The 144179-nt window shown below is 38.2% G+C and overlaps 7 protein-coding genes across 7 annotated transcripts in view; 3 read left to right on the top strand and 4 right to left on the bottom strand.

Annotated features, from left to right (window-relative positions):
• LOC134676241 (ionotropic receptor 25a) overlaps nucleotides 1-10202 on the top strand; it is a 21334-nt gene extending 11132 nt beyond the window's left edge. The window contains exons 12-19 of the mRNA XM_063534564.1: nucleotides 1560-1743; nucleotides 3005-3126; nucleotides 4396-4508; nucleotides 5316-5406; nucleotides 5489-5650; nucleotides 6567-6640; nucleotides 7608-7782; nucleotides 10033-10202. Of these exons, the coding sequence (XP_063390634.1) occupies nucleotides 1560-1743; nucleotides 3005-3126; nucleotides 4396-4508; nucleotides 5316-5406; nucleotides 5489-5650; nucleotides 6567-6640; nucleotides 7608-7782; nucleotides 10033-10159 (1048 nt within the window). The 3' untranslated portion in view covers nucleotides 10160-10202. The remainder of the gene's footprint in view (nucleotides 1-1559; nucleotides 1744-3004; nucleotides 3127-4395; nucleotides 4509-5315; nucleotides 5407-5488; nucleotides 5651-6566; nucleotides 6641-7607; nucleotides 7783-10032) is intronic.
• A 3199-nt stretch (nucleotides 10203-13401) lies between these two features.
• On the bottom strand, nucleotides 13402-46449 carry LOC134676308 (complex I assembly factor ACAD9, mitochondrial). The gene is made up of 10 exons (XM_063534683.1): nucleotides 45857-46449; nucleotides 42198-42421; nucleotides 39983-40144; nucleotides 38837-38980; nucleotides 20561-20711; nucleotides 19552-19703; nucleotides 17950-18065; nucleotides 15398-15555; nucleotides 14425-14496; nucleotides 13402-13639 (listed from the first exon to the last, which is right to left on the bottom strand). The coding sequence occupies exons 1-10, from the start codon at nucleotides 46288-46290 to the stop codon at nucleotides 13426-13428; spliced, it is 1827 nt and encodes a 608-aa protein (XP_063390753.1). The 5' UTR covers nucleotides 46291-46449; the 3' UTR covers nucleotides 13402-13425.
• Nucleotides 46450-84093: 37644 nt separating this feature from the next.
• On the top strand, nucleotides 84094-88161 carry LOC134676262 (putative Dol-P-Glc:Glc(2)Man(9)GlcNAc(2)-PP-Dol alpha-1,2-glucosyltransferase). The gene is made up of 2 exons (XM_063534619.1): nucleotides 84094-84285; nucleotides 84521-88161. The coding sequence occupies exon 2, from the start codon at nucleotides 84537-84539 to the stop codon at nucleotides 85980-85982; it is 1446 nt and encodes a 481-aa protein (XP_063390689.1). The 5' UTR covers nucleotides 84094-84285; nucleotides 84521-84536; the 3' UTR covers nucleotides 85983-88161.
• A 7772-nt stretch (nucleotides 88162-95933) lies between these two features.
• Nucleotides 95934-106604, bottom strand: LOC134676319 (phospholipid phosphatase 5-like). Its single transcript, XM_063534695.1, has 6 exons — nucleotides 106434-106604; nucleotides 104657-104843; nucleotides 103625-103694; nucleotides 101367-101495; nucleotides 99545-99715; nucleotides 95934-96723 (listed from the first exon to the last, which is right to left on the bottom strand). The coding sequence occupies exons 1-6, from the start codon at nucleotides 106508-106510 to the stop codon at nucleotides 96518-96520; spliced, it is 840 nt and encodes a 279-aa protein (XP_063390765.1). The 5' UTR covers nucleotides 106511-106604; the 3' UTR covers nucleotides 95934-96517.
• A 2570-nt stretch (nucleotides 106605-109174) lies between these two features.
• On the bottom strand, nucleotides 109175-120036 carry LOC134676278 (pyrimidodiazepine synthase-like). Its single transcript, XM_063534649.1, has 6 exons — nucleotides 119824-120036; nucleotides 112503-112673; nucleotides 111632-111798; nucleotides 110868-110970; nucleotides 109985-110118; nucleotides 109175-109486 (listed from the first exon to the last, which is right to left on the bottom strand). The coding sequence occupies exons 1-6, from the start codon at nucleotides 119849-119851 to the stop codon at nucleotides 109367-109369; spliced, it is 723 nt and encodes a 240-aa protein (XP_063390719.1). The 5' UTR covers nucleotides 119852-120036; the 3' UTR covers nucleotides 109175-109366.
• Nucleotides 120037-120631: 595 nt separating this feature from the next.
• LOC134676531 (gastrula zinc finger protein XlCGF49.1-like) lies at nucleotides 120632-128970 on the top strand. Its single transcript, XM_063534918.1, has 5 exons — nucleotides 120632-120795; nucleotides 122040-122149; nucleotides 124331-124521; nucleotides 125680-125870; nucleotides 126825-128970. Exons 2-5 carry the CDS (start codon nucleotides 122055-122057, stop codon nucleotides 126930-126932), a joined length of 585 nt encoding a protein of 194 aa, XP_063390988.1. The 5' UTR covers nucleotides 120632-120795; nucleotides 122040-122054; the 3' UTR covers nucleotides 126933-128970.
• A 1311-nt stretch (nucleotides 128971-130281) lies between these two features.
• On the bottom strand, nucleotides 130282-143973 carry LOC134676267 (trypsin-1-like). The gene is made up of 10 exons (XM_063534634.1): nucleotides 143823-143973; nucleotides 140081-140181; nucleotides 139447-139572; nucleotides 137660-137792; nucleotides 136374-136525; nucleotides 135720-135844; nucleotides 135004-135153; nucleotides 134083-134215; nucleotides 133589-133720; nucleotides 130282-131103 (listed from the first exon to the last, which is right to left on the bottom strand). Exons 1-10 carry the CDS (start codon nucleotides 143887-143889, stop codon nucleotides 130936-130938), a joined length of 1287 nt encoding a protein of 428 aa, XP_063390704.1. The 5' UTR covers nucleotides 143890-143973; the 3' UTR covers nucleotides 130282-130935.
• Nucleotides 143974-144179: the final 206 nt, after the last annotated feature.

The following is a 144179-nucleotide window of genomic DNA, read 5'->3' as shown; positions in this document are numbered from 1 at the left end:
TAGCTTGGTCTTGGTCTATTTCATGACCATTGTACCATATGAACACAAAAGAGTCTCTTAGAGATAGGCCAAGATAAGTCTGCAGCAATTCTGATAGTCCAGAGTCTGGACTATTAAAATTACGCTCGCACAGTCTGGACTCCAGACTGTGCGAGCGTTATTTTAAACGTCAAAATTATATGAGATTATGACGTATAATCCTTCCATCATATATCCATCAAAAGGGGCGTGCGACAAGGAGACACCATTTCACCCAAGCTTTTTACGGCGGTACTAGAAGACGCCATAAAAACGCTTGCATGGGACAAGACCGGTATTAACATCCATGGTGTCTTTTTGTCGCACTTGAGATTCGCCGACGATATTGTTTTGTTTGCCGAGTCACTGGATGATCTTCAAAGCATGATTCAAGGACTATACCATGCTTCTATAAAGGTAGGTCTTAAGATGAATATGTCCAAGACCAAAGTTATGACGAACATCACTGGCAATTCGAATCTCACCGTAACGGTGGGAGACGAAGAGCTGGAGGTGGTCGAGCAATACGTGTATCTTGGACATATTCTATCTTTCGACAAAAAACATCAGGAAAAGGAGATCTCCAGAAGAATCCAGTTGGGTTGGGCGGCATTCAACAAACTTTCGGACATCCTCAAATCTGAAAACTTTCCACAATGCCTGAAAACTCGCCTCTTTAATCAATGTGTCCTGCCCACCATGACATACGGTGCCGAGACATGGACGCTCACTAGGGGGCTGTGCATAAAATACGAGTAGCACAAAGAGCCATGGAGCGCTCCATGCTCGGCATTAAACTGCAAGACCGAGTGAGGAATGTCGAAATCCGACGCCGCACCAAGGTGCGAGACGTGGGTGACGTTATCTCCAAGCTTAAATGGAGTTGGGCGGGACATGTTGCTAGGCAGAGTGATGGCAGGTGGACCAAAAGGTTGACGGATTGGTGGCCACTTTCGGATGAAAGAAGCGCCTGGCGTCCGTTGGCTCGTTGGGTGGATGACATTCGGAAAATTGCGGGGCACTTTTGGATGAGACTAGCTCAGGACCGGGATAAGTGGCGTACACGAAGAGAGGCCTATGCTCAGCAGTGGGCGACTGAAGGCTAGAATGATGATGATGATGATGATGACGTATAAATAACATTTGCACAGTCAGTGCTGTCAAAATTGTTGCAGAGTTATCTTGGTCTAACAAGATACCTAGTTCAGTAAAAAAAAAGGAAAATGGAGTCCTTCTTAAATAAGGTTTTGTAGTTTTTTCTGGCTTTTCGGTAAAGGAAAACATCGTGAGGAAACCTGCATACATCCGCGAAGAAATTCAAAGGTGTAAGTATGTGAAGTCCCCAACCCGCATTGGGCTAGCGCGAAGACTATAGCCCAATCCCTCTCGCGCATGAGAAGAGGCCTGTGCCCAGCAGTAGGACCTATAGGCTGAAATATTTTGTTTCATATTTTTTGCAATACAGTCATTGTGGCACTCTTTGGAGAGGCCTATGCCCAGCAAAGGACGTCCCCTGGCTGATATGATGATATTTTTTGCAGAGAATTCACTCTTAAAGAAAGCTTCTGGTTCGCGCTGACCTCCTTCACCCCCCAAGGTGGAGGGGAGGCTCCGAAGGCGCTGTCAGGACGCACTCTGGTGGCTGCCTATTGGCTGTTCGTGGTGCTTATGCTGGCTACGTTCACGGCCAATTTGGCGGCTTTCCTGACTGTCGAGAGAATGCAGGCAAGATAGTTTTGCTTCCTTAGCACCATTCCATTGACCCGGGGTTAACCGGTTAAACCTGGAGTTACCATGGTTACCAGTACAATTTGACACACATCATCTCAGCCATAAGACGTCCACTGCTGAACATAGGCCTCCCCCTTGGACCTCCATTCGTAACGGTTGCCAGCGACCCGCATCCAGCGTCTTCCGGCGGCCTTAACAAGGTCGTCCGTCCATCTTGTGGGTGGACGTCCTACGCTGCGCTTGCTAGTCCGTGGTATTTGACACACGGTTAATGGTTTAACCGCTTATCACCGGGTTAGTGGGATGGTGCAAGTGGCCCTTAGTTATCTTAGCGCCACTTGCACCACTCCACTAACGCAAGGTTAACCGGTTTAACCGCTAACCCTGTGTCAAATTGTACTGGTAACCATGGTAACCGGTTAACCCCGGGTTAGTGGAATGGTGCAAGTGGTCCTTAAAGGGAATATTAGGCAAAACTCTGCGCAGGCGGCACCACTAGCATAAACTGTAAACAAACCGGTTTGATGCATCAATGTCATATTTAGGCCCACTTGCATCATTCCAGTTACCCGGGGTTAACCGGTTAATCCTGGAGTTACCATGGTTACCAGTACAATTTAACACTGGGTTAACGGTTTAACCGCTTAATTAACACAACACAACAACAATTATAATGTAGGTATTTGTAAAAAAACTGAAATTCTAAACTTCTATATTTAGGTATTTAAATAAAAGTACACAAAATCTACCGTCAAATGGCTCCTTAAGCCAGTTGAGGGTAGATGAAAACATTACACGATCAAATAATGTAGGTTAAAGTCAATCGTTCAGTGACAGATCCAGGCGGATTTGTATTTGGTTGGTTAACCAATAAATGCTATAACTACCCAAAAATGTACAAATTGTTTGTTTACTTTTATTTAAATACCTAAGGATACAAACTATTAGGTATACTTTACCTGGGTCTCTATTGTTTCCCAAATAGTTTTAAGTCATAATGTATTGTTTGTCCGAATTTTCGTTAGTCATAATTGGTTTTTCTCAGAAACGCGTTACTTTTCAGAATTGCCATAAACAAACCTAATCTAACCTATATACAGAATAACCTCACGAAAATCCTGAAAAATTAACGGTTTCAGATTTATGACTAACGATAATATGACAAACAATACATTATGACTTAAAACTTTATGGGAAACAAAGGGACCCCACTTAACCTTGTACATGACGTATAATCTTTCTTTGTTTGTCATAGACACCAGTGTCATCGTTAGAGCAGTTAGCACGCCAATCTAGGATCAACTATACCGTGGTAGAAGGCTCCACCATACACCAGTACTTCATCAACATGAAGTTTGCTGAAGATACACTGTACAGGTATATAGTATGTAGCTTTCAAATAGAGCTCGACGGCTAATCCTATTGTCTATTGTTCAGTAAAACCGCTCGTGCCACGTGCCATAACCACCTGCATAAAAAATACGTACTTTTTTTACTGAGTGCCGGCGAGTCGAACGCTAGGTGCCAAATAGAATAATGAAGACCCTTTTTTGCAGGTAAGTAGCACGTGCGGTTTTACTTAACAATAGACAATAGGATTAGCCGTCGAGCTGTATTTGAAAGCTAACACACTATACCAACTTATGTGGCCGATGGCTACTTTTTTAGAGTTCCGTACCCAAAGGGTAAAATGGGAGCGTAATTACTAAGACTAAGAGCCACCAAAAACAGAACAACATGGCGACGGATCGCAAGAGCTGCGGTGGCGCAGAAATCGACCGCGACATGACCACGACCACTCTGTCAAGAGTGCACGACTAAGAAAAAGAAGAAGATAGAATTACTAAGACTCTACTGTCCGTCAGTCTGTGTGTCACCAGGTTGTATCTCATGAACCGTGTTAGTTAGGACAGTTGTAATTTTCACAGATCATGTATTTCTGTTTGATGTATTTTTGTACCAATGAGTTTTTCGGCACTTTTATGTACCTACCTACGAAATATCATTTGAAATTTACCAGTTGCTTTTCGGTGAAAGAAAACATCGTGAGGAAACCGGACTAATCCCAATAAGACCTAGTTTCCCCTCTGGGTTGGAAGGTCAGATGGCAGTCGCTTTCGTAAAAACTAGTGCCTACGTCAATTTTTGGGATTAGCTGTCAAGCGGACTCTAGGCTCTCATCAGCCGTGGCAAAATGCCGGGATAACGCGAGGAAGAAATTCTATTTCTGTTGCCGCTATAACAACAAAATACTAAAAAAACCGGGCAAGTGCGAGTCGGACTCGCGCACGAAGGGTTCCATACCATAATTAAAAAAAAGGCAAAAAAATAACGGTCACCCATCCAAGTATTGACCCCGCCCGATGTTGATTAACTTCGGTCAAAAATCACGTTTGTTGTATGGGAGCCCCACTTAAATCTTTATTTTATTCCGTTTTTAGTATTTGTTGTTATAGCGGCAACAGAAATACATCATCTGTGAAAATTTCAACTGTTTAGCTATCACGGTTCGTGAGATACAGCCTGGTGACAGACGGACAGACAGCGGAGTCTTAGTAATAGGGTCCCGTTTTACCCTTTGGGTACGGAACCTTCGGTCGGCCGGTTTTTGAAAGTTAGTTATCTTTGCTGCGTTCCTATTCCCAGGGTATGGAAGGAAATAACACTGAACGCGACATCAGACCAATCTCAATACCGAGTGTGGGACTATCCAATCAGGGAACAGTACGGGCACATATTGCTGGCTATCAATGCTTCTAGTAAGTACTAACATTAGTCTTTACAAAGATAATTATGGCGTATAGAAGCTCACTACATGCTAATAAAAATATACAACCACCTACCGAACTCCCTTAAAAATATTGAAAAACAGCCGATATTTAATAAACGCTTAAAAACATTCTTAGTCGACAAATGTTACTACAATGTAAATGATTTTTTTAACGATAAACACGATTAATAATGTTAATCTATATGCAAATAATAATGTTAGTTTTAAGTATTGCTGTGCCCTTGCAGGGTATGTGTCACATGTAAACCCACCTACTTATAAGCTCCACCTAATAATGTGTAATGTGATTTGCAATAAACATTTTGAATTTTGAATTTTGAGCTCTACCATGAGTTCCGTGAATGACAGTCGATAGCGAGAAGGTTAAGGAAAATGTATGGAGTAAGTGTACAGTGCCTCTACCGGTCACCTAAAGAACTAAAAATTTCAATTGCTACCATGAGTTACAAACGTTTTTACGCGAGTTTCCCATAGTTGCCTAACTTCACACATAAAACGCTCTTTTTCTAATTATATTAATGAAAACTGAGCCAGAATTACTCCACGTGAATAGTTTACGCGAGTAAACGTGACAGAGAAGTCATCGAAAAATACGTGCGTTTCCAACGTGACATTTCTGTCAACTTGTACGTACACACAGGACTCCTATTCGACAAACGACGTTTGACGTATCGTGTTGAGCTCGGGAGAGGCTAGTGTAAGGTGCCCCTAAAATCGCTGGGAATTACCATTATTTGTTACGTTCTTTAGATGACCTAGCTATTGTTTTTTTCAGTGCCTGTGCCAGACGCTAAGACCGGGTTCCGACAGGTAGACGAACACACGGATGCAGACTTTGCTTTCATACACGACTCCGCCGAAATCAAGTAAGAATGAAGTTGTGCACCATTGCGCGACTGACTTCGGCTAATTGACTTTTAAAAGTTAAAGCGATTGGGCTGTTTTCAGATACGAGGTGACCCTAAACTGCAACCTCACAGAAGTCGGTGAAGTGTTTGCAGAGCAGCCGTATGCCATTGCAGTGCAGCAGGGCTCGAGGCTTCAGGAGGAGCTGTCCAGGGCTCTGCTAGATTTACAGAAGGAGAGACTGTTGGAACAGCTAGCTGCTAAGTGAGTCGATATAATTTAGATAACGATTTTGTACTGTATAACAAACATTGAGATTATTACTATAGAGAAGCGATTTCAAACATTGAAATTGTCGCAATTGCAATGCAACCTGTACCACGCGACCAAGACGTCGCGAGCGCCGTGAGATTCTTGGCGCTTACGAGTTTAGGTCGCGAGATTCACGCTCCGCTTCTGTGGTTTGTTGTCAAAACAACAACTCAAAGATGACTCATGCTAGACCGGGCCGTGGCGTCGTCCGGCTTTTCATTTTCTATGACGGCTGATCGGTGACTACATGGTGCTTTCGATAGAAAACGAAGCGCTGGAAGCTTCCTTCATGGCGCAAAATATTGGTTCTCTGTGCCCATTCTATTCGTATACTCTGTATCTTTAGGTACCTATTTAAATAAAAGTAAACAAAAATCTTCCCTCAAATGGCTCCTTAAGCCAGTTGAGGGTAGAAGAAAACAATACACGATCAAATAATGTAGGTTAAAGTCAGGTCGTTCAGTGACTGATCCATCAGGCGGTTTTTGTGATTGGTCGGTTAACCAATAAATTATATAACTACCCGAAAATTACAATTGTTTGTTTTTTATTTAAATACCTAAAAATACAGACTATAGTAATAATATAGTTTAATGATAAAAAAATACAAGGGTCAGATGCAGAAGGCGGTAATTTTGGACACGGCGCGTATAGTACGTCGATTCCTCACTCTGCGGCCCTGACCACCAGCCACCAGTAGCTTGGGCCCTGCCCCGCTGCCGGCGGCACCCTAGGTTAGGTTTTTTATAATGTGTTTATATGTATTTTTTAAGTGTTTTTATATTTTACTTTTACATTCATATTATAAAAAGAAGAATGATGAATAAAAAAATACCATGGTGCTCTAAAAACGACACTTGTGTTTCAGGTACTGGAATGAAACGGCACGACAACAGTGCCCTGATGCTGACGAATCTGAGGGTATCACTTTGGAAAGTTTAGGTATGTGACAGTATATCTGGACTTGGATATTTATTTATTATTATTTATTATTTAAATACATTTACACGGCATCACAGCGTATGTCAATACACCGCATAATTAAACTAATTACGTACTTAAACATTAAAACTCAAATGCAAGTGCTGGAAAGCCTATCATCTCACAAAACCTCAGACAGTCCCGGCACACATTCGCCCATCTCCACGCAAACAAGTCACATCTGGTGCTGATGTCAGGAGTGCGTTGCTATGTATGATATCGATTACACGCTAATTCCGGCGTCAGTTTTTTTTTTTTGAGGTTTGTAATGGAATTTAGAGAGTGGGCCTCTATCCTATCCATAAGTTTGACGCCGGGATGTCCCGGAGGGGTTTGACGCCGGGATGTCCCGGAGGGTCCGGCGTCAGTTCAGTCATAAGTCTTATTCGCGTTTTGACTGATGCCAGAATGATGGAAAATGGACATGGTTTCACGATCAGTCCAGACTGACAACAGACTGATACAATTACGACACAGTCGCCGTTTGGACACAGAACGCAACACAGTCATTTAGTCTTGTCTAATATGGTGACTGACGCGAGAATGACACAAACAGGGTACACGATCAGGGCCCCCCCACATCTAGCGACTTTCGAGCGTCGGCGTCTGGTCAGCGCTATGGAAAATGACGTCGCTGCGCAGTTGCGTCGAGCAGCGGCCATAGAGTTGTAGACGCCGACGCTCGAAAGACGCTAGATGTGGCCCCTCCCTTAGTCTCCTATCAGTTTTCTGTCATTCAAAATGGACTGACGAATATTATCTAAAATATTAATCTAGCTAGACCATCAGTCCGTCAGTCCGAGTGTTACACGATAATTCTCTCGTCATTCTGACCAGAATGATAGACTGAACTGACGCCAGAATTAGCGTGTAACCGATGTCTATGCATGGAGTACCTACTGTATAAAAATTTTGTTGTATGCTGCAGGCGGCGTGTTCATAGCGACACTTTTCGGCCTCGGCCTCGCCATGATAACTCTGGCCTGGGAGGTGTTCTATTACAAACGGAAGGAGAAGAATAAAGTGCGACAGGTCGAGGAGGAAAGGCCTAAGAAGGCCTTCGAGAAGGATCTAGAGAAGAAGATTGCTGGTGGTGTGGCCAGGTATTTATTTAAATACTAGCTTTTACCCGCGACTTCGTCTGCGAGGAATTAGTGAGCAGCTGAAGTAGGTATAACGCCTAGATAATGCTAATAACTTACATCAATTATTAGGCAATTCATTAACTCTTTCTATTCCACCCCCCTTTGTACTCTCTTCAGGGATGAATGTCCTTCCCCGGGACTCAAACTATCTTTATGCTGAATTTCAACTAAATTCGGTTCAGCGGCTTAAGCGTAAATACTTAACAGACAGACAGACAGACAGACAGACACACTTTCGCATTTATAATATTAATAATATGGATTTATTACAAAAACTTAGCCTCTGTTATAATTTTTTTCTAACACCATAAGTACGGTGACAAATTTCATCTACTTTGCGAAATTATTCGATAAAAGGTTACCTAATAAATGGCTGCTATTTAACTGATCACCAGATTTAATAAAATTTAATACCAAAAAAATATATTTTACCACCCTAAAATAATGAATGATCACCAAAATTATAACACCATTTTAATGTGAAATGATTACCAATTTTATTACATTTTACTATCCTTTTAAAGGAAATGACACCAAACTAATCATTATTAACCCAAAAATAGTAAATGATTACCAAATTTAAAACCCCATTTTAATGTGAAATGGTAACCAAATTTTTACATCTTGCTATCCTATTAAAGAATATGACACAAAAATAATCATTGTAAACCCAAAAATATTAAATGACCACCAAAATTTGAACTCCATTTTAATGTAAAATTATAACCAAATTTTTAAATCTTGCTATCCTATTAAAGCAAATCACTCCAAAATAATCATTGTAAACCCAAAAATAGTAAAAAACCACCAAATTTGTGCCCACATTTTTATTAAAAATGTGCAAATATTTAATATAATACTATAAAATTAATTAATCCATTTCGTCACCTTTTTCTAGTAGCGTTTTATTTCTGTAACAGTCGCAGTTCTAACCTAACCTAACCCATTTTTCTAGTAGCATTTGGTTTCTGTATGGGTCGCAGTTCAAACCTAACCTAACCCACTTTTCCAGTAGCATTTCTTTTCTGTAAGGGTCGCAGTTCAAACCTAACCTAACCCACTTTTCCAGTAGCATTACTTTTCTGTAAGGGTCGCAGTTCAAACCTAACCTAACCCATTTTTATAGTAGCATTTGCTTTCTGTAAGGGTCGCAATTCAAACCTAACCTAACCCACTTTTCTGGTAGCAGTTTGGTTCTGTAAGGGTCGCAGTTCAAACCTATCCTAACCCAATTTCTAGTAGCATTTCGGTTCTGTGAGGATCGCAGTTCTAACCTAACCTAACCCACTTTTATAGTAGCATTTCGTTTCTGTAAAGGTCGCAGTTCAAACCTAACCTAACCTACTTTTATAGTACCATTTCGTTCCTGTAAGGGTCGCAGTGCTAACCTAACCCACTTAACTGATAGCAGTTTAACTTACTTTTCTAGTAGCATAACGAAATGCTAGTAGAAAAGTAGGTTAAGTTAGGTAGGTATGCGGTGCGGGGTACTGGGGGTTGAGCGGGAGGGGCTAGTAATGTTGGCATCAGTTTACTTTATTTGGTAATATGTATACATTTTTTGGTAATCATAGTGGTTTATTTAGGTGAAAATATCGCATTAATTTGGTCTTCAAGATTTGGTGATCATTAATGATTTTTGGTGGTCATTCAATATATTTCGTATTTGAATACAATTTGAAGGGCAGTCGTAATTAAAACGGTGGTACTTTTGTATTTTTAGGCCTTATTTTTTTGGTGTTCAGTAATTTTTTTTGGTAAGCATGATTTTTTTGTTTAGGGTACCAAAGTATTTTTTGGTGGTCATTATATTTGTAGCCCTAATAAATTATCACATCTGTCATCGTACCCATGCTGTTTGAATAATACTATAGGATTACTTATGTCAAAAGGACATTGACAAACTATTATATTATCAACGGCTTGTTATAGATTTGAGAGACATTTAAAAAAAAAATTATACATAAATGACTCTTGAAGTAGTACGTAACAAAGTTTAGTAACTGGTTACGAACAACAAGTACCTACTACTATTTTAGGTAACCGGTTACGACTGTTAACCTAATAGGTCACGAACTATAAAATGGTTTGTTTCTACGAAACTGTGTTACGAATAACATTAATGAGGTCTTTTTCTTTGAAAGGATGGAACAGTTTCGTTTAATAATTATAAAACGTTAAATATTTTATTTCTCTTGTTGTTCACAGGCTGAGGAAGCGAGACAAAAAAGAGAAGAGAGGGCAAGTGACTATTGGCGACACGTTCAAACCTGTGTCAGAAAAGGATGGTGTTTCTTACATCAGTGTTTACCCCAAGACCGAGTACAAACCGTAGATTAGTCAGTATTAGAGCCCCCCCCCCCCCCTTTCCAACGTCTTTCGAGCGTCGGCGTCTACAACTCTATGGCCGCTGCTCGACGCAACGTCGACGCAACTGCGCAGCGACGTCATTTTCCATAGCGCTGACCAGACGCCGACGCTCGAAAGACGCCAGATGTGGGGCCCTTATAGAGTAATATAAAAAAATAGAAATAAAGAAAGACTGCATGGTAACTCCATAACATCAGTTTCCTTACCAAAACGCACGTTAAGCCCCCTCCAGACTATGCGCATGAATCGCGGGCGAAGCCGCGAACGCGAAGTGTGGAGTCGATTTCGCTGTCTGCGAAAATCGACTCCACACTCGCGTTCGCGGCTTCGCCCGCGATTCACGCGCATAGTCTGGAGGGGGCTTTACTTCGTCGTCGACATCTCGATATGACTTACAATAAGTTACTGCAAATATGTAACAATTATGAATCTAATACGATCATTTATATTATTCTGCTTTCATAAGTAATAGTTTTTGATTTTTAAAAGGCGTTTTTAATTAAAAGACATGTTAAGATCGCTTACCTTCTTGCAAGTTCTTTCTAATGCTAAAAAACGAATAGTGGAACTATCAGTACCCTTGCTTCTGGTAAGGCATGGTAAGAAAACTGATATTTGATATTTGATGTATGGAGACTATGGAATTACCACTCTTTACTTAGGGGTCGTGCACAAATCACGCGAGGTTCGATGGGGGGAGGGCGGGTCACGAAAACCTCACGATAGATCACGTTGGGGGAGGGGGGTATAAGGAAACCTCACGTGTATTTTTCTACAGTAAACGAAACTAAGAAAAAAAAACCAACCACATGAGTAAATACCTTTTCTCGGTTTCGTTAAACATAAATCTTCACTCTGCACTTCAAAATAGCGAATGTATTTAACGAAAATAGAAAAATAAACAATATTTTCTAAATACAACACTATTTATCTTAAAATTAGGTCGAATGAAAAAAATTCAAAAAAATACACGTGAGGTTGCGTGGGGGGAGGGGGGTAGCCAAAAACCTCACCAAATATCACCCAGGGGGAGAGGGGGTCAAAAAGTAGCCAAAAATACCTCGCGTGATTTGTGCACAACCCCTTACTTATTTTTATCTATGGCTACGTTGACTTTGGGTAGGGTAGATTAGAGGATATTTTTAGATTTCTTAGCGAAAATTTAATCAATTTTTAGGGTCTGAATATTAGTTTGATACATTTTTGAATTAAATATTTAGTTGATGTCATAAAATTTAATATGCACAATTGCAAAATATTTCTATCAGAGAGAAAAACAGTTTAAAAATTCGATTATTCCTTATTAATACAGTGGAAACTGGATAAGTGGAACCTGGGTTAGTGGAAAACCTCTTTAAGTGGACCCAAGTTCTCGGTTCCAGTCCCTTGGCAACGAATTACCTCTTTAAGTGGAATTTTGGGACCTCTATAAGCGGAATCCATTTTTTCGAAAATTTCTTATTTTTACCTCTGTAACTGGAAGCAGCCGTCTCCGAAACCTCTATGAGTGGAATAGCTCGGCGTTATAAAATTTGTATTTTTAATAAACCGTCACAAGGAGGGTAGTTTGTTTCGTTCATTATGGTTCGTGTTTTAACTACGTATTTTGTATGAGATCACACATCGTTCAGTTTTTTTTGCATTAAAGTACAATCGGTATATTGATTTATTTAACCATACTGGTTTCTCGTGCATAAATAAATATTAGGAGTGATTTAGTTTTTGTAATTTTGAAAATTGTATACACTAGGTACTGTGGATTGTTTACAGTATTGCTTTTTTTTAAGTCAGGATTACATACCTATTTTTGTCAATACATACATATCTACATACATATTTAATAAAAGATGATTATTTAAGTCTTGATCATACCATACGTGACCTCTATAAGCGACATTACTAGCATCCACAACCTCTGTTAGCGAGAGCCTCTGTAAGTGAGAAAATGTTTTATTTGAACCTGGTTTAGTGGAAAACTGGATAAATGGAAAACCTGGATAAGCGGGACTAAACAGCCGGTCCCTTGCGATTCCACTTATCCAGTTTCCACTGTACTTAGTTTTGCAATGCACTATAATTGTATAACTAAACCTTAGGTATTTACCTATAGTTTACTTAATTGCATAAATACAATAAATATAAAAATGTTTCCATGTTTTTTTGCTTACCTCTCAATTTATCTATTTTTAACCTTTTGGACGCCAATGACCGATATATCCGCACCGCAGGTTCAACGCCAAAGACCGATTAATCGGTCACAGACCACAGAGCAACATAGACCTACGTGCATATGCATAAAGGTCAATTTAGTTTAGACACTTCGGTGACGTGGCGTCCAAGTGACAGCTTTTGTGTTTGACACAGCGTCTAAAAGGTTAAACCTCCAAAAACGGCCCATCCGCTCGTAAGGCCCCCTTGCACCACTCCACTAACCCGGGATTAAGCGGTTAAACCGTTAACCTAGTGTCAAATTGTACTGGTAACCATGGTAACTCCAAGTTTATCCGGTTAACCCCGGGTTAGTGGAATGATGCAAGTGGGCCTAAGAGGTACCTACCCTATATAATATTTAAAAACAAATTAAAAAATTGGTTAGTCGAGCAAGCGTTCTACGACCATAACGAGTTCTTTAACATTTAGGAACTAAGGTAGATGTAATATATTAAATACAACCTACAGTATGTAGTGAAAATTCATACTTAAATATAATCTTTATACACTGTATAAAATGTGACCTGTACTTTATATCATCATCATCATCATCATCTCACCCACAAGACGTCCACTGCTGAACATAGGCCTCCCCTTGGATCTCCATGATGGGGGGTGAATGCCATAATCGCCACGCTTGGCAGGCGGGTTGGCGTCGCAGTCGAGTACACCGAATTCGAGGGACGCTGCTGCCCGTCCACCGGTGGTCTTGGACGTAGTTTAACCTTTTGACCGCCAGCAATTTTTGATCGAGCGTGCTCGTGTCGCCACAGTTATAAATGTGCTGTAAAAACCAAATCAGATCTTTGTCTTATTTATCAGACTGTGGCGAAATGAGCTGGATATGTAATGTCTTATATATCAGACTCTGGCGGTTAAAGGGTTAAGGACATACCCAGGTCCATATTATAAATATTATGATTATGATTAATAAGGATCCTGACCGAGGTTTTCGACCACATTTTACTATGAAAGGTTAATAAAAAAACTCAAGTAATAATCCATAACATTTATTATATATTACCAAAACACTCTAGTAGTCGCCTTCTCAACCACAGCTGACTTGGTATCAAGGACTCTCTTGCCAAACTGCAGCTTGAAATGGTCTAAATTAATAAATTCCCCGTCGTCTAGTTCTTTTATAAGTTTTCGCACTCGGTCCCTGGATTGTTCGACGAAACACGCGGCCAGTTTCATTTCTAATTCTGCGTTCCGTACTCCAATGCAGTACGATCTGTTGAAGACATATTTGTTATAAAAAATTAAAAATTATAATACAACATAGGTCCATAAATTACGTCATCGATTTTTGAGGATTTTTGACCCCCCATGATTATAGGGGGGGGGGCTATAATGATCCAAAAATCATGCTTCAAATGACCCCATTTCCTCTTACTTCATGCTACCGTCATCCGATGTCCAGACCCCCCCCCCCCTAATTTGAAATGACGTAATTTATGAATAGCCCCATACGCTCTGATTACGCCGGATTAAAAGTGCGGATCCGGAGGTCGCGGATTCAAACCCCGGCTCGTACCAATTTTTCGGAACTTATGTACGAAATATAGGTATTTCAATTTCATTGTTCATACGCCTAAAAAAGGACGGCCCATTGACATTTGACTCAACAATTTTAATATCGTGTAACTACACAGCTAATTGCGACTATTGCGAGCAGGGTAATCGTACCAACGTGATATCGAATATTGGGGTAATTTTTACCGATATGGTATCCCTGCGTTTATGAAGTCATCTATGCCGACTCATATCCCTTACGGGGTAGGCCACATCTATAGGATCCTACCATCTATGGCTACATATATATGGGTACATTTTTAAAAAACTGAGCCCAGAGGGCCTACCGCGAACTACGTTCGACGTGTTGCGTTTCTGTCGCACTTGTAAATTTGTACGTAAGTGTGACAGGGAGGCAACACGTCGAACGTGGTTCGCGGTAAGCCCTCAGAGGGTAAAATCATGTTTTTTAATCATTCTGTATGTTTATAATGGTGACTGTACCTTGAAGCCCTAGCTAGGACGGCAGTCATGACGAGGATCTCTGTCGCAGCCTCCGCCAATCTGTTCAGTTCACTGCAACAAACATTGAGTCTTGAATGTATGAAAAATTAATCACGATTAGATGAATGAGTGAATGTTAAATAGACGAATGAATGGATGAAAGGGTGATAAGTAACCAACAATGGACGGAAAATGAATGAATGATGAAATAGTGAATCTTGAACGGAGGAACGAAAATGACGAATGAATGAATGGATGAATGAATGGATGAATGAATGGATAAATGAATGGATGAATGAATGGATGAATGAATAAATGAATGGATGAATGAATGGATGAATGAATGGATGAATGAATGGATGAATGAATGGATGGATGAATGGATGGATGAATGAATGGATGAATGAATGGATGAATGAATGAGTAATTGAATGAATGAATGAACTCACGTGAACGCCTCTCCAACTTTGTTCCCGTGCCGCGCCATGATAGTTTCACACGCGAACCTCATTCTCAGCACACTGCACTCTAACTGCTCGGCGGCCGGTCGGAGCGACGATTGCATGAGTGATCGGTTATAAAGGAACGAATGGTGAATGGTTGTCTGATGACCGGATAAATGTGGGAATGATAGGTAAATGAATAGATGAAAGAATGGTGAATGGACAATTGAAAGGTTAATGGATAAATGAATGAATGAAGGATTGTTTTGTGAATGAATAACCAATGGAGGAATGAGTATATGATGAATGGGGGAACGTTAATGACGAATGGAAGAATGGATAAACTGAGCTATGAGAGATTGGCATATATGAATGATTGATGAGTGACTGACCGAATAAACTCTGAGAGAATGGCATATGAATGAATGATTGATTAGTGAATGACCGAATGAACTATGAGAGAATGATTGATGAGTGAATGGCCGAATTAACTCTGAGAGTATGGCATATGAATGAATGAATGAACTCACGTGAACGCCTCTCCGACTTTGTTTCCGTGCCGCGCCATGATAGTTTCACACGCGAACCTCATTCTCAGCACACTGTATTCTAATTGCTCGGCGGCAGGTCGGAGCGAAGGATGTAAATGCTCAGCCAAGTAGAGATTCAACTTGGGATCGTCTTTCTCCTATAAAAAGATACGAAATGACAGTAATGGTAACATTCCATTTCTAACCGCAGCTGCACTACCGGTACTGAACGCGTCGCTGTCATTGTCAATTTCCATAGTAAAATGAACAGTAATGCAGCTGTCGTTGGAAATGGACTGTCACCTTTATATTACTGCAGCAGCGGAACTAGTAATAAAATAGTTATTTACGATACAAGTGCGGAAAAGAGGAATTTCGATACGCGTGGCAATAAATTAAAACACGATCGAAGGGAGTGTTTTAAATCGACACTAGTGCGGAAAAGCAGGGTCATATGTACTGTAATAGTTATTTACGATACAAGTGCGGAAAAGAGGAAATTCGAAACGAGTGGCGATAAATTAAAACACGACCGAAGGGAGTGTTTTAAATCGACACGAGTTGCGAATTACCTATTCGCACGTGTATCGTACAACGTTTTACAGTACATATGGCCCTTTAAACTTTTGTCATACGCAAGAAAAGTGCTATTTTACGCACTAGTACGGGAAAATAAGACCATATGTACTGTAAAGAAACTTTTGTTATAATAGCTATGATAATTACCTGGTGGCCTAGCGGTAAGAGCGTGCGACTTTCAATCCGGAGGTCGCGGGTTCAAACCCCGGCTCGTACCAATGAGTCGGAACTTATTGTACGAAATATAATTTGATATTTACCAGTTGCTTTTCGGTGAAGGAAAACGTCGTGACGAAACCGGACTAATCTTAATAAGGCCTGGTTTCCCCTCTGGGTTGGAAGGTCAGACGGCAGTCGCTTTCGTAAAAACTAGTGCCTACGTCAAATCATGGGATTAGTTGTCAAGCGGACCCCAGGCTCCCATGAGCCGTGGCAAAATGCCGGGATATCGCGAGGTAGAAGATTATACTAAAACGAATTCTGTTTATAGGTGAATAGAATTCATTTTTAGTTCAGGGTGGCCAGTTAATAAACAGTGGCCAGTAATTGACGAATTACCCTACTAAGGCTCACTTGCACCATCCCACTAACCCGGGGTTAAGCGGTTAAACCGTTATCCCAATATCAAATTGTACTGGTAACCATGGTAACTGCAGGTTTAACCGGTTAAACTCGGGTTGGTGGAATGGTGCAAATGGGTCTAAGCGCGGCAACGCAGCAAACGTGATGGGCACCTTTGCGTCGGGGGCAGCCCGGGACGAGCTTTAGTAGGCGATTTATTTTATACTTATTTAGTTTATATTTGTATTTAAGTTTAGTTTTTAATTAGTTTTATGCTTAGTTTATTAGTGTAGTAAACGAAGCAAGTTGTTGTATGGAGACCCATGCATTAATTTCTCAGTCGATGAAATTTTGCTTAGTTATTGTATAGTATGAGCCGAAACTAACATATAAATATCCAAAAAAAAACCACTCCTAAGTTAGGTATTTATTCGTAAAAATACAAATCTGTTTATATATTGAACCGAGTAATTCCTCCGTCCAAAATTATTTTACCAAATAAGTTATTTGTATCAGTATGTGATACTAGAAAAGAATCTAAAACTTTTGTCAAACATGAGAATATTTTTTTTACGATAATTCCTTTTTTGGCGCTCATTTTCATCGGAAAATTGCTCGGTCATTTTTTCCTTCTTATATGATCTTAGAATATAATTTGGCGTAGTGGGTAAGAAAATCCAAAAAAAAATGCATACCCAAGTTTATGTATTTTAGAACTATAAAAAACTGAGAGTGGAAAATTTCTCAGCCTGATTTCTTTTTAAATATATACTAAGTAGTCACGTATATACTTAAATCCAAAATATCCAAAAGAACTGTCATCCCTTGTACACCCCGCTCCCTATACACTGCTCCCGATATGTTTAGTTTTGAATACGCTCGTTACTTTTTTGGATGTTTTTATAACTTGAACTTAATTCAATAAATAAAATGGATAGAGAAATTTTCCACAGCGAGTAAAAAGGCAATTTCTGAAAAAAAGTATAGTTACATGGTAAATTTTTTAGATTTCCAATTTGTATGTATAAATCGGCAATAAAATGGCATTCCAGTGAAAAAATTAGACTGAGCAATTTTCCGGTCCAAGCCACGCCAAAAAATTATATTTTGTTAATATTGGTATTTCTGCGGGGATTTTTTTTTTTTGATATTTCATATATTGTTGCAATACGTTACATGAACATGTCCGGAGAAGAAAGTTTAAACGGAGCAATTTTCCGTAAAAAGGTATTAACGATTTAAGACTTTAGGTATTTACTTAAATACTATTATTATTATTCTTTGGACATTTATACAATACTTTTTATTTATTGATACTTTATCATACTGTAAAGCTTTTTCTGGCTGAGGAATTACTGCGGGGTCCACTACCTTTATTTACTACACTATATGTATTATTTTAAGATAATTACCTGGTGACGGTTCGCAAAGACTTTCTTAACGATGAAACTGGGATGGAAGAGCGGGTTTCTTATCTGCTTTATTTCTTCTGCCATTACTTTTCCGGCGTGGTGGATACCATTAAGAGCTGAAATGTAATATTTTTGATATACAGGATGTCCCAAGACTATGGGACATCATGGGAAAGTGCCTTAATTAATATCGTAGATAGGATATTTTGCTGAAAGAAGACATTATTTTAATTTAAACTACGTTCATAGATTTTTAAATAATTACATTGAATCGGGAATCGAACCCGCTACACGAGAAAAAAAATCATCCTGTAGTTTTATCATACCGATCGAAAGGCTTCATCATAAGGATTATTTTTTTCTAAATAACATAGTGTCAGAAATAAAAGGAAGACCATGAATTTTAACAGTTTAGTTTATAAGGGGCCCACTGATTAACAGTCCGCCGGACGGTATAGGCCTGTCAGTTAGAACAAAATTTTGACAGTTCCGAACAACTGACAGGCCGATACCGTCCGGCGGACTGTTAATCAGTGGGCCTCTAAGTTTAGCGGTGGTGACCGAGCCAGTGGATATAACGTCCGACTTTCAAATCGGAGGTCGCGGGTTCAAACCCCGGCTCGTACCAATGAGATTTTCGGAACTTATGTACGAAATATCATTTGATATTTACCACTTGCTTTTCGGTGAAGGAAAACATCGTGAGGAAACCTGCATACATCTGCGAAGAAATTCAAAGGTGTATGTGAAGTCCCCAATCCGCATTGGGCTAGCGTGGGGACTATAGCCCAAGCCCTCCCGCGCATGAGAGGCCTGTTCCCAGCGGTGGGTCGTACATAGACTAGGAATCCTCTAGACCGAGTTTAGAGCAATTATTTCATGCAACCGATGATGTCAAATATGCGGGGGTGCGCGGGACGAGGTGAGCGAAGTCCCGTGCCGTGATTGGTCCGTTCAAAGACACGGACGTCACACAAAGACACTTTCGACTCGAACATGGAGTCAAACTACCGTATGCGTGGCAGAGGGGGTAGCGCGACTATGCTTGGTCTGGAGGATGTTTTGTCTGTGGGGTCGTATATAGGCTAATATAGTCCGTTTTTTTTAGCATTAGAAAGAACTTCGCAGAAGTAAGCCTGTGGTTCCAAATCCGGCACTTTTAACGGTAATAATTTGAAGTAAATCATATGTATTGACCATGCTACATTAGATAATTCAATAATTATTAACAATTAAAGAGCCTGATAAAAACTGCACGCTTGCTTCTGTGGAGTTCTTTCTAATGCTAAAAAAACGAACTTATAGGCTAAATTAAATAAAAAAAAAAAAAAAAAATATTATTGGACATTTTTACACAGATTGACTAAGTCCCACAGTAAGCTCAAGAAGGCTTGTGTTGTGGGTACTCAGACAACGATATATATAATATACAAATACTTAAATACATAGAAAACACCCATGACTCAGGAACAAATATCTGTATCATCATACAAATAAATGCCCTTACTGGGATTCGAACCCAGGACCATCGGCTTCGCAGGCAGGGTCACTACCCACTAGGCCAGACCGGTCGTCAAATTGTTTATTAATTTTATGTCTTACCAATGAATATATTAACGCCATCTCTATTCTCGCCCCGGAACGTGAGTAGGCGCATATCTTCGAGGTACCGACTGAAGTCCTTTTGGTTCTCCAATGGTGGAATAGACAGGAGGTCTAGAGTTCTGGCGAGCCCGGCGGACGCTATGAAGTTTCTGAAAATATCAAGATAAATGTTTTCTTTTTTCATTTATACTTTGCCCCCTTATTCATAAAACATTACGGGCCTGATTTAGTTAAATTATATTTTAGTTTAATTATAAATAGTCAAAGAGTAGCCGAAAATACCCACCCACAATTTCCGCCCCGGGTTCAAACTCCGGCTCGTACCAATGAGTTTTTCGGTACTTAACTTTAACTTATGTACGAAATATCATTTGATATTTTACCAGTCGCTTTTCGGTGAAGGAAAACATCGTGAGGAAACCTGCATACATCTGCGAAGAAATTCAAAGGTGATTTCCCAATCCACATTGGGCTAGCGTGGGGACTATAGCCCAAGCCCTGTCGCGCTCGAGAGGCCTGTGCCCAGCAGTGGGACGTATATAGGCCGAGATGATGATGATGATGAATTTCCGCCCCGGGTGCCACCCATGTTAGCTACGCCACTGCATACAAACTCAATCCTTAGATTTAAGAATACTGCCGTGCCCTACCAGGGCTAGGGTTGCCAACCGTACTATATTATATAGTATTGTACTATATTTTGGCTCCCGTACTATATACTTTTGGAAAAATATATATTACGCTAAAATACTATATTTCCGATTAAACGTATATTACACTCATGTTTAGTATTTTATCTAAAAGTACTATATTTTTGGAAATGTACTATATTTTTGATGCCTTATTCTGGAAAATACTATATTCCACCAAACAAAAAGTTGGCAACCCTAACCAGGGCCCATGTGAAACAACTATTACCCATGTAACACCTGTATACTTACCATGGATGCAATAAATATATGAATTATGAATTAATACCTCGCGTGATTTGTGCACAGCCCCTTACCTGCACATAGCCATCTCCATCTCAGCGTCGGGGTTGAGATAACCGTCTAGCAGGCCAGCTGTGAAATACTCCGCGCTTTCTGAAGCGTATATGTCCAATAGAGTGGAACCAATTGTTGCACGGAGCGTTGGCATTTCGGATAGAGGCTTACCTGTAACATTGAAAATAGAGTACATTTACAATAGGGTGTTTGACTATATTTAAAATAATAGTTATTTACGATACGAATGCGGAAAAGAGGAAATTCGAAACGAGTGGCGATAAATTAAAACACGACCGAATTACCTATTCGCACGTGTATCGAACAACGTTTTACAGTAAATATGGCCTAATATATACTGTAAGCTACTATAAAACTAATATAAAACTAATAGCAAAGTTGCATTTTATTCACATGTGAGGCAAAGTAATCAAATGCAAATTTTGAGTTGTTTTCTTAAGGTGGATGTCTAGGGATGGGATGCCGATTATCAGCCAAAAGATGGCGTCACTGTGCACGAATTGTGGATTTTCACTATTTCTCCCAAAATACAAAGTTTCATAAGATGTGTTGATATGTGCGAAAACTATAAAAAATACTACATCTAAATCGAGACATGTTCAACTCAACATTGTCTCATTTCGTTATTACCGGAATCCAACTGCAAAATATTGCAATTTCTTGCATTCACGCACACTTACGTACTTAAAGTCACCTTAAAGTCAGTGTCAAATGTCAGCACATTCGTAATGTTACAGTAAAGTAACCTAGAGGGCGCAGCGGATGAAATGTTTATTGTTGAAAAAAGATTGGAAATTAAATAATAAATTCTTGTTTGAGCAACGATTAAGAATTACAACGCATTCAGAAGCAACTAATGTTTTCGACCATCAAATGTCATGTGCTCGTGGCACCCGTAGCCTCTATTTTGAAAAAAATCAGATTGTAGCTAAGATACATGGTTCAAACCCCGACAATGCCAGTTTTTTTTTATTTTATAATTTTAGCATTCTCTTTTGAATTATTTTAAGCGTATGTTATTCTTCGAAACTAAACTTACGTGAGTAAAATATTTTCAGTATTTTAATTATTTTTTAATAATATTATGGGAAGATTTATAAAAGTATTTTTATTTTCCGATTTCAAAGGATATAAATAATGATTAAAATAATTAAAAAAAAGTCATGCATGAGGCTAATTAGGATCGCAGAATAGGTATATAAGAAGTCAACTATCGACGAAGTATAGCTGGTCAAGCAGATCTTGTCAGTAGAAAAAGGCGGCAAATTTGAAAAATGTAGGCGCGAAGGGATATCGTTCATAGAACATTTGAATTTCGCGCCTTTTTAGGGTTCCGTACCCAAAGGGTAAAACGGGACCCTATTACTAAGACTTCGCTGTCCGTCCGTCCGTCCGTCCGTCCGTCTGTCACCAGGCTGTATCTCACGAACCGTGATAGCTAGACAGTTGAAATTTTCACAGATGATGTATTTCTGTTGCCGCTATAACAACAAATACTAAAAACAGAATAAAATAAAGATTTAAATGGGGCTCCCATACAACAAACGTGATTTTTGACCAAAGTTAAGCAACGTCGGGAGTGGTCAGTACTTGGATGGCTGACCGTTTTTTTTTTGCTTTTTTTTTTGTTTTTTTTGCATTATGGTACGGAACCCTTCGTGCGCGAGTCCGACTCGCACTTGCCCGGTTTTTTTACTGACAAGATTTGCTTGACCAGGTATAAAATAAGTTTCCAAAATTTTATTGAAATGATATACCTACATGAAATAATCAAATACAACACATTTACTTAAAATAACTTTTAAAATAAGGCATATAAAATTTCCAAAAAGATGAAACAAAATAAATAAATAAATACAAAAAGAAATGAGTCTTTGTTCGTGGTTTGAACCCTGTCATGCTGTTCAACTTGTTAGACTTATACTCAGTAGCTAAAAGTCACTAGACCATTTGACCATAGTAGACCCGGGCGAAAAATGCCTTCTTATTTAAGTAACCCATTACTGTCAAAAATATCAAGTTTGAATTGATTTGAAATATAATTTTTCATTGTCGAGTTATTGACATCCAAACGTTGCGAGCATGTTGTACTTTAAACCACTTGGCAACGTCGCACGGGGAATTCTTCTGAAAATGTATGTCCTTTTATATTTTGATATTTATGGATATATGAGGATTCTTCTACTTATGTTGCAAATTGATTAAATTATCGAGAGAAAAATGCTAATGCAAAGAAAACAAGAAATATCCGTTTCATTTCTCATGCTATTGATTCGGTTAAATTGTGTTCTAATGTATGGGGAAGACAAACTAATTATAGCCAGCCTTTTATGAATGTAGTATGATACCATATAGCTCAGTAGTGGGACCGGATTTTTGCACTATAAGTTTTGATAATTCTAAAGTTGAAAAAGTGATACTTATCTGATATGGGACATATTTTTAAGCATATTTGCAATATATGATGAAAAGTTAGAACGAGCGTTAGATATAAATTAGGTATTTATATATTTTTAGTAATGATTTTTTAATATTGAATTAAAGTGCAATGTTTAAGTTCCATTGTTTATAATATGTATGACGCTTTATAATGTAAAATTATTAGAAATTTTTTTAACGTGCTTCTTTATCAAACTACAATTAGCTTATTATTTTGTCGATATTGAATTAAAGTTTAATAAATCCACAACAACATATCTCATTTTTTAAGTTAATAGGCAAGCTAAAAAGCTAGAAGAATAAGATATATGCTCTAGAATTAATATGCGTTTTTTGTCCTATAAGATCTAATATTGAATTAGAGTCTGTAAAAATAAGTCTATTACTATAAAATAATATACGCAGCCATATTATGGAAAGTAAGAAATTTCTGCGTGTAGCTTGCATTGTAATAGTAAAATCTAGTTAAAAAGGCGCGAAATTCATACATACGCCGCGCTGGTCCGTCAGTCGCCGGCGCGGCGCTCGAGAGCCTATCATAGCCTACCTATACTTCGCCCCTCGCCCCACCTCCCGCTCAGTAACACTGTCTGTCTTTTCTTATCATTCATTTGTTTGTTTACCGTGCACATGTATAAATTAGATGCGGACATTACGTGAAATTAAAATATCTTATTACGTAAAAATACCTACAGCTGGTCAATCAGATCTTGGCAGTAGAAAGAGGCGGCAAATTTGAAAAATGTAGGCGCGAAGGGATATCGTCCCATAGAAAATTTGTGTTTCGCGCCTTTTTTTAGTGACAAGATTTGCTTGACCAGCTATATTTCATTATCTTGACTAATATTGTAATAAAAATGTACAAGATATTCACAACTATTTTTTACTATACATAGTTTGTAAAAACAAAGTCTCATTTCAAACATAGACAGAGAGAATCATCATACTATCTTTGACTTACACTAGTACTAGCACCCAAAAGAAAAGGATGAATATAGTTTTTTGTTTTTATTTACTGACAAATGGTTTGACCAACTATACCTATTTCTGGTTCCTATTGTCATGTCCTGTCCTATTCAAGGTCAATATCATAATATGTATATTATAAACCAACTGCTCAATATTACACGGTATACATCCTGAATATACAATAAGGTAAGTGAGGCCACTTACCTTATTGTATATTCCGTGTGGGCCGTATATGCCTATATACAGCCCACCTTAAATTAAAATGGTTTTTTTTAATAAACAGGATATGAAGTATGAAAAACTCACTCAAATAGGTTTCTCATTTATTTAAGTTTCTTCATTATACCAAAATAGTTATAAAAATATTACGATACTCTTGGAAAATATACCTTAAAAGTCCTATTATGGGCCTTATTGAACACTAGCAGTGTATTACTTAATCCCGCAAAAAATAATCATTTTGACAGTAGGTAATAACAGATTTTATTGTTTTTAACTTAAGAGTTATACATATACAAATAACAATATTTGATACTTCATAACAGGAGGATTTATTTATAATAAGTGAAAATAATTATTTTGGGCCTTAATAACTAAAGATATAAAAATTGTCTAGTTTACGCGAAAATAGTAGGTAACTAAACATAAATCTTTATTAGTTATAGTAGTATCATCTTTTAACATCTGGGGGCACGGCAGTGCCCCTGCCAAGACGAGCAAAGCGCAAGGGCACTATCTACCTTTTCTCGAAGCGCTTCGTCGTTTTTTGGAACCCTCATAACTTGGGGTTGGATTATACCAGATAAACAAAGTTCTCGGACTTATGAAGCATATCAATTGCATAGCTCTTATACTTTAGATTTTATTCATATCTAAAAACTTCGATTTCGTCACTGACTCACTCACTTGATGATCATCAATACCGGGTACTTCCTGAAGTCCTCTAAGAAGCTGAAATTTGGTATGTAAGATAGTTTTAGTACACAAACAACAAATAAATTCAAAAAAAATTTATCCCTAAGGGGATGAAGATGGGGTTTAATTTTGTATGGGGAATCAATAATCGCTGAACCGATTTAGTTGAAATTTGGTATGTAGATAGGTATTGTTATGGGGAAGGATATAGAATAGATTTCAACCTCAAAGTTTACCCTTACGGGGTGAAGGCAGATTTTAACTCCAAAGTTTACCCTTACGGGGTGAAGGGTTTATATGGGGAATCAGTAAGAAGTACATTGTGTAACAGATGCCCCCAGATACTTATTTCAGGATTTTTAATAGTAAATCACCCCCAACCCTTTAAATTAGGGCATGGAAGATTGTCATAAGCAACTTACAAAAAGAAGTGAAATCCCACCAAAAACATTTTGATGTAAAATGTTGCCCAAACGAAACCATAAGGCTCGCACTGTCAAAAAGTTATCAGATCTCTTGCCAAGCTTCTAACTCTACAAGCCCTCTAACTTTACTAGCCCTACACCAAAAGTATGTGGCTTGGCCGTTTCATTTCTACAAGAACTACTGTAAGTATAATACAAAAACCGCCCAAATGCGAATCGGACTCGCGTTCCAAGGGTTCCGTACATTACACAATTTTAACAATATATATTTTTTTTAGAGAAAAGTGAGTAAAATGTCTTTAAAAAAACCCGTAGGGATCGGAAAACTAGGTACTTAAGTCCGACTCACGCTTGACTGCACATTTCTAATAGGTTTTTCTGGCATCTATAGGAAAAGAGCTAATATGTGTATTTTTTTCATAATTGTAGACCCAGTAGTTTCGGAGATAAGGGGGGGGCGGGGAATGGTCATTTTTTGCGTATTTTCTTAAATAACTTCTAAACTATTTATTTTAAAATTATGAAAAAATATATCTGAGGTTCTCACAATGAGCCCCTTAATTTGATATATAACAAGATATAGTGTTTTTTTCTTCTATTTATCATTCATCTCAAAAGTGACCCCTTTATTTGTGACGTCCCACGGTCAAAGGTACCTTATGGTGGGTATGGAGTTATGCATACCCCAGTAATCTACAATAAATAAGCTATCGATAATACAAAAGAAGAGATATGATTTTTTGAAAATAATGTTGTGAAATGAGCAACTTTACGATACAGAAGTTTTAAGTTTAGCTGCCTAAAAAACTATGTTCCTGAAGTAAGTTACATAGTTGACTACAAATAATAATACCTTATATATCTGAGATTTAAAAAATGTTGCGACTTGTTCTGTAATGCAAATAGAAACCTTTGATATCGACTGATTTATGTGTATACTAACCAGTCTCTTGAAAATAAAGTTTTATTACATTTTCACGATTTATTGCAATGAGCTCTCTAGATTTAAATTTTATCTATTAGAAAACGACACTGAGAGACAGTTTAAGCAAAAAACAATACCGATTTAGAGGTGAAAATGTATTTTCTGACTTTTTCATATAAAATCAGATAATTGAATATTTTTACTTTTAATGTAACACACAATCAATTTTTCTGAGCACATAATATGAAAGAAATTCTGTCATTCAAATGAAATAAATCCTAAAACCCCAACTAAATACTATATTTAACCCCTTATGCCACTTTAAACTTACATAACAATAACAGTATGCTCCATACATTTACGAAAAGGTACCTTATGGAAATAAATCTAATAATACATCACTACAAAACATCAATCACATTGAAGCTTTTATCTTTTATGAATAGAAAATATTAATTTACATTAAACTGCCACAAATTTAATTGGTTCTTCGTCATAATAATCTTAAAAAAGACCAATAATTTGTATGTAATGAAAAGGTACCTTGTGGTTAAGTTACATGATGAGGCATGATGATGATGGAACAGTTAGGATAAACTAATAATATTTTGGGGTAAAGATATTATAAATCGTCTATTTCTTATCAATAATATATTTTGGTTGCCATTGAAGACAAGCGGCATTGAGGTTCAATGACCTTAGATATTCCATAAGGTAATGCGTCGGGTATTGGCATTTTTCAGCAAACCAATGGCTGATTTATTGCATGCGACCAAACCAAATGAAGATTATTCTAGTTAAGAAAGACTTGACGAGAGTAACTTTAGTATAATAGCAGGCTACTTGGATTTATAATGTCGGTCGATGTACGGTTATAATATTTGCTAGGCGCCCCAACCAGAACTGAAATTATCAAATTAGTTTTGCAGAATGCTAATACAGTTCTCTACCAAACTTCTTTTCCCGTATTGACTAGTTTTTTTGGAAATTTTCAACCTTTTTTCCATAAGGTACCTTTTTACTACACTCTGAGACGACGTTACTAGGCTTATAACTAACTTATAACAAAAATAAAAACAGGTAAACAAACGTTACGCATTAAGGTTTGAGATCACACAATAAAAAAAAATTGAGCATATTTTCACCTCTTTACAAAACATTTCATAACTCCGAAACTAGAAACCCTCATAAGGTACCTTTTCCCATGGAACGTCACATTTGAATTTCTATTATTTACTTTACATGTATGTTCTTGGGTTATAGACTTACATGTGTATACCAAATTTCAGGGTCTATATTAATTCGCATAACGTAATTCTCCTAATTCAATTTGGCATAACGTATGTTACGCATAATTTCTAAATCGCATAACATTATTCCGCATAACTGAGTACGCATAATGTTAATGCGCATAACGTAAATTGTCATAACGATGACTTGGGATAAATATAATAAGCATAAAGTTACTTTGCATAATTATTAAATGATATAAATATAAAAGGCAAATAAATAGAAATATAGACAGAGCGGCTCGAATTAAGGTTCAGTAGGCCCAGAGAACGAAGTTTTAAGTAAATGTAGCGCTTTTTTAGATCACAAATATCACAATACGGTTGCCAAATATTTAATTAGCAATCTTGCGGTCTTTCTCTAGGGACTTCAGCGATTCAAATCCTGAGTTTTTGACTATTGCTCGATAAAAAAAAATTGCCCAAAAAATCAAAATAATTAAAATTATGTCTAAAACCTAACAAAAAAAAATACTAAAAAAAGAAGAACGTGAACTTACTACAGTTACTACGCCTTAATAATGTTTACAGCAAAAAGATTATTATTTGTTTCGCTTTGTTTCGCTCGATCCTGCCTGAGCCTTGTGAACCTGACCTAACCGAGTTGGTTTTGCCCTGATCCATCTAATTCTCTTGCTTTATTAAATTATGCTAATTCATTTTGTGCCAAATAAAGTTATAGTTAATAATGTTATGCATATTTAATTTATGCGGATTCATTATTATGCGCAATAAGTGTTATGCTTTTTTAATATTATGCCTGTTCAATGTTATGCCAAAACTGTTATGCGAATTCATATTATGCCAATTAATGTTAGGCGTATTAAGGGGCACCCCAAATTTCAACTTATTGGTGCAGTAGTTACGGAGCAAATAGGCTGTGACAGACAGACAGCCAGACACACGAGTGATCCTATAAGGGTTCAGTATTTTTCCTTTTGAGGTACGGAACCCTAAAAATAATGAATTTAATAAATTTTTCACCTTATGCCCATGTGGCGGTAGCGAAACAGCCAAGCCACATATTTTGACTAAGGTGTAGAGTTAGTGAAGTTAGGGCTTGTAGAGTTTGAAGCTTGGCTCGACAAGAGATCTGACAACTTTTTGACAGTGCGAGTCTTATGGTTTCGTCTTAGCAACAATTTACATGAAAATGTGTTTGGTGGGATAATTTTTTACAGTATAAATATTTATTCGTAACAAATAAGTATTATATTAACATAATTTTGACAGTACATCTGGTGCTACATTACGACACCGGTGCTATAATAAGCACATTAAAACACTCCCTTTGGCCGTGTGTTAAAATTTGTCACTCGTTGCAAAATATCTATTTTTCGCACTTCTATCGTAAATACCTACCTATGTATTAACAAAAAAAGTCGCTTGTAAATAGTTACTGCCTTTAAAAAGTATAAGTACCGCAATGTTATTAGACTTTTTGATCTATAAACGTCTTTAGGTCAATAAAGCAAGTGATAAATGATTAGAGTTAGACCAAGAAAAGTCTGCAGCAATTTTGACAGCCCACGCAGTGCAAGTGTTATTTATAAGTCATAATTTTATAGAAGTTTCTTCAAATCGACCTTATTAATAAGAGATTAAAAATATTCAAAATTATCTTAAAATATTTTAATCTAATATTTCATCTCATATGTTCAATAAGGCCCGGGACTGGACCTTTTTACCTGCACTGACAGTGGGCCTTCTTAGCAACAAGTACAAATTCAGAATAATTGGGAATAATAGGGAGCAACTGTTATTTTTGAATGCTGGGCCTTGCTACCCGCCGGGCCTGATATGCCTGCACTTCACCTACCTTATTTGTTTTACAAGGGGAAAAGTTGTTGATTAACCGCTCGTGCTAATATTGATACCCAAACAAGCGAAACATTTTTTTTATTAAATAGGAGGCAAACGAGCAGACGGATCACCTGGTGGTTAGCGATTACCGCCGCCCATGGACACCCGCAACACCAGAAGGGTTGCAAGCGCGTTGCCGACCTTTAAGATGGGGGTCTTTTAAGGTTTGAAGGTCGTATCGGACAGTTCATTCCACAGTTTGGCTGTGCGAGGCAGGAGGTACATTCACAAATTCAAACATTCTAAAATTGAAGCACGAGCGTAGCGAGTGGTTCGTAAAATTGAACCTTGAGCGTAGTGAAGGTTTCGAGGGACGAAGGTTAAATAAAATTTTCATCACATCAGCTCGTAAAGGCCCTCTTGATTTTTCGAAACGGATAAGAAAAGTGGCATTTAATTTGATGCAAATTTTGAGTTGTTTCCGTAGGTAAATTGGATCAGTTGGTTGGTAATATTGACTTTAAAATTATAAATATTGAATAACGTTAGTTTGAAATTGATTTTATGATATCTTAAAAAATATATGTCGCTAGTCATTTATAACCTAAAAGCGCCAAATTACGCAAAATTATATTGAAATGACACCTGTGTATTGAATTTGAAGAATACTTTAACAAGGGTAGTTATCTGTATGACAATGCACCTAAAATAATTTTCAAATGTATCTATTATTTCTATACTTAACACGATAACGAATTCTACGTAAACGAAACCGCGGGCAATCCCTAGTACATATAGAAATAAATAAGGGAAGGTAAGTTTCCATTAGTGTACTGTGTAAAATAACTATTTACCATTGATAATAATTTTATAAACGCTTTGCGTATTTTAAGGTCACCGCGCTAACCGCTAGCCCGCGACCGTCGATCGCTGCCTCCTGCCCCGGCGCACAGCGCGGCGCGCGAAAACGCCGCGCGTTTGAAATATAAGCTCGGAATGCATACTTACGTATCAGTATTTAGTGTCGCCGTGATTTTATATTTCTAATCTTTTGTGTGAGAAGTAAGATCTTTATTATGACCGTGTAATATTAACTCTACAGACTTTAATTCAATATTGGCTATACTGCTTAACCAGAAATCAATATCTAGACAAGCACATTGTCTACATTTCTAACTTTTTACATGTATACTAAGTTGATAGGTAATATCGTAATTTTGCAATATCAGCTACTCTAATTCTGTATTTACATAATAATTCGTGTTTTTACGTTCACCAGAAAGCAGCTGTTCCAGATTTCTAAAAACCGAATATTGTGAATAAATTAAAGTGTTATTGAATATGTTAAAGTTTTTTGTAACTTTAATTTTATATTTACATAGTTATTTAGCAAAAATTGAAATATTTAAATATGGCCGAACGCTCCACCTAAAATTTTCTAACTTTTTACATGAACGTTATTTAACATGCTTACAATAACATATCAAAAAAGAAAAAACTTTAATGTTATCAAAACCCATTTTTGTTCCACCGCTGGTCTAATAGGGTATGGTGCTTTACGCACACTAGCGTCCCTTCCCCTCCCCCTGACGCAACCCCCCCTTTTTGCATGAAATATGTCCCGGTTCACAGTTTTTTACATTTTTTGAGGAAAGAATATATTTTAGGAAAAAAGTGTCAATGAAAGAAATAATCCTTAATAAATTCTTAATAAAAAAGGTCATATTGATTTTTTTACATGATGCACATTCATGTATTAGCTTGTTAAAATTCGAAATAACATAGTTTTTACTTAGGATTCCAAACTCATTTATTATACACGGTGTAACACGAGGAAACCGAATAATTTTGACAGCGTATTCCTGATCATATTTAGAGACAAAAATGTCCTATAAACTTTTTTGAAATGCGGCTAGTTTCAGAGTTAATACCAATTTAAAAAAATAAAACAAGTTTTTATTGTTACATAGTTCAAAACGCCTTTTTGATGGCGATGTTGTTACTATGGGATTTAGTCTAAATATCCTTATTGATATGTCAAAAAATGACAATTAAGTAACACGTTGCAAAAACTATGTTTTACGAAAAAAAAGTAAAAATCCATGTTAACTGACAAGTTTACCAATAACATTTACTTTTTATGTACATACATATATATTCAAAAAATTAAAAAATGGCGGCCAAGTGCGAGTCGGACTCGCGTTCCAAGGATTCCGTATATTACACAATTTTTAACAATGTATTTTTTATTTTATTTATTTATTTATTTAGATTTTTAATTCAGGGAACAAGGCCCATATTACAAATACCTTACAGACTAACATACATATGTATTTTATAAACTTAAAACTAAACATTATTTATGCGAAACGTGAGTGAAATCTTTAAAAAATCCGTAGGAGTCGGATCAAAAACTGTAATTAAGTCCGACTCACGCTTGACTGTACATTTCTAATAGGTTTTCCTGTCATCATAGACCTATTTTATGTATTTTTTCAAAATTTTAAACCTAGTAGTTTCGGAGATAAAGGGGGAGGGGGGAATAGTAATTTTTTGCCTATTTTCTTGAATAACTTCTAAAGTGTTTATTCGAAAATTATAAAAAATATATATTTGAGATCCTTACAATAAGCTCTTTCATTTGATATGTAACATGATATAGTTTGAAAATTTTTATTTTTTAATTTTTTCATTTACCCCCCAAAAGTGGCCCCCATGTTTAAAATTCATTTGTTTACAAACTTACATATGTGTACCAGATTACAACTTGATTGGTCCAGTAGTTCCGGAGAAAATCGGCTGTGACAGACGGACAGACAGACAGACGCACGAGTGATCCTATAAGGGTTCCGTTTTTTCCTTTTGAAGTACGGAACCCTAAAAACAATAAAAAAAATTGTTTTCGGCGAAATTGACCTAAACTCATACAAACATTTTTTCCTTCTTTTAATTTGACCTCAGAAATAAAATCTTTCGCATTTCTTGAGGACACCTTGTATAATAAGTGTTATAAAATGAATATATAACCTTTTTTACTAAGAATTTAATAAGGAACTATTTCTTTCATTGACACTTTTATCCTAAAATGTATACATGAGGTCAAAAAAAGGAAAAGATGTAATATGTGTTTAGGTCAATTTCGCCAAAAAAAAAATTTTTTTTGGTTTTTTTTTTAATTTTATGAATGAATTTGTATATAAAAATTGTCACTTAAAATGGTTTTTTTTTTCGTAAAACTTAGTTTTTGTAAAGTGTTACTTGTCACTTTTTGACATATCAATAAGGATATTTAGACTAAATCCCATAGTAGCAACATCGCCATCAAAAAGGCGTTTTGAACTATGTAACAATAGAAACTTGTTTTTTTTTTATTGGTATTAACTCTGAAACTAGGCGAATTTCAAAAAAGTTTATAGGACATTTTTGTCTCTAAATGTGATCAGGAATACGCTGCTAAAATTATTCAGTTTCCTCATGTTACACCGTGTATAATAAATGAGTTTCGAACCCTAAGTAAAAACTATGTTATTTCGAATTTTGACAAGCTAATACATGAATTAGGTGCATGATATAAAAAAAATGAATATGACCTTTTTTATTAAGAATTTATTAAGGATTATTTCTTTCATTGACACTTTTTTTCCTAAAATGTATACTTTCCTCAAAAAATGTAAAAAACTGTGAACCGGGACATATTTCATGCAAAAAGGGTGGGTTGCGTCAGGGGGAGGGGAAGGGACGCTAGTGTGCGTAAAGCACCATACCCTAAGGTATCATACTACATTCATAAAAGGCTGGCTATAATTAGTTTTTCAAAAAGCACAATTTGACCGAATATATGAAAGAGGGTCATTGTTGTTGTAAAAGGTGTGCAGGAAATGATACGTTTCTGCACTAGAGCAGTTTAGGTTCCAATTACAAGTACGATTTTATTATTCTTTTTACAATAAGCAATTGAAATTTGGGTATAAATGGATTTGTTATACAATTTCCATTCTGATATTTGACTCCCCATTCCATAAATTACTTTTGGCCAAATTGTTAATTGAAAATACCTACTCTCAAAAATACCTACTCTCAAAAATACCTACTCTCAAAAATACCTACTCTCAAAAATACCTACTATAAAAATGTATTTCAAAAAACACATGCATTTTACTTTCCTCGTATGCGAAATGAAAAGTAGAGTGTTTTAACTCGGGTGAAAGGCAGCATTTTTGAAAAAAAACCAGGCAAGTGCGAGTCGGACTCGCGCACGAAGGGTTCCGTACTATAATGCAAAAAAAAACAAAAAAAAAAGCAAAAAAAAAACGGTCACCCATCCAAGTACTGACCACTCCCGACGTTGCTTAACTTTGGTCAAAAATCACGTTTGTTGTATGGGAGCCCCATTTAAATCTTTATTTTATTCTGTTTTTAGTATTTGTTGTTATAGCGGCAACAGAAATACATCATCTGTGAAAATTTCAACTGTCTAGCTATCACGGTTCGTGAGATACAGCCTGGTGACAGACAGACGGACGGACAGCGAAGTCTTAGTAATAGGGTCCCGTTTTACCCTTTGGGTACGGAACCCTAAAAGTATCATCTACTAATGTTATTGTTATGCACAAGCAGAAGATATTATAGAATCTTGTTTATTTACAAGAAGATGACATTTTTCTCCACATACCTATAGTAACAGCACCAGTCATGGGACATTTAAGAAGAAATTTGGAGTATTTATGATATTTCCCTTATACATGTAACTGGTCTACCGCTTAGCGTGTTAAAAGATGAAAGTCCTATCCGTCTTTCATGTTTTAGGCGTGTTGTATCAAAGATATTGCAATGAGTTTCCACATACTTAACAAATTAAAACTATGTTTTTTTCTTCTCCAGTCATGGACACCAAAGCTCCAGTAATGGGCCCCAGTAATGGACGTGGATCCAGTAATGGGCCCCCTATAATGGACATTGCTCTATCAGTATAAAATATTGAAATGGGGTATAAGTTATGGCAAAAAAATCAATTTTTGGTATAAGCTTTTATCGATGAATGTATTTTTCTTTCCACAGCCAATTATTATTGTATTAGATCCATCGAGACAATTCTAATATACCTAACACAATTAGTTAGGGTTTATTTCGATAAAATTCCCATGGCCACCTCCTGTCTCCATCATAAGATCAGGTCGATGTTATCATATATAATATTGCATTATCATCAGATTTGCATACTTAATTACGTACTTACAAAAAAATTCAATTGTATCGGAAATCGAAAAGTGGCTCAAATTCAGTTACCAAAATTTGACCCACACAAACTAACAGGGCAAGTTAAATAAAAGTTTGGAAAAACGATATTAATTTATGCGAAGTCCGAGAATACCTCCTGGTTGACGTATTTCGTAACTACATTTTACTTCTGTATTGTTTAAACATGAAATTATGCCATGGCAAGCATTATAATGTCAATTGTCCCATTATAGGAGGCATGCAGTTTTACAGCTCCTATAATGGGATTGGGCCAAATACCACTATTTTTTTTACATCTGTGGAGTCACAACATAGTGTGTTGTATACATTATCTCATGGTAAATGCAATTAACAAAACACATTCTAGTTTTCATCGAGTATTAATTAATTAAAATTTAATAAATTAACTCACCTCTCTTAGCGAAGTTGTTAAGAATTCGTAGTGGTATTTTTTTTCAGTGACACGACAACTTTTGGGTTGACGCCAATTTCTTAAAAAATAACCAAATTTAATGAAACTTTAAATTGAAACAGCTCTAAGACTCATATTTATGATAATATACAGACAGTGTTTATAAACTATTTTTAGATACTTATTTTAGAGGATTTGTGGTTTTTTGTCCCATAACTGGTTCCACGTCCATTATAGGGTCCACTACTATATATATTTTTGAGAAAAATATAGCTAGGTATTTTAGTTTAAAAATCATTGTTACAATAAATATAGGCTTTTCCAGAGAACATTTACCGAAACGAAAGCAGAATTCACAAGGGTTTTCGGTGGACGACCGTAACGCGAATGATTGTTTGGACTGACCTTTCTATAAATATATTAATGTATTTTATTGTGTAATAATCATAATAATTATTAAGTTATATTAAATCTGGGAATGAAATTACATATATCAGAAAGGAGATTCTTAAATGAGTAGGTATACTCGTAACATGCTTTGTGCATTAAATATACCTCCCTCTATTGAGTGAAAATAAAACAAAATACACAGGTAATCTGTGTTGCGGTTTTAAAGTGCCATCTGTTACACCTTTGACAAATTAAAAATGATTGCTTGTCAAATGAAGTCGCCATGTTAGAATTACACCGATACTATAAGCATCACTCACACAAACAAGCAATGAGGCAAAATTTTACCAATATTCAAAGGCTTTTTTCTTAATAATTTTAATCATAATCTAGTATTTTTTTACGTTCTGCGAAGACAGAAATATATATACTACCCAAACATTACATATACAAGTGAAGAAACCCTATATAATAGGAGCTAGGGTGCCAAGAAAGTTGTATGAAAATCGAGCAAGGAGAACCACCTTAAGTTTGATGGTAGAATGGACTTTTAAATAATGATTTTGGATGATAAATATTTAATAACATTCATTTGGATTTGATTTTGTTTGATATTTTACATTTAATATTTGCTTCGGGTTGGTGTGGTGAAAAATTTTGTGTTTCACTCGGGGGCAAATTTTGTTTAACCCTCGTGCTTTGAAACCCTCGCAATGCTAAAGATTTCATTTTTCGAACCACTCGCTACGCTCGTGGTTCAATTTTGGAATCTTTCGCTTGCTCGGGTATCAATATTAGCACGAGCGGTTAAACAACAACTTTGCCCCCATGTAAAACAAATAACTATTTCACCATGCATGAAAAAACGCACCAGAAGATTAATAGAGAAACATAGACAGCAGTTATTTTTAGACACAATTTCTATTTTGAAACCCGTATAAAACTATAAAGAGTGGGTAATTTGATTGTGTCGTCACATGCTAGTGTTTCTTGTAAATTCCATAGTAGCAAAATCGTTTTGACAGTTCGAATAAAGAGCTGATTTGACTAGTAGTCACATAGCCTATTAATAAATATAACATTAGAATAACGCACCATTGAAAGCCCTGTCCCATCCAGGATTTGTGCTAGAGCCGCTTCCGTCCCTTCGAGCGGTGTAGCTAGAAGTGTCCTGCTTCCTTCACTTCGTTGAGCGGTGTAGCTGGAAGTGTGTGTAAAAGTATGTAAAACATACCATTGAAAGCCCTGTCTCTGATATAGTCGGTGGCTGCTAGCATGGCGCGCTGCAGGCTGCAGCGACATAACGTCGCGGTGTGAAGCCGCGACGCACCCAGGACTTGTGCTAGGGCCGCTTCTGTCCCTTCGAGCGGTGTAGCTAGAAGTGTAACCCCGCTTCGTTGAGCGGTGTAGCTGGGAGTGTGTGTAAAAGTAAAACATACCATTGAAAGCCCTGTCTCTGATATAGTCGGTGGCTGCTAGCATGGCGCGCTGCAGGCTGCAGCGACATAACGTCGCGGTGTGAAGCCGCGACGCACCCAGGACTTGTGCTAGGGCCGCTTCTGTCCCTTCGAGCGGTGTAGCTAGAAGTGTAACCCCGCTTCGTTGAGCGGTGTAGCTGGGAGTGTGTGTAAAAGTAAAACATACCATTGAAAGCCCTGTCTCTGATATAGTCGGTGGCTGCTAGCATGGCGCGCTGCAGGCTGCAGCGACATAACGTCGCGGTGTGAAGCCGCGACGCACCCAGGACTTGTGCTAGGGCCGCTTCTGTCCCTTCGAGCGGTGTAGCTAGAAGTGTAACCCCGCTTCGTTGAGCTGTGTAGCTGGGAGTGTGTGTAAAAGTAAAACATACCATTGAAAGCCCTGTCTCTGATATAGTCGGTGGCTGCTAGCATGGCGCGCTGCAGGCTGCAGCGACATAACGTCGCGGTGTGAAGCCGCGACGCACCCAGGACTTGTGCTAGGGCCGCTTCTGTCCCTTCGAGCGGTGTAGCTAGAAGTGTAACCCCGCTTCGTTGAGCGGTGTAGCTGGGAGTGTGTGTTAAAGTAAAACATACCATTGAAAGCCCTGTCTCTGATATAGTCGGTGGCTGCTAGCATGGCGCGCTGCAGGCTGCAGCGACATAACGTCGCGGTGTGAATCCGCGACGCACCCAGGACTTGTGCTAGGGCCGCTTCTGTCCCTTCGAGCGGTGTAGCTAGAAGTGTCCTGCTTCGTTGAGCGGTGTAGCTGGGAGTGTGTGTAAAAGTAAAACATACCATTGAAAGCCCTGTCTCTGATATAGTCGGTGGCTGCTAGCATGGCGCGCTGCAGGCTGCAGCGACATAACGTCGCGGTGTGAAGCCGCGACGCACCCAGGACTTGTGCTAGAGCCGCTTCTGTCCATTCGAGCGGTGTAGCTAGAAGTGTCCTGCTTCGTTGAGCGGTGTAGCTGGGAGTGTGTGTAAAAGTAAAACATACCATTGAAAGCCCTGCCTCTGATATAGTCGGTGGCTGCTAGCATGGCGCGCTGCAGGCTGCAGCGACATAACGTCGCGGTGTGAAGTCGCGACGCACCCAGGACTTGTGCTAGGGCCGCTTCTGCCCCTTCGAGCGGTGTAGCTAGAAGTGTCCTGCTTCCTTCACTTCGTTGAGCGGTGTAGCTGGAAGTGTGTGTAAAAGTATGTAAAACATACCATTGAAAGCCCTGTCTCTGATGTAGTCGGTGGCTAGATGCTGCAGCGACATAGCGTCGCGGTGTGAAGCCGCGACGCACCCAGGACTTGTGCTAGACCCGCTTCTGTCCCTTCGAGCGGTGTAGCTAGAAGTGTAACCCCGCTTCGTTGAGCGGTGTAGCTGGGAGTGTGTAAAAGTAAAACATACCATTGAAAGCCCTGTCTCTGATATAGTCGGTGGCTGCTAGCATGGCGCGCTGCAGGCTGCAGCGACATAACGTCGCGGTGTGAAGCCGCGACGCACCCAGGACTTGTGCTAGGGCCGCTTCCGTCCCTTTGAGCGGTGTAGCTAGAAGCGTAACCCCGCTTCGTTGAGCGGTGTAGCTGGGAGTGTGTAAAAGTAAAACATACCATTGAAAGCCCTGTCTCTGATATAGTCGGTGGCTGCTAGCATGGCGCGCTGCAGGCTGCAGCGACATAACGTCGCGGTGTGAAGCCGCGACGCACCCAGGACTTGTGCTAGGGCCGCTTCTGTCCCTTCGAGCGGTGTAGCTAGAAGTCTAACCCCGCTTCGTTGAGCGGTGTAGCTGGGAGTGTGTGTAAAAGTAAAACATACCATTGAAAGCTCTGTCCCTGATATAGTCGGTGGCTGCTAGCATGGCGCGCTGCAGGCTGCAGCGACATAACGTCGCGGTGTGAAGCCGCGACGCACCCAGGACTTGTGCTAGAGCCGCTTCTGTCCCTTCGAGCGGTGTAGCTAGAAGTGTCCCGCTTCGTTGAGCGGTGTAGCTAGAAGTGTGTGTAAAAGTAAAACATACCATTGAAAGCCCTGTCTCTGATATAGTCGGTGGCTGCTAGCATGGCGCGCTGCAGGCTGCAGCGACATAACGTCGCGGTGTGAAGCCGCGACGCACCCAGGACTTGTGCTAGGGCCGCTTCCGTCACTTCGTCGAGAGGCGTAGCTGGAAGAATATGTTTAAAAATAAATGAATGAATGGATGAATGTATGGTGTCCATAGAGAAAAAAGCCCTTTTAAAAGACTCCTCAAATGTCATATACGAAGAAAAACTGACCAAGGCCTCCAATGAAACCAAAGCGTCTCCTTGTCAGTAAAATAAATTATTACCAATGGAAATATGCAACAAAAAAAAAACATTTATTCAGATGAAATAAACCCTATTTTATTTACAAATGTTTTTCTTCTGCCAAACTGCAGGGCAGTTTGTTGGCAGAGGGAACTCCCTCAAAACATAGATGGGTAGACTTAGCTAATCGCCTAATTAATTGTTAACTTAAGTAGGCCAAACAAAATCATGTCAAGCTACCTATAACCTCGTGACGCCCACCCATGAATCTAGTATTAAACTGGATTGGGCATGAGTGGTGGGGATAACTGACAGAACGGGATAATCTTATGTATCTTTCAGTAGGAGTAGCAGCGAAAGCGCTATTATTGTTTGTCCTTGTCACAGTCTCACATTTTATTTGTTCCCCACCTTTTTTTAGTATTGATAATGGTGGGCAACAAATGAATTCGACCAATCACAGTGTCGCATTTGCGTATGTTTTGTCCCTCACGGAGGCACGCGTATACCACTTCTATAGGATGCTACTTCTATGCGCCCACCGTACAAAATGATAGCCAAGGAAGTTAGAATCTTGTTGTATTTTCAATTAGGTTGAATTTCATTTGTTCGGAAATATTACGAGACAAAGGAAATGCTACGTACTATGTTTTTAATTAAGGTTGACATTCCATCGAAACTGAGTGTACATCCTAACGTACATTGGGCGGCACGAGGATAGAATGTGACCGATAGTTACCCGGTGTCTTCTGGAAGGTGACAAACTCCCCTGTAGCCGTCACGCCCGCGGCGCCAGGGTGCACCAGGAACACTTGGATCCTGCCAGCTTCAGAGCTAAAATCATGTCATGCTACTTATAGAATGTGACCGACAGCTACCCGGTGTCTTCTGGAAGGTGACAAAGTCCCCTGTAGCCGTCACGCCCGCGGCGCCAGGGTGCACCAGGAACGCTCGGATCCGGCCCGCTTCAGAGCTGCCCAGGACTAAAAAGTAGCCGGCGGTGGCACTGCACACCTTTTCACCGGATATCCTCCATATTTCTGGAATAGGCAAATTTCACTTTTGACAAGCATTTCGACGACCGGTCTGGCTTAGTGGGTAGTGACCCTGCCTGCGAAGCCGATGGTCCTGGGTTCGAATCCCAGTAAGGGCATTTATTTGTATGATGATACAGATATTTGTTCCTGAGTCATGGGTGTTATCTATGTATTTAAGTATTTGTATATTATATATGTCGTTGTCTGAGTACCCACAACACAAGCCTTCTTGAGCTTACTGTAGGACTTAGTCAATCTGTATAAGAATGTCCTATAACATTTATTTATTATATTTATTTATTATTATTATTTGTACGTTAAGTTTTATTAAGTAAGTTGATTGTATATTTCTAGACACACGGTAAGAACATGTCTAGACAGTCTGACAACATTTTGAGTTATCGTGGTTCGAAAGGAACAATGTACATAAGGGGTCATCCATTAATTACGTCACACGAATTTCTAGGTTTTTTGACCCCTCCCCCCCTCCTTGTCACACTTGGTCACATTTGACAAACCCCTCCCCCCTAGTGTGACGTCACATTTTTTCTACGAAATCGCCATATCGAATTAAGTAAGTACCTAAGTATTATTAATATTTTATCAAAAATATTTTTACTTAGTAAGTATTTTATTGACTTGTAAAATGATTGCCTTTTACCAATAAAACATCTGAATCTGAATCTGAATCTGACGATATAAATATTAGTAATTTTATAACCCAAAACTGCTTAGGAAAGAAAATTAAACGAATAGACATGATTATCGTTTTAAAAACTTGTTATTAAAATGTATAACGAATAAAATAATTGAAATAAATTTTCGGTTACTGATGAAGTTAAAGTGACGTCACAAAGTTTGTGTCTCCCCCCTCCCCCATGTCACAATGTCACATTTTCTTGACCCCCTCCCTCCCCCTAAACGTGTGATGTAATTAATGGATGACCCCTTAATAAGGAATATTACGCAAACCTCTGCGTAGGCTACCACTCCATCACAATCTAGGGGGTCTACCGTGAAACAAGAAAATCGAAATATTGTTATCTAACCTCTCTATAACTCTTCCATATTCGAGCGATAAAGGCGCAGATAACTAAATTTCGATGTTCGCGTCCCGGTAGGCCCTTGTTACAGGAACCAATACCTAGGGACTCCGTGCACACTGAAGGAGGCAGTTAGCAACCTGAAGACACTGCTAGGTTTCATGGACGAGCTGGGGTGGCTAGACTAGTGCTGCCCTCGTTTTCACGCAAAATAGGCACAATGGTTGTCGATTTGCGGAAAATGCCCAGTATAACTAACTAATAACTAACTAACTAACTAAGGTCCTAATAGTTAACAAACCGCCTTGATGCATCAATGTCATATTTTATATAGGTATATGAAAACTAGTCAAAATACAGTTTAAGGCACAGTATGTATAAGTTACTCTATGGTTTACTAGTTACAGTGGAATCCGCTTATAATGACATCGAAGGGAAGTGACAAATCCGTCATACTAAGCGGATGTCATATAAAGCGTAGTTAATTAACTTCTTATTTTTTATAATTTATTCCAAATTAATCTTAAAATCCCCTGTCAGAGATAAATTTTACTAACCTTGTACTAATTATCAACTTGTCATTGAGAATCAAAACTAAAACACCGCACGCACCAAACGTCCTCGCAGAGAGAGATGTGGGGATGGCCACGAAAACCAGCGAATGTGTCAGTATAACCGGACAGAATTTCATACAAATAGGATTTATAGGTCATAGTAAGCGATTTGTCACTATAAGCGAAGTCATTATATCCGACTTAGTCACGAAGAATTTTATATGGAAACCAAACTTCGCACAGTAATTACGTCACAGTAAGCGGTTGGTCAGTATAAGCGGAGTCATAATAAACGGATTCCACTGTAGCTTAGTGCTGCACTCTGGCGGTAGAACATTGCAGTAATACCCCCTATTAACCATATTATTTTCATGTGACCCCAGGCTCCCATGAGCCGTGGCAAAATGCCGGGACAATGCGAGGAAGAAGAAGAATGCAAAATAAAACTAGTATACCTACCTTGTCCATCCATCTCCGCATTGGTCCTAAAATCAGCCTGCGATATCCTTACGGCAAGCTTCTCCTTTACACACAGGGAAACCATGTGCTCTCCGGAGACCAGGTCATCCAGGATCTGCCGGAACTGATCTGATCGGAGACCGGCCTTTAAAGCCTCCAGGGCTACCCAGTGGTCGCTCAGTTGCTGACCCAGTTGGAGGTCTGATGATATTGTTTCTAGGTATCTGAAGATATCAATGGGAATAAAAATTATATTTATTTATCACTATTAAGTAAATATAAAACATGGGAATTGGGAATTAAAATACCAATTATTTTACGAAGTACAATTTTACAGTATAGTAATTTTAAGCAGACATAAATAAATAAGTAATTCAATATTATAGTTCGTTTTTTTAGCATTAGAAAGAACTTGCAAGAAGGTAAGCGATCTTGACATGTCTTTTACTTGAAAAACGCTTTTTAAAAATCAAAAACTATTACTTATGAAAGCAGAAGAATATAAATGATCGTATTAGATTCATAATTGTTACATATTTGTCGTAATTTATTTTTAAAATGTGTTTTTCAATTAAAAGACACATCAAGATTGTTTACCTGATTTCTAATGCTAAAAAAAACGAACTATAGGGGACATCTTACACAGATCAACCTAGCCCCAAGCTAAGCAAAGCTTGTACTATGGGTGCTAGGCGACGATATAGTTATATAGATAAATACATACTTATATACATAGAAAACACCCATGACTCAGGAACAAATATTTGTATTCATCACACAAATAAATGCCCTTACCGGGTTTCGAACCCAGGACCATGCTTCACAGGCAATTTTACCCTCTCAATGTTTATAAAAACCGGGCAAGTGCGAGTCGGACCCGCGCACGAAGGGTTCCGTAACTTAATGCAAAAAAAAAAAAACAAAAAAAACGGTCACCCATCCAAGTACTGACCACTCCCGACGTTGCTTAACTTTGGTCAAAAATCACGTTTGTTGTATGGGAGCCCCATTTATTTCTTTACATCATCTGTGAAAATTTCAACTGTCTAGCTATCACGGTTCGTGAGATACAGCCTGGTGACAGACGGACGGACGGACGGACGGACAGCGAAGTCTTAGTAATAGGGTCCCGTTTTACCCTTTGGGTACGGAACCCTAAAAATGAGGTGGACCGGATAATTAGAAAATATCCCAAGAGTTAACAAATAATAGTTAACATCTTCCTAGTCTAGTCGGTAGTGACCTTGCCTACGAAGCAGTGCGACCTGGATTCAAATCCTGGTAAGGGGTCATCCATTAATTACGTCACACGTTTAGGGGGAGGGAGGGGGTCAAGAAAATGTGACATATTGTGACATGGGGGAGGGGGGAGACACAAACTTTGTGACGTCACTTTAACTTCATCAGTAACCGAAAATTTATTTAAATTATTTAGTTCGCTGTACATTTAAATAACAAGTTTTTAAAACGAAAATAGTTTTTAATCGTTTTTTTTCTTTCTTTCCTAAGCAGTTTTGGGTTATAAAATTACTAATATTTATATCGTCAAAAATATTTTGATAAAATATTAATAATACTTAGGTACTTACTTAATTCGATTTGGCGATTTCGTAGAAAAAATGTGACGTCACACTAGGGGGGGAGGGGATTGCCAAATGTGACCAAGTGTGACAAGGGGGGGGGGGGTCAAAAAACCTAGAAATTGGTGTGACGTAATTAATGGATGACCCCTAAAGGCATTTAAAAAAAAAAAAATTTAAGGCATTTATTTGTGTGTTCATCACAACATTGTTAGGGTTCCATACCCTAAGGCAGGGGCTCCAAACTTTTTTACCTGAGGGCCATATTGCGCCTCAGAAACTTGGCGCAAGCCAACGTCGCGGGGGGGTGCGTGTCTGGTTGCTGCTGTTAGGGCTGAGCCCCTGGAGCCTGGCTCCCGCGGGCCGGATTTGAAAAACGGGACCCTATTACTAAGACTCCAATTTCGTCTGTCTGTCTGTCACCAGACTGTATCTCATGAACCGTGATAGTTGAAATTTTCACAGATGATGTATTTCTGTTGCCACTATAACAACAAATACTAAAAAATACGGAAACCTCGGCGGGCGAGTCCGACTCGGACTTGTTCCGTTTTATTTATTTATTATGTATATTGTTAACATGTTGTCGTTCCGGATCGTTCCCACCAACTGGGAAAGGGAGGCTGAAGATCGCGACCACTGGAGGAAAACCCTGGGTGAAGGGGTAGTTGCACACAATGAAGCGTGGTTTAGCCTTCTTCACACTAGGCGAGAACTGAGAGACCAACGCGCCGCTCTCCCACCTTCGTCACCGGGCACAGCATTCTCCTGCCAAATATGCGGTCGGGGCTGCCGCTCTCGCATTGGACTTAATACCTGGGGCATATCCTTACAGAAGACCTAAAGGATGAGAAGGGCGACGGCGGTGCGTGGTAATATGCTTGCCCGCAGATTTGCAAGGTGTAATGAACAAGTCAAATTGACGCTTTTCAAAGCCTACTGTCAGACGTTCTACACTTGCAGTCTGTGGGTAGGTTTTACACAGAGGGCATACAACGCACTAAGAGGCCAATATAACAATATTTTGAGGATGCTGTTGCGGCTGCCGAAGCACTGTAGTGCGTCCAACATGTTTGCAGAAGTACGTACGGACGACTTTTACGCAATCAGACGCAAGCGTCTGGGATCACTACTCAGGCGAGTGCATGGCAGCGGCAACAGCCTCCTCGAAGTATTGTCGGAGAGCCTTGACTGCCCTATAACTAAATACTGGGTCGAAGTGGCCATCGGCAGGGCCAAATAGGATGAGGCCGCGACCAATCGTGGGCCAACTTGTCATGTTTTGTTTTGTATATTTTCTGTACCTACTAACTTAGTTATTAAGTCAAAATTGTTACTAACACTAATATGGATCTTTGATCTGCAATAAATGATTTTTATTTTTATTTATTTATTAATAGTAATTTGCGGAGTGCTGCACTTTTATGGACGCTGTTTAAACCATCATCTTATTGATGTTACAGGCCAATGATGATGATGTTGTCTAGTACCCATGACACCAGCCTTATTGAGCTTGCTGTGGGCAACTGTGGGGCTAGGTCGGTTTGTGTAAGATTGCCCCATGACATATATATATATACACGGTGTAACATGAGGAAACCGAATAACTTTAACCACGCATTTTTGAGGTCAAAAGAAGGAAAAAATGTAATATGAGTTTAGGTCAATTTCGCCAAAAAAAAATATTTCTTGTTTTGTTTTTTCAATTTTTTGAATGTATTTGTACATAAAAAATAAATGTTATTGGTAAACTTGTCACTTCAAATTGATTTTTACATTTTTTTTTTCGTAGAACCTACTTTACAAAGTGTTACTTGTCACTTTTTGACATCTATCAATAAGGATATTTACCTAGACTACGTACCATAGCAGCAACATCACCATCAAAAAGGCCTTTTACACTATGTAACAATAAAAACTTGTTTTATTTTTTTAATTAATAATATCTCTGAAACTAGGCGTTTTAAAAAAAAAGTTTATAGGACATTTTTGTCTCTAAATATGATCAGGAATATGCTGTTAAAATTATTCGGTTTACTCATGTTACACCGTGTATATATATATATAGCTTAAACATACCTTATACTCTCTGTAACATTCATGGCCAACCCGCCCAGAGTCAAAGCAACAGGCGCGGCGTACATTTGGTTCTGTTTCAACACTTCTTTACGATCTTCTTTTGTTTTCTCCGGGTTCCCAAACACCGCCTGCAGTCTAGACACTCTCTTGTCCAAGTCTTCACTGTCATCCTTGTTTAAAATTTCGGGATAAGCGAGCAACTCCCTATCAAATATAGATACAAATACATTCTTCATGAAAGGCGGTATCGCAGCTTTTCTGGTTTCCGCGCGCTCTATAACCTTCAAGTCTTCGAAGTCGTACTTTTCTTCTTGCACTTTAGGCTGCGATGCATGTGTTGAATCGTAGTTTGACGAAGATATGCGAAAATTTCTGAACACTGTTTTGCTGACATTCTTGCTCCGAATTGTGCAAATTGTACGAGCTATATTCATTGTCTTGTGATAGAAAGCACGTTTTAATTATATTGTTGGTTTGTTTTATATATTTTACTTCGCAATTACGAAAGAACTCTTTTCTTAATATGTATATATTGTTCTTATTCGTGATTCCTCGGTGAATTTTGTAATCTTTGGAGGTTATTTATAATGTCAATTTAGACAGTTCTGGCGTTTGGCATTTACTATGATGCGTTCCGATTTAAGTAAATTTTCAAGGTACACCTTTTTACTCATGTTTTCTTTGGTGAAAACGCTCTGACAAGGTAAGGCCTCATTGCACGAGCGCTTTTACAACGCGCGTTACAAAAGCGTTCGAATGACACAAATGGATACATATGTATTTATTCACACGATGGCAGTGAAATTGTTAAGCCCTCATTCACACGGGTGCTTTTACAACGCGCGTTAAAAAAGCGCTTGAATTAACTCTAAAGATGATTCAACGACCAAGTCTTAAAGTCGAAAATCCAACAACGCTTGATTAAAAGCGCCACCGCCGTCGTGTGAATAAATACACATGTATCTATTTGTGTCATTCCATCGCTTTTTTAACGCGCGTTGTAAAAGCGCCCGTGTGAATGTGAATTCATTGTTGTTTCCAAAGAGAATAGGTTGTCTCAATAAGCGTTGTTCACAACTTTTTTTTAATAGCGGGAAATAGTTTATTTTTATTTTTTTAAACTGTCAATTTTATTTAAGCGTTGTTGGATTTTCGACTTTAAGCATTGGTCGTTAAATCTAATTTAGCGTGCAGACGAATTCAAGCGCTTTTTTAACGCGCATTGAAAAAGCGCTCGTTAGGGCGATTGTGCTCTACAATGAATTTTACTGTCCGGCAGTCCGAGTTTTTACGGTCCGATATGGCACGCCATTAAATGTATATAGTAGCTTGTGCACTAGACGTAATTTTACCGTCCGACATTTTACTTTTCCCCATTCCGGACAGCTTTTTTCCGGTCCGAGATGACAGCTATGAAATAGTACATTATTGTCGAGGCTCGGAAGTAGCTACTTGCAGGCTGAGGATTCGTTTTAAACGGACGACCTTGGGAGTCCGTTTAATTGAATCCGAAAACAGCAAGTAGCCTTCCAGCCGAGTCATATATAGTGCTTTTCTCAAAAATGGTGCACGAAATATAAATATCATAAGCCCCCTCCAGACTATGCGCGTAAATCGCGGGCGAAGCCGCGAATGCGAGTGTGGAGTCGATTTTCGCAGACAGCGAAATCGACTCCACACTCGCGTTCGCGGCATCGCCCGCGATTCACGCTCATAGTCTGGAGGGGGCTATAGAAATATTTTACAAAAGCAACATTCTTACGTATATATTTAAGTAGCTAACACACTACCGCACCGCACCAAGGTCATTGTGGGACGCACCCATAAGTAAAAGGGAGAAAGCGATATCTCTTTCTCCCTCTTACTTATGGGTGTGTCCCACAATGACCTTGGTGCGGTGCGATAGTGTGTTAGCTACTTTACACAGAACAAAGCCCTTGCCGCCTTTTATTTTTTTTAATAAAAAAATAGAAGTGTATTTTTCTGCCGAAAATACGCCAACCTATTTGAGACAGCTAAATAGTCGCGATACTAATCATCTGTTTGGCTGTTTAATGGGCCTGTGCCTTCATTTGATATGGCCATTTCAACTTTTAAAAAGTTTGGAACTCGACAAATAATGGAATTTGTATGCAACATTGCAGTCCTAAAATCGAGACTGCAATGTTTTTAACTTTTTAATTTTTGACTGACCATAAACTCCGCGCTTCGCGACCTATTTTTTAGACGGCAAACTCGACTTTGCCGACCATTTTTGAGAAAAACGTGTTTATGCTTGTACACTACGTCTGGAATTAGTATTATTCATGACTTGGCCGAGCGGGGGCGGGCTAGGGGGGGTGTGTGTACATGCCACTGCGCCGCACCTGCGAGTAAAAAGACGGACAAATGGACGTAGTTACGCGAAAACGTTCCAACCCACAGCGACCCCATTTTGAGATAAACGCAATTTTGTGTTTCGCTATCTGAAGGTTGTCTGGAAGAGATCGCTTTATAGCGATAAGTCCGCCTGTTGTTACCTACTCATTTAAGTCCTGTCTTTTTTTTTTCCTATTATGTACTTTTCTTTAGTAGTGCACAATAAAGAATTTTATTATTATTATTATTGTTTGTATCTCCTTTCTGGATTTCACGGGCCTATAAATCCCGGTCTTTTGATAGGCTTGCGTGGGGATACAGATCCAACACGTAGAGGCCGTTTGGAGAGCTTTAATGTCATGTAGAACGCCTGCTGGAACCCGTTCACAGGCGCAACAATAGACACCCATGAACCGGTCACAGCAGGCATTGGGACTATTGTAGAAAAAGTGAACAGCGTTCCGGTCTATAGATTGCAGTTTGGGTGGACAATGAAACTGGGCTATTGCAAAGAGGTCCGGACACCTGCCATAACAATGTTAACACCGTCATCGAGGCAGGTGGTGACTCGCCGCTGACTAGATGGGCCCCTGAAACTGCCGTCGTAAAGACGACCAGGAGCAACATCGATGTGAGCGGCTCAGGGGTGTCGAGAGGTGTGCGCCGCTTTCTACCCAGTGGCTGTTACCAGCCACTGTGCCAACTCGCGTCTTATGCATCTTTCACTTCCACCCCTGGAGCATATAGCTCTAGCGACTCCTCTCTGGACGGCCAATGAAGGCAAGCCAGAGCTGAGAGTCCTGCGGGTCCCCTTGGGGTCCACTCCGACCGACGAAGACACGCCGGAGACGGAGACCCTGACCGACTCTCGGGAGCACTCGGGTCCGTGGGGTCGTTACTCCCCAACAGCTCGCCACAAGCTGCCCTGCGGGCTTATTATTATTATTATTACAAGGGGCATATAAATAGGTAAAACGAGTTTGAAACGTTTGCTAAATTTAATTTTGTATGAAACTTGTTAAATAGCAATTATGCATAAACGTTCCAAAACGAATTTAAGTGTATGTAATGAATTTAAATTGACCTAAAGCATATAACATTGTTTTCTTCTTTTTGGTTATTTAAGTTTGATTGGTTAAGTTTTGGAGGAGGAAACAGTCGAGTACGAAACCTAGATTTTTGAGATTTTTACGCAGGATGTTTCGCCTGTCCTCTAGGCTCTGAGCAGCCCTACGGACATCCGCCTCGTTTTCCCCCAGGAGGGCTAGGTCGTCTGCATACCCAATAATTCGGTGGCTACCGTTCAACTCTACTCCGCCACCAGAGGCTATAACTTTCTTGGTGACATATTCGAGCACCAAGTTGAAAAGTATGGGAGAGAGCGCATCCCCTTGCTTGAGACCCATACCGACATCAAACTGGTCTGTTAGGCCGACTCCCGTTTTCACCGTCATTTTGCTCGTTGAGGAAGAGGCAGTGAAGGTTGACCTACGAATTAGTCGGGAGAAAACTGAGTACCTTCATATGAAGCGATACAGAAATAACTCTATTCGTAGGAAAGATCTCACTATAGGACAAACCTCTTACAAAGGTGTAGAGAAATTTAAATATCTTGGGTGTATCGTCACAGACAGCAATCGGAGGGAAGAGGAGATCCAAACCCGAATTCAGAACGCGCTCCGGTGCACAGCTGCTCTTCATAAAGTGTTGGTGTCCAGGCTAATGACCAGAAAGACGAAACTCCGTATATACACGACTATAATCAGACCGATCTTGATGTACGGATGCGAAGCCTGGACCCTAACACAAAGAGAGGAATACGCACTGCTGGTGGCTGAACGGAGGATCTACCAGAAGATACTTGGACCCACTCGCGGAGAAGATGGCTCATGGAGGATACCTACGCAGGAACCAGGAAATCGAAGATCTAGTGGCCGAGCCCAATATAGTCGGAGAAACGAAAGCCTCAAGACTCCGATGGTTCGGGCACGTGGTCCGTATGGGTGAAGATCGAGCGGTTTGGAGAGCGTACTCGGGCCGTCCGGAGGGTCGACGACCGGTTGGGCGTCCTAGGTATCGCTGGAGCGATGAGGTCGTGAAAGATCTGAACGGCGAGCTCGGTGCCGTCGATTGGACAGAAACGGCGCTTGACAGAGAAGCATGGCGTTCCTTAGTGTCAGAGACCAAGATCCACTTCGGGTCACTGCGCCACGGCAGTAAGTAAGTAAGTATGTTTCGCCTGTGCTGCAGTTGTACTTATCGCACTAATTTTAAGGGCGGAGTCAAGTTTCTAAATAAGTACACAGACAGAAAAGTGATGGGCAATCGTCGACATTTAATGTCGATAATCTAGTGATGTAAGAAGCGCTGGTGGCCTAGCGGTGAGAGCGTACGACTTGCAATCTGGAGGTCGCGGGTTCAAACCCCGGCTCGTACCAATGAGTTTTTCGGAACTTATTTACGAAATATCATTTGATATTTACCATCAGTCTCTTTTCGGTGAAGGAAAACATCGTGAGGAAACCGGACTAATCCCAATAAGGCCAAGTTTATCCTCTGGGTTAGAAGGTCAGATGGCAGTCGCTTACGTAAAAACTAGTTCCTACGTCAAATCATGGGATTAGTTGTCAAGTGGACCCCAGGTTCTCATGAGCCGTAGGCGAAGCCGAAGGCGGCGTATAGGCGAAATGCCGGGATAACGCGAGGAAGAAGAATCTAGTGATGTAAGAAGTTATCGATAAACCGTCTTGTGTGAAAATATCTAGATCATCCTGAGAGACAAGGTGTTTTGGGTTGACACTGTTGACAGGGAACACATTTTTGAAGTTATGTACCTATAAAATCTATTTTGAACTTTTTGATTCTAATATTTCAAAATTGAAATTGATATGAAATTTATTTTATTGCATGGTCATGGGTTTACAAAATTCTTTAGGTACAGTCAAGGAATTTAAATTCCGACCCATTTCGTACTTTGTCACAGTGACAACCGTATGAGGTCTCTAGCGGCTTTCATATTGATTGTCACTGTGACAAAGTACGAAATGGGTCGGAATTTAAATTCCTTGACTGTACAAGATTGGCGATTCGAAATTGGGTATAATAGTTATTTTAATTTTTTGTTTTTTTGAGGTTGGGTGTTTCGAGATCTCGAGAGTCACACTTTCGAGATCGAGATTAATATCTCGACGAGATCGAATTTGACAAAGTAACTAAAAATGAGTTATTTTAATCAAAAATCTCTAAGAATTCCATATTCATAAATATGTCGGCGCCATATCGGCATATTTTTTTTTTCAGATTCCTGCTACTCTTTTTTTTTTAAATTGTAATTATAAAAAAATGTAAAATACGTTATTTAGTCTTTTCTACTTTACTCACTTTTTTGTTCGAAAGGGCATTTTTTGTTCTAAAAATAGATTCCTTGTCCTTAATTTATCCGAAAATAATATATTACATGCCCTAATAGGTATAGTTTTAGAGAAATGCAGCTCCAAGTGAAGCGCGGCAGTGCCAAGGGAAGCGGCTTAAATATACCATAGTTATTTATTTTGGTAAAAAAATAATTTTTCTCTCGAACATATTTAATAGCAAAAATGGATCAAGTATATGTGGATCGTTTATAGCAAAAAATTAGAAAATAATATATTATAATAAAATGTTCCAATTTATTTAGAACAGTCTTCGCAGCTTAAAAAAACAGTATGGATTAATCTAAAAGGTTTCAAATTACATGGAACATTTTTGCAGAAATAAAAAATGTATAAAGATTTTGCAAAAACGTTCCAACCTACATGGATCATTTAAGAAAAAATTAAATGTGCGTTTTATGAATTTAGTATAATGTTTCAAGACAAGTGGAACATTATAACGATATATTATTCTATTAAGAGTTTTTAACAATATGTTTCAGTATGCATGTAATGTTTTTACTTTATTTTGAGTACACGTCCTTGGTATAATGGTGGGTTGGAACATTTGGGTCAAATTTTATTGATGAAACTAACCTAAAAATACTAGCATCTTTGTGTGCACATCAAAGTGCACATGATGTAATATGTCAAAAATAGTACCCTGGTTATGGTAACTCATTTTCGAGTGACTTGTGGGTTGGAACGTTTTCGCGTAACTACGTCCAAATGCACAAGCCAATCATCCGTTTTTTTCATGCCACTGCGCCGCACCTGCGAGTAAAAAGACGGACAAGTGCACAAGCCAATCATCCTTTTTTTTTCATGCCATATCGGACCATGAAAACTCGGACTGCCCGGACAGTAAAATTCATTGTAGTGCACAATCGCCCTTAGTACATATCTCACGAACCGTGATGGCTAGACAGTTGAAATTTTCACAGATGATGTATTTTCTGTTGCCGCTATAACAAATACTAAAAAGTACGGAACCCTCGGTGGGCGAGTCCGACTCGCACTTGTCCGGCTTTTTGTCGTCATTTAAGTTTATCAGTACTGCTACTTGATGATGATGGGCCAACGTGCAGAGTAGTGGTGGTCAATGGCTTCGCCGCGCCATAAGCCATCCGACTCCACTATCCTCTCTACACGTTGGCCCATTCTAGTGGACCACTATAATGGGCCATAGTGTAGGAGCCATGACATTAGATGTCGCGACCATGGTATAATAATATACTCCGCCTGGCACTCTCTTCCAGTCTTTTCTAGGTCACCTAACTGACACAAGCCTACGTCATCATGCGACAGCGCTATATGATAATAGTTATGCAATAGCGCTATACAAAGTGGCAATGTTATTGTGACATAGACTTGTCACTCTGGGAAGAGAAGACCATGTTATTAGACTATGGTCGCAACGAACGAAAAGTCTAAGGGCCCCCCCACATCTGGCGTCTTTCGAGCGTCAGCGTCTAAAATTCTATGGCCGACGTCGACGCAACGTCGACGCAACTGCGCAGCGGCGTCATTTTCCATAGCGCTGGACCGACGCCGACAGACGCCGACGCTCGAAAGACGCCAGATGTGGGGGGACCCTAATTATTATAACTCCTACTGCTTGTAATATTAGTTGTAAATTGTTGAGCAATACATTTTCGCTTGCCCAGCAAATAAAATGTGTTCTAAAAATAAAACTTGACAAAAACTTAATTTAGAGCAGTGGTTCTTAACCTGGGGGTAATTACCCCCGTGCGGGTAAAACTGGTATTTTACGGGGGTAATAAGCTAACCTAATATAACAATACAACAAACGTACACGTTTTATTTTTTATTACCATTGGGAGGAGGGGTAAAATCAGGTTCCCTAGTTAGTCATAGGGGTGACCGGACTGAAAAGGTTAAGAACCACTGATTTAGAGGGAGGTAAATGAATAATTAAGAATTAGAATAATTTCATTTATTCATGGCAAACTAAAACTATATTTCATACAAACGTATTACAAAAAAAGTATATTTAAAGCATAAACTACATAATTATTTATGTGTACAGTTGTTCTAGTCTATATTTATTCTATGTGTGGGATGGAAAGGCTGTGGGGGGCGCCCCATATATGTATTGGTCTGATTTTTTTTTACCGCGAAGACGCCCCCCGCACACGGGAAGATTATACAAATTTAATTTGCACATTAAAAAAATAATTAATGGGAATATTATACAAATTTAAACAAAATAAAAATAATTAAAAGGATCAGTCATTTATTTACTAAAATCTATAAAAAAAAAATTATTTCGTTTTAAAAATGTAATATAAACAAAAAAATACAATTATAAACTAAAATTAAAAAAAATATATTATATAAAATATAAATATTAAACTTTATTTACCTACTTGTCTTACCTACTTAATAAATAAAATAATTCAATTATTGCGGAACGGAAACTTACAAACTAACAAAAAAATAAAAATAAACGACTAACCTAACTTAACCTAACCTAATCCTAATAATAGAGAAATATAGACAAGAGTGCTCACTCCATACATCAGTTTTGGCACCAAAAATATTAGTATTTTCACAGTCGACATCTAGCATCGAGTGGCGGAATTATCAGTACTTTAAGTAGTAGTAGTACTGTCAAGTGACAATAGATGTAGCACCGACCGGAAAGTCTTATGTTGTTGAGCATCAGACTTTCTGGTCGGTGCTACATCTATTGTCATTTGACAGTACTATTACTAAAAGTATCGATGCTAGATGTCGACTGAAAATACAAATTTTTTTGGTGCCAAAACTGATGTATGTAGCTTTGCAATATTTAACTTACCACCATGTACTAAAAGATGCCTATGCTACTACTTACTTAGGCACTGGTCCCACCGCGAGCTAGTAAGCTATGAGCTATCGGCTATAAACACGAACAAAAGATAAGCACTCCCGTGTAAATAAAAGAGACACGGCGATATTTATAGTTACTCGCCCAGCGGTGAGCTATAAATATCGCCGTGTCTCTTATTTACACGGGAGTGCTTATCTTTTGTTCGTGTTTATAGCCGGTAGCTCATAGCTTACTAGCTCGCGGTGGGACCAGTGCCTTAGCCAACAGCATATGCAAATAAAAAGAAACGACTAACCTAACTTAAGGTGGATGTCTAGGGATGGGATGCCGATTATCAGCCAAAAGATGGCGTCACTGTGCACGAATTGTGGATTTTCACTATTTCTCCTAAAATACAAAGTTTCATAAGATGTGTTGATATGTCCGAAAACTATAAAAAATACTACATCCAAATCGAGACATATTCAACTCAACATTGTCTCATTTCGTTATTATCGGAATCCAACTGCAAAATATTGCAATTTCTTGCATTCACGCACACTTACGTACTTAAAGTCACCTTAAAGTCAGTGTCAAATGTCAGCAGATTCGTAATGTTACAGTAAAGTAACCTAGAGGGCGCAGCGGATGAAATGTTTATTGTTGAAAAAAGATTGGAAATTAAATAATAAATTCTTGTTTGAGCAACGATTAAGAATTACAAGGCATTCAGAAGCAACTAATGTTTTCGACCATCAACTGTCATGTGCTCGTGGCACCCGTAGCCTCTATTTTGAAAATAATCAGATTGTAGCTAAGATACATGGTTCAAACCCCGACAATGCCAATTTTTTTTTATTTTATAATTTTAACATTCTCTTTTGAATTATTTTAAGCGTATGTTATTCTTCGAAACTAAACTTACGTGAGTAAAACATTTTCAGTAATTTGATTATTTTTTAATAATATTATGGAAAGATATATAAAAGTATTTTTATTTTCCGGTTTTCAAAGGATATAAATAATGATTAAAATAATTTAAAAAAAGTCATGCATGAGGCTAATTAGGATCGCAGAATAGGTACATAAGAAGTCAACTATCGACGAAGTATAGCTGGTCAAGCAGATCTTGTCAGTAGAAAAAGGCGGCAAATTTGAAAAATGTAGGCGCGAAGGGATATCGTTCATAGAACATTTGGATTTCGCGCCTTTTTTTACTGACAAGATTTGCTTGACCAGGTATAAAATAAAAGTTTCCAAAATTTTATTGAAATGATATATATACCTACATGAAATAATCAAATACAACACATTTACTTAAAATAACTTTTAAAATAAGGCATATAAAATTACCAAAAAGATGAAATAAAATAAATACAAAAAGAAATGAGTCTTTGTTCGTGGTTTGAACCCTGTCATGCTGTTCAACTTGTTAGACTTATACTCAATAGCTAAAAGCCACTAGACCATTTGACCATAGTAGACCCGGGCGAAAAATGCCTTCTTATTTAAGTAACCCATTACTGTCAAAAATATCAAGTTTGAATTGATTTGAAATATAATTTTTCATTGTCGACTTATTGACATCCAAACGTTGCGAGCATGTTGTACTTTAAACCATTTGGCAACGTCGCACGCGGGGAAATCTTCTGAAAATGTATGTCCTTTTATATTTTGATATTTATGGATATATGAGGATTCTTCTACTTATGTTGCAAATTGATTAAATTATCGAGAGACAAGAACAAGAAATATGATTCGGTTAAATTGTGTTCTAATGTATGGGGAAGACAAACTAATTATAGCCAGCCTTTTATGAATGTAGTATGATACCTTAGGGTATGGTGCTTTACGCACACTAGCGTCCCTTCCCCTCCCCCTGACGCAACCCCCCCTTTTTGCATGAAATATGTCCCGGTTCACAGTTTTTTACATTTTTTGAGGAAAGTATATATTTTAGGAAAAAAGTGTCAATGAAAGAAATAATCCTTAACCCTTATCTTGGCAAGGCTTAAAATATCTTAAATATAAACATTTTTTTAGTTTTTTGTCACCTATTGAGCATACTAGACTATTAAAAAATAAGAAAAAAATTCCAAGATTTTCCAGTTTCGGAAAATCATATGTATCATATTTGATACAATGCCAATAACTCGACAAAATAGTTACCTACTTTTTAGAAGAAAAATGAAGATTTTAATAAAAATAAAACATGTAATGCAACAGAAATTAGCATTTACTGCTAATTAAATGCAATCTAAAGCATCAGATGACTATTAAACCTGTAAAAATAAATTATATCTACGAATACCTGATCACATGGGCGGAAAATTAGATCCCGTAAAGTTTCAAAAAAGTCGTCAGCTAAAACTTGAGAAAAATATGAAAAGTAAACAAATAATTAAAAGTAAAAAAAAAATACATTTTTTTTACTTTGGAGTCATTTTTTGCCATACACATATTTTTCCGTGCTACGGGCTACGGCGTAGCAATAATGCTACGCCGTACGAATATATAGTTAAATAACATCTAGTACTTAAAAAAATCAATGTTTAATGACTAAATAATACGACAACTAATATTAAATAATTGAAGCATGTTTTGTAACCCCACAAAAATAAAAAAAATATAAAATTATGTAAAAATATTTTGACGATAACTTGGCAATGTATTAAATGTAATACAATCCTTTCGATATGTGCATTTCTGAGTTCTTGGCAGTGTATCAAATATAATACATAACAGTTTCATGTAAGGTTCTGTGTATTAAATGTTTTTAAATTCGAAGGCATTATAAATATGTATGCACTAAGAGACAGTAAAGATATCAAAATGTAGATTATGGAAAAATATATACTAACATAAGAAATAAATGCAAAACTTCCAGTACGAACCGAAATCTATTGTTTCCGCGGCGCCATGTTGATTATTACTAATTAATTTACAATGACACTCGTGTCAATTATTTTTTTCTCTAAGTAAGGAGGGTAGCTCGACATATTGATGGCAGAATTATTGTGTTAGGTAATAAAGTGAACCTGCTAGATTTTTTTAAGTTCCATGTATCACGGGTGTTACGATGCCAAGATAAGGGTTAATAAATTCTTAATAAAAAAGGTCTTATTCATTTTTATATATGATGCACCTAATTCATGTATTAGCTTGTCAAAATTCGAAATAACATAGTTTTTACTTAGGATTCGAAACTTATTTATTATACACAGTGTAACACGAGGAACCCGAATAATTTTGACAGCGTATTCCTGATCATATTTATCCTCCTATCAAAAATGTCCTATAAACTTTTTTGAAATGCGGCTAGTTTCAGAGTTAATACCAATTTAAAAAAAAAACAAGTTTCTATTGTTACATAGTTCAAAACGCCTTTTTGATGGCGATGTTGTTACTATGGGATTTAGTCTAAATATCCCTATTGATATGTCAAAAAGTGACAATTAAGTAACACGTTGCAAAAACTATGTTTTACGAAAAAAAAGTAAAAATCCATGTTAACTGACAAGTTTACCAATAACATTTACTTTTTATGTACATACATATATAATATATATATTCAAAAAATTAAAAAAAAGCGGCCAAGTGCGAGTCGGACTCGCGTTCCAAGGGTTCCGTATATTACACAATTTTTAACAATGTATTTTTTATTTTTTTTATTTATTTATTTAGGTATTTAATTCAGGGAACAAGGCCCATATTACAAATACCTTACAGACTAACATACATATGTATTTTATAAACTTAAAACTAAACATTATTTATGCGAAACGTGAGTGAAATCTTTAAAAAATCCGTAGGAGTCGGATCAAAAACTGTAATTAAGTCCGACTCACGCTTGACTGTACATTTCTAATAGGTTTTCCTGTCATCTATAGGTATAGACCTATTTTATGTATTTTTTCAAAATTTTAAACCTTGTAGTTTCGGAGATAAAGGGGGGGGGGGAATAGTCATTTTTGCCTATTTTCTTGAATAACTTCTAAACTGTTTATTCAAAAATTATAAAAAATATATATTTGAGATCCTTACAATAAGCTCTTTCATTTGATATGTAACATGATATAGTTTGAAAATTTTTATTTTTGAATTTTTTCATTTACCCCCCAAAAGTGGCCCCCATGTTTAAAATTCATTTGTTTACAAACTTACATATGTGTATCAGATTTCAACTTGATTGGTCCAGTAGTTCCGGAGAAAATCGGCTGTGACAGACGGACAGACAGACAGACGCACGAGTGATCCTATAAGGGTTCCGTTTTTTCCTTTTGAGGTACGGAACCCTAAAAACAATAAAAAAAATTGTTTTCGGCGATATTGACCTAAACTCATACATACATTTTTTCCTTCTTTTAACCTCAGAAATAAAATCTTTCGCATTTCTTGAGGACACCTTGTATAATAAGTGTTATAAAATGAATATAACCTTTTTTACTAAGAATTTAATAAGGAACTATTTCTTTCATTGACACTTTTATCGTAAAATGTATACATGAGGTCAAAAAAAGGAAAAGATGTAATATGTGTTTAGGTTAATTTCGCCAAAAAAAAATTTTGTTTGGTTTTTTTTTTAATTTTATGAATGAATTTGTACATAAATATTAAATGCTATTGGTAAACTTGTCACTTAAAATGGGTTTTTTTTCGTAAAACTTAGTTTTTGCAAAGTGTTACTTGTCACTTTTTGACATATCAATAAGGATATTTAGACTAAATCCCATAGTAGCAACATCGCCATCAAAAAGGCGTTTTGAACTATGTAACAAGAGAAACATGTTTTTTTTTTAATTGGTGTTAACTCTGAAACTAGGCGAATTTCAAAAAGTTTATAGGACATTTTTGTCTCTAAACGTGATCAGGAATACGCTGTTAAAATTATTCGGTTTCCTCATGTTACACCGTGTATAATAAATGAGTTTCGAACCCTAAGTAAAAACTATGTTATTTCGAATTTTGACAAGCTAATACATGAATTAGGTGCATGATATAAAAAAAATGAATATGACCTTTTTTATTAAGAATTTATTAAGGATTATTTCTTTCATTGACACTTTTTTCCTAAAATATATACTTTCCTCAAAAAAATGTAAAAAACTGTGAACCGGGACACATACAAAAAAAATACAAAAAAGTTTATTTACAAATTTAGGTAATATACAAAAATATAACTATATCCGTCAGAGACCAAACTAGGCTGAGCCTGTATCTTGGCCATCTGATCTGCGAGTGTGGTTATCAATGTACAATTTTACCTTTAAGATAGGTGACTTGATAGTTAAATGTCTGAAACTAAACAAAAACAACCTTATATCTACTCGTGTATAATATAACTATAGCTAGACTTATGGAATGACAATTGTTCCCGTAAGAGGGCATGTTACATGCAGGACCTAAATAATTATAATAGCTGGGTTTGTGATATATGTGTGTGTGTGTGTGTGTGTGTGTGTGTGTGTTTGTGTGTGTGTTTGTGTGTGTGTGTGTGTGTGTGTGTGTGTGTGTGTGTGTGTGTGAGAGAGAGAGAAAGAGTTACCTATTTGCGTGTTGCAGCATTACTTTGCCTTTAAACATTTGATGATGTCCTCTGTGTCGTCGTAAGATAGTGTGAGTAGCCATTGTTTTACTTCGTGTTTCGCTCTAGGGACCGATAGACATTTGATGTTACACTTATTACAGATATGATTATATATTCTGTAGTGAGCGTAAGCGGGTGATCTCCTCGCGAGTGCAGACTTGTAAGGAGGGAGTGCCCAGCAAAGATTTTTGGTCAATATTCCGAAAAAGGCACCTATTCTAGGTCGCTCAATTTAGGGGACCAAAATGAGGCACGTCGAATCGACGTCGTCGGCACGTCGAGTCGACATAAATGGGGAAAAAACGCACGTGCCGGCGACGTATTTATTGACGGTAAATTAGTGATTACAACCATTAGGTCAACACTAGGTCATGTTTCCGACGTGGATTCGACGTCACCACGACCTGCCGCGTAGTTGAAATGTACTAATTTGGTAATATTTACCACCTTTAGACGTGATGGTGACATATTTTTATCCATATAATTACTCTGCGATGCAATATTTAGATGAGACGCGATGAGGAGAAAAAGAGACACAAACATTACGCTTATATATTCTTTTCACTCAGAAACAAAATGTCTAACAAGAAAACAACTTTAAGTTGTGCAATGATAATGGCGGACACTAAGTCATGTAAAATAATTTAGGCCGATTACGCAGATGAAGAACGATGAAATCTAGTGCACAGAAAAATTTTTCGTGCAGTATTTTAGGTTTACATACAAAACTATCGATGGGGTTTTGAAATATTTAAGTTTACAACATTTTATAAAATCAAAAAACATATATTTGCTTGTAATTGAGTGTTGTAATTGAATATTTGTGTGTGTGAGTGTATTGACTCGATCAAAAATATTGTTTTATTTTGAATATTAGCACAATGAAGTACCGTGCGATGGTACCATTCAAGATATAACAACTTAAATTATGCAATTTCATATTTAGCATCTCGTTATAATGAAAGAAAATGGCGGCACAACCTTATGGTATTGATAGTACTTTACAAGTGATTTTAACTATATGGTCGCAATTTGGTATCTATTTGAAGTAACATTTACCTAAAATTTGTAGCTAAATCGACATAAAATCGACGACCTAAAGGTCTCCGTTTAAGAAATAATTACGTCGCAAATACACCTAAAATATCTTAATAGTACATTTGACCTATTGGTCAGACTTTGCAGTTAATTTTACCTAATATTTTGACTTATTTTCAACCATTAAGTCCCTGTCTCTATGGTCCCCGTATAAGAAATAATTACGTCGCATATACACCTAAAATGCCTTATTAGTACATTTGACCTATTGGTCAGGATTCGAAGTTAATTTTACCTAATATTTCGACTGATTTTCAACCATTAAGTCCCTGACTTTATGGTCTCCGTATAAGAAATAATTACGTCGCATATACACCTAAACGGCCTTATTAGTAAATTTGACCTATTGGTCAGGGTACGAAGTTAATTTTACCTAGTAATTCGACTTTTTTTCAACCATTAAGTCAGTGACTTCATAGTCCCCGTATAAGTAATAATTACGTCGCAAATACACCTAAAATACCTTATTAGTAGATTTGACCAATTGGTCAGGGTTTAAGGTTAATTTTACCTAATATTTCGCCTTATTTTCAACCCCTAAGTCCCAGACTTCATGGTGTATTTATGAAGTGAAATTTACGTTTTATTGTCCCTATATTTTGACTTGGAAGTAAAAGTGTACAATACGTAAAATAATTGGTGACTTAGGACGTAATTTTTACTTAAATTGGTAAAATCTTCTTCGAGCCTAGGAAAAAATACTTAAAATGTTTGCTGGGTGCCGCCCTGTACGTTCGCTTGCTTAACATGTTTTCATGTATATTAGAGCCTATAATGTTACTGTGAGTGTTTGTGACCGCCTTGATGATAAAGAGTTGTCTGACTCTTAGGACTTTAATATCACGGTACAGCAGATTTGTGGGGTACCTATAAGGCTTTTTTACCATAACCTTTAGTACTGCTCTCTGTGCACGTTCTAGTGGCAGCAGGTGGGTCTTGCAAGCACAACCCCAGACGGCCACGCCATACTGAATGATGGACTGACCCAATGCGTGGTAAACCATTCGAAGCATGTCCATTGTTGCACAGTCACGGAGCCGCTTCATCGCATAAATGAGTTTTCTGACTCTAGTAGTAAGAGCAGCGATGTGCTGTGCAAAAGAGAGATGCTCATCAAACAGAATCCCCAAATACTTGACTACCTTTTGTCTTTTAATTAGCTGACAGTTACATGCAGGACTTGCAGAGGATCGATCTGGTGTTGCTTTTTGATCACATGTGTGAAGCTGTATGTTTTTTTCCTTTGGTGGTGCAGAGGCCGAGGTTTTTGTGAAAGCTACGTAATTGGTTTTGTCAGCGTTAAGAGTCAGTAGATTATTATTCAGCCAGGTGGATACCTTTGCTAGAGCAACCTCGGCTCCATGATGAGCATCATCCCAAGATCTGCCACTCACCAGAATGACAGTATCGTCTGCGTAACAGACAAGATTTGAGTTGGGCAAATCGATGTCAAAGATGTCGTTTATATATAGTGTGAATAGAGATGGGCCGAGCACGCTCCCTTGGGGCACTCCAAAGTCAACCGGTATCTCGTTACTGACCAGTTTCCCTATTTTCAACATTTGCGTGCGACCGGTAAGGTAGCTAGCAAACCAATCCAATGCAACCCCTCGGACCCCCGAATGTTCTAACTTTTTAAGTAAGATGCTAACCGAGACGGTGTCAAAGGCCTTTGCCAGATCTAAAAAGATACCTATGCACTTATTGCCACCGTCTAAGTTCCCTGAGATTAAATTTAAAAGGAGGGAGGAGGACATTTCATGCAAAAAGGGGGGGTTGCGTCAGGGGGAGGGGAAGGGACGCTAGTGTGCGTAAAGCACCATACCCTAAGGTATCATTCTACATTCATAAAAGGCTGGCTATACAGTAGAACCCGCTTAATACGATCACGTTTAAAACGATTTCCCGCATAATACGCTATTTTCGCCGGTCCCTGCTACTTTAGGCCTGTTTTCATACATTTTTTCAAGGTTAATACGACTCGCGTCCCGCTTAATACGCCATCTAAAATTCCCGTTACGAACCATCTGCACGTTTGTGTTATTGCCATAACCATTGTACGGTCGTGTTGTTGATATACAATACGCCGTTAGCCAACATTTTTTAATGTGTTTATTACCTACCTACCTTAAGTTTTTTGTTTTGTCTCTAATAGGTATCTTTTGTCGGGTCCTTATCGGCGTGAGAATGCTATGCCATCTGCTTGACGGTTATGGGCCACGGAGTGCAAGCTATCGCTCCCCGATTTTTATTTGCAGTTAGTTACTCCAGGACTTTATAGTTGAGCCTATCGTTAGTGTTCCTAGATTATTTAACCGCATGTGAACTTATACCTACCTACACTTAGATATCATTCGCTCATTATCACCGCTGCCGTGTTTGTACATGAAATAATACTAGTTTTTATTTCACGTTTAATACGATTTCCCGTTTAAGACGCTTATTTTGCTAGGTCCCCTCAGAATCGTCTTAAGCGGGTTCTACTGTAATTAGTTTTTCAAAAAGCACAATTTGGCCGAATATATGAAAGAGGGTCATTGTTGTTGTAAAAGGTGTGCAAGAAATGATACGTTACTGCACTAGAGCAGTTTAGGTTCCAATTCCAAGTACGATTTTATTATTCTTTTTACAATAAGCAATTGAAATTTGGGTATAAATGGATTTGTTATACAATTTCCATTCTGATATTTGACTCCCCATTCCATAAATAACGATACTTTTGGCCAAATTGTTAATTGAAAATACCTACTCTCAAAAATACCTACTATAAAAATGTATTGAAAAAAACACATGCATTTTACTTTCCTCGTATGCGAAATGAAAAGTAGTGTTTTAACTCGGGTGAAAAGCAGCATTTTTGAAAAAAAACCAGGCAAGTGCGAGTCGGACTCGCGCACGAAGGGTTCCGTACCATAATGCAAAAAAAAAAACAAAAAAAAAGCAAAAAAAAAACGGTCACCCATCCAAGTACTGACCACTCCCGACGTTGCTTAACTTTGGTCAAAAATCACGTTTGTTGTATGGGAGCCCCATTTAAATCTTTATTTTATTCTGTTTTTAGTATTTGTTGTTATAGCGGCAACAGAAATACATCATCTGTGAAAATTTCAACTGTCTAGCTATCACGGTTCGTGAGATACAGCCTGGTGACAGACAGACGGACAGACGGACGGACAGCGAAGTCTTAGTAATAGGGTCCCGTTTTACCCTTTGGGTACGGAACCCTAAAAATATCATCTACTAATGTTATTGTTATGCACAAGCAGAAGATATTATAGAATCTTGTTTATTTACACGAAGATGACATTTTTCTCCACATACCTATATATTTTTGAGAAAAATATAGCCAGGTATTTTAGTTTAAAAATCATTGTTACAATAAATATAGGCTTTTCCAGAGAACATTTATATTTCTACCGAAACGAAAGCAGAATTCACAAGGGTTTTCGGTGGACGACCGTAACGCGAATGATTGTTTGGACTGACCTTTCTATAAATATATAAATGTATTTTATTGTGTAATAATCATAATAATTATTAAGTTATATTAAATCTGGGAATGAAATTATATCAGAAAGGAGATTCTTAAATGAGTAGGTATACTCGTAACATGCTTTGTGCATTAAATATACCTCCCTCTATTGAGTGAAAATAAAACAAAATACACAGGTAATCTGTGTTGCGGTTTTAAAGTGCCATCTGTTACAGCTTTGACAAATTAAAAATGATTGCTTGTCAAATGAAGTCGCCATGTTAGAATTACACCGATACTATAAGCATCACTCACACAAACAAGCAATGAGGCAAAATTTTACCAATATTCAAAGGCTTTTTTCTTAATAATTTTAATCAAAATCTAGTATTTTTTTACGTTAAGCGAAGACAGAAATATATACTACCCAAACATTACATATACAAGCGAAGAAACCCTACATAATAGGAGCTAGGGTGCCAAGAAAGTTTGTATGAAAATCGAGCAAGGAGAACCACCTTAACCTAACCTAATCCTAAAGCGCCCTCCAGACTATGCGCGTGAATCGCGGGCGAAGCCGCGAACGCGAGTGTGGAGTCTAGTTCGCTGATATGCGAAATCGACTCCAGACTCGCGTTCGCGGCTTCGCGCCGCGATTCGCGCACGAGTGTGGAGCGGGCTTAGTAATAGAAAAATATAGACAAGAGTGCTCACTCCATACATCAGTTTTGGCACCAAAAATATTAGTATTTTCACAGTCGACATCTAGCATCGAGTGGCGGAATTATCAGTACTTTAAGTAGTAGTAGTACTGTCAAGTGACAATAGATGTAGCACCGACCGGAAAGTCTTATGTTGTTGAGCATCAGACTTTCCGGTCGGTGCTACATCTATTGTCATTTGACAGTCCTATTACTACTACTAAAAGTATCGATGCTAGATGTCGATTGTGAAAATACAAATTTGTTTGGTGCCAAAACTGATATATGTAGTGAGCACTCTTGTCAACATAAGAATGTTGTTGAATGTTGTTGTTGAATGGGACTAACCTTGCGTAGATTGTGTCCTTTGTTCGAGTTATCGTCTTGGGTCGTCCCATTCGTTTTTCGTCAAGTTCTTAGATTAGTCCTATTCTGCTTTCGTCACCCAGTCTACATTCGTCACAATCGTCGGTGGCTTTCAATGTAGAATGAGTGACGAAAGCAGAATAGGACTAATTTAAGAACTTGACGAAAACGAATGGGACGACCCAAGACGATACCGATGTATGTAGCTTTGCAATATTTAACTTACCACCATGTACTAAACTGGTCCCACCGCGAGCTAGTAAGCTATAAGCTATCGGCTATAAACACGAACAAAAGATAAGCACTCCCGTGTAAATAAAAGAGACACGGCGATATTTATAGTTACTCGCCCAGCGGTGAGCTATAAATATCGCCGTGTCTCTTTTATTTACACGGGAGTGCTTATCTTTTGTTCGTGTTTATAGCCGATAGCTCATAGCTTACTAGCTCGCGGTGGGGTGTTTTGTTGTAAAGATGTAAAAATGTTATTAAATAAATATAATGTAGTTAAAAAAAAGGAATATTAAACAAATTTACACAAAATTACAAACAAAAGAAAACGAAATCGCTAACCTAACCTAACCCTAATAAAAGAAAAAAAGATAAATAAAGATATATGTATATAGAAATAAAGACAAGCTATTTTTATTTAATTCTCGTTTGCGGATTCGGGAAAATCGGTATCGTCTTGAGTCGTCCCATTAGTTTTTCGTCAACTTCTTATATTGGTCCTATTCTGCTTTCGTCACTCATTCTACATTGAAAGCCAACGACGACTGTGATGAATGTAGAATGGGTGACGAAAGAAGAATAGGACTAATTTAAGACCTTGGCGAAAAACGAATGGGACTACCCAAGACGATACCGGAAAATCAGCTATTCGCATATGCTGGTGGCTAAGGCACTGGTCCCACCGCGAGCTAGTAAGCTATGAGCTATCGGCTATAAACACGAACAAAAGATAAGCACTCCCGTAAAAATAAAAGAGACACGGCGATATTTATAGTTACTCGCCCAGCGGTGAGCTATAAATATCGCCGTGTCTCTTTTATTTACACGGGAGTGCTTATCTTTTGTTCGTGTTTATAGCCGATAGCTCATAGCTTACTAGCTCGCGGTGGGGTGTTTTGTTGTAAAGATGTAAAAATGTTATTAAATAAATATAATGTAGTTAAAAAAAAGGAACATACAAATTTACACAAAACTAAAAAATAAAACTAAACCACTAACCTAACCCTAATAAAAGAAAAAAAGATAAATAAAGATATATATAGGAATAAAGAAAAGCTATTTTTATTTAATTCTCGTTTGCGGATTCGGGAAAATCAAAATCAGAGGAACTGATGTCTGTAGCTTTTCAGTATTTAACTTACGCCCAATGTACTAAAAGATGCCTATGCTACTACTTACTTAGGCACTAGTCCCACCGCGAGCTAGTAAGCTATGAGCTATCGGCTATAAACACGAACAAAAGAAGCACTCCCGTGTAAATAAAAGAGACACGGCGATATTTATAGCTCACCGCTGGGCGAGTAACTATAAATATCGCCGTGCTTATCTTTTGTTCGTGTTTATAGCCGATAGCTCATAGCTTACTAGCTCGCGGTGGGGTGTTTTGTTGTAAAGATGTAAAAATGTTATTAAATAAATATAATGTAGTTAAAAAAAAGGAATATACAAATTTACACAAAACTAAAAAATAAAAAAAGAAAACGAAACCACTAACCTAACCCTAATAAAAGAAAAAAAGATAAATAAAGATATATATAGGAATAAAGAAAAGCTATTTTTATTTAATTCTCGTTTGCGGATTCGGAAAAATTAAAATCAGAGCAACTGATGTACGTAGCTTTTCAGTATTTAACTTACGCCCAATGTACTAAAAGATGCCTATGCTACTACTTACTTAGGCACTGGTCCCACCGCGAGCTAGTAAGCTATGAGCTATCGGCTATAAACACGAACAAAAGATAAACACTCCCGTGTAAATAAAAGAGACGGCGATATTTATAGCTCACCGCTGGGCGAGTAACTATAAATATCGCCGTGTCTCTTTTATTTACACGGGAGTGCTTATCTTTTGTTCGTGTTTATAGCCGATAGCTCATAGCTTACTAGCTCGCGGTGGGGTGTTTTGTTGTAAAGTTGTAAAAATGTTATTAAATAAATATAATGTAGTAAAAAAAAAAGGAATATACAAATTTACACAAAACTAAAAAATAAAAAAATGAAACGAAACCACTAACCTAACCCTAATAAAAAAAAAAGATAAAGATATATATAGAAATAAAGACAAGCTATTTTTATTTAATTCTCGTTTGCGGATTCGGGAAAATCAGACAGAAGCCCCCGATTCACACTCCTACATCGTAGTCCGCCGCGTCGTCCGCCTCATTATGTAGGGTTGTGTACGGGGTCGCGGACTGCGTGGCGTCCTGCAACACATAAGTAGTATGTAGGGTTTCTGGTTTCTCGACCTTTATGATTTCTCGAGGCACGGGAATTCTCGAGTTTCTCGAGTATCTCGAGAAATTTTGAAAGCTCAAGACCTTGGTCTCGCCGTGCTTATCTTTTGTTCGTGTTTATAGCCGATAGCTCATAGCTTACTAGCTCGCGGTGGGGTGTTTTGTTGTAAAGATGTAAAAATGTTATTAAATAAATATAATGTAGTTAAAAAAAAGGAATATACAAATTTACACAAAACTAAAAAATAAAAAAAGAAAACGAAACCACTAACCTAACCCTAATAAAAGAAAAAAAGATAAATAAAGATATATATAGGAATAAAGAAAAGCTATTTTTATTTAATTCTCGTTTGCGGATTCGGAAAAATTAAAATCAGAGCAACTGATGTACGTAGCTTTTCAGTATTTAACTTACGCCCAATGTACTAAAAGATGCCTATGCTACTACTTACTTAGGCACTGGTCCCACCGCGAGCTAGTAAGCTATGAGCTATCGGCTATAAACACGAACAAAAGATAAACACTCCCGTGTAAATAAAAGAGACGGCGATATTTATAGCTCACCGCTGGGCGAGTAACTATAAATATCGCCGTGTCTCTTTTATTTACACGGGAGTGCTTATCTTTTGTTCGTGTTTATAGCCGATAGCTCATAGCTTACTAGCTCGCGGTGGGGTGTTTTGTTGTAAAGTTGTAAAAATGTTATTAAATAAATATAATGTAGTAAAAAAAAAAGGAATATACAAATTTACACAAAACTAAAAAATAAAAAAATGAAACGAAACCACTAACCTAACCCTAATAAAAAAAAAGATAAAGATATATATAGAAATAAAGACAAGCTATTTTTATTTAATTCTCGTTTGCGGATTCGGGAAAATCAGACAGAAGCCCCCGATTCACACTCCTACATCGTAGTCCGCCGCGTCGTCCGCCTCATTATGTAGGGTTGTGTACGGGGTCGCGGACTGCGTGGCGTCCTGCAACACATAAGTAGTATGTAGGGTTTCTGGTTTCTCGACCTTTATGATTTCTCGAGGCACGGGAATTCTCGAGTTTCTCGAGTATCTCGAGAAATTTTGAAAGCTCAAGACCAAGATTTCTCGAGTATCTCGAGAAATTTTGAAAGCTCCAAAAAACACCATGTTACTTAAGTTGTTTGTTTTTTTACAAATCAGGTAAATCAATAATTACAGCTTGGCAAAAAAGAGTAGAAATTAAAAAGTGGCAACACTGTAGTGTCGTCCCTTTTTCTTATATAAATTGGTTTGAAAGGGACGACACTACAGTGTTGCCACTTTTTAATTTCTACTCTTTTTTGCCAAGCTGTAAACATATGGTACATTTTAGTCACCATAAATTGCACTTAATAATCAAAAATACAACAACAAAAAAACTATAGGTGCAGGCGAGAGCACCGGCGATGTGTTATGCTCATTAGAGGCTCATTAGCTTCCCAAAATAAGTACTTATTTATTGGCGATATAATGGAGTTTTTTCAAATAATACAATGTTGGTGACAAACAGGAATAGGAATGCCTGTGGCGTCAGCAACAGTGACATTTGTCGAATTGTCGCACCTGCCACCGTGGTGACATAGGGGCCTGAAAGTTTCGAATATTTGCAATCCCTACTAAATACTTATATAAAGGCCCCTGTACACAATGGGCCAGCGTGGGCCAGTCTGGGGGACGCATTTATGCGTTAGAGGGAGCAAGTGATATTGCTATCTCATTCTACCGCATGGCTGCGTCCCTTGGAATGGCCGGCGCTGGCCCACTGTGTACAGGGGCCTTTAGATTAAATAGTTACTTACTGCGGTCGGTGAACTGGCCCGTTCCGAATCGGCCTCCCGTCTGCGAACTCTGGTATTTATAGTTACTTCTGCGGTTGAACTGCGGCCTGTAAAAATCCCTCTAGTTAGTATGCCATACGTTAATGTTCTGGTGTGATATCATAGCAAATTTATTCATATATATGGTACAAAAACGATAATATCATGCGGTTTTCACCTATTAAGTGATTTTTGAAGAAGGTTTAAAGTGTATAATTTGTACCGTAATATTACCGTGGCGAATCGTTAGTTATGATTAAAGCTGAAAATGGCATATCGTTTTAGCACAGAAGAAATAATAGTACTACCGTACAGAAAGGAAGCTTCCTACAAAACCGAAGTTTGACAGCGGTTCAGGGTCGAATCATACTATCCCTTTCTAATATATGGCACTATCCCTTTCGGCTATTTAGGGTTGTCAAAATTTAAGTGATTATCTTATCTGTGGTCGTACACGCAAAAGGAAGTCAAGTGGTGCCAACCCTAAAAATTGCTCGGAGCAATGCTGAGCCGAGCGGAGCCGAGTTAGGCCGAAGTCAGGAGTTTCGCACCCCTGGTTTTAGTAAGTACGGCTGCGAAGGTAAAGGTCGCCAAAATTCGTCGAAGTCACTGTCTGAAAGGGGCATTAAGTAACGTAATAAACACCTCTCACGGTATTCAGGCCGATTCGAACGCACAAATTGATGTCAATTTGATCTCATTGCGACATGGGGCATAACGTACGTGTAGGTAAAATACGTGCCGTGCGGGCCATTATGGCTACGGAACCCTAAAACATCGTGTATATTAAACAAATATAATATTAAGTGCTAATATTGATACGCGAGCAAGCGAAAGATTCCAAAATTGAACCACGAGCGTAGCGAGTAGTTCGAAAAATGGAATCTTGAGCGTTGCGAGGGTTTCAAAGCACGGGTTTCGAAGCAATAGAATAGTTATAGGTAACTACCTTGTCAGTTTCCCTCGCTGTCGTCATACGCCCCCCAAGTAGCACAGATAGCTCTATAACTACTCACTTTTAGTTCTATCTAACGCTCTGTGCGTATTAAGACACTTATAACAGCACACTCGTGGTCCTACAGCTGTATAATAGATTTCAGTGATATTTATATAGCTTAGGGCTGATTAAAAGCTGCATTACGGCTCTGAAAACTACCATTAATACGCAAAGAGTGATATAAAGGTATATTTGCTACGAACCTATACAGCTTTAAGGGTTATCAAATGCTTTAACCGTTATAAGGTCTGTTTAGTGGATAAAATTACGCCATGTGCTGTATAAGGAGGTAATTGTGGACTTTTATTACGTTGACTTATTAAGGGAGCACAAGTGAACCAGGCGCGGATCCACCGTTGTGGGCACGGTGGGCATGCCCACAACCCTAATAGGTTTTCACGAGTAAAATTACGCCGATTTTTGTTTCGCAGATGCTTTGGCAGAATTTCATTAGGTATAAGTACGCAGAGAACTCAGTTCATCGATACGCAGATTTACTTTTCGTAGAATGATCGTTTGGTAAACGTCAAAATTGCCCGAGTAAATTAACAATTTGGCCGAAACACATTACCTAGTTAGTTATAGAAATCCTAGCTGTCATGAGTATTTTTATCAGCTGACAACTCAAATTATTAGTGATTCAGAATTAACAGCATTTTTAGGGTTCCGTACCCAAAGGGTAAAACGGGACCCTATTACTAAGACTTCGCTGTCCGTCCGTCCGTCCGTCCGTCCGTCCGTCTGTCACCAGGCTGTATCTCACGAACCGTGATAGCTAGACAGTTGAAATTTTCACAGATGATGTATTTCTGTTGCCGCTATAACAACAAATACTAAAAACAATAAAATAAAGATTTAAATGGGGCTCCCATACAACAAACGTGATTTTTGACCAAAATTAAGCAACGTCGGGAGTGGTCAGTACTTGGATGGGTGACCGTTTTTTTTTGCTTTTTTTTTTTTGCATTATGGTACGGAACCCTTCGTGCGCGAGTCCGACTCGCACTTGCCCGGTTTTTTAATTGTTAACTTATGGAATAGAATAGAATAGTTTTTTATTCGTAAACACACAGACAATAGACAATCCATGGAGCCCTTTCCATACCCATACAGACCTGCGCTCTAAAACTCCTATGACAGTCAATTGAAACCTGGAATTACTTTAAGAAACTGTACATATTTTTCTATGTATGTCTATTAGACTCAGAGATGAAAGATGGACTGAGAGAATATTGCACTGGCACCCTCGCGAGGTGACAAGACCAAGACGCCGCCCAAAACGAAGATGGGTAGATGATATAGCGAAGATAGCTGGAAACACATGGACTCGACAAGCAAAAGACAGAGACCATTGGAAGGGCTTGGAGGAGGCCTTTGCCCAAAAATGGGTACCTCACCTTTAATAATATGATGTGTAAAACCACCCAAAAATTTGTAATATTTGTGAGAATAAAGGCTTAATAAATAAATAAATAAATAAATGTCTATTAGACATACATAGAAAAAAAAACTTACTTACTTGGTTGGCGCGATGACCCAAAATGAGTCTTGGCCTCCAACACAAGAGCACGCCACTTTGATCGGTCAGGAGCGGTATCCCGCCAGCTTTCGCCGACTCCGAGCTCACGGAGATCTGCCTCCACTCTATCTGCCCAACGGTATTTAGGACGACCAACAGGACGGCGTCCATTTGGTCGACCCAAGTAGGCCTTTTTGGCTGCCCGATCTTCACCCATCCTTTCGAGATGGCCAAGCCAGCGGAGACGATGCGCTTTAGTCTCACCTATTATGTTCGGCTCGGCTATCAGATGTTCTATCTCGGCATTCTTTCGGATCATCCAACTGCCATCGTCTCTTTTAACGGGTCCCAGAATCTTCCTTAACACCTTACGTTCTGTGACTAAAAGGCTGTTCTCCTCCTTGAGTGTTAGTGTCCAAGCCTCACACCCATACATCAGAATGGGGCGGATCACGGTCTTGTAGATCCGTAGCTTAGTATGTCTACTGAGAAGCTTGGATACCAAAACCTTATGGAGCGCAGCACTGCAGCGTAAGGCGTTTTGAGTTCGGATGTTGGTTTCGTCCTCCCTTGTATGTGTGTCAGTGACAGTGCACCCAAGGTATTTAAACTTAGACACTCCTTTGTAAGTGTTTTCACCCACAAGTAGGTTCTGTCTTTGGGTGCAACTGTCCCTGTACCGCTTCATGTGGAGGTATTCCGATTTATCATGGTTGATTCTGAGACCCACTTTTGCTGCTTCTTGCTCCAAGATACTTGCCGATATTTCTACCTCTTCACGGTTTTCCCCTAGCATGAAGCTAGGGGAGAAAAAAAAACAATAGTGAAAAATAAAGTGTCACGAAATGGCCCCATCTCAGCATTCAGCAACATTATGGAGTTTTAAATTTAAACATTCAGAAATTTTTGTACAGTTTCTTAAAGTAATTCCAGCTTTCAATTGACTGTCATAGGAGTTTTAGAGCGCAGGGCTCCTTACAAATCGAATGCCATTTTTGGTAAAATTCCGACTACTTAAGTATAGGGGCAAGTGCTCTACATGTAGACGTTTTCCAGATTTTGGCCTTATTTTGTCCATAAATCATAAACTATTGACAATGTCAAAAACTTATTGATTTCTTTTGAACAATAATTAAATAGTCTATAATTGCAGACTAGTTTTATCACGTTAGCTAAATAGGAACCAGAGATATAAAATTAATGTTTAAATTGATATTTTTGTCCATAGGTACGATACGACTACTGTTTGTACCTATGGACTGTTCATACAGTCCATAGATACAAACAGTAATAACATTATTACTTATATGTAGTGTAGTGTGATCGAGTGCCACATGACAATTAAAAAAAAAATATATAAATCGTTACTCAACTGAAGGTTGCTTGAGGAAAAGGTTACTCTACCAAATGAAATTCTTCAATAATTTTATTGGTCTGCTAATTTACACAGAAGCGAACTGAATGATATGTGAATCAAGAACTGAATGTAAGCGAATCAATCTGCTAAACATTGGTCAGGGAATCATTAAGATAGGTACCCCAGCTGAATACAGAGCCCTAATTATTTGCAAGAATATAGACTATTATTTACTAACAGGGGCAATTATTTCTACCTTAATGCCAGCTTTTAATTTACAGCAGAAGGAGTTTAAAAGCGTAGTTATCTATCTAAGTGTGTATAGACTAAAATAAATCGCTTGCGATCCCTCTGCGAATTTATTAGTCGGGGAATCATCAGGTATCCTAGATTCGTACTTGACCAATATTGGAGTGCCTGTGACCACAACCTTTTTTGAGGGCTGGATCCGCGCCTGAAGTGAACTATTATGAAGCTAATAGACGTATAATGGAAAAGATGTGGCACATTATACAGCTTTTCGCTTAACATGTTTACCGCTAAGCAGCTTTTATTACGCTGACTTTTAAGGGACCACGAGTGCACTAATATGAAGCCAATAGACGCATAATGGAACACCTGTGGCGCATAATACAGCTTATCGCTGAACGTGTTTACCGCTAAGCAGCTTTTATTACGCTGACTTTTTAAGGAAGCACGAATGAACTATTATGAAGCCAATAGACGTATAATGGAACATACGTGGCGCATAATACAGCTTATCGCTGAACATGTTTACCGCTAAGCAGCTTTTATTACGCTGACTTTTAAGGGAGCACGAGTGAACTAATATGAAGCCAATAGACCTATAAATGAAACACATGTGGCGCATAATACTGCTTATCACTGAAGATGTTTGCCGCTAAAGCAGCTTTTATTTTGCTGACTTATTATAAGGGAGAACGAGTGAACTGTTATGAAACCAATAGACGTATAATCGAACACATGTGGCGCATAATACGGCTTAGCGCTGAACATGTTTACCGCTAAGCAGCCTATTATACTACCATTGAGACTGTGTGTATAGCGGCTATTTAAACGTTCACAAGATACCTTATAACTGTTTAGAGGTTCACTAGTGTATCGAAAGAACGACTTGGACTTTATAGTGGTTCACTTAAGTAAATTAATCAGATATCTGATAACAGTCGTATGCTGCATATTAGAATTTTAACGGTTCACGTTGCTTTTTAACATTGACCGCCATTTTATTGTATATAACCTACAAAATTTAAATTACTTTTCCAACTTTTAAGGGCAACAATAACGTTTTGTGCATGAGTTCTTAACCTAAATCACTAGTTTAGCACTTCCTATAACGTATTATTAACTTTTTATCTCATAATTCCGTCCAAACCACTAAAATAGTTTTTACACAATAGCTTATTTATATCATTAATTTAGATAAATCCTGATTATTCTCGTGGCGCATTGAAATTTTCTTAGATAATGTATATATATAATGTCAATAAACTTGCATTCCCAAACATCTTTCTCACATTAATATATAAAAGATCATGTACTAACATTTAACTAAACACTTTAACAAAATGACTTATGGTGTTGTTGCGCTAAAGGTTTTTGCTTCAATATAAATATGTTTTTTAAGGCAGAGGTGTAAAAGTATGTTAATAATTATCTTTTATTCAGCCCAACGTCAATCTTTCCCGGTATTAGGGCGCACATGTGACATATTAACTGAATAAAGGGTAACTGGTGGTCTCTTACCCTAATAGCATTTTCTTGTAGGGATTTTGTTGGGCCTTTGTTTACGTATTAGTTGGGCAACCGTTATATTTGGCCGTACGATTTGCTGGAGGGCCCTCGACAAAGGCCCTCCCGAAGATTCCCAACAGAGGGCCATTAGAGTATTTTTTTCGTTGGGCCTATTTAAATAAATCATACAATTATTCAACGGTGGTGGTTTTGGTTGGGCCGTGGTTGGGCCTATACACATTTGTTTGATGGTTGGTTAATTGTTACATTTGGCCGTACGATTTGCTGGAGGGCCCTCGACAAAGGCCCTCCCGAAGATTCCCAACAGAGGGCCATTAGAGTAATTTTTTCGTTGGGCCTATTTAAATAAATCATACAATTATTCAACGGTGGTGGTTTTGGTTGGGCCGTGGTTGGGCCTACACTCATTTGTTTGATGGTTGGTTAATTGTTACATTTGGCCGTATGGCTTGCTGTAGGGCCAACTGCAAAAAAATAAAAAAGGGCAATTTTTTCGTTGTGCTTCTGTTTGCAAATTCAACAATTACCCAACGGCAAGTCAGGTAGGTCGGTAGGTAGTCGTGCACTAGATTGAAGGCCCAACACAGCTTGTCCCACAAAGGGCCAACATTGTAACTTTAACGTTGGGCCTTGTGTAGGATTCTTACAATACTACCGTAGGTAAATAGTTGTGTAATTTATAGTGGGCCTACAGTCTAATTATGTAATGGGCTTTTGTTTACGAGTCCTACAGTTACCCTACGTTAAGTAAGTGGTTGTGTAATACGACGTTGGGCCTTTGCTGATAAATATGTATTACAATTACACTACGGTAGGCATTGGTTGTATCCACATGAAGGCCCTAGGCAGCAGTTGTTGTTAATCTTCTCTGTATCGTTCCAATTTTAGTATATATACTGCCGAAGCAAGTACACTTACTATACACTCTAATTTGTATATATACTAACCGCACTTCGAAACTTCGTAAGCGAGATTTATGTTTTTTGAGATTTAAATTGAGAAAATGTTGGTAAAATACAATTTTTTAAATTTATGTATAAATTTTATAGTTATAGCTATTAGATTTATAAGTTACTTTAAAAAAATATTATGATTATATCCGGAATAATCGAGAAAATAACTATAACTTCGATGTTTGGAGACAGTAACGCCATCTAGTGACGCCACAAGCAAACTCAACTGGTATTGTTGGGCATCAGTACCACAGCCAATGTTGGTAAATGCGATATTTGTACTCACTGGGCCAATGAATGTCATCGTTGTTTAGCCACCGGTACCAAAATACACAAAGGCCCATTGTTAGGCGTCAGTGCCACAGCCAATGTTGGTAAATACGATATTTGTCATCATTGGGCCATCGGATGATATCTTTGACTAGCCAACGTTACCAAAATACACAAAGGCCCATTGTTGGGCATCAATGCTACAGCCAATGTTGGTAAATGCGATAATTGTCGTCATTGGGCCATCGGATGATATCGTCGACTAGCCAACGTTACCAAAATACACAAAGGCCCATTGTTGGGCATCAGTGCCACAGCCAATGTTGGTAAATGCGATATTTGTCATCATTGGGCCATCGGATGATATCGTCGACTAGCCAACGTTACCAAAATACACAAAGGCCCATTGTTGGGCATCCGTGCCACAGCCAATGTTGGTAATGCGGTATTCGTCACCATTGGGCCAACGAATGTTATCGTTGTTTAGCGAACGGTAGCAAAATACACAAAGGCCCATTGTTGGGCATCACTGCCACTGCCAATGTTGGTAAATGCGATATATGTCATCATTGGGCCAACAAATATTATCGTTGTTTAGCCAACGGTACCAAAATACACAAAGGCCCATTGTTGGGCATTTGTGCCACAGCGAATGTTGGTAAATGCGATGGTGGGCCAATACAAAATTAATGTTGGCTACGGAACGAACCTCATCCCAACGTTTTCCCTACCGTTGGCACCGTGGGCCCCAACGAAAATGCTACTAGGGTACCCAGTCAATATACACCTCTTAGAACTCCTGTTACCCCTTATAATTCCATTAAATTGCTGCTACAATGCTCTTAAACAGCTATGTGAACTTAAGGCTGCATAATTTGTGCCCATTTCAGAGTTATAAAAGCTGAAAAGAGGCTTATACAGCTCTTATGCAGCTTTTTTATTCCAGCTTCAAGCGTATTCGTACTTCATTATGCGGCTGCTATACAGCTAATCTGTGCTACTTGGGCCGTGACGCCCGGCCCGCGGCATCGGCCGTAGCCACGACCGTGAGGAATGGCCCGCGTCGTCCACCGTAGCCACGCCCATGACGCCAACCGACGTTGTCCGCTCGGCCACGCCCGTTACGCTACGTCTTACGTAGGCGAACAACGCGCGAACGCGGCGCGGCGCGGCGCGGCGAAAGCGGCCGCCGCCGCGCCGCGCCGCGCCGCGCCGCCTGACATTCGCGTGCAAATCGCGCCGCACCGCGTTCGCAACGAGATCGCTTACGTAGGACACTTCTATGGGCATCAAAGGATTGATTTCGCCGCGCCGCGCCGCGCCGCGTTCGCGCGTTGTTCGCCTACGTAAGACGTAGCGTTACGCCCGGCCCGCATCGTCCGCCGCGGCCACGCCCGTGACGCCCGGCTCATGGCGTCCTCCGTAGCCACGCCCGTGAGGAATGGCCCGCGTCGTCCGCCGTAGCCACGCCCGTGACACCCGGCCCCCTTTGTCCGCCGTAGCCACGCCCGTGACGCCAGGCCCGCGACGTCCGCCGTAGCCACGCCCGTGACGCCCAGCACGCATCGTCCGCCGTAGCCACGCCCATGACCTGGTGTTAAACCCGGTGTCACCATGGTTACCAGTACAATTTGACGCTAGATTAACAGCTTAACCGGTTAACCCCGGGTTAGTGGTTTGGTGCAAGTGGCGCTTAGTTGTATACATGACGTTGAAGTACCAGGGTATCATAGAGTATTAGGAGTTACCTGTCATAGTCCTTCTGCTTGAGTATAACGTCGACCTTGGCTAACGTCGTAAATAGCTTATCAAATATGGCCTTATAAGTTTCCATCCATCCAAGTTGTCATGTTCCGAATTCTGACTACGTAAATTTGTACGCGGTGGCCGTGAGAGGGGCGGGGTGGCTAGGTGTAAGGTGGCTCTCGTGCTAACGGTTGTATCCTGTGGGACGAAGAGTATATTCAAAAGATAATCGAAGATAATCACTATGACGATAGCAAGGAGTCTCCGACATTCGCCTCGGCTTGCAGCCGCTTTCCGTCATGTAGAACGAATGTTCATTCCAGGGATGCTGCGAATATCCGCATCCGCATAAGCGGGACGTCCACATTATTTTCAACATCCGCATCTGCATCCGCATCCGCATAACATCGATGCGGAGCATCCGCATGATGCGGATGTCGACGAAGTCGGTAACAGGAACGTCTTAGAGGCGGCGTAAGGTAGGTAATTTCGTCATTAATATATAACGAAATCGTCTAGATCCCGGAAAGTCGACCAAGTTACTGATGTTTAATAAATAAATCGCACCTATACTCTTGCTAAAATACTAAACGTTTCGTTTTTTTTTAATAAAAATTAATAAAAAAATTATTAGGTAATTGACGTTTTTTAAGTCCCTAATCTTGACATCCGCATCCGCGGATGTGAGGCTTTATATATCCGCACCCGAATCCGCATCCGCGGATGTCAAAAAATTTGCATCCGCAACATCCCTGGTTCATTCCACCCTGGAGATGGATAAGGGTTACAGTGAAATGTACAGTCAGCAGCAGAAGTTACTAAGCGGGCGAGGTGTTCAAAATGATCTTGACGCGACTTTACTGTTAAGAGAATATGAGCGTGTCGAGGTTATTTTGAACTCCTCGCCCGCTTAGCAACTTTTAGAAGAAGTTGTGATGGGACTAACCTTGAAGTAAACTGATACTGGTTTGCTGGATGATGGTCCAAATAAATAAATATAAATATTAAACTTTACCTGTCTTACCTACCAGGGATGTTGCGGATGCAGATTTTTTGACATCCGCGGATGCGGATGCGGATATTTAAGTCCTCACATCCGCGGATGCGGATGTCAAGATTTGGTACTTAAAAAACGCCAAATATTACTTTTTTAGCATTTTTATTTAGAAAAAACGAAACGTTTAGTATTTGAGCAAGAATATAGGTGCGTTTTATTTAATAAACAGTAACTTGGCCGACTTTTCGGGATCTAGACGATTGCGTTATATATACTTAATGACGAAATTACCTAGCGCTTACGCCGCCGGCGCCGTCGCTGTTACCGCCTTGGTCAACATCCGCATCATGCGATGCAGATGCGGATTTTGAAAATAATGCGGATGCGGATGCGAATATTCGCAACATCCCTGTTGCCTACTTATGAGTTGAATAAGTCTTTCCCGTGACGTAGCGAGGGTCTACGTTTTGATTTTGACTCGATTATTTTGCTTTTCCCTGTACTATATTTTAATCAGGGACCGTTACGGGTATAACTATAAATGAAATTGGTGTTCTCTTTATTATCATATTTTCTGCGCTGTGAGGGACAAGTAAAATATACTGAATATCTGAATATATTGGATTTATAATTAAATAGTTACCTCTGGTGTCTCGGTTGCACGATCCACTAAAGACGACGGCTACCTAAACTTAAACTGAACATTAAAAAAATTAAAACTGAACTCTAACAACTAACACATATTTACGAGGGTCGCACTGAAATATTCGGGAATGGGACACTTAGAAATAACATAATAGAAAGAGGCATATAATTTATAAAAATGTAACTCTTTATAAAACTTTTAAGGTATATTTCATTTGGTTGTCATTTGTATTTAAGAATTACTGGCAATTTGAAAATTGTATGTCGAACATTATTTGAATTTTTGGCAAAGTGATTTTTCCGATCAAATTTTTAAACGGTTTTCAATATGCCCTCAGCGAACAAATAAAAGTTACAATGGGCTTCTGTTATTTTTTTATGAACTAGAGTTCATCGTACGCTCGTTTGCGGTTAAAATTAAATATGAAAGTCACTTTCATTTTATCCCATAGATGATCTTAAAGAAGCATGTCATTCCAAAGCGACGTCAAAAATTAAAATCGCATTTGTGCTGTTAATTAAAAAGACTGCCAAAAAAGTTGCATATCGGCAGATTTCGACATTCCTAAATATTCATATGACAACAGTAAAAAAATATTATATATATATATATATGTAAAAAAAACTTCAATTCCGTTGGCTACTCCACGAATTTCATACAAAACCACTAAGGCTCCAAAATCGCCATACAAAAAGGACTTTGGGATTATGAGCCGTGTGCATTACAGAATGATTACTTTCAAAAGAAAATTTATATGCGTGGTCAGTTTGAGATTAAGTATGCATTAAAATAAAGATTGACTGTCTAGATGCGACAGTATTCTCTATTCCCGACATTTTCAGTGCAACCCTCGTACAAGGAAAAATGGGAGCTAGCTCGGCGCCGGGCACCCCCAGAATAATGAGTGGAATGCCAAATGTTTTTGAATTGGAAAAAAAAATTGTTTTGTGCAATTTTTGTTTTAGAATCATAGACATAATATATATATAGACGGTGTCTCAGCGAGCTGTCACTGTTGCCACTTTTGTTTAGTGTACGATTAACAATGAGGCCCACGTTGCTGTAGCCATGTCGATAAAGTCATATCGATAAACTATCGACATTTCTTGCAATTTTAATTTTACTTCAAAGGCATACCTAAAATGACCAAAAACGCTTTTATTCTTTATTGTGGTTATCAGATCACAATTTTATAGTCACGCCCCAGCAGGGAACCAAGGGAAAGTTCAGATATTTAATTAAAATACATAAATACCTCCTAAAATAGGTGTTCCGCAATAATTGAATTATATTATTATATTATAATATATTAATTATCCATTAGCATTTCAATTATGTTTATGTTTAACGAAGATATTGAAGCTTCAATTAATCGCTAATTCGTTCCGCTGTATAGCGTTTATCAATATATAACATGATTAAAATCGACTTTTCACATCCCTAAAAGAGCACACATATACGCTTTTACGCACACATAAACAGCCTGGGCGCATCAAGAAAGGCAACACTTGATTTGAAGTCCACCTTGTCAACAGTATGGTTGTCCTTTTTTGACAAACGGCATTTTAAAAGAGCGAGGAGAGAGAAATGATACTAGTTGCTGCGTCGTGAAAGAGAACAGAAAAGGTTGGGCCCTTGTTTAGAATATATGTTTTATAAAATTTTATGGCATTTACATGTAAGACTTGTAATGCCGGCTACATACGTAACGATAAATCGTTGCGATAAAACGATTTGTCATACACACGGTTCGATTTATCTGCACAGTCGGACTGCACAGTTTCATCGCAACGATTTATCGTTACGTATGTAGCCGGCATAATTCTCATGTAATTCTTATCGAAGAGGTTTTGTTTCCGAACATGTTCCGAACCATGAAGCTATATCTTTTATTTAAAGAGGAGCGAGCTGTCACTTTTTTTGCCATACTAAATTGAACCTCATCACTGAGCCAGAAAGGTGTTCGTACCAGACTTGAGATAGAAAAACCAGAGCCCTGTGTCTAACGTCTCACTCGCACATGTTGCCAATGTCACCAATGTTAAAAAGATACCATGAAGATACCATTGTGGTAATGGTTAAGCAAATCTTGTCAGTAGAATAAGGCGCGAAATTCATATTATCTATGAGACGATATCCCTTCGCGCCTACATTTTTTAAATTTGCCGCCTTTTTCTACTGATAAGATCTGCTTGACCAACGTATTTACATCGATATCAAAGAATATAATACTCACTAGGAGAAGAACGATAACTCCATACAAAAAAATGTCCCCAAACGTTTATACGTTTATACTAGTAGCGCCGCGTTGTGTACCAAGAACTAAAGTTGACAACCGGTTTAGCCTGGCGGGTATTGGTAGGTAGTAATTCTGTTGATAAACATATTTGTTATCTTCATATCACGAAATATATGAAAAATGCAAATATTACCCCTTGTTTTTGGTATTATCAATTGATTTAAATAAAAGGCATATTTATGTTTATAACATTTATTATTAAAAATATGTTTTACATATAGAAATATACACTGAAAATTAAACCCTGACAACTTAATAAAAAAATTGACATTAATAAAGCGCATTCACCAAGTTTCCAGTGTAATACAAATAACATTAGGCATGCCTACCTATTACACTTTACACACAGATACACTACACTTTACACACGGCATTTTACACAGATTTCCAACTTGTATTCATACATTTCTTCACGGTTAGTTAATACGCTTTCCAGATGCATTATGACTCGGTTCCTTCTGAACCCACTAAAACTGTGAATTTCACTCTGGCTGCTTCAACAGCCGTTGCTCCGCATTTAGCACATTTTCTATGTGCATTGCTGTAATCCATGTAGGTACAGACTTACAGTCTTAAGTGGTAGTACCGCTACGTTGTATTTATTATTTAAAGATTTAATAAATAAAATTTTCGTTATGAACTTTAACCACAGCAGTTGGACAGAGTCACATATATTTTTTATACAAATATATTTTTTTATTATGGTGGGTAGACGTACCTACCCTCCATATATTTTATGGACATTGATAAAGACAGTTGGAAGGAAATATTCAATTTTAAAACTGAATCGCGTATAATTAAGTTTTAAGCGTTTTAAGTCCCGTTTTATGATTAATAATGTATAAAATTCGTGATAATTTAAATCAGAGTTGGGAGCAATGTTGCTGTAGAAAAATGTTTTTATTTTTATTACTCGCAACTTTTTCTCGGAGGCCAACGCACACATAGAAGCTTCAGGCGCACACATGCGCAATTGTTTGGGGACATAACTTTCTTAGGAAGTGAACAGGCCTTGATCGATATACTATAGCTCACTATAGCTGGTCAAGCAGATCTTGTCAGTAGAAAAAGGCGGCAAATTTGAAAAATGTACGCGGGAAGAATTTCGTCCCATAGAAAATTTGAATTGCGCCTTTTTTACTGACAAGATTTGCTTGGCCGGCTATATTGAAATTATAGTCTGTCAAGCAAAGTATGTCAGTAGCAATGTGAAAAGTGAAGTGAAAACGTCACTTTGCTCCACATTGCTTTCTCGGAATTTCACTATAGTTTCTCAAAGGCGTCTGTCTCATTTCAAACATAGACAGAGAGAATCATACTAACTTTGTCTTACACTAGTACTAGCACCCAAAAGAAAAGGATGAGTATAGTTTTTTTGTTCTTATTTACTGACAAAATTGGTTTGACAACTATAAACATTTTTGTTTTATTTTCTTTCCTTTCCATTTTACCATACACTTTACTCTGCATTTTACTCTCATTTGGCAATCACAAAGGTCTATGGAGTTTGGAGAGATTGGGCGAACAAATGGTTTCAATTTACGTCAAACGGAACGTCGTAAAGGCGTCAACTAACGTCATGTCATTTTTTATTCTTTATCTGTACCGCCCGCCATTTCTATTTTAGTCGTGGTCCTACAATGCCGGCTTCCTATTTCTATTACTTTTCTGATAAGAACTGTGTTATTTCAAGTTAGAACTAGCACACGAGTACAATTCTCATTGTTTTTTATATTCTACGTTACCTGGTATCGGTTGAACAGGTTAGTATTGTCTTTAACCTCAAGGGTTTTTACGTATCTCGATTCGTTATGATGAACTCTAACAATGTTATGAGACTTATGAGCGTGAACTATCTTATCGTAATGCATTTTAGTTACCTACTTCCTTGTCAATAACTGACCCTTGGCAGTTTGAAGTGCTACAAATTTGTAAAAAATACTAAGGGAAATCCCGCTTATATATAACTTATCAATAAAGTTGTAACTTTATTTCCAGAACGCAACCCGGAAAAATGAAGCAGATATACAAATACGGCCTCAGCCTGCTCTTGGCGTTAGCTGCATACGCGACAGCCTCGAAATTCATCTTTGACAAGGTGTTTGATACAACAGAAATAGTCATTGATGAGCTATTCCACATCCCGCAAGGCATGGCGTATTGTGAACGGAATTTCACACACTGGGACCCGAAGATCACGACTCTGCCAGGCCTGTATTTAGTGTCTGCTGCCTTCCTTGGAACGTACTTACCCTGCGACACATACCATCTACGGCTAGTCAACTTGATCGCTTCATGTGTAAATCTGCTGCTATTTTCCTCAATATTAAAGTTTGTTTACGGTAGCAACACTGAAAGCCAGTTTAAAATAGTGTTGCAAGCATTTAATTTAGCTATACTTCCGCCTCTGTATTTCTTTTCACATGTGTATTATACTGATACTCTGTCACTTACTTTTCTGTTGGCGTTTTCTCGGTTATGTTTCACGAGTCGACATAAATTTTTCATTTTGCTCTTCGGTTTGTGCAGTGTTCTGATGCGTCAGACGAATATAGTCTTTATAGCAATGGTGTTAGGTCACAAAGTGCTAGATATCATGATTAAGAGCTCAAGAGTATTCGGCAATAAGTATTTAACCAAAACTTTGTTGAATAAAAATTCTGTAATAGCTCGGGATGTTGACGCTTCGAAGTTGAAACGGTATTATAGTATGAACGATGTGTTTCTGGCATTAGGGTATCATATAACAACATGTTTTGGCACGTTTTTCAAGTTCCTAACGAAACAAGACTGGTTAATAATACTTACACACAGCGCAACTCTAATTTCGTTTGTAAGCTTCGTTTATAAAAATGGTTCTATAGTTGTTGGAGATAAAAGCGCTCATGAGGCTAGCCTGCATTTACCTCAAATGCTGTATTTCCTCATATTCTACGGAATCTTTGGATTACCGTATCTTGTAGCGAAATTACCATCAACATTGCGACTTATGGCGAGGAATAAAACTAAAATAGTACTATTCGGTATTCTTTTTGCTATAATAGTACATTTTAATACTGTAACACACCCATACTTACTTGCAGATAATCGTCACTATACATTTTACGTATGGAATCGATGGTTCGGGAAATATGCATTTGCAAAATATGCGACGATTCCAGCTTATATATTCCTTCTTTTCAGTTTGTATGATAATTTAAAGGACCAGAATTGTATTTCATTTCTTTTACCGTATACTATTAGTTTATTTTTAGTGCTAGCATTACAGAAAATGATAGAAATTAGATATTTCTTAGTCCCATACATAGTTTTACGATTAAGATTTATAAGACCCACATATAAAATTGTTATATTTGAATTTCTATGGTATTTGATTATTAATGTTGTTACATTCAATTTGTTTTTCCAAAAGGAGATAATGTGGAAAGATTTTGATTATGCACAGAGAATAATATGGTAATGTTAAATACTTAAGTATAGGTATTTTTGAATATTTTCTTTATCTTACGCCTTAAATTCTTTTTTTACGTTATGTTTGCTGATATGTCATTGATAGCCTCTCTCCGAGTCTCGGCACCGCTCCGATCCAATCGTCGACACGAGACAAGAGCAGGACGAGAAGGGAGCAGCATGTACACACTCGTTCTCGGCCTGTCTTGGGTCTAACGAGTGTGTACAGCGCACATTAAATGGGTGGTTTAGGTATAGTGTGTAGCTTTCAAATAGAGTTCGACGGCTAATCCTATTGTTAAGTAGAACCGCTCGTGCCACGTGCCACAACCACCTGCATAAAAAATACGTACTTCGGTTACTGAGTGCCAGCGAGTCGAACGCTACAGAACCAGTCTAAAATGTGTCATCGAGATGCGTAACAAAGGCGCGTTATCGGAGAGCGCACCTACACTGGTTTTTGAGTGTTGGACTAGCCCCGGTGCCAAATAGAATAATTAAGACCCTTTTTTGCAGGTAACTAGCACGTGCGGTTTTACTTAACAATAGACAATAGGATTAGCCGTCGAGCTCTATTTGAAAGCTACACACTATACACACTGATACTTCTGTATTTAGTTTTCCAAAAATTGTAGTTGACTCATTTTCATTTAAGATTACTTAATACAATTAAAGAATACATGAATGGGTGTAATTAGAGACGGAGTTTCTATATGTAATTTTATTATAGAAAGTATTATAATTATAACATGGGATGCGGCTTGGCTGTTGACATATATTATAATTTTCAAAATAATTTTAATCAACTAGTCTTATAATTAATTTCGCTTATGTCAGTACCCCAAAGATTGTTATAAATCATTAAACATAAATGGCCTTAATTACTCATCATTATAATTATTACCAAAATGTGACGTTCCACGGCAAAAGGTACCTAATGGCGGCTGGCGCTTACGTCACATAGCGCCGCAATAATATTGGAGCGGCGTTAATAATAGCGTAAGTGCCAACCGCCATAAGGTACCTTTACCCGTGGGACGTCACATGTGCCCTAGCCAGATTTTAGAGCCCATCAACGTGCACACTAGCGCCACTGCTAAATAATCGTGTATATTTAAATTTAACGACAAGTATTTAAATAAAAAAGGGGGCCGCTACGTACTGAATTGTATATTTAAGTACCTTTTGAATACATCAAACTAGTTTTTATATTGCCAGATTCGTCGATCTAGGAACTCAAAACAAAAACGGTAGTTTTAACTTTGCACGCATAGATTCACAATACACTGGGATATTTTTTCTCACCTTTTACCACTGTCATAACTACTGGGAATAAAATTAATTATTTTTCACCTCAGCAGGTCGAACAAGGGTACTTTGCTTCTTAAAAACAGTGAGCAAAATGCGATTTTGCTCACTGAGTCATTTTGTCTCACTCACCAATGTGAGACAAAATGTCATTCAAGTGACTTTTATAGTCAAATGTCATTTCAACATGCGGGGTCTAATACAAGTTCGATATACTTGGGTTCTATTATCTCTGTCCCTCTAGGTATGTTCTCACTGCTTAGGGTGAAAAATTTTGTGTACTACACGAGATCAAAGTTATTTAAGTACATCTCGTGCGCTTTTGAATCCCTTACTACGCTCAAGATTCTAAATTAGATTCACTCGCTACGCTCGTGAATCTATTATAGAATCTTTCGCATGCACGGGACTCAAAATAAGCACTCGAACAAATATCAAACTTTGATCTCTTGTTGTACAAATAACTATTTCCCAGTAGTTACCACTGGTAAAACTTGGTGGTAACTAGTGGGTATAACCCCATCTGTATATGCGTGGTGGGGAAATTGAAAGGGACGCCAACACACGCCGTTACATAAATGTAAAGGCGTAGACCCGATTTTTTAACACTTTGACAGATGTCAATGTGCCCAATAGCCGCCAGGGCGGCGCCACGATAATGCACACAGCCAAAAGGTGCAGCGCACCAACTTATTAAAGTGTCAGTAGGGTTTGCACGACGGATCCGAAATGTATGGGAAGGTCCGCGGATCCAGATCCGGATAATTTCATACATTTCGGATCCGGATTGCAAACCCTAGGTGTCAGTAACACCGACTTGCTTAAAATATTGAATTTGTGATATTAATGTGAATTGAATGTAATTATTTCTGTATGTAATGTGTATAATAAAAGGAATGATTGTTTTTGAATATAAAAATCGTTTTTTTTATCCTATAGGGGGCGTGCGCGTTGGAGGGTCTACCTTGTGCACATCTCATTACACAAACGGGTCTACCGCGATATTATTATGGGCCTTGTTGCCTGAATTAAATATGTAAATAAATAAATAAATAATTTCATTTGTGGTCTTTTCGTGACCACAGCTGGTGCAACTGGGCTGAAACGTCGGAATATAATAAAAACAATGAAATTATATCGCGGTAGACCCGTTTGTGTAATTAAATATGTGTACAAAACGCGAGAGTTAGTGTTCTACCATCTAGTGTCATGTCATGAATCATAAACTGTAGGCACAGAAGAAATAATAGTACTACCGTACACAGGAAGGACACTTCCTACAAACCCGAAGTTTGACAGCGATTCAGGGTCGAATCGTGCTATCCCTTTCTAATATATAGCACTATCCCTTTCGGCTATTTAGGGTTTTCAAACTTCAAGTGATTATCCTATCTGTGGTCGTGCACGCACAAGGAAGTCAAGTGGTGCCAACCCTAATAATTGCTCGGAGCAATGCCGAGCTGAACGGAGCCGAGTTCGACCGAAGTCAGGAGTGTCTCCCCACTGCTGTAGGTACCTAAATTGACACTTCACGTCAAAGCAAGTACTGCCCTCTATAACTCTATCTGCATTGTAGGTTCCTCATCTTGTGGGCTACATGGTAAGCTTAAACTTGACAAGGGGCGGGGCATAACAGGGGGCTCCTGTGTTGCCTATAAGGTTTACTCGGGTAATTCCAAATGTCAAAAACTGTCGGATAATTCCGAAAAGAGACTTATTATGATGGAATTTAGAGTGATTTTCATCTGAATTTCGGAATTATCCGACATTCGGTATTACCCGAATACACCTTACGAGATGTATGGCTCCTCTACACGATGGGCCAACGCCGGCCACTCCAAGGGACGCATTTATGCGTTAGAGGGAGCAAGTGATATTGCTATCTCATTCTACCGCATGGCTGCGACCCTTGGAGTGGCCAGCGTTGGCCCATCGTGTAGGGGAGCCAATAGAACGGATTTGGAGACAAACACAATTTATATGAACTGTACATTTAATACATAGGATTCAAGATTCTTACAGTAAAATCACACTTTAAAAACATCTAGTATATTTCAAGCCCATATAATTTAAGGTAAAAACGAATTAACAATAATAAAAGTATTTTTTATTTAGGTATTAAACGTAGGGGAGACCGAGTTGAGTTGTGACAGAGGAGAGTTGTGATATTGTCGATTTTTTGGAATCTAATAACTGTTAGTGAGCTCGCAACAGTGTGCGTTTGTTAGCTCGCAACTTGAACTAACAAACGCGCGCTATTGCGACCTAGTTTTTAGTTAATAGATTCCAAAATATCGACAATGTCACAACTCACCTAGGTCTCCCCTACATAACTATATTGAACGCTTACCCATTTGTACTTTGTCACCGTGACAATAGTATGAGGGCTCTAGCGATTTTCATATTGATTGTCACTGTGACAAGGTAGGATATGGGTCCGAAATAGGGTTTGCAATCCGGATCCGAAATGTATGAAATTATCTGGATCCGCGGATCTTCCCATACATTTCGGATCCGTCGTGCAAACCCTAGTCCGAAACTAAATTCTTCGACCAGAGATATATAATTATAACCTCTAGCCGCCCATACATAAAGGCCATGCGTAAATTGCCGCCTTGCCAAGCAAAATGAAATTTTATTTTGTCAACACATAGTTCAAATTAGAATGGAACAGGAGACCTTTTTATAGGTGTCAGGGCGGCTAGAGGATAATATATACTCTCTGCAGACTGTATATACGTGGTATATACACGGTGGCTAAAAAATAACTGCATTCCCGTTGCCAGGGAGGTTTTGGGATTATACTGAGCAACTTTTACTATGGGACCAACCCCGAAAAGAATTTGGCTGTTGCATACATTTTGGCTGGTCCATTTTCTATGGGAGTGTACATTTTTTTCTCGTGATTTCGGGGTTGGTCCCATAGTAAAAGTTGCTCAGGATAATCCTAAAACCTCCCTGGCAATGGGTATGTAGATATTTTTTAGCCATCCTGTATATTGTATATTTAACAAAAACAATGATAGACATGTCAACTTCTTCTCATACAATTATTGTATAAAAGTGTGTTATTTTAACAGAAATATATTTAAATGGAATTATAAATTTTACTACATGAAAATACACTTACATTCAACAGAGACTATGAAAAAATTTGTTTTTAGAAAAAGTAAAAAATATTATGGAAGCTTTTATAATATAAATAAATGGAAGCTATTTGTACATTCACGGGCTCTGTGAAGGTCCCTTAACAATAATTGTTATATTTATACTTATTATATAATTTCACATTTAAGCTGCGTTTCCACAAGAGATGTGCGAGGACAGGGTTAGCAGATGACAGGAATTTTCCTGACATGTCAGGAATTTAGGCCTTTTGTCAGGAATAGGGACTGAACACGAAAATGTCAGGATTTTTTTGAATCGAGACTTTTTTTATAAAGTACGTTTTTATTTACTTAAATTAAGAAACATAATAAATTTAATAAATCAATAAAACGCGGCTATCGGCTCAATCGGGTGGCCATCACTAACGGCTAGACCCCACAATCAGGAATTTTGTAAGGAAATTCTAAATTTGAGGTATCTGGTAACCCTATGCGAGGATGCGTAGCGATGATGGATGTGTTATGAACTTATAAGTATGATATGAACCAATTCGTTTACCCAGTACCGTCTTTACCATAAGGGCACACGGGGCCATGCCCAGGGCCCCCATCCTCGGGGGGCCCCGAAGGACAGACAGCAACAGTATATTTGATTACTCATAATAAATAGAAGATTATAGAAGAAAAAATTTAGTTTAATTCGCTTTCTTTACTTTCCAAAAGGGTCCCAAATATAACACTTTAAACTCTCGCGTTTTGTACACATATTTATTTACACAAACGGGTCTACCGCGATATAATTTCATTGTTTTTACCTTTAATTCCGACGTTTCAGCTGAGTTGCACCAGCTGTGGTCACGGAAAAACTGACGTCCCAACAAATGTCAACGGAGATATTATTTGGAATTAAAGGTAAAAACAATGAAATTATATCACGGTAGACCCGTTTGTGTAATTAAATAGGGTCCCAAATTCTCATGTGCCCAAGGGCCCCAGCATATAGTCCGTTTTTTTTAGCATTAGAAAGAACTTCGCAGAAGTTCGCTTGTAGTTCTAAATCTGGCACTTTTAGCGGTAACAATTTGAAGTAAATTATATGTATTGACCATGCTACATTAGATAGTTCAATAATTATTAACAATTAACAAGCCTGATAAAAACTGCACGCTTGCTTCTGCGGAGTTCTTTCTAATGCTAAAAAAAACGAACTATAGTTTAAGACGGCCCAGCGTTTTCCTATCCTCGTCGCTTAGCGCAGCCCTTTCTATTGGTTCTTAACGAATATATCCCTCGCTATGCACATCACATCCTCATATATATCTGGTGGAACCGCAGCTTTAATAAACACTAAAAAAGCCTTTTAAAAAGCACAATACAATTATGTCCACGACAAAATTAAATACCTATAGGTAACATTTGTATCACGTCAAGAACTATGATTAAAAATATTATTATAACATTCTATTAATTCATACAGCCACTCTGCTAAAAAAAATTATTAACACACAGTATTTTATATATACAAACATTTACTTTTTTTCTAAAAACCATTAACTTTTGGACTAAAGGTAAGGAAAAAAGGGATCCAAAAAAATCAGTTTTGTGACGGTCCATACAAAATTCAGGCGTTACAAAACTGAATTTTTGAACACATAACATTTGTATGAATAACTGGGGACACTATTTTTGCTTCTTTTTAATCGATAGTCCTCGTGATTCTGAGCCTAAATAACCCAAAAATTGATAGTTTTTCGCAAAAAAGGTACTTTTTTTTTCTGAAAACTCCCAAAATTAAAAAATATAATTTAAAAATGCTACCCATTCGTACATATTATTGTGTCCTAACGGTCCTATTTATAAGTAGGTAAATAAACTACAACAATTATTAAAATTGAAACAGCCATAATAATTCCTCAAGTTATTATACTTAAAATTATTTTAAAATGCAATTAAAACATTAACAGCATTTAAACTAAAGGACGCTTTGAACGAGGAATTACGTACATTAACCCGCTTGTTCCTATCTCTTTTGCGCGCGCATAATTACTGTTGTCCCGCTCGCACAGTCATTGATCGCCGGCATCATGAGCGGGACAGCAATATAATTACGCGCGTGCGATAGGGATAGTAACAGGCAGGTCAATGTACGAAATTCCTCCTGCTAAGCGACCTTAATTTATTTTCATATTATGCCTAAATGAACTGGAACATTGCTCAATACTGAAAATAACGTCTAATATTCATTTTATTACATTACGCATTTCAACAATTATAATGATAAGTAGGTGTTTTGGTACTTACATACCACGTGTCCCAAAATTCAACGATAGCTAGCACCAAAAGATGGACCTGCTCATGCCTACTCGAGGAAAAAAAAAGAAAAAATATATCTCAATTTATTATGGAATTACAAAAAAAAAATTGACACCCCTAGTAGTATTTTTAACGACCATGGCCTTGTTGCATAATAAACTACAACTAATATTACAAGAGAAACTCCTTTTCTAATTTCACTTATTAAAAAACCGGACAAGTGCGAGTCGGACTCGCGCACGAAGGGTTCCGTACGTATTGCAAAAAAAAAACTAAAAAAAAGCAAAAAAAAAAAACGGTCACCCATCCAAGTACTGACCACTCCCGACGTTGCTTAACTTTGGTCAAAAATCACGTTTGTTGTATGGGAGCCCCATTTAAATCTTTATTTTTTTCTGTTTTTAGTATTTAGGGCAACAGAAAACAGAAATACATCATCTGTGAAAATTTCAACCGTCTAACTATCACGGTTCGTGAGATACAGCCTGGTGACAGACGGACGGACGGACGGACGGACGGACAGACGGACGGACAGACGGACGGACGGACGGACGGACAGCGAAGTCTTAGTAATAGGGTCCCGTTTTACCCTTTGGGTACGGAACCCTAAAAAGGAGTTCCGCTTGTAATATTAGTTGTAGTTTGTTATGCAACACGGCCCATGTCTATTTTTTTTTACCATCAATTTTTTTTATTATTTTTCTCGAGTAGTCATGGGCAGGTCCATCTTCTGGTGCCAGCTTAACGTTGAATTTTGGGACACGTTGTATAAAAAATACAATTTTAATAGTTGTGAAATATAAAAATAAAACAATATACCTACTTAAATATTATCATATAAAATATATCAGATGACTACGATTTGAGATCGTTAGAGCTTAGCTCTTTTGAAATGTTATCTAACCAACAACTTATATAACATGTATACAACGACAATATACCGGGTGTGGCCTGTAATATGAGCAAAAATTTTTACTCCTCATACTGATCAACATTTGATCAGCGACTTTTATAAATAAATCGTGGTTTGATTTTTAATACACTTTAAATATTATTCAAAGACGCAATGTTTTGCGAATTTTGTTATATTTAAGGCTTGACAAGCAACGTCAATCACAATTCGTCAATTGAAGATAATATTTATTTTGTATGAAAAATAGGGAGTCTAAATACTTCATAATTTTTAAAAGTTGTTGAACAAAAGTGTCAACGTTTGAGGAGTACAATCTATGTTTTAATTATTTGCTCGTGTTACAGGCCACACCCGGTATAAGTTGTGTATTGAAATAGTCACGTGTCTTTTCGTAGCATAATATGTCATTTCGATACATTTTTGCTTTTCGTACGGCGTTTGTCAGTGAATATACTTTTTTTACTTATACATATTTAAAATTTTAAGTGTATGTTTTGTAATTTTGAAATGCGTAACTATATTTGAGATATTTCATATATTTTATTTTCTATTCTAAATATATTTTGGTATGATTTCAAAACGCAAATTTAACATCTAGCCTCATTGCTAAGCGACGTTTAATACAAAAAATACGTCATAAATATAATATAATAACTTCCTCTTTGGCTATTAAAATAATCAGAATATATAACATTATTAAAACAATAATTATAATATAACACTGGTTTATTAAGCAGAATGTTGATAACATTCATTTTAATAATAAATAAATGGTTGTGCCCTTACAGGGACTGTATTCATGTAATATGAGCTATAAATATTTATTATTTGAAAAAATGTTTTTAGCTCATATTTTCATATATTTATATTAGACAAAAATTTTTTTTATTTATTTTTGTCTTTTTAAGAGATACAGCACGTGTCTTTACATATATGTAGATTTAATTCAGTTAAAAATAAATAATAAGTTTTTCTCTTACCCAAAGGTAAAAAATGAATAGTTTAATATCTATTTAAGGGCTAGCTATAAAGATATTAAACAATGGCAACTTTGCCAATGTTGGTTTACTTTGTCCACCAAAACACAGATAAAATGTACTTAAGCGTAAGTATTTTACAATAATCATGAATACTACAACAGTGACACTTAGTTATTTAAATTGTGAACAATACTGTTTTTTATCATTAGAAAATACTTCGTATAGAAGTAAAAGTTAGGATCAAGTATTTATACTTCGAAATTCACATCATAAAGTGCCCGATTCAGATTCTCATGATTACTCCTGTGCAGTTATATCTAACCCAAAGAAAATATACGTATAAATATGTGTCGAAGTCTTGTCAATGTCCCAGTTAGCGCTTACCGTAAGGACGAGATTTGCTTGTATCTTTATACTGAATAACCCGTCAAAGCGTCCTTATGGCAAGCGGCAAAGTAGGACTTTTTGCTTGGAAACGACACGTATTAATATAATCAACTTTAAACCTTATTAGTTAACGAATTATACTGTCGAGCATCAATCTTCGATTAGTGACCCGTTTTAATATACAGGGTGTCCCAGAATTCGACGTCAAGCCGTAAACGGATGATAGACCAAGTCATAACAGTTATCATAAAAATACAAAAAAAAATCCAACTCATGTTCTTTAAAAATTATGGTCACTTTAAAAATTCACTAAAAAATCCACACCCTGTAATTATTCAAGATTACACAATAATAAAAAAAATAGAATTAATTATGGAATTTGTAGTAACAAGAGTTAAAGAACCATTACAGGGTGTGGATTTTTTAGTGAATTTTTAAAGTGACCATAATTTTTAATTTTTAAAAAACATGAGTTGGATTTTTTTTTGTTTTTTTATGATAACTGTTATGACTTGGTCTATCATCCGTTTACGGCTTGACGTCGAATTCTGGGACACCCTGTATTTAATAGTTAAGGAATATTGTTTGTTGTTGTTGTGTTGTTGGTGTTGTGTATTATTGTGTTGTTGTTGTTGTATTTTTACCCACAACACAAGCCTTTAGTGAGCTTACTGTGGGACTAGGTCGATCTGTATAAAAATTGTCCTACAATATTTATTTATTTATTTTTATTTACCATATTCAGCCGTTAATCCTTTACGATATGTCACATAATAACTGTCTTAATTCTTTTTTTTATTATAGGGTAAAGTCAGAATTCGCCGAAAACCTATAAAACGAATCCCGGGCAAAATCAAAACATAAACTACATCCATTTGTCTACCTTACCTACCTACCTTCCTACCTCTTCAGCAGCGGCGTGTTTTTGTCTCACTGTGTACTGGGATTGTCTGTCCCGTTCACGACATGTCACACAGAACTGTTTTATATTAAATAGGTATTTCATGTACTTGCAAAGTCAAAAATACGGCAGTCATTTTCTAGGTTTCCTGAGATTACCGAAAACCTATAAAACGAATCCCAGGCAAAGTTAGAACATAAACTATATCCATTTGTCTACCTTCTTCAGCAGCGGCGTGTTTTCGTCTCTCTCTTTACTGGGGCTGTCTGTCCCGTTCACGACATGTCACACAGAACTGTTTTATATTAAATAGGTATTTCATGTACTTTCAAAGTCAAAAACACGGTAGTCATTTTCTAGGTTTCCTGAGATTACCGAAAACCTATAAAACGAATCCCAGGCAAAGTTAGACTATATCCATTTGTCTACTTTCTTCAGCAGCGGCGTGTTTTCGTCTCTCTCTTTACTGGGGCTGCCTGTCCCGTTCACGACATGTCACACAGAACTGTTTTATATTAAATAGGTGTAATACCTATTTATATGCACTTACAGTCAAAAACTCGGTAGTCATTTTCTAGGTTTCCTGAGATTACCGAAAACCTATAAAACGAATCCCAGGCAAAGTTAGAACATAAACTATATCCATTTGTCTACCTTCTTCAGCAGCGGAGTGTTTTCGTCTCTCTCTTTACTGGGGCTGTCTGTCCCGTTCACGTACTGCGCTAGTTCGGTGTTGGAGGCTATGTATGGGACTCCTGCGAGGTCCGAGGATAGCGGGTTGTAGTATTGACGGTAGCAGACGAGTGCTGTTGTGAAGCCGAGGACCGAACCGACTAGGATGTCTGAAAAATATGATTATGGTTTATTACTAGATTATGTGACGTTTTAAAAAAATTGCACCGCAAAGTCACTTGCCATTATTTATTTATTTAAAATTTAAATCAGGCAACAAGGCCCATATTACAAATACCTTACAGACTAACATACATATATATATTATAAACTTAAAAACTAAACACTATTTATGCGACAAAACGGCGTGGCTCCGTTGAATCGGCTGTTCTTGTGACATTAGGACGCATTGACAGGTTATCCGTATAAAGATAAGATACAAGCAAATTTCGTCCTTATGGTAAGTGACTGTATTGTGTGTGCTATGCCTCACCCATACACAAGTATAGCCCTAACCTATATATATGCATGCACATATATAGGTTATACACATATACACGACAAAGTGGTACCTTTTGCTTGAAAACGTCACATATTTTTATGACGTGAAGTGCAAAAAAAGTAGAAGAGTATCTTATCGAACGAGCGAGCGAAGCGAAGTGAAATTCTTACATTCAACTTGGAACACACGGCTGGCTAGGGGCACGGCCTTTCGATGTTTTAAGCTGAACTATCAGAGAATAGTTTGATACTCAATAACTTAAGTAAATTTGTTCAAATTTAAATGAAATTGGGTGAAGGTAAAGTTGAGGGCATCACATTTTAGTCATTAAATTTTGAGCAGGCTCGATCAATAATGTAGTAAACGAAGCAAGTTGTTGTATGGAGACCCATGCATTAATTCCTCAGTCGATGAAATTTTGCTTGGTTATTGTATAGTATGAGCCGAAACCCTTATACGAATAACCTGTCAAATGAGCCCTAACATTATAAATATCCAAAAAAAAACCGGCCAAGTGCGAGTCTGACTCGCGTTTCTAGGGTTCCGTACATAATTCCGACTCACGCTTGACTGCACATTTCTAATAGGTTTTCCTGTCATCTATAGGTAAAGAACTATTTTGTGTATTTTTTTCAAAATTTTAGACCCAGGAGTTTCGGAGATACAGGGGGAATGGTAATTTTTTGGCTATTTGTATTTTCTTAAATAACTTCGAACCTATTTATTTTTAAATTATACAAAAAATATGTCCATCTTTGGGTTACTAATTTACATATGTGTACCAAATTTCAACTTAATTGGTACAGTAGTTTCCGAGAAAATAGGCTGTGACAAACAGACAGACAGACGCGCGAGTGATCCTATAAGGGTTCTTTTTTTTCGTTTTGAGGTACGGAACCCTAAAAACACTCCTAAGTTAGGTATTTATACGTAAACATACAAATCTGTTTATTTATTTAACCGAGTAATTCCTCCGTCCGAATTTTTTTTACCAAATAAGTTATTGGTATTTCTGCTGGGATTTTTTTTATTGTTATGTCATATATTGTTGCAATACGTTACATTAATATTTCCGGTGGAGACGAAAGTTTGAACGGAGCATTTTTCCGTAAAAAGATATTAACGATTTAAGACTTTAGGTATTTACTTAAATACTATTACTATTATTCTTTGGATATTTATACAATACTTTTTATTTATTGATACTTTATCATACTGTAAAGTTTTTTCTGGCTGAGGAATTACTGCGGGGTCCACTACCTTTATTTACTACACTACAAGAGGTTATCGAGCTAGAAGAGCTTAAAATGCTAAAAAGTAGTGATGTGCCGACTATTGATTTGGCCGACTAGCTGACTAGCCGACTAATCGGCGCTCGAATGGCCGATTAGTCGGCCGACTAGTCGGCTAGTCGGCCAGATCATTACTTTAGTATAAGTTCAGGTGAAAAACAATAGTTTTGCTCTTTTGGTTGCGCTATTCATATATTAGCTTGGCTAAAAGGTGTTCTCTACAGGTTCAAAGACCTATCACAAGAATCCTCGTTCAATTTCTGTCTTTTTTTTATTTTGCGATCCTGAGCAGGTACAACTTGTAGTTCCAAGGCTCTATTTCTCGTACGTAGTCGCCAGTTAAGAACCTATCCCCTGTGGTCAGCGTCTTTACGAGCAACATGGCCTGTTTATGTCTCTAAATTTTACAATAAAATTAATAGTTCCCCATGGTTATGGCTCCACCATTACAAAAAAAACTGAATTATAATAAAATCCTTTAAGTATAGAACTTGGCCATGAAATTACACGAAAATCAGTTGAGATCGACCTGTAGAGGAATACACCAGCCCACCACCATACGATAACGATTAAACGGTCAATTATATGAACAAAAGTTTTCACATCTTGAATAGGTATTTTGGTAAAATAGACATAAAACAAATGGTAAATATTGACTGTTGGTTTCTTTCTTTCCGTTTTTCTTTCACTAATAAAGTGCCGACTAATCGGCCATTTTTGCCGACTAGTCGCCGACTAATCGCCGACTACAAATGTGGCCGGATAGTCGGCTTTCCCGACTAGTCGGCGACTAGTCGGTACATCCCTACTAAAAAGCTATTTGCGAGGGGTCTCGCTATTCTGGTCATTTTAATTGCAAGAAAGTTTGGCCACTCCAAGGGTCGCAGCCATGCGGTAGAATGAGATAGCAATGTCACTTGCTCCCTCAAACGTATAAATGCGTCCCTCGGAGTGGCCGGCGCTGGGCCATCGTGTAGAGCGGCGGTCGGCAACCAGCGGTCCGCGAACCTCTCACTTGCGGCCCGCGAGCCTCCCCGGCTATTTTGCATGTAATATTGACAAATGACAATGTCCGATAAAGTCATAAATATTAACAAAATGCGGCCCGCGTCCGCTTCGTTAACTGCTATGCGGCCCATGGCTGCTAAAAGGTTGCCGACCGCTGGTGTAGAGGAACCATAAACCTCGGTTAGTCACCTTCCCAGTGATGGTGGTAGTCGCAGCTGCGGCTGAGCGCCACGCAGGCGGCGAGCGCGAGCGGCGCCGCGCACAGCACGAGGCGCGCGCCGCCGCCGCCGCGCCGCCGCGCCAGCACCAGCAGCCGCCCGCACAGCCACAGGCTGCCCGCGCCCAGCGAGCAGAACGATACTGCAATAAAGATACAATATTAGCCTCTAGCCGCCCATACGTCAAACCTTGCCGAGCTAAATGAAATTTTATTTTGTCAACACGAAGTTCAAATTAGAATGGAACGGGAGACCTTTTTATAGGTCCCTGGGCGGCTAGAGGTTATAGATGCGCAAAACGCTTCACTGAGTTAAAAAGATTCATATATTTGGCTCACGGTGATATTGATATGTATCACTCATTTCGTTCATTTCGCTGAGTGGATCTATAAGGTATATTGTTCACGAGTGAGTAGAGAGAGATGTCAATCGATCATATGCCATAAGTGCGACCAAGATCACGCGATATGATCCAGCCATATTTTCCTGACACCCTCCGAATTCTTCCGAACCGCTCCGAAACATATTCGAGTCGTCTCACTCGCTCGTCCGGCTCATTCGAATCATGAGTGGGAAAGAGCGAGCAAGGAACACGGAGATAGATGAGTTACTGAGCGAAATGAGCGAATTGAATCTGCACTGAGTTGAAGAGTGACACCTAGAGACATTTACACCTCTAAATATTATAGATTTTCTTTCGTGTGTTTTTTTATCTGTATTTTGTATGTAATTCGACATTAAGAGACCATATACATCTCTTAGGGTCGGTTGCACCAAACTGTTCGTATCGTAAAAGAGTTCGCTAAATTTTTATGTATGGCAAGTTTCATAGTAAGGCGCCGGGGCGCGCCGGCTGACGTTGATCAGTCTGTCAAATGTGGTTGGTGCAACTGGCCCTTAGTAATTGTAATACGTTAGATTGAATTGTTAGTTTTATTTTATAAAATTGTTGATGTTATTATTTTTGCTTTTATGTAAATTCAATGTTGACGTGTAAAAGTGCCCTTGTGGCCTATTTGCTGAATAAATGTTGATGTTTGATGAGTGAGTGACTTCAGTCAAATGATACAGTTCATTTAAATCACTCACTCGTGAACGACACATGTCTATACAATATTCCACTACAGTTGGTTCCCTAATGGTGGATTCCATCAGTCCAATATTTTGGACCAATGTCACTGCATCTTACTCTCTCATTAAGAAAAATGTGAGACAAAATACACAATAGACAAAGAAATTGAAAATGTAGAATACCACCCTAACATAAGTATCTTTCAATGCAATTTCTATTATACACCGTGTTTTTATTGAATTCCGTTAACTTCTGGGTATGGTTAAGTACGTTTAAGAGAACTAAATGGCATAGTTAATTTAAAAAAAAATTGTTCTTTTATGATAAAAAAAAAGTTTAAAATATAATTAAATGTAGCATATAGCGTTGTTGTAACACGGGCATTACATTTAACTCAACCAAACAAATGAAATCTGTGACATATCAATGTCATTTCGAACATCGAGCGACCGAGATTGTATTTAAGTTTAGTAGCAAATGCATGAACTCATTCTAAGCACTAATCAATATGTAAACCGGCCCTAAGGCAAGTGTACACGCTTGTAGAGGCCTTAAAGGAAAAAAATAAATTATCGATTATCTCCGAAATGGAGTTAATTAGAATATCGGTGTCTTTGAGAAAGTTACTAGATTTAAGCTCAGGAATGCACTCCTGAAATTAACGGAAATAAAAAAAAACACGGTGTATATGGCAACGTGTGAGTACATCAATAATACTCACAGCTGCTATGTCCGCTCGGGAACGATTTCCGTCCCTCCATGATCTCGTCCGGGTCGCCAGTACACTGCAAGTCCATGGTCTCGATACCGTCCGGGAAACACCGGTAGAAAAAGTCCGGACGCGGCCGCCCTGTGTATAGGATAATTCTAATGTTAAACACCCCTGACATACAATTAATTTTTTTTGTAAACTCCTACGCCAAAATTTTATACCAAAAATGCCTTAAATCTTTTTTTCTACTCCCGTAGTTTTATTTGTCATTTAAAGGGTCGTGCACACACCTTTAAAACCCTACCTTTTAGTTGTCAAGACAAGTCTATAGCCTATTCCCCAAAAAAGAATTTGTGCATACACGCAGTATCTTTTTGGCGATTTTACGATACTTCGTGTAATGACCACTTAAAAAATATTGAATGAAATACAGTGTTGCCAAGCTTATTTTAAATGTCATCTCTGACAAATAAGTGAACCATAGACATGTTTTTTTTTTTAATTTCATTCAGTCATTCATTCTTTTCCCGCCCGTACCCTCCATTTTTGCTACTTCTTGAATTAAAAAGATTTGTTAAATTTTCAATTTTATTTCAAAGTACTTGGTCGTAGAAAAAGTATTGTATGCAACGTTGTTTAACTGAGTCAAAAAATACTCGTGGCGTCTTTATTAACAATTTTCGGCTTCGCCTCAAATTGTTACTCACGCCACTCGCCTTTTTTGACCTCTCTTAAACAACGGTTGCATAAAATACTATTAGAAAGATACACTTCAAACTTCTGGATCGATTTTTATCAAACATAGCTAAGAAGTTCTTAGTAAAAACCATATATTAATATGAGCAAAGAAAGAGTTGTAGCTCCATACCTCAGTTTTCTTTTGTAAATTGTTTTACAACTAATATTTATTTATTTAACTAATATTATGAGCCTCGCCTTATAATGTCTCGCCCACAGAAAAACATCCTCCAGACTGATCATAGTTGCGCTACCCCCTCTGCCACGCATACCGTAATTTTACTCCATGTTCGAGTCGAAAGTGTCTTTGTGTGACGTCCGTGTCTTTGAACGGACCAATCACGGCACAGGACTTCGCTCACCTCGTCCCGCGCACCACCGCATTTTTGGCATCATCGGTTGCATGAAATAATTGGAAGCGCTGGTGGCCTAGCGGTGAGAGCGTGCGACTTGCAATCTGGAGGTCGCGGGTTCAAACCCCGGCTCGTACCAATGAGTTTTTCGGAACTTATGTACGAAATATCATTTGATATTTACCAGTCGCTTTTCGGTGAAGGAAAACATCGTGAGGAAACCGGACTAATCCCAATAAGGCCTAGTTTACCCTCCGGGTTGGAAGGTCAGATGGCAGTCGCTTTCGTAAAAACTAGTGCCTACGTCAAATCATGGGATTAGTTGTCAAGCGGACCCCAGGCTCTCATGAGCCGTGGCGAAATGCCGGGATAACGCGAGGAAGAAGAAGAGGTTGCATGAAATAATTGCTCTAAACTCGGTCTAGAGGATTCCTAGTCTATGGTCTCGCCTCTCGCACCCCGCTCGGTCACCCTGTCTATACGGCTTTACGGCTTTGCCGAATAACTGTTTTGTATTAGAGACTGTGGTTTAGGTGTATAATTTGTTAAGATTTTGAGTAACCCATCCGACGCCGGGGCGGGTCGCTAGTCCTGATTAGAGATGCACCGGATATCCGGTTACTATCCGGTATCCGGCCTATCCGGCCTTTATTTTACTATCCGGCCGGATACCGGATAGTAACCTTCTATCCGGCCGGATACCGGATAGTAACATTGCTTGATTTCGGAGTAAAAAAATTGGATTTAAGAAACAGACATGGTCATAATTAGAGATGCAACGGATAGTTGTTTGGCCGGATACCGGATACCGGCCAGGACACTGGCCGAATATCCGGTATCCGGCCGCCGGATATTCGGCCGGCGGAACTATACCTACATTTCGGTTTTTCAGGTGCGCATTCTGTAGATTTGACCTGTTTCCTAGTAAACGTTCGCGCGGACTCATTTCTAGGTTCGAAATGAGTGCGCGTGCAAGTCAGTGGAATGATTAAATTGTTTTAAAATAATAAACAAGTACAATTAAGACCTTGTCTGTTTCTTATATCCAATTTGTTTTCTTCGAAATCAAGCAATGTTACTATCCGGTATCCGGCCGGATAGAAGGTCACTATCCGGTATCCGGCCAAACAACTATCCGTTGCATCTCTAGTCCTGATATAAGACTTCATGGCATACCTGCTATTAGTTTAACCATGTTCGTGGTGACTCCGTTCATGCCCAAAGCAAGAGACCACGCCAAAAGGAACTGAAATAGAAAAAAACAACGCTATTTTAAACATAATACTTAGAGTTAGATCAAGAAAAGTCTGCAACGATTTTGATAGCATACGCAGTACAAGTGTTATTTATACGTCATAAATTCATAGACTTTTAACGTTTAAAATAACACTTGCACTGCGTGTGCTATCAAAATAGTTGCAGACCTGTCTCGGTTCAACTACCGGTTACATCATCTGTGAAAATGTCAACTGCCTAGCTATCATGGTTCATGAGATACAGCCTGGTGACAGACAGACGGACAGACATACCTACGGGTACGGACAGCGGAGTCTTAGTAATAAGGTCCCGTTTTTACCCTTTGGGTACGGAACCCTAAAAAGGCTTACACAGTCACGATTTTCGTACAAAAAGGGATATATTCGCGTAAATGTAAAAAATATCGATCATTAAAGCACAAAAATTTTTTTTCAATCTTTTTAAAATAGACGACCAAGATTTTTTTTTAAATAGGAGGCAAACGAGATTGGACTGAAGGTAACTGCAGTTCAATCGTTTGCTTACGCAATTACCGTGGCCCTTGGACACCTGCAACACCAGAGGTTGTAAATGCGTTGCCGGCCAGTACTATAGACCACAGCATGTGCCCTGGGACGTAGGACTTGTGTCCCGGGTACTTTAGTGTAGACTCTACTGTAGTAAACATCATATACGTACCTCTAAGGCATCATTCCAATCATTGCACTCTATTGTAGTAAACATCATATACGTACCTCTAAGGCATCATTACAATCATTGCACTCTAATGTAGTAAACATCATATACGCACCTCTAAGGCATCATTGCAATCATTACACACAGCCCACGCTATGATCGAGAGCAGACAAGGCACCGCCAACACGATGGACCACAGAATATGCCCTGGGACGTAGGATTCGTGTCGCGGGTACTTTAGTGAGGACTCTACTGTAGTAAACATCATATACGTACCTCTAAGGCATCATTGCAATCATTACACACAGCCCACGCTATGATAGAGAGCAGACAAGGCACCGCCAACACGATGGACCACAGCATGTGCCCTGGGACGTAGGATTCGTGTCGCGGGTACTTTAGTGTAGACTCGAGGTCTGCTGGCTGGATGACGCGGACGTAGGGAGACATGGTTTCCATATAGCTGTAAAAGAATATGTTGATTAGTACATTATTTATTTGACGACCGGTCTGGCCTATAGTCCGTTTTTTTTAGCATTAGAAAGAACTTCGCAGAAGTTCGCTTGTAGTTCTAAATCTGGTACTTTTAGCGGTAACAATTTGAAGTAAATTATATGTATTGACCATGCTACATTAGATAGTTCAATAATTATTAACAATTAACAAGCCTGATAAAAACTGCACGCTTGCTTCTGTGGAGTTCTTTCTAATGCTAAAAAAAACGAACTATAGTGGGTAGTGACCCTGCCTGTGAAGCCGATGGTCCTGGGTTCAAATCCCAGTAAGGGCATTTATTTGTGTGATGACATAGATATTTGTTCCTAAGTCTTGGTTGTTTTCTATGTATTTAAGTATTTATATATTATATACATTGTTGTCCGAGTACCCACAAACCAAAGCCTTCTTGAGCTTACTGTGGGACTTAGTCAATCTGTGTAAGAATGTCCTATAATATTTATTTATTTATATTTTACATTAGAGATTTGGAGTGAAGTTATGGACAAAAATTCTATTATTGACTAGATGACCCGGCGAACTTCATTTCACCAATATCTATCTTTTTTTGGCACTTTCTTAATTTTTTCTTTCATAAAAACCTTCTCCTGACAATAACAAACACAACAAAACAATAATTAGCGAAATTGGTCCAGCCGTTCACGCGTGATGCGGTGACCTAGGGAAATAGGGATTGGTTTTTATATTTATATCCATATATATATATATATAATGTGAAAATGTGACTGTCTGTTACCTCTTCACGCTTAAGCCGCTGAACCGATTTAGTTGAAATTTGGTATAGAGATAGTTTGAGTCCCGGGGAAGGACATAGGATAGTTTTTAAGTCGGAAATCATCCCTGAAGAGAGTGCAAAGGTAATTGAAAAAGTTAAGCATTGCCTAATAATTGAAGTAAGCAATTCACTAATTGAATGATTGCTATTACTGCTATTAGCTTAAATTATCCAGGCGCTATACCTACTTTAGCTGCTGTCACTAATTCCACGCAGACGAAGTCACGGGCAAAAGCTAGTAGTTATATGATTTGATTAGGACAATTTATTGTGGACATCCATAGGCCAAAATATGGTTTTTTTACTTATGGAAGTATATGCATAAGTTAGCTCTTTCCCAGTTTCCATGATTTGCAAGTTTTACTTTAAAAATAAGGAGGAAATGAGAATGAGATTGATTAGGTACTTATTAATTATAAGTTTCCTCATTCTTTATACAAGCCAAAAGAGTATTTCCTCCATTTACTATAAAGTCGTTTCTCGATTACAATGCTTTATCTTCAAGATTAAGCGATACTTAAGGATTTAAAACGGCAATAAAACTTGATTACTGCTGACAAGACGTTTAATTGTATGCACATGTTGAATGGATTACATTTGAATATCAACACAGATTTTGAATAAAAGTAAAACTTGAAGGTCATGATTACATGTTATATTAATCAGAAAAACATTGTTTACATGGCGTAGTACCTTATTTCATTTAAAAAATAATGTTTACATACGATTATCATTGCTTCTTAACATATGGACGTCACTTACCAAAAAGCTGAAAGTAAAGCTATTCGGACACTGATTTCAACAAATAAGTTTAGGCTCGCCGAACGTATAAGCGGCATTTTCTTTGGTTTTCTAGTTACTTTTTGCCTTATATTTAATTTCGCAAATTATTTTGCGGAGTATGTTGATTGCTATTGACGCACATACTGACGTGACATTTAGAGTTCGTTCGGGAATCAATGTCACAGTGTCACACGTATGCAAAAGCATTCCAAATTGTGAACTACCGTTTCTGAACGAATATTTGCGTTTTGATACTGCTCGTAGGAGCGGAAACAAACATTCTTTTTTTATTCCTGGTTAGAACCTTTTTTTATTTAAAACTAGCGACTCGCCCCGGCTTCTCACGGGTTAACAAATTATACACCTAAACCTTCCTCAAGAATCACTATTGATAGGTGAAAACCGCATGAAAATCCGTCCAGTAGTTTTTGAGTTTATAGCGAACAGACAAACACTCAAACAGACATAAGCGGCGGGGGATTTTGTTTTATAAGATATTTTATAAAATAGAATAAATGAAATATGGTAATAATGTTTTATTTATTCTTAATTTAACCGCTAACGCTAATATTACAAAATTGAACTTTTACACATAATTTTACTTTAGTTACAAATACATAATCACTACATTGCAGCAATTTAAAAGCAAAAATATCTATAGAATGATTTTTTCACCTTTAAACTATTATATTAAAAATATAATTTTTACGCCAAAATTTCTCAAATCAATTTTAATTTGTGATCAAAAGAGTATTATTATTTTTTAAACAGATCTTTATTTTAGTAAAAAGATAAAATCGTTATTCCCTCCGCTACGTTCCACTGCTTTACTTTAGTAGTAAATGTAGTAATAGTAACATCAGCGAATTATTATTCTCAATAGTTACTATTAGAAACATGGCGACAAAATCCTAGCTGTTACTAATAGCAGAGGTAACAAAACTTGATGGTATGGTAACAAGTGAAATAACCTAGGTATATTATCTTAATACCATGCCCACCAATTTATGAAATAAATATTAAGTACAATACCATTATAAATGGATGGTGTTTAGCAAAATTGTCTCAACCCACATTAATTTTGCATTAAAATGTCAACTTTAAGAGCCCTTCAACGTGCACACTAGCGCCACTACTAAATTATGGTGATTATTTAAATTTCACGAAAGAGATTTAAAAAAGAAGGCCGCTACGGACTGTATTGTGTATTTAAGTACCTTTTGAATACATCAAACTAGTTTTTATGTTGCTGGATTCGTCAATCTATGCGTCCAAAGTAAAAACGGCCGTTTTTGTTTTGAGTTCCTAGATCGACGAATCCAGCAATATAAAAACTAGTTTGATGTATTCAAAAGGTACTTAAATACACAATACAGTCCGTAGCGCCCCCCATTTTGAAATACCTGTCGTTAAATTTAAATAATCACGATTATTTTGCAGTGGCGCTAGTGTGCACGTTGAAGGGCTCTTAAGCATCAATTTTTTGAGTTGACATTATGGAAGGCAGAGGTACCTACTTGTACACTCCATAGTTGACATCTTATTGTAAAATGAATGTGGGTTGCTGGGTTGACACATTTTTGCTAGACACCATCCAAATGTAATTTCGCTGTTTTTAAATGCACCAAAATGCTATAAATTATGTGTTATGTAGTACCTAGCTAAGGACTCTGCAGCACTTTCAAATACCTACTACATAGGTAGGGTACTATAATATATATAGTCTGTCAAATAACTTTGTCAGTAGAAAAAGGAGCATATTTTTAATTTGCCGCCTTTCCTTTTTCTACTGACGGAAATGGCTTGCCAGACTATAAATTGTTTTTACGTTTTGCAACAAGCTTATTACTTGAATGATATGTTTTATACCTATTTAATAACTTAACAGCAACATCAAAAAATATATATTATATAAAAGTAACTAAAAGGACGGACAAAAATAACCTCAACAATAAATGTATGAAAAACAAACAAAAACAATATTTTCAAAAATCGCAAACCCGTGTGACAAAATAAAATACTAAAATAAATAACTGCATCTGCTGAGTTTACTTATGCAATATACTGTGGGGTCAAATGGTAAAAAGTAATAACTTAGAAAAATATGTTTTTTAAGTAAATTTTCGTCCTTCGCACAAAATAATTATACTTCAATTATTTTGCCTACGCGGTTATTTATACAATTTGAGTGCAGAGTAAAACTCAAATATTCTTATATTTGACGTGCTAGAGGCTAAAAAACCCCTCCACAAAAACCTTAAAATTGTCTAAATATTTGTACAAAAATTGTGATACAATACATAAGCGCTTTTATTGAAAAAACACTTCTAAGACCGAAGTACATTTCTCTCCATTCTCAAACGAAAAATCATATACATTTTACTAAAATATTAGATGAAGCCCGTATAATCATATCCTGTAGCGTGCGTGCCAATGCCAACTCGTTTACAAAAAACTTTCATATTTCGATAATTTATACCAAGGATCTTTTATACAAGCATATCATGCCTAAGAGGAGCATTCCATGAAATTGTCTACCGTTGTCCCGTACAAACGCGAAGTTTCTGAAGATTTAAAGATATAAGAGTTTCCTTTTCTATGACAAATGGTCAAAAATATGCACAGAAAAATAATTGCCTGCTTTAAATGCCGAGAAAAAAGTCGCAACACAGCAAATAAAATGCGTTTGTACGGGACAGCCCGTGGAATGCTCCAAGAGTGGTATTTTTTATCCAATGTGTATTTACGTCTTTTTGCTTAGTGAGAAAGTGAGACTAAATGCACAGCAAAAAATTTGACAGGTAAAATACCAACCAAAGATGGAACTTGAAAAAAAGATCCTACATTTTCACTTTTTTAACAACTTTTATAGTGAAATGCTTGTCTTTATCTATGCTTTGAAGTCTATCTTTTTAAAGATAATATCCCATTGAATGTGTCCTGGCGTTTTTGTAGTAATCGAAGTACTCGGCTGGCGAGTTGGCATGCTTCTTCACCACTTCATCTAACTGCATTTGGTCACCCCAATCAGCCTGAAAAGAATGAAGATATAAGTGATTTTGACGACCGATCTGGCCTAGTGGGTAGTGACCCTGCCTATGAAGCCGATGGTCCCGGGTTCGAATCCCGGTAAGGGCATTTATTTGTGTGATGACACAGATATTTGTTCCTGAGTCATGGTTGTTTTCTATGTATATAAGTATTTATATAAATTATATATATCGTTGTCTAAGTACCCACAACACAAGCCTTCATGGGCTTACCGTGGGGCTTAGTCAATTCGTGTAAAAAAAAAATGTCCTATAATATTTATTTATTTATTTATGTTATCTATGAAAAGGGGCCTTATTGTCAATGGCGCTTACGCCATTATTAACGACGCTCCGATATAAATTCAAACTGTAAAGTGTACTAAAAATCAAACCACAAGTTATTTTTAAAAGTCGCTGAACAAATGTTGGTCATTATGAGTACAGCCTCCAGTTAAATGTTTTGCTCGTATTACAGGCCACACACGGTACTGTACTTACAAAGTTAGGGAAAAGCGATCGTTTCTCATCAAACTTCTTCTCATTGATGCACCGCAGAAGATACAGGCGCTCGACCCACGGCCAGATCATGTAGTCCAGCATGCCGGGCCGGTCACCACCGAAGTAATTTGTACCTGAAAAAGTAAGCATTATATGTGACGTTTCACGTCAAAAGGTACCTTATGGCGGTTGGCGCTTACGCTATTATTAACGTCACTCCAATTTTATTGCGGCGCTATGGGACGTAAGCGCCAGCCGCCATAAGGTACATTTTTCCGTGGAACGTCACATATGGCATTATAAAACAGAGGTAGAGTAGCGCCATAAGAGTTCCTATTGTACTTTTTGGGTTTTCTTCTTCCTCACGTTATGCCGGCATTTTGCCACGGCTCATGAGAGCCTAGGGTTGACAACTAATCCCAAGAATTGGCGTTGGCGCTAGTTTTTACGAAAGCGACTGTCAACTGATCTTCCAACCCAGTAAACTAGGCCTTATTGAGATTGGTTCGGTTTCCTCACGATGTTTTCTTTCACCGAAAAGCGGCTGGTAAGTAAAAAACATACCTATCATCATCATCATTTCAGCCTATATACGTCCCGTCCCATTGCTGAGCACAGGCCTCCTCTCATGCGCAAGAGGGCCAACAAAAAAACAAACCTATGAAAAACATACCTATGAGAACAGAGAAATTTCATAAATGTTTTATTATAGACATTATAGTTAATTAAAACTAAACGCGTCTGTGTGCGTGCATTACACATACAAATACAGTCTCTCACGCCGCGGTTACGCTCCGTCAGAGCGACGGGTATATTCAGCTTGAAATCTCAAAATTGACTTTTAGCTCAGCTCCCGTTTCGTCTTAATATATAATTAACATACCTCTCGCAGTGAGTTCCTTTTCGAAGATATCTAAGGTTTGCACGATCTGTTCACTGCCGTAGGCGAAGTTTGTGTCGAAGCACTCCAGACTGCCTTTTATAAGCTGAAAAATAAAGACAATAAAATTTTAGAAGTCCGCAATGTAGTTTTAGAAACAATTACCTCGGGCGAAATACGAACTTTCACTCTGGGTCACCTGTCTTTGTTAAGTACTTTTTCACTTCTCTACTATTTAAGCTATTTAACTCAAGTAGTCTACCATATAAGTAGAGGGAAATATTTTCCACCACAATCCACTGAACCCAGCAATAGGTATCTAAACGGGACTGACGTGTCAAATCGTTTTAAAAATAATGTGTGTACTATTATAATGCGCTATCCCAATTAATTTATGTACGGAATACAGCTGCCTTCGAACAAAATTAAGATATTTGAAATAAAAGCAAATCCAGAGCCTGAAAAACTGTAAAATATTAGGGTACCTCATTAAACCTCTCGATCAGCAGTCTATCCTGCCCATGTAACGGTCCCGCGAGTGCAAATGCCCGTCCATACTTTTCGTCCAAGTAGTCGCATAAGTATAGCCCCCTCCAGACTATGCGCGTGAATCGCGGGCGAAGCCGCGAACGCGACTGTGGAGTCGATTTCGCTGTCTGCGAAAATCGACTCCACACTCGCTTTCGCGGCTTCGCCCGCGATTCACGCGCATAGTCTGGAGGGGTTTATCACCACACCCTCAAAACTGTAGGTAATAGGTATATTACCTCATTAAACCTCTCAATCAGCAGCCTGTCCTGCGCCTTAACGTAAGGATCCCGGGAGTGCAACTGCCCCCGTCCGTATTTCTCATCTAAGTAGTCGCATATCACCACACTCTCGAAAAGGAACTTGTCCCCTTGGTCCGTGGGAATTTCCAGCACTGGTATTTTCACTGGAAAAAAGAATAATCAAGGATTACTGGCTGGGTCAACATTCGACTTCTGACTGAAGGGTGTCGTGTTTCGGAGGTTCCGGGACAAACTGCCGAATCTGACACAAGATTAGACGAGTCAACGGAGCCACGCCGTTTTGTCGCCTAAATATTGTTTAGTTTTTTTTCAGATTTTTAGATTTTTACTATCGCAATGTTAGTTTGTAAGGTATGTTTCTACGGGCCTAAATAAGTTGATAATAAATGATATTAAATTTAATTTTAATAATGATTTGATTGCCTTAAGGGTCGTACAGACGCAGAAAAACAAAAGTAAGTACTATATGAAAATTTATAAACTTTAACGACCTCCCGGTAATCATGCCTACGAATTCGAATACCACGCGGGTTCGAATCCCGGTAAGGGCTTTATTTGTGTGCTTATCACGATTCCTTTGAAATGACAGACTAACCAATTTATTTAGAGACCATACTTTTATTTCCGCAACGCAGGCTTCGTCAGGTAAACATCACAAATTTACAATCAGACACCCTCCAACTCACCGCCAGCAGGCAGTGTACCCAACAGGCTGGCCGCATTTCCCCGTTGAATAGCGACGCTAATTATCTGGGCAAAATACTGGCCAGCCCTTTGGTCACCCGTAGCTTCGACCCCGATTCCTTTTCTAAATCATGTTATCTATGTATCTCTACTTAGTACTTACATCTAGGATTAGCAGTCCTGAACCAGTCAGGCAGCCTCAGTGGATCTAGCTTGTAGACCTCGTATTTAGCCTTTTTAGCCTCCAGAATGAGTAGGACTCTGTGGCCGTATGGGTTCATGTCTACATGGTAGAGGCGCAGCTTGTCGCCTAGGGGCGGGGGAGGCATTGAACCTGGAAAATACAGATGGAAATATTAAGGTTTAATTTCATTACATTTTTACATATATCAGTCCTTACTTCTACAGCCGACCACTGACTAACAGGCCGCCGGACGATATCGGCCTGCCAGTTAGAACAAAAATTTCCGAACAACTGACCAGCCGATATCGTCCGGCGGACTGTTATTCAGTGGTCGGCTTACTAGTTGTTTATTCTGTTCTATACAAAATTTTGTTAAAATGTAATTAATGATTTCGTGTACCTATAACCAACTAAAAATAGTACTTATAATAAGAGATGCATGCATGTACAATTATTGTATAGTTAAGTAGCAAATACGTAGGTACATTTGAAGGGAATATTTAGATTTTACATAAAATTAAGCACTCGAGTAAATTCGTTTTAGTTAGGACTGAACACTTAACATAAATAAGTACCTATACCTACATTCACGCATGAGCGCATGAGATGCTATTTCATGTTTTTTAAAACGAATTTGAATATTTTTTTGGTAGGATATTGTTAGCTTTAAACATGTTTAACAGCTCTTTCGAACTGTCTAGCAGTGATAGATAACTATAAATAAGTTTTTATACAACATTTATAATATTTATTGAATAAAATTGTACTTAATCCCAAAAAAAAAACAAAAAAACTATAAATTATTTTACTCATACATAATCATAACTCACTTCGGTAAACAAGCCTAATAAATCAATACAAACTCTGTATCTTTAGGTATTTAAATAAAAGTAAACAAAATCTGCCCTCAAATGGCACCTTAAGCCAGTTGAGAATAGATGAAACCATTACACGATCAAATAATGTAGGTCAAAGTCAGGTCGTTCAGTGACAGATCCAGGTGGTTTTGTATTTGGTTGGTTAACCAATAAATGTTATAACTACCCGAAAATGTACAAATTGTTTGTTTACTTTTAATTTAAATACCTAAAACCTAAAGATACAGAGTATAAAAAAAGATGTCGAAATTGTGCGGATCGCCGGTGCCCCGCTAAATGGGTCGAGAACTCGAAATACATTCGAGTGTCATAAGCTCATAAGTCATAAATTTCGTAATGCGGGGCACTTGATGCGCGGTTACCGCAAGCTAGTCAAACTACGTAGAGTTAGACCGATAAAAGTCTGCAGCGGTTTTGAAAGCCCACGCAGTGCAAGTGTTATTTACCTACACGTCATAATTTCATGGAAGTTTGACGTTTAAAATGACACTTGCACAGCGTAGGCTATCAAAATCGCTGCAGAATATTGCAATTTTAGATTTTTTTGTCTTTAGCGCATTATGCTTCTTCTTCTTCTTTTCGTGTCGAGGTTCCATTTTTTATACGATGGATGCTAGTATCGAGTATACTTAACTACTTATTTGTATAGATATATAAATAACAACATAATTAAACAATATTTTAGTAAAAAAGTTAAATGAAAAAAAAACATCGAAGCTACTTACTGTACTATAAAAATTAGTATTTTAAACAATCACAATGTCTAAAAAATAGTATCTTAGGCTTGGCAAGTCCAATTACTTTATTTAGGTGTTATATAATTCTCCTACGTTTCTCTCAGCTAAAAAACGGAATTACCACACCGTAATAGATTGCGAACAACCTTTTAAGAGACGCAAATAAAAGTATCAAATCATTTTTACCTCGGCAGCTCGCACAATGGTACATTACTGCTTTAAAAAAGTGAGCAAAAATCGATTTTGCTGTGATTGAGAGGGAGTGATTAAGTGACTTCGAAATAAGAATGTTATATATTTCATCAAGGGATTGGGAAGGAGAGTGGGAATCGGAATTGGCCAGTCGCAGTCGGAATCGCAGTCGCAGTCGTAGTCGCAACCGCAGTCACAGTCTCAATCGTTGTCGCAATCATTGTCGTAGTTTTAATTGCAGTTGCAGTTGGAATCGGCATTGGAATCGGAATAGGACTGGGCCTGATATTGTTTTTTTTCCGTTATTTATAAATATAATTAAATTTGCTTTTCTTTCATATTTTATTTTTACCCTCTAATAAAATTTCACTGCTGAAGTTAAAAGTTTGAATGTGCCACACGAGACCAAAGATTTTCCTCGAGTCTAAGAATCCATCGCTACGCTTAGATTCTATTATAATCATTAACTTCCCCGGGACTATAAATCAGCATTTACAGCAAAACCAAATTTCACTCTCTTAGGCCCACTTGCACCATTCCACCAACCCGGGGTTAACCGGTTAAACCTGGAGTTATCATGGTTACCAGTACAATTTGACATTAAGTTAATGGTTTAACCGCTTAACCACGGGTTAGTGGAATGGTGAAAGTGGCCCTTAATGCACAAATTTAATAACTACATAATGTATACTCTTTACATCCATACAATTAGTGTCATTAGCACGGCTAGATAAGATACTTAACACTACTTAACAAGTAGGTACTCTACTTGTTTTAATGGACTACCGTAAAACGGGGTGAGTAGGTTTCGCGGGAAGAGGTGGGTTATGAATGGGGAGAGAAGGTTTGAGAGGGGGGTGAGAAGGGATTTTAAGGCTACTGCTACAAAAATAATGTATTCCAATTTAAAATGGAGCTATAGTAATACGCATAATAAAAAAAAACGATCCAACAATCTTCCAAAATCATCTTTGTATGAAAACCCCTCTCACCCCAAATACGAGACACTACGGGGTGAGGTGGGTTTTCCTCTTTATCGTCAAAGTTATGAAATGGACCTACCCAAAAAATAATAAAAACTAAAATACAAACGTCCGGAACACTTATTATATACACCATTCAGTTTTCATATGTAAAAATAAAATGTTAATGAGGTTCGAATTTCAGTTTTGACCCTACTCACCCCATTTTACGGTACGTAAAACGTAAAAAGTAAACACGATAGAGACTTTTTAAGGTCCAACTGCTTTTGAAATGATAAAGTTAATCTTTATTTACTTTATCATTTCAAAAACAGTTCAAGTCCGTTGCTCTCAAGCTCGATATTAAAACAGTGGTGTAGCGGCCTCTAACATAACTGTATACAATGACGTAAGACTTATGCTTACAAGGTCCTCACATCATTTAAGTAAAAGACGACCCGACGCTACATATCACGTCCGTTTTTTTTAGCATTAGAAAGAACTTCGCAGAAGTAAGCTTGTGGTTCCAAATCCGGCACTTTTAGCGGTAATAATTTGAAGTAAATTATATGTATTGACCATGCTACATTAGATAATTCAATAATTATTAACAATTAAAGAGCCTGACATAAACTGCACGCTTTCTTCTGCGGAGTTCTTTCTAATGCTAAAAAAAACGAACTATACACCTTAACCTTATAAAACAAAGTCCCCCGCCGCATCTGTCTTGTGTGTTTGTATGTTTAATCTCGATAAATTAATAAACTACTGTTCGGTATTAAAATCTTAAGTTACTGATTTTCTACATTTAACCAATGATAAGTATAAAAATAATATGACTTTTCGATTTAGATTTGTGACAAAAACACGTATTTTATATAAATAATAAAGAACGAGTGAGAAATATGTTTCATTAAATATACATAAAAGAATCCATTTCAACTACTGAATGGATTTTCATGCGGTTTTCAACTATCAATAGAGTGATTCTTGAGGAAGGTTATTTGTTAACCTTTGCGAAGCCGGGGCGGGTCGCTAGTTATAAGACAAAGTCCCCGCGTCTGTCTGTTTGCGATAAACTCAAAAACTCCTGAACGGATTTTTATGCGGTTGTCACCTATCAATAGAGTGATTCCTGAGGAAGTTTAGATGTATAATTTGTTAAGGTTTTGTGTAAATTGGTTGCACTGCCCGTCGGGACGGGTCGCAAGTTTAACATAACTTAAACACAACGCAAAAGATGACCAAATCAAAGATCACGAGCTCTTTTGATCCTAATGGGATTAAAAAATGCCCCAGAGTTTTTTTCTTATTGTGTTACCATTTCCCCATATAGAAATAAAATAAAAATAAAATAAATAGAAGCGGTGGTGGCCGAGTGGATATGACGTCTGACTTTCAATCCGAAGGTCGCGGGTTCAAATCCTGGCTCGTACCAATGAGTTTTTCGGAACTTATGTACGAAATATCATTTGATATTTACCACTAGCTTTTTGGTGAAGGAAAACATCGTGAGGAAACCTGCATACATCTGCGAAGAAATTCAAAGGTGTATGTGAAGTCCCCAATCCGCATTGGGCTAGCGTGGGGACTATAGCCCAAGCCCTCTCGCGCATGAGAGGAGGCCTGTGCTCAGCAGTGGGACGTATATAGGCTGAAATGATGATGATGATGAGAAATAAAATAACACAAACGTGGCAAAAAAGGTGACAATATATAAAAATGGCAAAAAATAAAAGAAACGCTTATTTACCCTAGTTAGGTGAAGGGGAAACCTCATAATTAATTATTAAATGTTTGTTAATTGGGTACCTACTTAGCCTAGTTTAATTTTGTTTTCTTTTTTGTCGAATAAAAATCCATTGAAATCTCTTAAAGTATGTAAGTATTTAGGCAAAACATGCAGCTAAACTGACTACTTTTTAGAAATCACTTAAAAATATTCATTGCTCAAACAAATTTCTCAAGAACCATTTCAGTCTCTCGAATCAAGAGTTTTGAGCTAGAAACGGTTTAACGACTGCACTGAGGCATGCAGTTACCTAGTAACATAAACAAATCAAATACGTTTCAGGTCAAGGAGATTTTGCGTTTCTTCGGTTACGTCACTTCTACACTGTGCCGTTGATCGATGTGAACTACCTATACCTGCCCGTATGAGTTTTTTTTTTAAATGGTGTAAGGGTTATTGCTAGTATTTTAAGTAATCTGCATATATTTTATTGTTAAATAGCGGAATATGATAATACAACCACTTGTTTTCGCATTAAAAAAGTATTAAAAAATTGTGTAAGTAGTTCTAGGATTGTACAGTATTTTAATTCAAAACAATCCAAGATCTGTTAACAATTATGAACCTTAACACGTTCGCGGACGCTCAGTCACACCGTTTGGACACCTAAATTTTGTATGGAGTTTTTGGGACTGTTATAGCATTCCTGTCACTGCAAATGTATATTTTAGGTTTGTATATGACGCGTAATGCTATGCAAGGCGAATGCTATGCAATCCGCGTCAATATGAAGTATATTTTTTATACGCTATATGACAACAAATGCTCTACAATTCGGATGCATAAGCATGTCTGTCACATGACGTAGTCAAGATGTGATCTTATATGACATCGCATGTTATAGCATTCATTCATCGTGGTCGATGAACTTGATGGCTGAGAATTCTGACTGCCTAGAGTCAAGATATTTGCTCTAAAGACTCATTGTTGGCGTCTTCAAACATTTTTCTACTTCTGTTTTGTTCCCTCATTGCTTATCATTGTCATATTGTGTCCATCTCATACATGCCCCATCCCAAGCACGTTCGCCATTCATTCGACCTAAAATTATGTGATACTACACATCCTGCGTTGGAGACCGCATCATAGGTCTAAAGAATCTAAAGGCCCACTCATAGCATATTGCAGAGAGCCGAAAGGGCAATGTTGAGCTCTCTAAAATAGAGTGGTTTATTTTTCTAGCTGTTCAAGGTATACGCAGCATTTTACGCCAACACCACTTCTCAAAAGCGTCAATCTCGTCCGCATTACACTTTTAGAGTTCCCTGTAAGGCACCGCCGCGTTAAGTTCTGGACGTAAAGCGTCCACCACTTTTCCTGTCAGGCGATGATTCACCCAACTTTATATTATTTTTCGAATGCATCTGCACCAAACATAAGGCGTGAAATATACAAGGATTATGCCACAATACTTGTCATAAGGGTTCTTACCTTGTAAGAGGTGATGATCGAGCGCCAGCAGGCTTATAATTCACAATTATACCATCAAAACTATGACTAGTAACGTAATTACTTGAATGATAGGTATACACATTCATGCCTCACTTTTTCACATTCACCGTTATCAAAATTTGATTGTAGCACAATAAACCACTAGTAAACATGTTCGTTTATTAAAACACATTGAAAAACTTAAAGAAATTGTAAGAAAAACATTAATTACGATTTTATAAAAATCCGTCAAAATCGCTATCGCGCACGAAAATCACCCAAATTTCATGTGTCCACTCCCAGACGCACCTGCCGGGCTACTAAGGGAGCTCCCATACAAAGACGAATGCTATAGCAGGTGCGTCACAGAAAGGGGGGCCCAATTGGAGACGTCACAGGATAATTTTTAACTTCGATAAAACTATGTAATATGGCAGTATGCAAACTTTGATTCTGGTGACTGGTAGAGGAAAAGTTGGTGAATAATATTATACTGTGGTAAAGCGGATTGATAAGCATTTCAACGCAGAAATTTAAAACGAATAACGGATGCTTTAGCATACGCGTCACCAGGAGTAGTGCAAAAACGGATGCTATGCAATCCGCGTCCGCGAACGTGTTAATCTATTGTGATAAGGTGAACAATGTAGGTATAGGTAGGTGCATCTTTTCAATATCAACAAAACGTCATCTAGGGTGACGTCATCTTTTTACAGCTGGTTCGTTCCATAGTGTAATAATAATAACAACATGCAATGGCGGCACCCTAGGTTAGGTTTTTTATAATGTGTTTATACTTATTTTTTGTTGTTTTTTATGTGTTTTTGTATTTTACTTTTATATTCATGTTATAAATGACCTAGCCTAAGAAGAAAAATAAATAAATGGATAACAACATAAAACAGAATAAATACCTAATAAATAAGTAGACATTATAGCAACTGTTTTTTAAATGTATTCAATGTGATAATAATTAATCAATAAAAAACAGTACTTGTGACCTACTGTAGGTGTGTCGTATTTATTAAAAAAAAATGCCAGTAATTTGAAGGTAGTCTCAAAAAACCCTCAATTAAAACGTCATAAACATTATTATAAAATGCGTGATTAAAAATAACTGCAAATTAATCAAACAGTAAACAAATATTAGGTTAAATTATCACATTTCTTGTTAAATATTTGCATTAATTTATTAAACACATTTAATAACCATGACAACCGGTAATCACCTAAATAAACATGAAAACAATTAGTAATTCCATTAACCTTCACGTTAAAATACATAAAACGAAAAGAAAACCTACTTACCGGAGTATCTCGATTGAAAGTACGACATTTTTAAACACTAGACGAACAAAAATAACTAAATACAATAAATATGTGCTCGGTCTACCGAATTTCGTGTAGAAATGGTACGTCACTTTTAAAATTAAGCTAATGATATGACATCATGGGTTGACCCGATTATGTTTTATGCTATCAAATTGGATACGTCAAAACATTCATTTGATTGTAGAGTGTAGAGTTACATTTCAATTTAATTGGACTGCCTATACAGAAGGCCACTTGTGATTAATGCTTTAATGATTTTTTGATATTTCATACTTGTTTTTCCCTTATATTAAGTATTTACATTATTAGAGCCACCTTTTGTACTAGAAATAATAAAATGCTGCAATTAAAATATTGTAACTCATTATTAATCTCATTTCTTTTCATTTATTTATTGAATTATTTAGTAATCCCTGATTTTTCATCAATATCATTATGTAATAATAATATCGGAAATAGGTGGGTAAAACACCGTACTTAAATATTATTTCAGTGCAATATCAAAACGCAAATTTGGTGTTGCCAGCTTCTTAGAATCCTACTACTTTCGGAGAAAATGGTAGCACATTAATAAAACTTGTAGATTTGTATTTAAGTTTCAACAGGGTAAACAAAAAGGTTAAGATGTTTATATTATATCGTCACCTCTCAAAAAACTGATTGTAAATTTTGTAGATATACGTAAGTAAAATCTCAATATCAGTAATTGTTTCACTTTCACTGAGGAAATTTAGTAGATTGCTATAAATTTTACATGGCAACAAAACCTGTCCACTTGACGTGCACATGACAGCAAATTATTGAATTTTTCTTTTGAAGAAATCAAAATAAACTTGGAAACAAGAATTACAAGTAAAATTTTGCTCTTTAAACCAAGTTTAGAACCGATATACCTAGTTTATTGGTTATCGCAGTTGTTGGAACGATTTATGATAAGTTGTTGACCTTGTAAGTATGCAATTAATCATAAAAAACATGGAAGTTTTTTTCATATTGCCATTAACATGGTTGTTATTTCGTGGCAGGCGACTATTACCAATTTTGGTAACTAGTAATATAAATTTATTAATTAATTGTACTTTATTGTGTAGCTTAGCGATCGTTTTTTATGTTAGTAAACTAAATTTTAATTATTTTATATGAATTCAATTATTTTCAACACATTTATACATTAATAATTGGTCCAAAGATCTGGATTATGCTACTATTAAATTATATTCATTTATTTATCTTTTTTCTTAGGTTAGATCATTTATAATATGAATATAAAAGTAAAATATAAAAACACTTACAAAACAATAAAAATACATATAAACACATTATAAAAAACCTAACCTAGGGTGCCACCAGCAGCGGGGCAGGGCCCAAGTTACCGGTGGTCAGGGCTGCAGAGAGAGAAACCGACGTACTATCCGCGCCGTGTCCAAGATCACCGCCTTCTGCATCTGTCCCTTGATCCAACCACCTAGCGAGAGTCTCTTGAGATGTTGGTTGATATGTGTATATATCTATGTATGGACGCTTTTCTGTTTCACCCTATGGTTGACTGGTAGAGAATGCCTATAACGGCATTACGTCCGCCTGTTGTACTTTTCGTATGTGCAATATCATTATGTTATTAATTATTAATTATTAATAAAACTCTTTATTGTTATTTGAACAATAAATAAAATAAGCTCCACAACATTAATGATGATTGTATGAAATAAAAAATAAACAAAATGAAAATATTAGGATTGAAACCAGGTATTTACAAAATCATTGTCAATGTTACAAAGATTATATTAATACTAGCATCTGCCTGCTAGTTTCTTCGCATTGAAGACTAAAAAATTAACCTAATTTTCACCTTTTTAGTGGTTGATTTTTAATTCTGCAACATTTCAAGAAGATATGTTTTTAAGTCATAAATAATAGTACTAGGTACAGAAGACTCACTGTCTAAAAAAACGCGTCTGTTACGATCAGCACAGATATGGCCGCTAGTTGGCGACAGCGCCACGCGTGGCTTATGGCTTTTCCCAAAATTGGGGCGGAACGGATGCACTTTTAGCTACTTGTAGCAAAGCGACGAAATAGCGGAGTGAGCCACGCCTGCTCATACCTTAAGTGGTTTACGCAATGTTATTGGCTATAAGTGTAGCGCTTAGCTCATGCTGGCAGTGAATGCTTTAATAAATGATTGTTTTCAGATATAACTGTCAACAATGGAGCCAGGCTTAGCAGTTGAGGAGATAGTGATCAAACCAGAGGTCATCCTCATATCAGATGACGAAACTGATTACAACGGGGAGCCACAAAAGTAAGCTACTTCAAAATCTTGTTGGTTTGATATCAGCCTCCTAAATTAAAAACTCGCTAGATGTCGCTAGGCGCCTCCCTAAAGCGCGCATATCAGTGATATAGTGGAAAGATCATGTCATCAAGGGAAGTCTTGGCACAGAATAAATAATAATACTAGGTACGGAAGACTCACTCTCTAACAAAACGCATCTGTCACGATCAGCACAGATATGGCCGCTAGGTGGCGACAGCGCCACGCGCGGCTTATGGCAAACCCCAAAATTGGGGTCCAATGGATGTACTTTTAGCTACCTGTAGCAAAGCGATGAAATCGCGGAGTGAGCCACGCCTGGTCTTGGAAGCTGAGTCTGCAGAGCGATGGACTGGTGAACCAGAGTCGTGAGTTCAAATCTCACCCAAGTGTGCACAATGTGTTGTTATTGGTGCAATAAAAGATGTGTAATTATTTAGTTACTTATCATCGTAAGACCCAAAAAGTATTCTTATTTTTAATTTTAACCTTGTATAGTGAATTGGGATGAATTTCGATTTTTTGTGAAAACAAAGGAATGGTGCATTGGGGTAAATGCGAAGACGGGGTAATTCCGAAACTGGCAAATATCTAGTAAATGCACAATGCACCCATAAAATAAATGCTGCTTTATTTGGTTTATGGAAGGTTCAAATTAAATTAAAATGGAGAGTACAGTACCCGGCGATAAACATTGCACATCGGTATTTAGAAAGAGACAATTGGAGACGTTGAGAGGGAAAGAGACAACGCTCTACGAAGCAGAAATTCCGATGCGCAATCACAGAATAATTAATAGTACTACCATACAGAAAGGAAACTTCATACAAAACCGAAGTTTGACAGCGGTTCAGGGTCGAATCATGCTATCCCTTTCTAATATATGGCACTATCCCTTTCGGCTATTTAGGGTTGTCAAAAATCAAGTTATTATCTTATCTGTGGTCGTGCACGCAAAAGGAAGTCAAGTGGTGCCAACCCTAATAATTGCTCGGCGCAATGCTGAGCCACACCCCGGACACTGGCGATCAAATGTATGAAACAAACACGTTCCTGCGCGCACAGTCTAAGCTCGTGTACGAGAACGCGTACCATGCTTGTGTGAGTGAGATAAGACGTCCTAGGTTTTGCGCCATTTTGTTGTCAGGTTCGATGACCTCAATGACTCAAAACTCATTGCGCGAATTAGGAAGAAATAAGAATCGTATTATGCTGTAAGTTGGGTATCTAAACTCGATTTATACGATAGTTTCCTTTTTTGAATCAGTATAAACGAAGTAACAAACTTTTTGTAAGGAAATTCAGGCGACCAAAATATTACGTAAGTTGAAAACATGATTTTTTTGTTCGTATAGATATTGTGCTATTTTTAGTGTGATCTGACAGGTTTTGTAAAGATTTGTTTAATATTTGAATATTTTACGTGGCCTCCGCTCTGCGCACCGCGTCGTCGCGTCCTTGCCAGTCGGTAACTGTGAGGTAACCGAGAGCGGGTGGGCGGCACTTTCAACGGGAGGCAGGGAGTGTCCATACTGTACGTTAGTACTCTTTATTATACTGTGGCTGAGCCGAGCGGAGCCGAGTTTGACCGAAGTCAGGAGTTTCGCACCCCTGGTGCAATGTTTATCGCTGGTTACTACTATACATTGTTATGCACATTGGCAGTGGGGAGACACTCCTCCTTTCGGGCAAACTCGGCTCTGTGCGGCTCAGCATTGCTCCAAGCAATTATTAGGGTTGGCACAATTTGACGTCTTTTTGCGTGCACGACCACAGATAAGATAATTACTTGAATTTTGATAACCCTAAATAGTCGAAAGGGATAGTGCCAAAAGTTAGAAAGGGATATCATGATTCGTCCCTGAATCGCTGTAAAACTTCGGTTTTGTAGGAAGTGTCCTTTCCGTATGGTAGTACTATTATTTATTCTGTGACATTGGGCCCTATGAGGTTATGCTTGTTTGAAAGTCACAAGTCTACCCACAGATGATTGTTTATTTTGTATAAATTCAAGGGAGTTCTGTTATTGGCTATGCTATAAGTTCATATATGTAACATTAGAAATAAGGTTATTCTCAATAAATTATTCTATTCTATTCTATTCTATATGTTTTTGTTGAACTTCTCAATGAATGAATGAATGAAAAACCATATTTATTTCATTTTCAGAAAACGCCGCCGGCGGGTTGTAAAGAAATCCCCCCATCCCTGCGAAGACTGCGACAAGATATTCCAAACGGGATACGAACTTAAAAAGCATAAGCGCACGCACACAGGGGAACGGCCGTATATGTGTACCACATGTGGGAAAACATACACACAGCTCGGACATCTTAGTATCCACGCACTCACGCATCAAGGTATATGTCACTACTAGACACTTATATACTAGTGCATCGCGCTCTGTCACTAGTGCATAGCCCTCTGTTACTAGTGCATAGCCCTCCGTTACTAGTGCATAGCCCTCCGTTACTAGTGAATCGCGCTGTGTTACTAGTGCGTCACACTCAAAAACTAGCTACTTCCTTTGCTGACACAGTATATAAATCTGTCAAACGGGCTATGAGCTGAAGAAACAAGCGCACGCACACAGGGGAACGGCCGTACATGTGTACCACATGTGGGAAAACATGCACACAGCTCGGACATCTCAGTATCCACGCACTCACGCATCAAGGTATACATTACTACTAGTTACTTAGATACTAGTGTGTCGCTCTCTGTTACTAGTGCATCGCCCTCTGTTACTAGTGCATAGCCCTCCGTTACTAGTGCATAGCCCTCTGTTACTAGTGAATCGTGCTCTGTTACTAGTGTGTCAGGCTCAAAAACTAGCTACTTCCTTTGCTGACACAGTATATAAATCTGTCAAACGGGCTATGAGCTGAAGAAACAAGCGCACGCACACAGGGGAACGGCCGTACATGTGTACCACATGTGGGAAAACATGCACACAGCTCGGACATCTCAGTATCCACGCACTCACGCATCAAGGTATTCATTACTACTAGTTACTTAGCTACTTGTGCCTCGCGCTTTGTTACACGTACGTCGCTATCTGTTATTAGTATGCTCTCATACTAGTGCTAGTATTACTAATAGTGCATCGCCCTCCGTTACTAGTGCATAGCCCTCCGTTACTGGTGCAATGGGCTCTGTTACTAGTGCATCGCGGTCTGTGACTATAGTCCAAATATAAAACTGGCTGGATCAGTCACTGAACAACCTGACTTTAACCTACATTATTTGATCATGTAATGTTTTCACTTTTCATCTACCCTGAACTGGCTTAAGGAGCCATTTGAGGGTAGATATTGTTTACTTTTATTTAAATACCTAATGATACAAAGTATAGTGCATCGCGTAGTGTTACTAGAGCGTCGCGCTCTGTTACTAGTGCGTCACGCTTTGACACTAGTGCTGACCTAAAAAATACGGAACCCTCGGTGGGTGAGTCCGACTCTCACTTGGCCGGTTTTTTCTCGTTATTAATATTGTCTCAAAATTTTTCTTAACAGGCATAAAGAACTTCAACTGCCACGAGTGCGGCGCTTCGTTCTACAGAAAAGCCGACCTTGACAGGCACGAGAAAATACACACAGGGGACAAACCACACGAGTGCGAAATATGCTCCAAGAGTTTTGTGCAGAAAAATAATCTGGTCATGCATTTGAAGATGCACTCAGGGGAGAAGCCACATGAATGCCAAGTGAGTCCTAGATATCAATATTTGTTATCTCTCTCTCTCTCTCTCCTCTCTCTCTCTCTCTCTCTCTCTCTCTCTCTCTCTCTCTCTCTCTAGCCTTTTTCTACCCTTCGGGTGGTAGGCCTTCATTTTATGGATCCACTTCTACCCCGCAGTCCTTTTGATGTCGTCGTCCCAACGCATCTTGGGTCTACTTTGGGGACGCTCTCCCCCCCATGGTCGCCACTCGAGTAGTCGTTTACTCCACGAGTCGGTCTTTCGTGCTATAGCACGACCCGCCCATTCCCACTTCAAATTTGCTACGCGTTTTACAACATCCGTGACCTTGCTCTGCTGTCTCGGCCACTCATTTGTTTTACGGTCTCTCAATGTTTGTTGTTACTTGTTAAATATTAATATTAACGCCATCTACTCGACTATCAGTCAAAAGGATCAAAGTCAAATGGCGTTAGAACAGTTTTAATCTTCTGTCGAAAGATGGCAGTGAATTTACAGTGGCTACATAATTTACTTTGACAATCCGCTTCTATACACTGTATTCTCTTTGGTAATAACAAAGAAAATTGATAGTATAGAGGGCTATTGCCAAAGTAAATTTTGTAGTCACGGTACATTTACTGCCATCTATCGACACAAGATTAAAACTTAAAATAAAATTAAAAATGTATTAATCAAAATATGTTTACAGTTAAATGATTTTTAATTTTTATTGTTCCATACTGACTCATGTTCTTTCACTGATATGTGTTAAAATTGTTAAATATCAAACGGAGTCGTCAACGCCATCCAGCCGAGAATGGGCCAAAGGTGTGTGCGCCATCTATCCGAGAATGACTTTTTCTTGATTTCCGAGGCACATTTTTTTTTCTTAGACTTTATTTATCTTATGCGGAGTTATATATATCTCTGGTAATAATAATAAATATGTTTATCTTATATAATGTTTTTATTAACCAGGTGTGTAAAAAGAGGTTCCTGACGCGGAGCAAGCTGGTCCTACATTCCAAACGGCACGAAAAAGACAAGAAAATCAAGAAAGAGTTCCTTGAACAGATGATGGTGTAAATATATAAGAAAATTTAAAGTAAGGTTAATGGTCATTCATGTTTTTTACCAGTTAGGGTAAAATGATAAACTATTGTTCGTTTTTTTTAGCATTAGAAATAAGGTAAACAATCTTGATGTGTCTTTTAATTGAAAAACTCATTTAAAAATAAGTTACGGCAAATATGTAACAATTATGAGTCTAATACGATCATTTATATTTTTCTGCTTTCATAAGTAATAGTTTTTGAATTTTAAAAAGCGTTTTTCAATTAAAAGACATGTCAAGATCGCTTACCTTCTTGCAAGTTCTTTCTAATGCTAATAAAACGAATTATTTATGTTGGGTAATTCCCCAGTAACTGGCCATTTTTAGTAACTGGCCGCCGTAAACTAAAAATGGATTCTATTCACCTATAAACAGAATTCATTTTAGTATAAGGTTTCAATAACTGGCCACCTTACACTATAACAAGAAAAAAGTATATAGAGTGCTCACTCCATACATCAGTTTTGGTGCCAAAAATATTAGTATTTTCATAGTCGACATCTAGCATCGAGTAGCGGAATTATCAGTACTGATATACTTGACAATAGATGTAGCGGCGACCGAAAAGTCTAATGCTCAGCAATTTCAGCTAATATTATAAACGGATTAACCGGAACTCTATTTTCAACTCCTTCTGCTTCTAATGTTAGTTGTAAATTGTTGTTCAATACAATTTTCGTGGGTCACTCGAGAGACATCTAGTATCGAGTAGCGGTACTGATAATTCCGCTACCCGATGCTAGATGTCGACTATGAAAATACTTACTAATATTTTTGGTACCAACACTGGTATATGGAGTGAGCACTCTTGTCTTGCTATACAGGGTTACTTTTTTACCGGTACAATAAATTTTACCACATCATTGGTATCGATAATAGATCACATTGCACAAATAAATTTTTTTTTTTTATTTCGCATCAATTAATTTATCCTTCACCAATTTAGTAACTTCTGGTTGCACTAATTACAAGGTGTCAACGGTATGAAATCGCGCGCGATGACGTACGATGACGTATAATGAATTCTATTTATAGGTGAATAGAGTTCATTATTTGTTTAGGGCGGCCAGTTACTAAAAGTGGCAGTGGAGAGTGGAGAACACAAACAATGTATGTTTACTTCAATTTATATGTACTTAAACGATGAATTGTTAGTTTTTAGGGTTCCGTACCCAAAGGGTAAAACGGGACCCGTCCGTCCGTATGTCCGTCTGTCTGTCACCAGGCTGTATCTCACGAACCGTGATAGCTAGACAGTTGAAATTTTCACAGATGATGTATTTCTGTTGCCGCTATAACAACAAATACTAAAAACAGAATAAAATAAAGATTTAAGTGGGGCTCCCATACAGCAAACGTGATTTTTGACCAAAGTTAAGCAACGTCGGGCGTGGTCAGTACTTGGATGGGTGACCGTTTTCTTTTTGCATTTTATTCCGTTTTTTTTTTGCTTTATGGTACGGAACCCTTCGTGCGCGAGTCCGACTGGCAATTGCCCGGTTTTTATTATTTTTTGGATGAATAAGGCGTTTTACACACACACCACTCTGATTTGTCAGTGAGATTTGGGTCAAAATTCCTTTAATTGTCTTGTTTTTTGTCCCCAAAAAATGTGACGGAGTGGAGCTTTTTGTATGGGGGGAAATTTAGTTTTCGATTTTTCTCAAAATAATTATAATCTACAGCTAGAAAGACATACAATAGGAAGATGATGTATTTCTGTTGCCGCTATAACAACACATACTAAAAAGTACGGAACCCTCGGTGGGCGAGTCCGACTCGCACGTGTCCTTGTCCGCTGTTTATATATGTCGCTCCATTTGCCGAGAAAGAGTGTCGTCAGTATATAACTTGCCAAAATTATGTATTTTGGTTGATTTGTATGAATGGAATGGTCTTTTATCAAAAGGGTATTGAAAAAATAATGTTAAAGATGAAATCTAGAATTTACACGATTTTGTTCCATGGAATTATGTTTAGTGTTATTATAAATACATAGTTTTACTTACATTTGTGCTTTTTTTTATAAAGCAAACCATCTGACAAATTCCCTGACGAATCTGGCATCTTACCTGACAGGAGTCCCTCGTCATCTTACAGCGTACAACGTAGTGTCCTTGTTTAACTACGTTACAGAAAAAAAAAGCGAAGAACAAAACAAAGAATAGGAAGTAATACTGCAATGTTCTGCCACCAGAGGCAGCACTAGCACAAACCGTCAACTATAATAGTTATTTGTTTTACAAGGGGGCAAAGTTATTGTTTAACCGCTCGTGCTATTATTGATACCCGAACAAGCGAAAGATTCCAAAATTGAATCAAGAGCGTAGCAAGTGGTTCGAAAAATTTAATCTTGAGCGTTGCGAGGGTTTAAAAGCACGAAGTTTAAACAAAATTTGCCCCGAGTGAAACACGAAATTTTTCACCACACCAACCCGAAGCAAATATTAAATGTAAAATATCAAACAAAATCAAACCAAATCAAATCCAAATAAATGTTATTAAATATTTATCCAATCCACATTGGGCTAGCGTGGGGACTATAGCCCAAGCCCTCTCGCGCATGAGAGGAGGCCTGTGCTCAGCAGTGGGACGTATATAGGCTGATATGATGATGATGATGAAATATTCATCATCCAAAATCATCATTTAAAAGTCAATTCTACCAGCAAACATAAAACAACTCAAAATTTGCATTTGATTACTTTGCCTCACATGTGAATAAAATGCAACTTTGCTATCAGTTTTTGAAGTGCAAAGTAAGCCTTTCCGAGCTGGTGTGGTGAAAAGTAACTTATATATACATACCTGTCTTAAACAGTTTCTTTTTAAATCTCCACAGATTACTTGTTACGAATAAATATGGCTTGTATTTTTACATTTTGTAGTTTCACATTCCCTTGGTTTACTGGTATGCTGTGTGAATTTGTTCAGTGTAAAATTAAATAAATAAATGACACGCATCAAAGGCGGTTTGTTTACAGTTTGTGCTAGTGGCGCCCCCTACGCAGAGCTTTGCTTTATTCACTATTGAGAACAAAGATAAATGTGTAGGGCTTATAGTTCGTATTTTTTAGCATTAGAAAGAACTTCAAAGAAGGTAAGCGATCTTGGCATGTCTTTTAATTGAAAAACGCTTTTTAAAAATCAATAACTATTACTTATGAAAGCAGAAGAATAGAAATGATGGTATTAGATTCATAATTGTTACATATTTGCCGTAACTTATTTTTACAATGTGTTTTTCAATTAAAAGACACATCAAGATTGTTTACCTAATTTCTAATGCTAAAAAAAAACGAGGTATAGTAAAACTAACAATTTCTTTGAAACACGATTTATTCGTACGTATACATGAGTATTGCTATATACTTGTACTATCCTCTTAAGGCCCAAGGTCCTACCTATAGTACTTATTCAGTTGGATGAAATTTAAATCATATTCAATTGGCTATTTAATTGTTTTTTTTTTCAATTGGTTTTTTTATTTTTAATCATATTCCTCTACAAGTGTGATACAGTGGTAGCAAAAATTAAGAGTTTGGCTACCACTGTATTATATCTATTTGTCAATTTTGATGTGTATATGTGTAATTATTGTATGTTTATTGTTGTGTATAGCTATGTGTGTAAATCACATGAAATAAATAATTTTGAATTTGAATTTTGAATTGGAATAGACTCGCATTTGTTTTGTTCAATTTCCAAACAAAACCAAAATCAACTCTATTCCCCGCACTAAAGGTTCAAATTTCAGTGGCATATTCTGGATTGTTCATTCGTATGACTGGGCTTTAGGAGGCTATTGTACAGTCGCCATCAGATATATCGGAGCGGCCAAGGTGCTCACAAATATCTGGACACGCCTCTATTGTCAGCGCGTTAGAATGCGTGTTCAGATATTGTGAACACCTTGGTCGCTCCGATATATCTGATGGCGACTGTACTATTAAACTATTTATACGACACTGGCAGTTATTTCGGCCACACGACACTCTGTATCCACGACATATAATACTGCACATTAGTATAGACTCCAGGCACGCCGGCGCCACAACGCGGCCCAAACGATACGATACCGCGCACCACGTACGAGCAGTGTATATCGCGGGCATAAGTCATCATAGGCCCGCCGCTGTCGCCCTGGAAACAAAATAAGTTATGGCAAAAATTTCATTTTTGGTACAAGCTTTTATCGCTGACTGTACTTTTATTTCCACAGGCAACTAATGCTCATCGAGACGATTCTAAAAACCCCAAACACAATAAGGTTTCCTTGTTTTATCACATAGTTCCTATGGCCACCTCAGGTCTCCTCAGGGGCTAATGGACAGCTCGATGACACCATGATATTGCATTGTCACCCGACTTACGTATGTATGCAAAATTTCAGCTCAATCGGAAACAGGGAAGTGGATCAAATTTAACTTGCAAGATTTGATTACATGTCTGTACAGACAGACAGACAATGGTCAGGTGAAACTAAATAAAAGCTTGTAATATGGGTATCTATAATGAATATGTACGAGTATGACGACCGGGTTCGAATCCCGGTAAGGGCATTTATTTGTGTGATGAACATAAATATTTGTTCCTGAGTCATGGATGTTTTTTATGTATTTAAATATTTGTATATTATATACACCGTGAAATTTTAGTGGTTGTTTTCCCGCAACGAAATGATTCTGCTATCGATATACAGTCGATGTGTAATCTTTTTTTTAAATAATGTTAAGAAATGCCAGATTTATAAATGTGTCGAACGAAACTCGAAAGTGACCTAACACCAGTAGTAGCACTGCAGTAGTACCTACCTAATTCTTTTGAGTGCATGAAACAAAATAACCTAAAAAGTAGTTCCATTTATTTTTCCTTCACACATTTTACGTGTAGTTAGTTTGCAGATCCTTAAAAGTAAACATAACAAGTTAAGATCAAGCTTTTAATGATCAAAAACTTAAACAAACACTTAAACTTCCCGATACCGCAATAATTGTTCGAACTGCAATCCGCCACGTTCAATACACAATCACCTCTGCCCTGTGCATGTGCTGGCGTTTGAAACTGCCCGTGGTTAAGCAGCCGCTGTGTTGCGGCGACAATTGTTCGTCCGTGTGGAACTTGGGGGTTTAAAATCCCCCGAAGACGCAGCGACTGTAAATGGTCCGGTTCCGCGTAAAGTCGCCGGGCGGCGTGGGAGTCGTAGTTAGCCCTAGCGTACAGCTGCACCATCGCGACGTACTCTAAATTAGAATATTCGTAATGTCGATCCATTTTACTAGAAATAGCAGTGATGACATTGACAGGATCTGTTATCACATTAATAATAATAAGCGAAGAGGATGTAATTATTCGATTTACCAAAGTTGACACAACGTAATGGCAATCATCAAACTAATAAAAAGGTTTTATTTCAACTGTTAAACGTGAAGGAACAGTCTAAGTAAATTTTAATTTCAGTTGTCAAACAGTAAAGCACTCTAGCCTGTTACACAGTTTAAAAAAGTAACATGTGCTTGTTTATTTGTTTATCTGTTTACAACGTTTACAATATCGGGAACTGTCGTCGACTTGCAGTTTTAGTGTGTTACTATTGTTTTTCGCTTGTTCGAGTTTAGGTTATTTTTTTGTATTTTTTTTTTTGGAAAACAGTTTATTTATAAGTTTGTCTATCATAATTCGAAAGTACTACCGATAGCAAATCGCCCTGCCGCGGGAAAACAACCACTAAAATTTCACGGTGTATATCGTCGTCTGAGTACCCACAACAGAAACTGTTTTGAGTTTACCGTGGGACTTAGTCAATTTGTGTAAGAATGTCCCTATAATATTTATTTATTTATATTATAATCTTGCCTATAGTTCGTTTTTTTAGCATTAGAAAGAACTTGCAAGAAGGTAAGCGATCTTGACATGTCTTTTAATTGAAAAACGCTTTATAAAAATCTTAAACTATTATTATGAAAGCAGAAGAATATAAATAATCGTATTAGATTAATAATTGTTACATATTTGCCGTGACTTATTTTTAAAATGTGTTTTTCAATTAAAAGACACATCAAGATTGTTTACCTTATTTCTAATGCTAAAAAAAACGAACTATAAGGAATTACTAGAGTTGGACCAAGGTAACTATACTTAACTTTATTGTAATCCTTGCTTTCGGCAGCGCACAACATGGTTTTCTTATCAAATAAATTATCTGACTGATTACCTAACAAATCTGACAACTTACCCGATAAGAGTACTTATTGTCATCTTTACCGTCTGCAGCACACAACATGGTTTCCTTGTCAAACAAATTATCTGACTATCTGACAAATCTGACATCTTACCCGACAAGAGTTTTTACTGTCATCTTTGCCACCAGCAGCGCACAAGATGGTCTCCTTGTCAAATAAATTATCTGACCGATTATCTGACAAATCTGACAACCTACCTGACAAGAGTCCTTATTGTCATCTTTACCGCCTGCAGAACACAAGATGGTCTCCTTGTCAAATAAATTATCTGACTGATTACCTGACAACTTACCTGACAAGAGTCCTTATTGTCATCTTTACTGTCTGCAGCACACAGCATGGTTTTCTTGTCAAATAGTTATCTGACGGATTATCTGACTTCTTACCTGACAAGAGTCCTTATTGTCATCTTTACCGCCTGCAGCACACAACATGGTCTCCTTGTCAAATAAATTATCTGCTGTTTGCGAGAAGAATGGCTTGCAGTAAGATTCGTAGTCAAATTCGGGAACCGTCACCTAAAAACCATAGAGAAATTTGAGAAATAACTTAGTATAGAGTGCCAACTCCATAGATCCGTTCTCAGCGATTGGAGGCGCTGGTGGCTTAGCGGTAAGAGCGTGCGACTTTCAATCCGGAGGTCGCGGTGCAAATTCAAAACTGCAAAAATGACTCTGGGTCTTAGGAGGCTATACCCTCATGGCTCCTCTACACGATGGGCCAACGCCGGCCACTCCGAGGGACGCATTTATGCGTTAGAGGGAGCAAGTGATATTGCTATCTCATTCTACCGTATGGCTGCGTCTCTTGGAGTGGCCGGCGTTGGCCCATCGTGTAGAGGAGCCATCAGGTTCCAGTTGATAAAGTATTCGGTACGTACCTTCATAAGTATTTCTGACTCGCTGTTACCCAGTTCTCCGGTCTTGCCCCACCCGGCTAGGATCCGGTCCGTAGTTATAGGTATAGCTGGGGAAGGTAGACACGCGGGCCGAATGAACTCCGAGAACTCTACCCTGAAAAAAAAACATTTTTTAGCAAGACTTAAGGAGTCTAAGCAGGCGTGGCTCACTCCGCGACTTCGTCGCTTTGCTACAGGTAGCTAAAAGTACATCCGTTCCACCCAAATTTTGGGGAAAGCCATAAGCCGCGCGTGGCGCTGTCGCCACCTAGCGGCCATATCTGTCCTGATCGTAACAGACGCGTTTTGTTAGTCTTCTGTACCTAGTACTATTTTCGAGCGATGGCGCCATAACCTTCAGCCTACTCTCGAGTAGATGGCGTTAATATTAATATTTAACAAGTTAACACATATCAGTGAAAGAATAAGGATCAAAGTCAAATGGCGTTCCAACAGTTTTAATCGTCTGTCGAAAGATGGCAGTAAATGTACTGTAGCTACATAATTTACCATGACAGTAACTCTTATTAGGGTTCCGTACCCAAAGCATAGAATAAAGAAGTAACGCCCAAAGGGTAAAACGGGACCCTATTACTACGACTCTGCTGTCCGTCCGTCCGTCTGTCACCAGGCTGTATCTCACGAACCGTAATAGCTAGACAGTTGAAATTTTCACAGATGATGTATTTCCGTTGCCGCTATAACAACAAATACTAAAAACAGAATAAAATAAAGATTTAAGTGGGGCTCCCATACAACAAACGTCATTTTTGACCGAAGTTAAGCAACGTCGGGTGGGGTCAGTACTTGGATGGGTGACCGTTTTTTTTGCCTTTTTTGCATTATGGTACGGAACCTTTCGTGCGCGAGTCCGACTCGCACTTGCCCGGTTTTTTTTATTACCTTCTATCAAGTTCTAGCAGGGCGATGTCGTGTTTCTTCTCATTCTTCTGGTACAGCTTGTGCGGTATGAATCTAATGATGTTGAACAGCAGACCATCCCGGGCTTCTGACTTGTTGGTGGCTCCGAGCAACGCGTAGCGGAGGAGGCCACTGCCAATGTTTAAAAGTAATTAGTTAAAGGACTAGTAAATTTTTCGCCAATCTGATTAAATTGCCCGATCGAATCAGGACGTGTGGACGCAAATGTCAATTTGACTCGCCGAATTTAACTGCCGATTTGTGTCGTCATTACAGATTGGATTTTGTATGTAATGAGTGAGAAGTGTGACTGTGTGCACATTTGGGGGAAAAAATGGCAGAACGATTTGTACGGTAAGATATCGCTCGGGCTCCCTTCCGATGTTTCGGAAGCCGGTGTTGCTCGAAGACAGTTATAACAGTCTTTAGTTCGTAGCTTTCTAATAGCCGGCGAGTCGAACGCTACAGAACCAGTCTAAAATATGTCATCGAGATGCGTAACGAAGGCGCGTTATCGGAGAGCGCACCTACACTGGTTTTTTGAGCGTTGGACTAGCCCGCGCTCAGGTGCCAAATAGAATAATTAAGACCCTTTTTGCAGGTAAGTAGCACGTGCGGTACTTAACAATAGACAATAGGTTAAAGGATTAGTCGTGGGGTTCTATTAGAAAGCTACAAACTATACTATAGTGACTTACTAGTCTCTATGTGAGAGTACATGTCCCGCGGTCAAGATGAATCTGTCACTAATAAGTGACCCCCCGGCCACCCACACCACGGGTCCCAGTCCGGTGTTCACAGTATTTCTGCAGCCTAACAGCGCCTGAAACAAACCAACATAAATTTATATAATTTGTTAAATTTGTTAAATAGGTATCAAAAAGTATCACCATCTACTCGAGGATAGGCCAAAGGTACGGTGCGATGCGATCTTTTTTTGGCCTACTAACACTCTAATATAAGCACAGAATAAATAATAGTACTAGGTACAGAAGACTCACTCTCTAACAAAACGCGTCTGTCACGATCAGCACAGATATGGCCGCTAGGTGGCGACAGCGCCACGCGCGGCTTATGGCAAACCCCAAAATTGGGGTCGAACGAATGTACTACCTGTAGCAAGGCGACGAAATCGCGGAGTGAGCCACGCCTGATATAAGTTGGAATAGTTAGATTATATAACTATATATAAGAGAACGGGACGACATACACTACAGTGTTGCCACATTTTAATTTCTACTCTTTTTTGCTAGGCCGTAAAAACCATCTCACCCTGGCATCCGTTCTCTCCCCATTTATAACCCAACCCTCCATGCAATCCCTACTCACCCCATTTTACGGTAGTTACTAACCATGTGTGGAAATTCGTTGCGCTGCGCCGGCGTCCCTCCAGTGATCCTATCGCCGAATGACTCAACGCCACACGTGTCCTCTCTCACGTACGAGTCCGGGTTCGAGTCGCTGGAGACGCACACATTCACATAGCGTTGGTATTCTAGGCATTCTGAAAAATATAATCACTATATCAGTCTTTTCCACGATACGACTACGACGACTTTGTTCACGACATGTTCCTAAAGAATATCATAGAAGGAAAAATAGAGGGAAAGAGAGGAAGAGGAAGACCTATAGTTCGTTTTTTTTAGCATTAGAAAGAACTTGGAAGAAGGTAAGCGATCTTGACATGTCTTTTAATTGAAAAACGCTTTTTAAAAACAAAAAACTATTACTTATGAAAGCAGAAGAATATAAATGGTCGTATTAGATTCATAATTGTTACATATTTGCCGTAACTTATTTTTAAAATGTGTTTTTCAATTAAAAGACACATCAAGATTGTTTACCTTTTTTCTAATGCTAAAAAAAACGAGGTATAGAATCAATTATTTTAACCAAATAAAAGAAAAGGTTCGGGTCGTGTCATACCAGAAGGTTAAGGAGTTGGCAGAGGACCGGACGAGTTAGAGATTGCTCCACCAACAAGAGCACAGCTCTTAAATATAAAGAAGAAGATCAGCCTTTTATCGTCCATGGCTGCTGAGGGTCTAACGTCAAACCACGTTCAATGTGTTGCCTCTCTGTCGCACTTATAAATTTGTGCGTAAGTGTGACAGAGACAAAACACGTCGTACGTGGTTTGCGGTAGGACCTCTGAGCATGGGCCTCTCTTTTCTGAGCTATATGAGCCCAGAAGTTAATCTTCCGAGCGCCATTGCACCATTCCACTAACTCGGGGCTAATCGGTTTAACCTGGAGTTACCATGGTTACCAATACAATTTGACACTGGGTTATTGATTTAACCGCTTAACCCCGGGTTAGTGGGATGGTGCAAGTGGCTCCGAATGTTTTCCACCCAACGAGTGAACACGCAAGGCACTTCTTTCGCGCACTTTGGTCCACCTTTCATCACTCTACCTCTCTACCTCATGTTCCGCGCAACTCAAATTTAGTTTGGTAATTTGACCTTATTTCGTTACGTTGGCCTTACTTTTAAAAGCGATGTCGTTTCTGTCCCCCGATGGCAGCTGCAAGGGGGGGGGCAGCCAACTGGTTCCGCGGGGGGAGGGGCTTCGGGCACATTATGGCAGCAGAGAATGGGCAGACTGGGCCATTAAGTTTTACTTTAGTTGAACTTACTTTTAAAAGCGATGTCGTTTTTGTCCCCCGTTGGCAGTTGCAAGGGGGGGCAGCCAACTGGTTCCGCGGGGGGAGGGGCTTCGGCCACGTTCTGGCAGCAGAGGATGGGCAGGCTCCCGTCGTACCGGCATGTCTGGAAACACGATCTATACAGGACGTCGCATTCACTGATCTAACGAAGGCTTAAAACGTATCCAGACTAGTCAATTTTTCGCCAATCTGATTAAATTGCCCGATCGAATCAGGCCGCGTAGCCAAGATGCCAATCGCTAACGCTCCGTAGCGATCGAAACGCAACTGTCACTGTCACACTCATGTGGAAGAGTGATAGAGATACATAATGCTTTTCGCTGTCGAAGCGATAGCGATTGTAACCTTGGCTAGGCGGCCAGCACGTGCGGACGCAAACGCCAATTTGACTCGCCGAATTCTACCGCCGATAATGACCGATATTACCGATAAAATGAGGTGCGGACGCAAGAACACCAATTTGTGAGGCCAGTATTTTCGTCCTGGGGATTTTTTTTAATTTAGAGGGCTCTATATAACCATACATCTAAAATTGAAGATTGACGCCAATTTCATTTCTCGTCCCGTCTGGATCCCGCTTTATGATAATAAAGGACCTTACGGCCCCATTCGCACGGGAGCTTTTTCAACGCGCGTTAAAAAAGGCGTTTGAATGATACAAATGGATAACCATGTATCTATTCACACGACAGCGGTGGCGCTTTTTATCAAGCGTTGTTGGATTTTCGACTTTAAGCCTTGGTCGTTAAATTGAAACAGATTCAAGCGCTTTTTTAACGCGCGTTGAAAAAGCTGTCGTGCGAATAGGGGCTTAGAGCTACCGAACCCCTATTGTAAACGTTCGATAGCGTGAAGAGCGTTCGTGTTTGCGTTATCTATTTTGTATGTATGGTATTTTGAACAGCGCACCACGCGGGACTTTTTTGAAACTCAAATTCCCGTACAAAATGACACTAACGCAAACTCGTACGTCACGTCACGCTATCGAATGAAATTTCCACTAAGGGTACAGATACAGACTCCCATCCATGCATGTATCATTTACTTTTTGGCATTAAAAAAAAGTTTTACGATTTTTCATATTTTTGGACCCATGGTTCAAAAGTTGAAGGGGGAGGGGACACATATTTTTTAAACTAAACTTATAGCTACTACTACATGGCTGGCGCGATGACCCAAAGTGACTCTTGGCCTCCAACACCAAAAGAACACCACTTTTCCCGGTCCAGACCGGTATCATGCCAGCTTTCACCGACGCCGAGCTCATGGATATCTGACATATCTGTCTCCAGTTCTCCACTCTATGTGCCCAACAATATTTTGGGTGACCAACAGGACGCGCAGCGTCCATTGACATAGATATCTAGGGACTGGCTTTACGGGCAATAATAATGAGGCATGACAGGGGCCAGTACAGTGGTGTGAAACCGCTACAACGCGATTGGTTGATGAGTTCGCATCACGCGCGCGATTGGTTAACGAGTTCGCATTACGCTCGCTATTGGTCGCAACTAGTTGCGTTAGATTAGACTGCACGATTGGCTGGAATCCGTGAGTAACACCGCTGAACTAGTACCATTTTTAGTGCCTAATTAGCCTGTCCTTAGATATTATATCTCAATGGCAGCGTCCAGTTGGTCAACCCAAGTAGGCCCTTTTGGCTGCCCGATCTTCACCCATCTTTTCGAAGTGGCCAAGCAGCTAAAGCTAGTTGTAGGACCGGTCCTGGAGGGGGCAGCTAAAAAAAGCTATTTTACCATGTCCTGCGACCGAAGTACCCCGTTATTCGAGCCCCCGAAGTAGCTCCGAAATGCCCCGACGTTGTACGAGCGGTCCTGAAGGGGGCAGCACACGATTCTGGTGCTGCCTTTCCATCTGCACATCTAAAAAAAATATTTTTATGTTTCATTATTAGGGTATTTACGAAAATGGGGCTTAATGGCGTACCAATTTGGCTCGCCGAATTCAACCGCCGATAATGACCGATATTATCGATAAAATGAGGTGCGGACGCAACAATACCAATTTGTGACGCCTGTATTTTCATTCTGGGGCATTTTTTCAATTTAGAGGGCTCTAATGTCACCATAAATCTAATAAAATAGGTAATTAAGTTGGAGATTGACGCCAATTTCATTTCTGATCAAATCGCTCGATTTGATCATCCCGTCTGGATACCGCTTCTTGAGTGACCCGATTTAATATGTCAGTGTATTCCTACTTATATTATATGTGACGTTATCTATGAAAAGGGACCTTATTGTCGATGGCGTTTACGCCATTATTAGCGACGCTCCGATATAATTTCAATGCCGTGCGACGTTGTGCGGCGTAAGCGCCATCGACAATAAGGTCCCTTTTCATAGATAATGCCCCATATTATTTACTTACTGGGGGTTTCTTTTCGTCAATAGTCAACAGCTTGACGGCGTAGTCACAGTCCTCTAATATCTTGCACACGCCAGCGTCATTGTTGGCCATGCAGGGATCCCCTGAATAAATAAAAAAACACAAAAAAATATATATATATATATATATATATATATATATATATATATATATATATATATATATATATATATAATATAATAAATAGTAAAAGCGTGCATATTAGCAGGCGTGGCTCACTCCGCGATTTCGTCGCTTTGCTATAGGTAGCTAAACGTACATCCGCTCCACACCAATTTTGGTGGCTAGCCATAGCCATAAGCCACGCGTGGCGCTGTCGCCACCTAGCCGCCATATCTGTCCTGATCGTAACAGACGCGTTTTGTTAGAGAGTGAGTCTTCGTACCTAGACTATTATTTATTCTGTGAGATTTAGCTCTGTTTTTACACTCCAGAAACTATATAAAGTATGAACGTTAAACGTTAAGCTCGAAGAATTTCGTATATTGACCCGCCATTTCCTATCTCTTTCGCACGCGCATAAGTAAAGATAGACCGCGGGCCATGAGCAAATATCGTCAGTCATCGCCTCCCGCTTGATACTTTGTCAGATGATAGTTTAGATGCTATCATGAATTAAAAAAATTGTCAGCCGGTTGTATCGCGGTGGAAAGACCGTCAGTTGATCATGTCCACAAATCCATAAGGGGTTTATTGAAATGCCTGGTGAAATCCTACATGCAAAGTTTCATGATTTAGTTATTGCTATAATAAAAAGGTACAGCGCTTATTTTTCACATGTTTATGCAAGTAGCTGACGGTGTTTCCACCGCTATACAACCGGCTGACGGTTTTTTTTTTATATATTCTTTTAAACTATCTTCTAACAAAGTATCAAACGGGAGGCGATGACAAAATTTATTTAATTTTTTTACATGTTTCGGAGGCTGCCATTCCTCAACCCCCCAACGGAGCGCCAGCTGACGTCCATGAGGGATCATCATACATAGCCGTTAACCAATATACGAGTTATCAACCGGGAGGCGATTGGTCATGGAAATCTGTTCGTGGCTCGCGGTCGTTACCTTCGCATTTATAATATTAGTATGGAGTATGGATTAGTATGGAAGTATGGATATGGATAGTATGGATGATATGGATTAGTAGTAGGCATTTTTTTATTTTGGTACTTAAAACACGACATCTTTAAGTTTCCTGTATTTGAGGTAAATGTACTAATTATAGTACCACTTTAGATTATTTGCTGCGTTTTCCTGTTTAACTGAGATCAGTAAATAAATTTAATGTAGAATGAATAGGTATAAACTAGTGGCTCTGTGAGCTGTAGACCTCGCGAGCTGAGCTTAAAACTGAGTAAATGTATGGCTTCGTTGTTTAGAAGAATTTAGAGAATCTAATTTGACAATTAAAACCTTAACTATCGAACCTTCTTACAAAATTCGGGAATTGGTTTAGAAATGCGACCAGTAGAGTAGAACAGATGGACATACGAAACAATTTTTGGCTAACAGGCCAATTCAAACGTACACTGATATCAGAATGACGTCTAACTGATGTCATTTAGTTATCGTGCATTTCGCTGGTTCTTGTCCGTACATGTATTGGCGCAAGCGAGACGCACGATGACTACTAAATAACATGATAAAAAAATCATTCCGATGTCAGTGTACGGTCGGTGCCCCAACTTAAGTATCCACGTCGCCATACTAATTGTATAGAAAAGTGGATAGAGTTAGACCAAGAAAAGTCTGCAGAGATTTTGACAGCACACGCAGTGCCAATGTTATTTGTGCCAGTGTCAAAATCTCTGCAGACTTTTCTTGGTCTAACTCTACTTATGTTAGGGAACCAACATTACCTTTTAATTAGCCTGTAAACTGCAACTGAGAAGCTTCGTGCGCGTTTGGTTTGTGTAGCAGCATACGATTACTGGGGATGGAACCAGGGACCTCCCGATGCAAACAAAAAAAGCGAACGTTTGCAAAATGCGCCATGATAGTTCTTACTAAAGCTGACGAAATTTAGCTACTCATTCTCAAGTAAAAACGAAATATCTAAATACCGCCAAAACCAGCGATACAAATTTTCTGAATTTTTGGACATTTAATCTGAGCTGTAGACCTCGCGAGCAGAGCTTGAAATAACATGGTGCTAAGAGCTTTAAATACACCGTGTTTTTTTTTATTTCCGTTAATTTCAAGGGTGCATTCCTGAGCTTAAATCAAGTAACTTTCTCAAAGACACCGATGTTCTAATTAAGTCCATTTCGGAGATAATCCATAATTTATTTTTTTACTATAAGGCCTCTACAAGCGTGTACACTTGCCTTAGGGCCGGCTTACATATTGATTAGTGTTTAGAATGAGTTCATACATTTGCTACTAAACTTAAGTACAATCTCGGTCGATTGATGTACGAAATGACATTGATATGTTACAGATTTCAATTGTTTGGTTGAGTTAAATGTAATGCCCGTGTTACAACAACGCTATATGCTACATTTAATTACTTTTTAAACAAAAAAAAAAACAAAAAAGAAAACAAAAAAAAATTTTTTTTTTGAAAATTAACTATGCCATTTAGTTCTTATAAACGTACTTAACTATACCCCGAAGTTAACGGAATTCAATAAAAACACGGTGTATAGTAAATTAAAGAAAAACAATACGAAATTTATGTGTAAAAAAATACAAAAAGTTATAATATCCCAGCATACAATTACTGGGGATCGAACCCAGACCCTCTGTGCAAACAGAAAAAGCGAACGTTTACAAACTGAGCCAAATAGTTCTTAGATGGGTTGACGAAATTTAGCTACTCCTTCTCAAATTAAAATTAGTTAAAATTAAATATCTAAATACCGCCTAAACCAGCGATAATTTTTTTCTGCATTTTTTGCTATTAACTCTGTAAACATGTTTCAAAAAGAAAATAGGCTTATGATATCGATACGACTATTTGTTTAGGCGCCAGGTATCACGACTCCGCCATTTTTAAAAAATTCCAAAAACCGGATTGACAAAAAAATTTTATTTAGTCATAAAATTCGGTCACAAAATTTCACGAGAATCGGTTAAGAATTGCGACCTGTAGAGGAGAACATCCGGACATACGAAAGCAAAATGCCCGAGTCAAAACGTAGACCTTCGCTTCGCTTCGGTCAATAAATCAAACTAAAAGGAATACCTATTCGTCATGTAAGTCTACAAAATAAGGAAAATCGAAGGAAGAATGACATTTTAGTTTTAAGATATTTTTAAGGAAGACTGGTAATTTGTTTAAGGTTTTAATAACAAGTGGTATATTAGTTAGGCATTCTAGATTTTTAAACTGCGTAATTTACTTATGGGTTTGTGTGTAGGCACATAATAAATAATAGTACTAGGTACAGAAGACTCACTCTCTAACAAAACGCGTCTGTTACGATCAGCACAGATATGGCCGCTAGGTGGCGACAGCGCCACGTGCGGCTTATGGCAAACCCCAAAATTGGGGCCAAACGGATGCACTTTTAGCTACCTGTAGCAAAGCGACGAAATCGCGGAGTGAGACACGCCTGGTGTAGGTATGTATCGCGAACATACATACACACAGACAGACGCAGTGGGGAACTTTGTTTTATAAGGTGTAGTGAACATTCAAGTTCAAGTTGTTTTGTAAGGTGTAAACAAATGACATTAAAACAAACAAAAACAGGAAAATGAACACGAAATATCATATTCACCTTCGTTCAAGCCAAAAACACATTTCACACACAAAACAGACACAAAATATTTAATAAACACGTTCATATTTTGATAAAATATGATTTAGAAAATGGTCAACACGTTTTTAGTTTGCAAAGTTATAAACAAGGCGTCTGCAGACAAACAGGTTCTGTCCCGACTGGTATTATTGGACACGGTCATTAACTATATCAACTTATGTACCTATAGCCTTTAGCCGCCCAGAGACCTATAAAAAGATCTCCTGTTCCATTCTATTTTGAACTTTGAGTTGACAAAGTCAAGATTTCATTTTGCTTGGCAAGGTTTGACGTATGGGCGGCGAGAGGATAGTATAGTGGGGATTAAGGAAACAT

The sequence above is a fragment of the Cydia fagiglandana genome, chromosome 24, assembly GCF_963556715.1.
Source record: "Cydia fagiglandana chromosome 24, ilCydFagi1.1, whole genome shotgun sequence".
NCBI classification, from domain to species: domain Eukaryota; kingdom Metazoa; phylum Arthropoda; class Insecta; order Lepidoptera; family Tortricidae; genus Cydia; species Cydia fagiglandana.
This window is presented reverse-complemented; position numbering and strand designations above follow the sequence as displayed.

Coding starts and splice junctions, on each gene's coding strand:
- LOC134676267 (XM_063534634.1), bottom strand. CDS start 143,889: ATGAACGTGTTTATTAAATATTTTGTGTCTGTTTTGTGTGTGAAATGT. Junction 135,845..136,373: donor GCAACGAATTTCCACACATG/GTTAGTAACTAC, acceptor GGTTTGTTTCAG/GCGCTGTTAGGCTGCAGAAA. Junction 131,104..133,588: donor ACAATAAGGACTCTTGTCAG/GTAAGAAGTCAG, acceptor TTTTGTTTCCAG/GGCGACAGCGGCGGGCCTAT.
- LOC134676319 (XM_063534695.1), bottom strand. CDS start 106,510: ATGCCGCTTATACGTTCGGCGAGCCTAAACTTATTTGTTGAAATCAGT. Junction 101,496..103,624: donor CATGGTTAAACTAATAGCAG/GTATGCCATGAA, acceptor TCCTATACACAG/GGCGGCCGCGTCCGGACTTT. Junction 99,716..101,366: donor CCCGAGCGGACATAGCAGCT/GTGAGTATTATT, acceptor TCTTTATTGCAG/TATCGTTCTGCTCGCTGGGC.
- LOC134676308 (XM_063534683.1), bottom strand. CDS start 46,290: ATGAATATAGCTCGTACAATTTGCACAATTCGGAGCAAGAATGTCAGC. Junction 42,422..45,856: donor AATGTTACAGAGAGTATAAG/GTATGTTTAAGC, acceptor TGATATCTTCAG/ATACCTAGAAACAATATCAT. Junction 18,066..19,551: donor TGGCGTTAATATATTCATTG/GTAAGACATAAA, acceptor ATTACATTTCAG/CTCTTAATGGTATCCACCAC.
- LOC134676531 (XM_063534918.1), top strand. CDS start 122,055: ATGGAGCCAGGCTTAGCAGTTGAGGAGATAGTGATCAAACCAGAGGTC. Junction 122,150..124,330: donor TACAACGGGGAGCCACAAAA/GTAAGCTACTTC, acceptor TTTCATTTTCAG/AAAACGCCGCCGGCGGGTTG. Junction 124,522..125,679: donor CCACGCACTCACGCATCAAG/GTATATGTCACT, acceptor TTTTCTTAACAG/GCATAAAGAACTTCAACTGC.
- LOC134676278 (XM_063534649.1), bottom strand. CDS start 119,851: ATGTCGTACTTTCAATCGAGATACTCCG. Junction 112,674..119,823: donor CTTTCAATCGAGATACTCCG/GTAAGTAGGTTT, acceptor TGTATTTTCCAG/GTTCAATGCCTCCCCCGCCC. Junction 110,119..110,867: donor AAAGGAACTCACTGCGAGAG/GTATGTTAATTA, acceptor TTACTTTTTCAG/GTACAAATTACTTCGGTGGT.
- LOC134676262 (XM_063534619.1), top strand. CDS start 84,537: ATGAAGCAGATATACAAATACGGCCTCAGCCTGCTCTTGGCGTTAGCT.